The 121,298-nt window shown below is 40.1% G+C and overlaps 1 protein-coding gene across 4 annotated transcripts; it reads right to left on the bottom strand.

The window, feature by feature from the left end:
* Positions 1 to 7,123: 7,123 nt before the first annotated feature.
* Positions 7,124 to 80,218, bottom strand: LOC311588532 (solute carrier organic anion transporter family member 1A5-like). 4 transcript variants are annotated; one of them, XM_084766271.1, is made up of 15 exons: positions 80,200 to 80,218; positions 55,139 to 55,247; positions 53,024 to 53,165; positions 51,367 to 51,499; positions 46,463 to 46,569; positions 34,893 to 35,039; positions 32,085 to 32,183; positions 30,830 to 31,051; positions 28,626 to 28,790; positions 27,256 to 27,451; positions 25,240 to 25,405; positions 23,175 to 23,347; positions 16,074 to 16,138; positions 14,933 to 15,050; positions 7,124 to 8,218 (listed from the first exon to the last, which is right to left on the bottom strand). In XM_084766271.1, the coding sequence occupies exons 2-15, from the start codon at positions 55,196 to 55,198 to the stop codon at positions 7,999 to 8,001; spliced, it is 2,013 nt and encodes a 670-aa protein (XP_084622397.1). In that variant the 5' UTR covers positions 55,199 to 55,247; positions 80,200 to 80,218; the 3' UTR covers positions 7,124 to 7,998. The 4 variants fall into 4 exon arrangements, with proteins under 4 accessions (XP_084622397.1, XP_084622394.1, XP_084622395.1 ...); XM_084766268.1 differs by lacking the exon at positions 80,200 to 80,218 and adding an exon at positions 64,040 to 64,168 and having other exon boundaries at positions 55,139 to 55,251; XM_084766269.1 differs by lacking the exon at positions 80,200 to 80,218 and adding an exon at positions 64,040 to 64,161.
* Between the last annotated feature and the right edge of the window lie 41,080 nt (positions 80,219 to 121,298).

The following is a 121,298-nucleotide window of genomic DNA, read 5'->3' as shown; positions in this document are numbered from 1 at the left end:
GGCCTCATCTGAGATCCCAGAGAAGGTCAGACAATAGTGCTCAGTTGCCAAAGCATGAAATAAATCATGGCTTGAATTGTTTGGATACAGCTGGGCTCCAGTGAAGATCCTTAGTTCTTCTGAGATGGCCTTTGTTTTACAGATTGCAATAAAAATCCTTTTACCTTTCCGTTTGGCAATTATGACCCTGCATTCTCTTTCAGTGGCTCTATACTTCACGGAAGGTGTCCCTCTGAAATAGGACATTCTAGTATGGCATTTGGTGGAGGAAGGAACATGGTAATCAAGTACATCAGCCACACAGGACAGATACATAGGAGATTTCATATACCACTGGGAAGTAACTAATCCTGTTTTCCTGACATATTTCAATAGCTCCTTCTCTGTATTTAGATTCACCGGTAGGGGGTATCAAACATGTTGTGGTTTTTTTGTTTTGTTTGTCTGTTTCTTCAGATGATAACAGAAGCTGGGGACAGAATAGCCAGAACTGGATGTCACAGTGACCACATCGAAACGCTGGATGTGCAGAACACACCCTGAACATTTTTTTTTTCATGGAAAGCAGTTGTATTTAAATTTTTACTTATTATTTTTATTTATGTGCCTCTGTGTGCCCAGAGAGTACAGAAGAGGGTGTTTGATCCCTTGTGTTGGAGACACAAATGGTTGGCACTCACCAACATGGGCATTGGGAACCAAATTTGGGTCCTCTGCTAGAGCACCAAGTGCTATTTGCCACTAGGCCTCACTCACCTCTCATTAGCCCCAGTTAATTTTTTAAGACAGGGATTTTTAAAAATATGCCTGGTTTGAGTTCTAAACATTTTCTTCAGAGTTTCATCCCTGATACCTGTGCACTTCAAGGAGACCTGAAGTTTGTGCAACAGAATTTTTCATACTTTTATGATGATGGATTATTTATTAATGATATCTCTACATATCTGATAAATGGAAAAGAAGGCCAACAAGAGTTAAGGCTGAAGAATAAGTATAGTCACACAAATGTATTCAACTTTTCAAAGTTATTGTGTGCATACAACACTGTGAATGAGTTCTCCTGGGTCTTAAAAACATGGATCACAAAAAGGTGCTTTTCCAGACACTTGCAAGCACTGATACCTTTTCACCCCAAATAACTATTCTCAGAATCAGCATACCATGTCATCACTAAGGGACAGCCCCATCTACCCCACCTTGCAATCATTTAAATTAAAAGAAAAAGAATGATGGACTCAGTTTCTTCCTCTTCTATAAATGGTACTACTTATTATTAGTTTTGCTTTCAGGGGGCTGGGGAAATGGCTTAGCAGTTGAGAGCACTGCTCTTCCAGAGGTCCTGAGTTCAATTTTTGGCACTGACATGGTGGGTCACAACCATCTATAATGGGATCGGATGCCCTCTTCTGCCATGTAGGTGTACATGTATCTAGCAGATAATGCACTCATAGACATTAAACAAATACATCTTTTTTAAAAATCTTGCTTTTAATTATTCATAGTTCTTGGTGAAATATTGCTTTTAATCATGTTTACTTTCACAGAGGAAAAAAAATCAAAGCACATAAAAGAAATTAAATTGAAAGAGCAATGCCTAAGCCTTTATTCTTTCTCCCTAGTCTCACAATGGCTCAGAGATAACGTGCACGTTTCCAAACTTTTTTTTTTTTGGTTCCTTTCAAAGTGAACTCAACAAACCCATAAAATGGAATATTAATTTGTCAAGTCCAGTTTCATGCCACAGAAGAGAAGAAGACACAATCATTGCCTGTTCTACCTTTTCCATTATTTTCCGGTTTCTTCGTGTTTCAGGTTGACGTTTTAACTTCTCACAGTATTTGTTACACTGGGATTACAGCTAATTTAGTGACAAACTACTATGTATTCTGTTAAGTTTATACACATAACAATGCTAGATGGAAAGCTGATTCACCTCCAAGTCTCCCTGCCTCTTCCCTTGATTCTGTCCTTCACATGTGTCTGATGTGCCATGATTACAATGTGATGAGAATACAGCTCAGAATAATAGCCCACCTCCCAAACCTCAAGGACACCATGAGGAAATCCCTAAGCACACCAATGCCTGCTTTCCCCCTCTATGAAGTGTCAAGGAAGGTCCTGTGCTCTTAGAGCGAAGGACTACCTCCTTCATAAGGGGTGAGCCCCAAGTACGACGCATATGCATGTGAGCACAGGTGCCTGGGAGATCAGAGGCATTAGATCATCCAGAACTGGGATCACAGGCGGTTGTGAGACTCTTGTTGGGGTCCAATAATGGGGACCAAACTCAGAGCCTGAGAAAAAGCAGCACATGTTCTTAACACTTAGCCATCTCTCCATCCCTGTGAAGCTTGCCTTCTATGTTACACACTGACTAATTCGGAAAATAGTAACTTGGAAGATAACTGCCGAAAATCCTTTAGTTGGCCCATCCCACAATGGCCCATGTATTAAAATTTTAGTCCTTAGCAAGGTACTATTGAAAAGTGATGTAAGTAATAAAAAGTGGTGCCTAGAGTAAGGAAGTTGAGTCAATGGTCACAGGCCTTTGGAAGAGAAACTAGAGCCCTGGCCCCTTCAACCACTCTCTCCTTGCTACCCAGCCAATGTGACATAGGCAGCTTCCTTTCTATGAGTTTCTTCCTCAATGTCCTGCATAGACACAGGCTCAAGGCAGCAGGGCCAAGGGATCACGACCTGAGACCTCGGGTAGCATGAGCAAAATAAGCCTTTCCTTCTTGGAATCGGGTTGGCTTCAGTTCAAGTAACAAAGCTGCAAATTTAACTTGCTTACAAACAATCTGGCAACCACACAGAACTTATGAGATGATACCTATCTCCCCTCGCTACCTATCCACCTGCACTCTGCTCCAGCAGGCATTCTCACGTTACTATGCATAAATAACCATAGTGTATGGACCCGCACCCCTCACCTTTCCTTCCTTTTCCCTCCTGATCTTTAGGGATTGAGTCCATTTTTATATTACATATGACTTATAGATACGATATGAAATGTACGTGTACTTCATTATGAAGAGAAAATGGTGGTGAACAGAAGGGAATAGTCTGTCCATGCTACCATCGTGAGCCACAGCTCTAAAGCAAAAGAAAGCTCGTTGTTCCTTAAAATATCTTCCTTCTTTATCAGCCACAAAATCAGATAGCTTCTGTACTAGTTTCTCTTAGCTGCTGTTATAAATGACCACAAAGCAACACGTATGAGAAAGAGTTTATTTTGGTTCATGATTCCAGAGGAAGCTGAGATGTCACATCATCATCTAAAGCACAAAGCAAAGAGTGAAATGGAAGTGGGGTGAGGCTTTTACCTCTCAAAGACCAGTCCAGTGATACATCTCTGTACTAAGTATAAACCTTTAACCCTCCCCTAACCAGCCCTCGTCAATGCTATCACCAGAAATCAAACATCTAAATACTTGAGCAGGAGCAACATTTCTCATTCAAACTTCCATAACCTTCTTTTGTTTGTAATGTGTATCTTCAAGTTTGTTAATTACAATTTTGTGGCAAAAGCCATTCTTAAAACTTTTAATTTTTCTCATTTATTCACTTATTTATGGTGAGGCATGTACACAATAATACAGGAGTGGAAGGCATAGGACAACTTGCAAGAGTTGGTTCTCTCCTTCTACCACGTTGACTCCAGGGATCACAACCACTTCCTCAGGCTCTGTGTAAACACTGCTTTGCATTGAGGCATCTAGCTGGCCCCTTATTAAAGGATTTACTCTACGTTGATTTTGAAATTTAATAGCCATGTGCTCAGAGGATACATGAATAAAATGAACACTGGGCCAAAGAGGCCTCCCAAATATGAGGATTAGCCTTTTGAGAATATCTGATGCTATATCCTACTGCTATTAATGTAGAAGTAGGGCCTAATAAATGTTTATTATTAGCCTTATAATTAATTATTATGGTGGTATTTTCTAACCTCCTTGCAATCAATGAAACACGGACATTTGTTATATTTTAGAATAGCCTTGGTTCACTCGGGGCAGGGCAGATATTAACCCCCCAAACTACCTCCCAGATTGGGGCAGGTATCCCATACCCTGCCTCAGTCCCATGCCATCTGCTTCTGATAATTCATAAGGAACCAATTCCCATCCATAATCCCAAATACTTGCTAATGTTCATTATCTAGGCTGAGTCCTCCATCTACACCTGCCATGTGCTTCTCCTCCACCTAACACATAGCTGCCTCCTTCCTTCTTCTCTCTCCCCAAAGGGTGGGAACCCTAGCCATGCCTATTCCATTTGCCCTGCCCAGGTATGTTGTCTTTTTATTTGTCAAACAGGAATATACTCAGGCAAGTTTACAAATATTTTTGGTTATGTGAGTCTGCCCACTTGGGCAATGACCAGACCAACCTCCAATAATTCCCTTTTTGGTCTAAATTAAAAAGGCCTTTTAAAATAATGTACAATAAGAACAATTATGAAAAATTATAAAAAGCAAAAAGTAAGACTTACATTCATAATGTCTAATCAAAAGGTATTTGGCAACCTTGAAGAAAATACTATCTATTCTATTTTAATGAATTTAAAATTCTGAACCTAAATCAATCTCTATTATATATCTATCAACGTCATATATCTATCAACTTAAAAACATCTATCTAGACCTAAAAGCATCTTCTTAACTCCTAAACAACTAGGCTTAATTATAAAACTAAACTATCTGGTCTTCAACTCTATCAGAGACTTGAGAAGGAGCACAGTTAATTATCTGGGTGAACAGGAAGGGCAGGTTAGCAGCTTAAAAAAAAAAAAAAGACAGAGACAGTTTGCTGCCTAAACAGCCACCCAAAACTCTATAATGTTGGAGCATTATCTTCGGCCTTCTGGCTCAGTATATCTAAGAGACATATTTGTGAAGCAGGAACTATTGAGGACTTGCTTATACTGTCTTGGCAGAGTTTGGCCACCAGCTCTGCCTGCATCCAAGCTTGCCCATTTCAGGAAGAATTCTGTTTGTAAGAGAAATGAGGACATTGTTTGCACAGTGGCTTGTTTGCTACATATGACGCCATCTCCAAACGGACGTTCTTTGATGCTCATCATCTTCTTTGAGGTAGTTTGGGAGTGCTTCCAGAAGCTGACATATCTTATTGTCAAAGAATACTTAAAGGGATAAAATGTATTTAAATGTCACTTTTCTGTAGATCTCTGAGGTTTTTGAAGAGCTTATCTAACTATTTTACCTTATATATCTATGAATACCATCTATCTTTTAAACTTAGGATGTGTATTCCTGTGATTAAAAATATACCGATATTGACACACACACACGTTTGTAAAAGGCAACCTTAAATTTTAACTCTATACCAGTATAACAAAATAACCTGATTTATGATTAACAATTAAGGTTTTAAGTTTAGGAGTAGATTCAATACTCTAATTTTTGTCATATCATCTCTCTCTATTTTTTATATTCCCTCTTTCTCTTAAATCCCTTTCTCTATTAGAAAGAAAGATAGATAAAGATAAGGAAAAGAGAAAAATCCCTGAGTCCAACCTCATTTTTCTCGGAATAAAACCATTAATACCTTATAACCAACTGCCAGTGACAGTAAACATCCATAGCCCAGGAAAACAACCAAAAACCTACCAAAACTCCTGAAGGAAAATGAAGCATCATTCTTAAGGCTGATTATCTGCTGATTAGGGGGTGAAGAATGCCTTTATAGATGCACAAATATTGTTAGGAAAAAGGGTTAAATAAGCTAGCAATGACATAGCCTTGTTTGGGACAGTCTGAAATGCTGGACCAATTGAGATCAGCAGCTTTCTTTGAAGCTGTCCTGGGAGCACGTTCCGATAAGGAACAAAAATGGAAGCACTTGGGGCAGGAGCATGCAGGATACTGGAACAAATGTGTCAGTGTCTCAGCATCCTGGAGGATGAATTCTGTCAGGTCTGATCCAGCATCAGCATCAGGTTCTTTTGTTCTGAAAACACATAATTCTCACAAGCATTATATAGCCCTCAAATTATAAATGTATGAGGTGTGCAGGATGCACATATCAATTAGCCTCACATTTCCCTACTTTCTCCTTGAACTTTCTTAGAGAAGGTATGGAAAGTTGTGATCACCAGTAAGCAGACTGCAAACAAGTCCCGTAACTACAGCCAAAACGAAGCCAAAAAATAACTAAGAGCCTTCTGCTGTGGCACCTTGGAGAGGGACCAACGTAGCCCCCCACCATGCCCCATTCTCTCTCTCTCTCTCTCTCTCTCTCTCTCTCTCTCTCTCTCTCTCTCTCTCTCTCTCTCTCCCTCTCTCATCTATACAGTTAATTCCATTGCCCATCTAGGTATAGAAGACTGACATGCTCCTAGTTCCATCTCTTTAACCCACCAGGTAACCAAACTTCAGAAGGTTTGGAGGGAAAAACCAACCATTGCTAAGAAACAGTTCCTCCTTTCTGTCTTTCCAGTAGGTAAAGTTTGGGAAACAGCTAGGGTTATCTCCCTGGGACCTATTCCTCCTGCCAAACTATGATAAAGTATGAATTTTTAAAGGGTATGGATACTTGAATTTAGCTGGCTCCAATATGTTGCTGCTAATTTAGAAGTAGGGCCTAATAAGAGTTTATTATTAGCCCTGTAATTAATTATTATGGCAGCATTTTCTATCTCACTATCAGTCAATGAAACACAGACACCTGCTATATTTTAAGATAGCCTTGGTTCTCCTGGGGCAGGGCAGGTATTAATCCCCTAAACTACCTCCCATACTGGGACTGGTATCCTATACCCTGCTCCAATCCCATACCATCTGCTTCTATAATTTTGACCAAGCTATCTCCTACCCATAATCCCAAATATTTGCTGAAGTTCATTGTCTGGGCCAAATCCTCCATCCGTGCTGGCCATGTGCTTCTCTTCCATCTAACCCATGGCTGTTTCCTTCCTTTTTCTCTTCCTGTCTTTCTACCAAAAGCACAGAAACCTTAGTGACATCTACCCATTTGTCCTGCCTGGGTGTGTTAGCTTTTTATTTGTCAAACAAGAATAAGGTCTTAGGCAAGGTAACAAACATTTTGGGGGATATGAGTCTACTCATACGAGCAGCGAACAGACCAACCTCCAACAACACTCAGTCTTAATTTGTTTTTTATTTCATTTTATTTTATTTCATTCTGTCAGTAGTTAACTCTATCTTGTGGTTGAACCCAGGGCCTGACACATACTAGGCAATAATTGTACCACTGAGATATAACCCCATCTCTACAAAGGACCTTTGAAAGAATGAGTTATTTCAAATACTTGAGTTTTTAAAAAGGCTTTCATGACTAGCTTTGAATTGCTAGAAAAAAGTTTGAACTGTCTTTGCTACATGATTGTTAATAATATCATTATGTCTGTCAGTGTTCTAAACAAAATGATCAGATCTCAGACATGAGCAATGATACAAGGGATTGAAAACAAGAGATGACACACAACTGAGAAGTCTAATATTGAAAACATAATGTCTACAATTAAAAAGAAAACAGAGAGACAAAGTTAGCTCCTGCATAATTAGAGACCCGTGCAGACATCTTGCACATAAAAAGGATAAAGTTAAACAAATTATTTCAATGTGGCACAACCAGATTACATATTTTCAGCACTAAATCCCTCCAGCATCAAAGTGTAAATTCAAAACAAATAGTGCTTTGGAAATAGGAAATGTTTAAAGCCATTTGAAATTATGTGAGAAACACACACTTCCTTCAATTAAGTTAAAAGAAAACTTTGAAAATGAAGGCAGCTTTAAAGTTCAGTGTGGGTGTAGCCATGGAAGTCTTCCCTGAGAAAAATCTTAAGTGATACCCCTAAAGTTCTGAAATTGCTATCAGTAAATATTTTATCATGAGTAAAAGCAAGTTTTGAAGCCCTTAAAAATAAGAGTTCCTACAGTACCTCTCATGCTTTAAAACAAGTGAGATGTACATTCTCTTCATGGGCTTGCACAGGCCAGTAGACAACTCATTACATCTTAGTTTTCAGTTCTCCACCATTCTCAACCTCAGGACTTCTGTGCACATCCAGGCATTTGCTTTTCTCCTCTGTGAGCTTCATCTCTGCAAGTCCAGTTTCTGAAGAGTCAACTTCCCCAGGGAACTGGATCTTCCTCATAAGTATTAGGATGAAGAATGCTGGGAGATAGCTTGATCCTCTTAGTGCTGCAGGCACCCCCAGGTAAATGCGCCTATTGAAAAGAACTAATCTGTATTAAATCTTAACGTCTTTAGTGAGAGCTAATTTTTAAAAATATTCTTACAGATCCTTTTTACTCTTGAAGAAAAGCATCACTGCTCATTTCCCCCATGGACTTAATATAATCTACTTGGCTGAGTTATTAATTCTTTTTGCTAAAGAACATTTTCCATCATAAAAATTTAAATGTATTTTATTTCATTTTGGTGATGGCTAGTTGTTGTTGTTGTTGTTGTTGTTTGTCAACTTGACAGGATTTAAGATCATTATAGAAATAAATCTGTGCATGTGTCTATAAGAATGTTTTTAGAAAGTTTTAGCTGAGAATGAATTTCTACCATGAAAGTGAGCACGGTACTCTGGCCTTCTAGCATTTGGTGCTTCCTGGCAGAGCATGCGGCACCAGCCTTCTTACCCTCCACCATCATGCCTTCTCTGCCATTAAGTCACTTTTGTCTACCATTTCTCTTCTGTCATTGTCACATGTTCTCTCAAATCCTGAGCCAATAAACCATATATCAGGTTAAGGGAACTCTTCTGTTTTACTTAATCAAATTTTGTTTGATTTGGTTAAAACATCATAAAGCCATTTTTTTCAATTATTGTTTTCAACTCAGCATTTGTATGCTGTGTTAAACCAATAGGTTTTGTGATATTGGAAACTTTGTATGTCTAAAATAAGTTCTACTTGTCATTTTATATATTAATTATTTCAATTTAATTTTCATGCAGAATTTTGCATGTATAGTAATAATTTTAAAATTTTTAAATTACTTTTAGCTGTTTCTCTCTCTCTCTCTCTCTCTCTCTCTCTCTCTCTCTCTCTCTCTCTCTCTGTGTGTGTGTGTGTGTGTGTGTGTGTGTGTGTGTGTGTGTGTGTGTGTTCATGAATCCTGGGTATTTGTGAGTTGGATTAACAAGATTTTGTGATCTGCCAAATAGGTTATGGGAATTGAACTCATGTCCTCTGCATGATCAATTTGTGCTCTTAAGCCTTTAAATCATCTCTCTATCCAATAATTCTTTTCTTTGATGAATTTGTCCTGTGTAAGCATGAAGACTAAACAAGCTTCCTGAAATCAATTAGCCAATTTTTCCTTTCATCATTTCACATAATAACTTGAATACTGTTATAGGCATCTCTTCTTTTTACATTTGATAAAATATAACTTAAGGTTTTATTGGATTTCACAAGTTTGGGAAATGCATATTTTGGACATGTGCACATTTCTAAATAACTCTGAAAGTATTTCTTCCTGTTCTCAACATATTCATAGGAAATATTTTGTGATGCATAGTGCTGTCAGCCTGATACAATTTAGAATCTCCTGGGAAGAAAATTTCAGTAATGGCCTGTGTGGATTATGGTAGCCTGTGAACACCACCATGGCCCACTATTTTTACTACATTAATTGAGATGAGAAGACCCAGCTCAGATTTGGTGATGCCATTCTTTATGCAGGAAATCCTGGACTGCCCAAGAATAGAGAGCCAGCAGAGCCAGAAGAGGTAAGCTGATTGTGGGTCCCAACCACCATCATCCTCTACCCGGAAGAGACATGTGTCTGGCTATAGCAACATTCAGCTTAGAGCCTTCTCTGCTGCTAAATCCATCTGCCTTACCCACCTGGGACACTGACAGCAAAGAGTCATCAGAGCCAGCAGAGGTGAGCTGTATGCAGGGCCCAACCCCCATCATCCTCCATCTTGAGGAGGCCTGTGTTGGGCCTGAGCAACATTCAGCTTAGAACTGTCTTGGCTGCTGACTCCTGATCTACTGGACTCACCTGGGACAAAGCCAGCAGAGGAACCACCAGGCCTACCACACCAGAGACAAGCAGATGGCTAGAGGTCAGCATAAGAACAGAAACAACAAAACCCAGGGCAGTATGACACCACCAGAAACCTGATGTCCTACCACAGCAAGACCTGAAGATGCTATCACACCCGAAGCACAAGAAAACACGCATAAATTTGAGGTTATAAAAATGATAGAGCCCTTAAAGAAGGAAAATAAATCCCTTAAAGAAATAGCCGGGCGTGGTGGCGTGGTGGCGCACACCTTTAATCCCAGCAGAGGCAGAGGCAGAGGCAGGCGGATTGCTGTGAGTTCGAGGCCAGCCTGGTCTACAAAGCGAGTCCAGGACAGCCAAGGCTACACAGAGAGACCCTGTCTCGAAAAAAAAAAGAAAAGAAAAGAAAAAGAAAAAAAGAAACACAGGAAAATACAGTTAAACAGGAAAAGGAAATGAATAAAACAGTTCAAGACCTAAAAATTGAAATATAAGTAATAAAGAAAACACAATCTGAGGCAATCCTGCAGAAGGAAAAGCGAGGGAAGAAAGCAGGAACTATAGGCAAAAGCATCTCCAACAGAATACGAGAGATGGAGGAAAGACTCTCAGGTATAGAAGATATTGATATATCAGTTAAAGAAAATGTTACATCTAAAAAGGTCCCGATACAAACATCCAAGAAATCTGGGGCACTATGAAAAGACCAAACCTAAGAATAATAGGAATAGGAGGAGAAAACTCCCAGCTCCAAGGCCAAGAAAATATTTTCAACAAAATCACAGAAGAAAACTTCCCCAACCTAAGGAAAGAGATGCCTATAAATATACAAGAAGCTTCCAGAACACTAAATATATTAGCTCAGAAAAGAAAATCCTCCTAACATATAATAATCAAAACACTAAATGTACAGAACAAAGAAAGAATATTAAAAGCTGTAAAGGAAAAAGACAAAGTCACATATAAAGGAAAACTTATCAGAATTATACCTGAAAACACAACAGAGAATATGAAACCCAGAAGGGCCTGAGTAAAATATATTATGCATACTCTAAGAGACCACAAATGTCAGCCCAGACTACTATGCCCAGCAAAACTTTCAATCACCGTAGATGGAGAAAACAAGATAATCTAAGAAAAGATGCACACACACACACACACACACACACACACACACACACACACACACACTTTACTACCACCAACATCAAAATAACAGGAATTAACATACACTGGCCATTAATATCTCTCAAGATCATTGACTTCAACTCCCCAATAAAAAGACACAGGCTAACAGATCAGATGTTAAAACAAGACCTATCATTCTTCTGGACCCAAGAAACACACCTCAGCAATAAACAGAGACATTACCTCAGAGTAAAGGGCTCGTAAAAGTGTTTCCAAGCAAATGGACCCAAGAAGCAATATGGAGTGCAATTATAGCATATAATAAAATTGGCTTTCAACCAAAAATAACCAAAAGGGAAGGGGAAAGACACTTTATATAAATCAAAGGGAAAATCCACCAAGATGACATCTCAATTCAGAACATCTGTGCCGCAAACACAAAGGCACCTACATTCATAAAAGAATCATTACTAAAATTTAAACCACACATCGAAACACACGCATTATAAGTAGGAGACTTCAATACCCGAGTCTTACTAATGGACAGATCATCTAGACAGAAACTAAATAGAAAAATACAGAAACTAACAGAAGTCATGAACCAAACGGACATAACAGATATCTATAGAATATTTCACTTGAACACAAAAGAGTACACCTTTTTCTCAGCACCTCACAGAACCTTCTCCAGAATTGACCATATACTTGGTCACAAAGCAAGCCTCAACAGATCCAAGAAGATTGAAATAACCCCTTGTATTTTTATCAGACCAGCATGGATTAAATCAGGAACTCAACAACAAAGGGAACAATAGAAAGCCTACAAACTCATGGAAACTGAACAATTTCACATTCAATGACCACTGGGTCAGGGATAAAATAAAGAAAGAAATTAAAGACTTTCTAGAATTCAATGAAAATGAAGGCACAACATACCCAAACCTATGGAAGACAATGAAAGCCAGGCTAAGAAATCGTGAATCGAGGGGAGAGTTGAAAGAGGGAAATTACTCCCAGGTGAACCTTATTCTGCCTTGTTTGTCCTTATTTTCTACCTGTCCTTATCTTCTACCTTTCGCTTTCTACCTTTGGGAGGAGAATCAGCGCTAGAATACATGGAGGCTTCCATTACCCAGGAGCATAGGGTTACTTGGCTCTGCTTACAACTGGACGATGGGAAGGGTGACTGCACACTTTTTACACGTGGTTCCATGCACAAAGTCCTCACCCAGGAGACATTACCTAGGTGTTATTGCAAAAGCAAGTCTCAGTCCAGCCACATCACTTTGGATGACAGCCATTGTTCCAAATTCCACTGTGCAGAGAGTATGGAAATCGTTGGTAGCCCTAAGCCCTTCATCCTCATCTGGGTCAGGGAGGGGCGCAGCTACCCCTGCATCTTTGGCTCTATTCTGATCATAAACGAGAGCCCAGGTACATGCACGGCCTGGGCAGGCTTCATCTCAGGTTCCTCCCTGAATTGATTTTACAACCCCCCAGGCCTTTCACCCCCTTGTGTTGTCTGTTGCTCTGTTTGACAGAAGGTTTTATATTGTATGTACTTTGAAGACTTCACAAAATACCATGGAATATGGGAAGCATTTACAAAACTACCAACAATAAAAGCTGGCATGAGCCTTAAAAAAAAAAAAAAAGAAAAAAGAAAGTCAGGCTAAAAGACCCTGAAAACATCAGTTTAAGAAAGAAAGGGATAATTTGGCTCACAATTCTGGCTTAGAGTCCACCATTCTGCAGATGTCGAGGCATCTGGAACGTTAGCCAGCACAAATACCCTGACAGTGGTTGCATACTTCCACACTGTTATTGTGGGGACACCTGGCCAGAAATGGGATCTCAGCCTCCCCAGCCATACACATTTTGGGCCTGCAAAATGGCCAGCACTTCTCTTTTTTTATTTTATTTTATTATTTTATTTTTTTCAATTCAAAAAAAATTTTTTTACATATACACTTATATACAATAGATTACCTATAGCAAGAAGAACCATGACACAATCAGGAATTACATAAATGTTACATTCTTAGTCTTTTTGCTATTTGTATTTGACAGCCTTGAAGAAGACATGTTTCCTATCTTGGTGCATCTAAATTCCTGATCGTAAATCAGTCTCCATCACATTTTGTCGTTATCAACTTAGAACACCTATCGAGACCTAAAAACATCTTAACCCCTAAACAATTAAGCTTCATTATAAAACTAAGCTACCTGGTCTTCAACTCCCTCAGAGACTTGAGAAGGAGTAAACTTGATTATCTGAGTATGCCTGGCCAGCACTTTTCTATGCTTGGATTTTTCAGTACAATGTCCTGAAACAGAGCAGGTATAATCATACAGAGCTAGGCAAAATCCCTTCTAGATAAAAGGATGTTAGGAGCAAGGAGGAGTACAATACAGTCTGTAGCAAACAAGTTTTCTCGGTAAGCTTCCTTGGGAACTGCTGTCCTAGAGGGAAAGCAAGGTAATAGCCAGAATCCGGTTCAAGATAAGCATGGCATGACTTCTGGGGTGGGGCAGCAGTGAAGCCACAGTTGTTCACTACAGTGTTAGTGACAGGTGCCTGTGTAGAACTGAGAGTGGTGGGAACATTGGAGGTAACTGCCTTTAGACAAAGCACCAGCATGAAACCACACCCAACTAGATGTACCATGATTGCTGAGCTCCTTGGTCTCCTGCTTTTTGAGAGCAATGGTTCCAGCTATTTCTATGTGAGGCAACATCCTCCATCTTTTGACACTTTCTTTTTTTTTATTGAAAAATGAAATCATTCATATTACATCTCATTTGCTATTCCATCCCATGCATCCTCCCATTCTCTCTCCCTCCCGCTTTCACCCCATTCCCCTTCCCTATGACTGTGACTGAGCGGGACCTCCTCCTCCTGAATATGACGCTAGGGTATCAAGTCTTTTCTTGGTCATCTGCTATCATTCTTCCAAGTGCCATCAGGCCTCCCCATCAAGGGGACATGGCCAAATATGGAGCAGCAGAGTTCATGTGAAAGTCAGTCCCCAGTCTCCACTTAACTGTGGAGAATGTCCTGTCCCTTGGCTAGATCTGGGTAGGGGTTTGATGATGACTGCATGTATTGTCTTTGGTTGGTGCCATAAATCGAGCAGAACCCCTGGACCCAGATCTGCCCATCATAGTGTTCTTCTTGTAGGTTTCTAGGACCCTCTGGATCCATCTATTTCCCTATCTCCTATATTTCTCTCACCTAGAGTCCCAATAGGATATCTTCACCTCTATCCCTTTCATCAGGTAGGTATCAAAATCTACTAAGCCAGTACTGTGTTATTGAGTCGACAAACCGCCAAATGTAGTGAGGCATTTATGGGTTCTCTGAGATGAGACTAGTAGTCAAATTTAGATAGCAGGTCCCTTCTCAAGAGAGCTTCTGGCTACAACACTTGGCATGATTTTTTTAAACTGAAAGGTTGCTAAAATATCTGAGGATTCTTATCTATTCAAGCTGCAAGCATGGCATGGGGGCCAGAATCCATGCTGCCATCCTAGGTGTTTGGGACTCTGTCATCCCAAGCTCTTCTTAACACACACACACACACACACACACACACACACACACACACACACACACACACACACACCAAGCACTTTCAAATATTAAAATATATAAATAAGAAAGTTATGCCACCATTTGCATTCTGAAAATGAAACCAAACATAATCTTATAAATGAAGAATCTGAAAGATATGAATGAAGACATTGTATGCACTACAAAAGTAAGTCACGGAAGTTATCTTTACCTGAAGCTATTTATGTCATACATCCTGCATGCCCCTGGCTCACCACACTTCAGAGTTCCCCAATGTAAACAGGTCCTGTCTATCAAAGCACCAAAGTAAATTGGTGCAGGAATGCCAGCTGCAAAGAAGAAAGAATAAAAATCAGCCCATTGACAGGAAGAAAGAAAAGAGAAAGATGTGTTATTTTATTTGAAAGTTCTTCAATTTACATATTAAAAGACAATACAATAAACTATGAATAAAAATTCTGAATTTACTTTTAGGAGTTATAAATTAATATAAAATTTCTAGATCACAACTAATAAGAACTATTTATAAGATATGAATAAATGATTCCTTGAGTTCATAATCATGAACCTCATGTATTTTCTGAAATGTCTTATGATGGTTTTCTATACGTCTAATTAACAAAAACCATTTCGTACTGATTGTACTCTTGAATACACTAAAATATGAGACATGTGATTAAGTTCAGGTAAGTTCTTTAAAGATAAGGGGAAACATTTTTATCTCTATAGTTACTCCATTCTTAGACTAATTACAAGTAGCCGTTTCCAAACACAAAGGCTTGTAACCTGAAGTTCAGGGTAAAGTGGGCAGGTAACACCTATGTTAAAGATGCTACAAGGAAGGTCACTGGAGTTTCCTGGATGTGAACAGTTGGAATATTGCAGATCCAGAGATAAATTATCTTTCCCTCTCTTTTTGATCATTCCTTGCCCCATGCCTGTGTCTGACCACATATCTGTATGGCTGTCACATGAAGTCTGAGGAGGTCACTACACTCCACCCACACAAACATTAAGAATGTCATTATGTGCACTTGAGTCTACAGCAGTGAATTCTCTGCTTTGCTGTAACTGTCCTATCTGACATCCACACGGATCTATTTGAGAAGTGCATTATTAATGCCTTCCTTTGTTCTCTCAATACAAAGATCACCAACTGTCATTGTGTTAGAACCTGAATTTTAGATGAATCTGTGTTCCTATGTCAGAAAAAAAAACCCACCCTTATTCCCTTTGAAGTTAGAACTGTGTTTTGGGTTGACAAAATAGTTGCTATCTTTTTATTCAGGGAAAATCTATTGGTTTATTAAGCACTTAATATTGGTCTAATATATTAGGGAAAATATTCATACCAAATACTCTTATGTAAAATGCATGTAATCCAATGCCAAGTGACTTCTCTTCAGGCTTGATACACCTGAAAATACATGACACATTCATAAGTAAAAGTACATAATGCAAATCCATAGCTGCCCTATCAGCCTCCCAATGACAGCGGTAGCTCGTGCTTCTAACGCCTAAGTTTTTCATCCTGGGCTGAGAATGACATAGCTCTACCTCTGTTACGCCCACACAGAGGAAGGAGAGTAAGGACATCTGAAAGTTGTCCTCTGGCTTCCACCCATCTAAAGCAGTGCTGATCCCATTAACAGTTAGACACTGTCTGCTAACTTAGGTGAATAGCTTCCTGCTTACCATGGTGATCATCATGCCTTACCCATCCTAATGGACATAAACTTCTGAAACCACAACCTAAATCGATCTTTATTCTCTTAAGTACTTTGCAAGGCATTTTGTCATTTTGATATAAAAGGCTAACACATATTATATAAAAATTCAAAATATGGTAAAGATGACATCACTGATAAACAAAGACAGAATCTATCATGTAGGTTATGATATTGATGCTCCAACGTTATAGAGAGGCATTAAACTGTCTCAGTCATTGTTTTCAGTTTAGAAGCTTGTAACCTGCACTCCAGGTTCATTCAGGTATTTAAGTTTTATCCCTTCTCAAGTCTCTGATGGGTTTGAAGACCAGATAGTTTAGTCTTTCAATTAAGCTTAGTAGGTTAGGGGTTAAGATGTTTTTAGATCAAGATACGATAGATATTAATCTCCTTTCAGAAATTTAGACCCAACAAGATAGGAAAGATGTGTACTTTAAGTTTCCCAAATACAAATGGCCAAATCACTATAAATGTAACATTTATATAATTCCTGATTGTCTTGTGGTTCTTCCTGCTGTATGTAGTTTTACTCATGTGCAATAATATAAGTGTGGATGTTAAAAAAGAAACATTAATACAAATATTTTTTAAAAAGAAAACGTCTTTGTTATATGGAGTTAACAACTGTAGACATTTGTCTCTCATGTACCACTTACAAAACTGGACTTGAGATTATTTTGATAATTATGTACAAAGGGTAGGCCTACGAAGCAGTTGGGATAAAGACTGAAAAATATTCTTATACTTTGGGAATATGGAAGCTGTCTTAAAATGTGGTCTTTCTCCATCAAATACACCTTTGTCTAAGAAAAGCATAATACACTCAACTGTTGGGATTTCATTCTGGAAGCAAGTCCATGAAAGAGTTTAAGAAAACAACAGACTAGAAGAGTAATGATAACAGGACAATGGTAGTACTGTATCATCCATCATTTACACTGCAATCATCAAATTCAGCAAGAAAGAGCAAAAAAAAAATCAACTTTAACTTCATTAATCAAGAAATCACACATTAGGGCCTATAAGATGCTTTAGTGAGTAAAGTTGTTTGCCACCAAGCTTGATTTACTGAATTTAATACCTGAAACCCACACGATAGAAAGAGAATCAACTTCTGTTTAATGTCCTTTCATTTCAACATGCATGGCATGGCATGGAGACATACACACACACACACATGCACGCACGGACACACACACACATCTATACACATACATATGCACGTATCTGCTCATGTACACGCATATGCACACACACATGCAAAATGTTTCAAATAATCATACATTAAAATATCAATGAACACTGGGCAAGGTGGCACAAGCCTGTAATCCAAGCACTCAAGAAGGCAGAGGTAGGATCTCTGTGAGTTTGAGGCCAGCGTGGTCTACAAAGTGAGTCCAGGACAGCCAAGGCTACACAGAGAAACCCTGTCTCAAAACACCAAATATGTGTACTGGAAACTTCATAGAGTTAGATAACTGAGAAATGAGTGTGAGATGAAGTGGGAACAGGTATGCAGTAAACATGAGAGCATCTCTCCAGAGTGTTTGGAGGTTCTAACAGGAGAATGCAGCTGCTCATATGACCTTCACTTATGACCATGCTCCTCTATGAGGAAAAGTCATACTTATCAACTAAGACCACATGGTTGGGACTGGAGGGAGAAAGGAGTTAGCCATATCAGCTTAATCTGTCTAGCCCATAAAGGATGACAAATGTAACAGCCAAATGTTCCTAACTTGCAAGAATACGTTTTAAGAACTAGTAATACTTGGTGCCTTTATCTGTCCCTTAACCTATGAAATAAAACAAGGTATATGCCACATCTCCATTTGTGGGAATACAAAAAGAGAACACAATGGAAAATAAATATATAAGGACACAATATCTAGCCTATTCCAGTGAATGAATATGTTGGGTAGAATCAAGGGAATGGAATAAACTTGGGAGGAAGGAAAAGGAGGAAGAAGGTAGTGTAGGAGAGAAGAGGGGAGAGGAAAGAAGAGACAAGCAGAAGAGAGAAGAGAGGAGAAAAGTGAAACGTGTAGGAATAAGGTTATTGTGTAATACAGATGTGATTTCTGTACCATCCCCCATGTCTGGATGCAATCCTTGTTCTGAGAATCCCTTGTCTGAATGTTGTGTAAACACTGTTCCCCACTTGTCCACTGGTATGCCAATAGCGCAGTTTACAGCCAATTGCTGAGCCGGGGAGGGAATAGGGCTGGATTTCCTGAGGCCAGAGAGGAGGAGTTAGAGGAGGAAGTAGGGGATTCAGGCATGGGAGAGGGCCAGAAGACATCAGGGGGGAGAGAGAGAGAGGAAGGGAGGGAGGGAGGGAGGGAGGGAGGGAGGGAGAGGGAGAGAGAGAGAGAGAGAGAGAGAGAGAGAGAGAGAGAGAGAGAGAGAGAGAGAGAGAGAGAGAGAGAGAGCGCTCGAACAGGAAAAGCTACAAAGTGAGGAAGCCAAATGAGATCAGAGGGTAAAGAATAGCGCAATAACTGTTCTGTTCTTCTGCTGCACAGCTTGTTTAAATAATATAATAGATTTTCAATTATTTGTGTGATAGCCAGGCTAACAGAGAAATTGGTAAGCACTGCTTTTTTTGAAATAACATTATTTTGGTACCCAGCACGGAGACCGACTACAGAGCAGTTTCTTAATTCTTCTAATTGAGAGAGCAGCCTGATTAGACTCCCTCACAGAGCAGCAATGCCTACAGCCTGCGGCAGAAACACAAAAACCAATACAAACAAACCCCAGAGAGGGAGTTCTTTTTAAAAGTCCTTGCTCAGGAAAAAAAAAATTGGCTCTTTAAAGCAAGCAAACTTCTCAAAGCCAGACTTTCCTTGCTAAGGGAGGAAGCTACATCCCTGTAAAAAGGGGCTCATGCTGGCTTGTCTCACACAGGCCAGAGAACAAACTCCTGTAGACCCATTAACTCTCCAGAGTGGGGCAGGGGTCAGGTTCTTCTGGAAGCAGAGCCAAAGACAGACTGAGAAGCCTCAAGCACCTGACCGGTAAGGTCTAGAAGCAGAGCTGGGTCTAAGAAAATAAAGTCCTTAAGAGGAGGTTTTGAAATTAACAAAGATTATTTTTTATGTTGAAAATGGAGAAAGACACAGTGCCAGTGTTTCTGGATTCCATTTGAGTTTGTTTCTCTTAGTGTACAAATAAAATTTTTGATGATGATACAGTTTTGTATATTCTATTTGAGAGAGAACAGAATAAGACAGATTTGGAAAAAGAAGAGACTGAGTGATTAGATGCTAAATTAAAGGCCATAGAGTAGAGGTTGGAGGAATCTTTGAGTTAAAATAGGGAATCTTCAGAGGAATGCAATCTGAAACTTAAAATAACACCAAACGTGATAGTTCCAAATGAGAAAAGTCCACAAAGTCTTGAAGAATTTGCAGAATGGCAGCACGTTGCAATACTGGCTAGAAAGGCTCTGGGTATAGGCCAACATTGTCAGACTGGATATTGTGTGTAAACTTTCAAGGTTCAATATTGGAAGATGGTTCTCATGGTAAAGTGGAAGTGCAGATCCTATTTGGTGTTGCCTTGGAGCAAGGTCACACAGTGGCCTCCATTTTGAACAGTTTGGAGAACAGAAACATATACTCCATTCCATAGGTTCATATGCAGAATTCCAATGGGCTTTTGCCCTAAACTCTGGAGAGCATGATTTTAAAGTTACACATTTGTTAGAGATAGTGACTGTCCTGCAGATACCTTTGCAAATTGGGGTGGATGGTGCTTCAGCATGTATATCCATTGGAATACAATAATTTGTTTTACATTATGACTTGAACCTATCATAAATATAATTTAAAATCCTATTGGCCAAAGAATTATGAAAACAACTAACACTATTTTTAAAAGGTGGACATAAAATGGAAGAGGGATATAATATCTCCTCCAAATAGATTAAATAATGGTTTATTGTTTTTAACATTTTTTAAACGAGACAGGTAGCACACATGCTAAGATACACTGAATTTTAGAATTGGCTGCTGAATGAGATCAGCATATAAAGGTCCTAATTCCAGAAATGTGTTGTTTTGGGGAGGAGAGTATGCTCTTGATAGGAAACAAAAGAGAGTGGATGGCTTCTATTATTATTATTGTATGGGTGATAGGTGTTTGTTATTATTTTAAATAATGATAAGTAAACAGTAAGTAAAAGGATAGATTTATTGAATTTATTTTGAGATGAAAGAGCACAAAATTATACCTTGGCATGGATTTTTGTATTATATTTTGTTACAACGTGCAAAAGTATTGTACCTATGTAATTCTTAAGACTGCAATGTTAAGGTCTAGTCCTTTTGAAACTGATATTACTGACTGTTTAGGATACTTAAGAAATATATATTAGCAGTCAGACAATCAAGCTCATGGTGGTGTAGGTGCTACTTTAGGTAATTACAAAAACACATGTTTCCTAGATGGGAAGAAGAGGAAGTAGGGGATTCAGCAATAGGAGAAGGCCGAGAGAGAGAGAGAGAGAGAGAGAGAGAGAGAGAGAGAGAGAGAGAGAGAGAGAGAGAGAGAGAGAGAGAGAGCCAGAACAGGGGCAGCTACGAAGTGCAAGTGTCTCTGGGATATAAGCTGGGAGGAAGCCAGACGTGGGCAAGGGCATGGAAAAGCATGGGAAAAGCAGGGAGAAGTAAGAATGTTGGTTCAGTCTATACGGAGGAAATGCTAAGAATCACACACTTATGGCTAACCAAGACTTGCCTTCTGAATTCCAGTGAGAGAGAAAAGGGGCACCTCACTGTTTCCTATTGTTTGTGTGTATGAAGTTTTCTAGACTGGAGAAAAACGTCTTCTAAAAAAAAACTTTGAAATCACTCTAAAACATTTTCACTTTATGTTAACGTTGAGCATCTATCATTTGTACCCATGTCCCTCATTGTCTGAGAGTATATGCTATTGTATTCTGGAGTTACTTTATGTTAGAAACAGACTGAGCTCTGGGTGCCAAAGGAGCCTGGTCCCTTCTACACTGAGAGTTTCATACTCTGTTAGTCAGTTAGCCAAGCTATAGGAAGTGCTAGGAAACTGCTGTATATCTGCATACATAGACAGCCATTCATTTAGGCTTAATAATGGGAGAAAATAGGACAGGATAGAAAGAAAAATTCCAGGAAACTTTAAATTATTGTTAAATTTAGCAGGTATTAGTGTAAGAGTCTTGATAAAGGTATCTTAGATAACTGAGGTTCTAGGAAAAGCGACTCCAAGGGCTTTTCTTGGGAAAATGAATTTAATAAATGGTCAAAAATATCTAAAGGACATAGATGGAGTGGCTCAATGGGTAAAGGAAAGCTTGATACCCTGAGGTTAATACTCCAAACCCAGGAACATATGTAAAGAAAATAATAATAGTAGTAGTAAGTAAGTAATAATAATAATAATAATAATAATAATAATAATAATAATAATAATAATAAACAACAACAACAACAACAACACAATTCAATGGCATGTATCTGTAACCCCAGCATTACCACAGTGAAATAGGAGGAGGAAACAGAATTGTTGGGACCTTGAGGCTCAGGTAGGCTAGAGTACACAAGCAGCATAGCAGCAGAAATAACAAGAAAGATCCTGCCCCAAAAGAAGTTGAAAGGACTTATAACCAACTCCCATTGAAAATAAACATCTGTCACCCAAGAAAGCAACCAGAAACCTACCCAACCCCCCTTAAGAGAAATGCAGTCATTCTCTTAAGGTTCTTCTGGCTGATTTGGGGTGGATAATATCTTTATATGGGCCCAAATAAAATTGAGGAAAAGGTAAAACAAGCTGGGAATAACACAGGTTAACTTCTGGCAACACCCAGCCTACCTCAAAGAAGATGACAAGCATCAAAGAACCTCCTTAGGGACATGGCTTCGAATGTGGCAAATTAGCCACTGGGAAAAATATCTTCGTTTCTACCACAGACAGAATTCTGCCTAAAAATGGGCAAGCTTGAATGCAGGCAGAATCAAAGGTTAAACTCTGCCAAGATGGGGTAAGCAAGTCCTCAATAGTTCCTGCCTCACAAATATATCTGTCAGATATATTGGGCCAGAAGGCTGAAGATGATGCTCCAATGTTATAGAGAGTTTTATATGACTGTTTAGGCAGCAAACTGTCTCTGTCATCTTCTCATTTGGGGAAGCTGCTAACCTGTACTCCCTGTATACTCAAGTAATTAATTTTATTCCTTCTCAAGTCTCTGAAGACCAGGTAGTTTAGTTTTACAATTAAGCTTAGTTGTTTAGGGGTTAATATTCTTTAGGCCTACATAGATGTTTTAAGTTGATAATGACAAGATATGATAGATTTCAGAATTTTAGATGCACCAAGGTAGGAAAGATGTTTTCTTCAAGGCTGCCAAATACAAATAGCCAAAACACTATGAATGTAACATTTATTAATTCCTGATTGTTTCATAGTTCTTTTTTTATGTAGGTAGTTTATTGTATTTATGTGAAAAACTATAAATGTACATGTAAAAAATAAGAAATACTCAACAAGTAAATAAAAAGGGAGAAAAAGAAGTTGAAAGGAGAGAATTGATTCCACAATATTGTGTTCTGACCTCCCTGTGTTCTTAGTAACACACAGGAGCCCCCCCCCCCACACACACAGATAGACACACACTCACATATGCACACACTATGAAGAAGGAAAGAGAGAAATATAAATGAATGGCTTACTTATTACCTCAGGAGAACCATGTACCCAGGAATGGCTGATAGAGAGTAGATGAAACAGCCAATTACTGTCACGATTAAATAGTACTGCAGCATCTTAGCACAGTCAGGGCCCTTGTTACACAGCCCGAGGACAGCAGATGAGCTTCCTGATGAGCGAATGCAGCTGCAGTTTTGAAACATCTGTCAACAAACAAACAAAACCAGTGTCCTATTGAAGGAAGAAAAATACTGGGCCCAATCCTTCAGTATTTTCTACACAGCTTGTTGGATCAAAATGGAGTGCTGTGGCCAATGGCATAATTCAGAGGAAGAGCACTCACACAGTTTGAATGAGGACCTGAGTTTGAACACAAACAACATTAAATAAAAAACACTTAATAAGTAAAATAGCAGATAATTTTCCCTTTTATACCCACCTCTCTTTTGGTATTTAAGAATTCTATCATAAAATATAGAAGTGAATTATAAAAATTGGTATTTTTCTCAATATACAGAATAACTTTGCAAAACTTCAGTTATTGTGAATGCACACATTATTTTATTTATTTATATTTATTTGCTTGTTTGTTTGGTTTTTCATATATATATATATATATGTATGTATATATGTGTGTGTGTGTGTGTGTGCATGTTTGTATGTGTTCGCCTGTACATACCTGTATCTATGTGTGAACTTGCTTCTGCCATAACATACATGTAGAAATCAGGGAGTATGTTTTGAGAATTATTTCTGTCTTTCTACATGTGGGTCCCAGGAGATAATTTTGGTGGTAAGGCTTGGTGGCAAATACCATTACTCAATGAACCAACCTAGACTGCATGCAATTTTTAAAGAATAAAAATAAAAATCCTTTGCTTTGTATCTTCCTTGTACTAAGTACTAAAACAAAACATATCTCAGAATGTTGATGAAATGATTAGATGCTTACTGATATACAAAGTCATGTCTCCAAGCAAAAAAAGATTATTTAAACAATAACGTCAATACTTTTTAAAACTGTTATTCTGGGTCTGATTAAGAATCAAAATCTATATGTAATTTTGATTATCAACCAATTCTAAGGATTATAAGATGTTTAAGGCAAGAGAAATGGTTGATTCTTTATCTTACCAAACCCTTGTGATGAGGAACGGGGGAAACAATAGTCAGTAAAGTTCTGCACAAGCATGAGGATCCGAGTGCTCATCCCCAGCACATCTGTGAGAAATGCATGCACAGAGGATGTGCTTGCAACACTGGTGCTCTGAAGGTGGAAATGAGTAACTACCTTGGGTAGCAAATTCCAGGCCACTGAGATCCTATCTCAAAAGCACCAAATACATGGGACCTAAAAGTAAACAGCTGAGGTTGCTGTTTGGCCTCCATATGTGTATACGCCTGGATACCGCACATATACACCCACAATAAGTAAGTAAGTAATTAAGTACAGACAGGAAGAAAGGAAGGAAGGAAGGAAGGAAGGAAGAAAAAAGAAAGAAAGAAAGAAATCTTGCAATATGACAAGATAAGTCCTCTGTCCACTTCAACTACACAGCAAGCTTGAGGCCAGCCTGGGCTTCATAAGTTCCTACCACAAGAAAGGTCAAGTTCTGTCCAGAGTAATTTACAGTTTCAACTTTAATGTGTATGCTTCTGTATCTGTGTGTACACAAACAAGGGCATGTGGGTGCCTGAGGAAGGCAGAGGAGGGTGTCAGATGGTCTGGATCTGGGGTTGTGAGAAGTCCCATGTGTGTGCTGGGAACCAAACACGTCCTCTGAAAGAACAGCAAGTGTTCTTTATGGTGAGCTATCTCTCCATCCTGTCCAGATATTTTAACTCAGATCACTTGAGTAATTTTCTTAACTGCTTTGAAATTACAAAATAATGCTCAGACTCTGTCAAGGCTTTACATACTCTCTAGGAATTGTAGCACCAAGTATGAATACTCAGATTAAACTGAGTTATTGGCAAGAAATATTAAACTATTTTAACCATGACTATCTTTGCTTCTTAGCAAATGTAGGCTTAGGTCACAGCACATGTTAATGCAGTACACAAACATCAGCCCCAACACTGAAAGGGTGTTTACCATGTTGATTCCTGTTCCGACAGACTTCTCACAGCCCGCAAGGCAGGCTGACATGTATGCTATGCCATTGTCACCACACACTGGATCCCACGTTTTCGTTAAGCAGCTACACCCGGTGTTGCAGTCAGCAAGGACTTTATTCTCCACATGTAAAGACTTCTGATTTCTGAAATGATTTAAAACAATGTTAGAGATTCTGGAAATGTACCCAAACATTTTACTTTCTTCTCTTTGTCTCAGCATGCATGAGCATAGACATGGTGGAGAGGGGAGACAGATAGAAAGGAATGTTTTTTCTTCTCGAGAGCAGAAACAGAAGTCATCTAAACATCCGCATGTGGTCTCTGTCCTGCTTTCGGCACACTATTTATCTACTTCATTGGTTGCATGACTGTTTCTTTGAATTACTTCAAAAACATTAAGTCCCTACCCTATAGGAAAATACTCTGAATTGAAGATGGCTAAACTGTCATCTATCTGCATGATGGAAAATAATGAAAGAAGATTGGCTTGAACAAAATCTGCAATACACTCAGAAGGTAAAGATACTTTAAGATCTGGGGTTCTGAACTCAGAATTTTTGGCCTACTCAAGCAAGTATTTTATCATGTAAAGATGCTCCATTTAGCTTGCAAAACAAACTGATTTTAGTAATAAAAAAAGCTCTTCTGAGATAGAGGAAGAGCTCAGCCCTTCCAGTGGGATTGAAAGAGGAAAATGTTGGAGTCTAGAGGCTGAGTTCAAATCCTGTCACTCAAACAAGTGCGGAGTCAACATGACTGGAGATGGAGTCAGTGTGTACAATTCTACTTTGGTGTTGTGGAAACCATCATCTTTAAACTCTCTAATCCCCCTTGAGTTTCAATTTCTCCATCTAAAAAGAAATGGAAAACTACTCATCTTAAAGAGATTCTAATCAGATGATATATACATAATTACCTATTATTTTATATTTTAAATTATTCAAATCTTACAATTTTTAAAGAAATTTGAAAGGAATTTACTTTTAATCTCTCTCTCTCTCTCTCTCTCTCTCTCTCTCTCTGTTTCTTTCTCTCTCATGTGTGCATGTGTGCATGTGGGATGTGTGTGTGTGTGTGTGTGTGTGTGTGTGTGTAGGCACATGTGTACAACAGCACACACGTGGAAGTCAGAAGCTAAGTTTCCACCTTGTTGGAGACAGAGTCCCCTGTTTGCTCCTGCAAATGCCAGATTAGCAGACTAGCAGGCCCATGAACTGTCAGAATTTCCTCCCTGTGCAGCTCAGCTCACAGTAGGAGCACTGGGATTGCAGCTACCCTACCATGCCAAGCTTTACACAGGATCTGTGCACCCGATCTCAGGAGCTCCAGCCTGCGCAGCAAGCACTTTACCACTGAGTCCTCACCACAGCCCTTCGAAAGGAACCTTCAGTGTATGCTTTATTTTATGTTAACTGATGGATTGATAATACAACTGTACCCCAAGATAAGTTCTAACTTTCCCATGTTAATGCAGACTATGACCAGACAACACTTAAAATAAAAAAATCTAAGACCGCAGAGAACAGGAGATATAAATAAGTACACCAGTGACATATATAAATATATACATAAGTTGACTTACAACCTATTAGATTCAATTATGCTAAATTTGAGCTCATTGTAGAAACCCATGAAGACTTAATTGCCTGTGTAGTCAACTTTCAAAGCTATCTATTTATGGGAGTATTGAATATATGGATAATTTAGGCTACACATTTCTGTATTATTTTCCTTTATTATACGTTAAGGCAGACTATGATATCACTATGGCAACCACACATATACATGTGGAACATACACTTCCTTCCTGGAAGTCTGCTAATCCTACAACTTCTGTTGGCTGGTATAGAACTGATGAGTGGAAGAAAATACAGGGTGACCTTGGATCACTATATAATCAAGTCATAATAAAACGATCTGGCTGTATTCAGTCCTTGAAGATAATGACTAACAATGGTGAAAGTATTTTGATCTTCGTTAGGAAACAACATACCCATCGTAAGAGGTAGTTAAGCCGGCGACTGGGAAGTTATCACAGGTTATGAGAAAGCCGCAGAAAGATAGAAGGTACTCAGCCAGGCACAGGCAGAACCCCATGTACGCTGCTTTCTTGACAGTGATCTTGAACTTCTTCATAATCAAGCCACCAAGTAAATATCCGAGGCATAGTGGAGGGAGGCTATAAACACCTATAAATGCAAGTAATAGTAATAGTAATATTTATAAAAGACAGCAAAACATGCTATCAATTTATCTAATACATTTTACCTAAGAAACTATTTAGTTCTAATATACAGTGATGATATTAACTCCTGCCCACTCACATGTTACATACATACAAGGAGGTTTCCAAATGTTCCCATAAGGTCAGTTAAAAAAAAAAGACAGTTTGCATTTATTTAATCATTTGCAGCAGGCCATAAAGACTTTACAAGCATCACACACATATAATATGTGTATATATTAGGTATTTCAATACATTTCTTCCTGCTTTGTTTACTGGGAATTTGGCTCAGCTTCAGCTGATATCAAAGGCCCTTGCTGAATCCCTGCTTATAAGTGTAAAACATTTTATCCATTGTTAACCTTGTACAGCACTCTTCCTCCCTGGTGTTTTTTCCCCCCAGGCAAAAATCAAAGGAAAAAAAGAAAAGGAAGAGAAAATCCTGTCTAGGATGTATTCACACAATGCAAGAACCAGGCTTAGAAGTTTCCACCATCATTTGCCGTTCCATACCTTGTCATTTAATATTACACATCTGAGGGTGAGGATTGGGATTTGGATTTTCTGAGCACTCTATGTAATGTGGATGCTGGCAGGCCATGATCTTCAGTTTTCAAGAGTAAAATGAACCCAGGGAAATTCCAAAGTTGCTTACAATCCCTGAGGTTAGTGCGCTAACAAGAAGGGCAGACTGTGGGCTGCGCAGACTCCGCAGACCACCAGGGACCGAGCATCTGACTGAGGAGGAATGAGGAGAGCAAGAACGGAAGCCCAGAGGTAAAATCTGGGAGTGAGACACAGAGTCCCAGGGAGCTGACTCTGCATCCCTCTTTGAAGTGACACATTGGTGTGAAAACTGACTGGTGTGAGCTTCCCCCAAGCCTGCCATAGGTGTGATGGTTTCCATTCTGACTGGAGGGAGAACCAGAGCACATTTCTAGTCTACTCCATTCTGTCTCCTTCCTTGATTTTCCTGGACACTAAAAAGAAGCAATTTACAAGAATATCCTAATAGATTTCAATTTCATTTGAACTCCTAGTCATAGTAGCTCACTCTTTGTCATGCTCTTTGGAATATTCTTTTCCATGGCCTTCTTGGTGGAGGGAAGTGCTGCTAAAGAAATAATGGAAGTGCATACCTATGAGGAAGACCACCTCTGCAGTTGACTTTCCATACTGCTGCTCCAGGTATTTAGGCATGAAGGTAAATAAGTTAATAAACGCATTGACCTGGAGCACACTTACAAGACTGAAAAGCATGTAAATCGCATTGCAGGACAGGCTCTTCATGAACAGCACGAAATCTGAAACAAGAGAGTATAGAGACCACCAAGCTAACTTGGCCTCACATTTTTTTTTTTTGGTCCAGTGTTCTCATAATATCTTCTCACAAAATTTATGCTGTGGCACAAAGGCACTTGATAAATCTTTATCCATTAGCAGCTAAAGTTCTGTATCATTGTGTAAGTCACTTCTGAGAGTTAGTGCCACAACCCTAACCCTATTCTTCCAACAAGCACAACTATAAGGAGATGAGATTGTGTCTGTGGCCACACCCTTTCATGTGCTTTCTCTTCTTTCCTTCTATTAGTCTCCTGCCTTCATTAGACAGTGACAGATTTGTTTTCTGGAATCTGAAAGGGACATGCTATGGTGAAGTCTGAGGTGAGACTCTGATGCTATCACTCCTTTGTGCAAGAATGGATAAGCTAAAAGCTTGTGAAGGCTCCAGGAATCATGCTGCAGCCCAGACAAGCCCAACACCTCACCAGCACCTCACAGCAGGACGTGCATTAGAAGCACCTAGTGTTGTTTTTAATCATCTCAACATGAAGGAATGCTGACTCAGTTGGTGTGCACTAAGCACCTTCCAAGTGACATAACAAAATTTTCCCTATTTAAGAAGCTTAGAGTCAAGTTTGTAGCCTGTCTACAGTGAATGGATTGGGTGTCACTCAAGATAATTTGGCTGAAATTCACACTTAATACTCTCTTTCCTTTTCATGTCTTCACGTCTTCTGTCTCGATTTTCTGATTTTATATGATCCTTAATAAATTGTCTAAAATTTTATTGAGAGAAAAGTATCAAGAAATAACCACTTAAAAGTAAAGGCAGGAGAGTTTAATTAAAAATAGGGACTCTAGTGGTAAAGTCCATCTTTATGAGTGAGATGCTGGCAGTCAGATCTCCCGGGCACTTCTGAACTCATCCATGTTTGTTGATATCCTTCTCCTCCTAAATGACTCTCCATCTCCCTCCGTTACCTTCACTATGTCTTATTCTCTGTTCATCTCTTTCCTAGCTTTGAAATTAGATTGATCTCGCGGACCACAAGGTCACACAGAGCAGGCAGTATAGGCCCTTTAAGGAGACCACCAGAATAACCATGATTCTAAAAAACGTTCAAGCCCCTGAACTGCCTCCCAGTGTGACTGGCTCCTCAGCCATGATCTGTAGTGTTCAAGGCAGATGTGTGACTGTTCAGTGTTTGTATGTAGGGCCTACAAGTGGTAGAACAAATAGCAGTGTCGTCAATAGAGTTCTCACTACAGTAGTCTGTGCCAGGACATCACAGGAACACAAGAATATAACATAATATTACCCTCTTTTGACAGATAGAGCAATGGTCCCTTTCCATTTTCCAACTATACACTTTAAGAATTCCAGAGCCCTGGCCACATTTCTTATGCACTAACTCTACTCTCTTGAGAACAGTACACAGGTCTCAACATGCACAAGCATGTAACTAGTATTAAGTGTTACGAATGTACACTTCTGAACATCCCACTGTCCCACCTTCGCTTCTCACAGAACCATTACTACTCTGTATCATAGTTTAATTACATTCTTGCTTATTTAAAAAAAAGTCTGTTCTCAGGGAAAAATTCTTCTGTAAGCTATCACATACCTTCAAATGTAGAGAATTATGTCACATATCATGATTTCTCTTTCAGCCTTGACTTCAAGAATGCTCATTGCTAAACTAACATTTTTCTTATCAAACAGGCATTTTCTTTACCTTTATGTTTAGCTTGAATCTCTGATTATTTAATGTTTTTAATTTGAACTAATAGTTCATGTAAAATATGCTTTTCCAATAGATGGATAAATATAGTTGCTTAATGAGTATTCAGATCAATTTGAAATTTCCATAAAGTCTAATGTAAGGTAAGTCAGATTCCCTACCATATCAATTGTTCCCAAGTGGTAACTGTGGAAGAAGTTCATCACAGCTGATTAGGGACGATTAGTGACAAGCTACCTTAACTCAGCACAGTGTGACAAGTGCCCACTAACTACAGACCATCTAACCCAAATAGAGCTTAAAGTTTTCCTGTTTGCCTTTAGTGATTCCGTGTTTTTTCTCCTTGGCTCTTTCTCTGTGCTCCTCTTCTCTGCCATTTTTAGTCTCATCCACATTATCCTCTAGTCCTTCCTTGGGGAGAGTTTTGGGAAAAAAGAAGAAGGGGACGCTGGTGAGGAAATTCACTCCTGCACAGATCAGAAAGCCGATCCACCAGGCACCGACCCAGCGTGTGTCAGCGGGAGTTATGGTCAGGTCGTCTGTAAAGAAATAGAGATACTGTATGAGCTTGCACCATTCTTTTCTCTATTAACTGTAGAAATTTATTAAGATTCACATATTCACCTAAACATAAATTTTGCATATCATTTGTTAACTACTAAACTATTTGTTCTTGTTCTTGTTTGGGTCTTGAAATTGTCGTTATTTGCCTCTGCCTCTTAGGTCCTGGGGTTACAGGCATCTACCATCCCACTGAACTAATTCAGCATTGGAAAAAATGAGTTGATAAATCGAAAGAAGTTAAAATTAAATAAGAAAGTTCTGGAGTGCTACATGGCATAATAGATAAAACTAGATTTTAAAAGACAGATACAAGATTTGAGACATATTTAAGGAATTAGCTTTAACCCGATATATTCCTGTGTCAAAACATCACAGTGGGTAAAGAAGAGGCCCGGAGAGACAGTTCCGTGGCCAAGGGTCATTGTTGCTCTAGCAGCGCATCTGAGTTCTATTCCCAGCACCCACATGGAAACTAACACCTTCCTGAAACTCTCATTTCTGGAGATGTGACGTCCTCTTTTGACATCAGTTGGTGCCCACAAACACACTGAACCCCTCACAAAGACAATAAAATAAAATATGTGTTATCTAATTATTTTTATGTTTTGTGTATTTATTAAGAAAATTAATTAATTTTGTTGGGCAGTGTTTGGTGATACATTTTCCAGCAGTAAATAAGTATTTCTATCTGTCCTGTGAAACTTTTGTAAATTTGTACTTACCAAATAACAGAAATATCTGTTTCATAATACACTGTGACTCCCTCATTTAGAAAAACCTGTGTGAGTAATTCTTTGAAACCAAATGTGAAGCTGGAAAGTGGTTGGAGAATTGTGGAGTTTGAATATTTAGGTGACATTTTATCCTTATCTCTATTCCCCTAAGGTCTACTGTCTCCAATGTAATAGAGTGCCTAACTTAGGATCAAAAGAGCCAATAGTACAGCATTTCTGAGCATTCTCACACACTCTAGGGCCTGAACTATATAAATAAAATGTGTTTGGTTACCTGTACTCACAGAACCAATGTCTACATAAATGCTTGCACAGAAGGATCCCAACAAAAGTCCAACTAAAGGGCCAATGACTTTTCCAGCTTCTAAAATTCCTGGAAGTAAACAAACACAAAAAGTTACATAAACACACAAAGAATTTGTTTGAAAAGAGAAAAAGCCTTAAGAGTGAATTATTTTTAGTCTTAGAGTTTTGTTCCTTCCTTTGTAGAGCTGGGCATCGAATCCAATAGTCTAGGCAAGATCTCTAACATTGAGCTACACATTTCACTACCACATATGGTTTTATATATTCAACATATAAAAATTAAGTTTGGTATCTGTTACATGTACATATATGTTACATGTACATATATATGTTATATGTGTTGATTTCTATAAATACTGGAAAACTCCCATTTTTTAAAATATTGAATTTCCCCCAGAAGATCATGTGTTATGGGCTTGTTTCCCAAGGGGACACCACTGGAGTTTGATAGAATCCTAAAGCAGGGCATGGTGTTGGTCTTCCGCTCAACTGGGGTAGAACTCATTCCTCATTCTCTTTTGCTTCCCAGTCACAAGATGAATAGTTTTACTTCATTCATCCTTCCACCATAGTGAGGTACCTCATGGCAGGCCTCCAAACTACACAGTCCATCAACATAAACCCAGACCTCCAAAACTGTAAGCTAAACGAATCCTTTCTATTTATAAACCACTATCTCTGGTATTTATTAAAGTGAAAGAAAGTTGACTGACACAGAAGTCTCATTACTTAAAACAACTTTTCAACTTCTCTTTTATGCTGAGATAAAGGTCAGACTGTATTATCATGGGCTGTCCCATCAAAGCTGTGATCTTTTGATGCTTCCATGGTCATCTTTTCAAAGTGTTTCTGTGGTGGCTAGCTTTCATTGTCAATTTGCACAGCACAGAATTAACTTGGAACAGAGTCTTAATGAAGTGTGGTTTACATTGGGTTTAACCGTGGACATGTCAGTAGGAGCTTATCTTAGTAAGTTACTTGATATGAGAAGACCCAGAACATTGTGGGCAGCACCATGCCTAGTCAGGGAATCCTGAACAGTGTAAGAGTGGGAGAAACAACCATGAAAGCAAAGACGTAGCATGCATACATTTATTTTCTCTGCTCTTGTAGGACCAGCTATTTCAAGCTCTTGCCTCTGTCACTTCTTTGTCGTAATGGAATTGTAAGACAAATAACCCCTTTCTCACCAAAGTTGCATTTTCTCAGAAACAGAAATGAAGCTAGCAGAGTTTCTAAATCAGTGTGTGTTAAAATGAATGTCTTGTAGTACACCTTCATCAAAACCCCACTCTTGAAACTTCCTTCCACAGGAAAAAAAATTGTATCCTCGTAGCAGCACTTTCTTTGATAATATCCTGGTCTTCTTTCTCATTTTAATGTTTTCCTTTTCTTGGTCTCTTTTAACTACACCTGGCTTCGTTGAAACCACCTCCAGCATCTGTCAACTTATCTGCAATTCAGAATCTCTCCTGAGCCATCTTTACCTACAGAAAACCGAGACATGAACAACTTCAACTTCCTTCCTTTTTGCCACTTAGATTTTTGTCTTTTCCTCTTTCTCTGTGGTTCTATGGGTTAGTCTTCCTCTGTGTGCCTGACTTCTCTATACTAAACTCTTCTATTTTCCTTGTTCTCTCAAAATTCCTTGTTGTTTGATACCCTACGCAACAGTTCTTGTCACCTCTTACCCACTTTTTAAAAGTTATGTGTCTACATTAATTAACAATCTTATATACAAAATTATGGGATTATAATCAACTAAAGATGGATTTATTCAAGATTATAAACAAATTAATCATGATAAACTAGAAAAATTTAGGAGACAATATAAAACGCAAACACTAAATTGGTCTGGCCTTGGAGATACATAGATTTTTAAAAAGATAATTTCAACAACCAAAAAAAAAACCCACCCAAATATAAATATTTGCTAAAACAATGAGAAAACACGTGTAGGCTGAGGGGCTCCAGAGAAGGAACTTGTACTATTACCTTCACAGAGAAGCAGAGTGCAGAGCTCTGAGTAGTAAAATAGAGCAGGTGATAATAAGAAACCTGGGGTTATGGTGAACATGATAGAGAAGATGTTACTAAAACAGTGTATGATAAGGCTTACACTTCAAGAATGTTTATGAGAATGTGACAAGAGACAACAGTATAGGGCCATCCAGATGTTTCAGGAAGTAACACTGGGATGCTGGTGTGCGCACACACACACACACACACACACACACACACACACACACACAGAGAGAGAGAGAGAGAGAGAGAGAGAGAGAGAGAGAGAGAGAGAGAGAGAGAAAGAGAGAGAGAGAGAGAGGGAGGGAGGGAGGGAAAGAGGGAGGGAGGGAGTAAAATTAGATTTGAAAACACTACAGACACAAAGTGGCCAATAATGAGCACTTTGCAATAATTTTTAGGTGGAAGAATGAGAACCAAAAAGCAGCAAAAAATAGGAAAAAAACAATTGAATCTACAGGATATTTTCTAGGAAATATTGAGGAATGTTTTAATAACGTTGAGCTAGTGTGGTGGCATCAGAGGACTGTAGGGTGAGCAGATCAGAGGGCTTTCCAGCAGTGAGGAGCAGCTTGATGAAGGGGCTTCTCTGGAGCTACTATTATATTCCCCATTGAACAACCTAATGATCTGCAGTGCTGTAGAACTCTGATCATGTTCTGGAAACTATATAGTATCCAAATCAATAATTGATTTCTACCCTCCCAGAACTTACTATCTTAAAAATGATCCCACGACTAACTTTGAAACTTACCAATGTATAGAGGGGAGTTTTCAGATTTGGCAAAATCTTCTATGTAGGAAATACCCAAGGGCATGATGGGAGTTTCACCCATTCCACGAATCACGTTTCCTACCACTACATAGATCCACATTAATGATTTAATTTCCTTGACACAGTCTGCATTAAAACAAGAGAAAAAAACCTCATGAGTATTTGACAGTCAAGTGTTACTGACAGTTAATTCAAAATTTTCTGTAAGCCTTTCTCACTCAGGTCACACCCCCATGAAGAACATTTGGTGCCTTACATTACCATGCTGGCTGTGAAGCAGTGAGCCACCCTACTGTGTATTTTGAAAGAATACTTAGCAATGGAGTATAAGTGCTATGCTGGAGCCAATTTCCACTTGGGTAGGAGACATGACTCTGCAGAGAGAATGCTCTTTCAAATTCAGTGTTTAGTGACAATACATTGGTCATGAGAATTTACACCATAGAAATAGGCAAACGATATATACTAAGACTTTCCCTCACTCCCAGGAATGCCTCATTCCTTGACAACTTTGAGGAAGGAAAAACAAGGACACATGTACACGTGTCTCTGACAATTCATGCTGTCCTTACACAACACAGACAGAAGATTGATGGCTGTTTGAATACTCTATACTTTATAGAGGTATACTTCTATACTTTATAGAAACTAATGATTGTAATTGGATAGCAAACATTTTTTTTCTGTAAATTTCATCATTTACTATCAACCAAATATTCCCACAGGTGGAGTAGCAGGTGATCAGTGAACAAAAACTAGGCCAAAGGGAATTGAAAGGCTAAAGGAGAAATCTTTGAAGGTTTGCCTGTACCTCCTAAGCTAAATGAACTGCCACTCCCTAGGAAAGCTGTGAATCCTGTTTTCCAGGAAGTGAAGGACAATGTATCCTCTCCTATGGGCTGGTCAGGAGCTGACCATACATGCCTTAAGCACAACTGGGCTCTAAAATCTAATTCTTATTCATTACTAGTTCAAGAAAATCAGTTTCTATCTCTAAGTATTTAGATTCAAATCTTTAATTAACACGATAATTTCTGTCTAGAGATCACAGGTAGACTCTCAACTTTCTCATGAAAAACTGGAAGGATCAGACATCGAATCATGTCTTTTCTGAGACTCTGCATGTGGGGAGATCTTAATTTATGTGCTGCAATGCAAGGAGCACAAGGAGGCCTTTTCAAAAGTCAATTAAGGAGGTGAGAATGCTAGCCTGGAGATCACTGTCTAATCAGGAGGTGAGAATGCTAGTGTGGAAGTCACTGTCTCACATTGCTGTTCTTATGAGGTTTCTGTGGCTCAGAGCTTCAGACATGGCTAGTATTTGACTCTCACATTATTTTTATCACCACTGATTCCTTGAGAGCAGTGACTCCCCAACCCTTAAAGACTAGTGTAATGTCTGTGTCATGAATCCAGCATAAAATGGAGATACTCTAGGCTGAGGTGATTGATTCTCCTGAGACAGCTCTGGACTGTGTTTAGGAAATGTATTTGGTCACTTAGCATACCTGACATTAAAAATACTTATTTAAATGTATATGTAAATGTGTGTACCTTCGTTAGTATATGTGTACCACATGTGTGCAGGTGCTCAAGATATTTAATAAGATGCAGTATTAATGGAAAGACATGTAAACCATTGTGTTGTAAATCCTTAAACGATGCTAACCATAGACCTTGTTAAACCCTGACATGAATTACTATTGCTTAGAGATTACAATGAACTTATGGGATGAAGTGATAGATAAGAAATGTTGGAGATCAAAGATGGCGGTGGCTAACACACACCTCGTTTGAGCAGCAGGTCAGCAGTGAATATTCAGCAACCCAAGGACTGATCTGAAACTCATACAACAACAGAACCAGTAACCCACAAGTGAGAAGGCTCCAAATCGTGGGGAACATGGTAAAGACCTGGCTCCTGACCAGTCTGAAGGCTAGAGCCACCTATCTAGCAGGCAAGCAGCCACCAAGATCCTGGGTGCATGGGGTCAGGAGGCAAGCAGCATCTGATATCCCAGGGTGCAAAAACAGCCTTTGTTACCCAAAACTCCAGGGTCTGTGGGTCCTAGTCCTGAGCAGATTCCACAGACTAGAACACAAGTGGATCTGACCACAGACCACCCAGAAAACTCCAGGTGCCCAAGCATCCAACAACCATGGGCTCCACCTAGAGACATCACAATGGGATGAGGTCAGCAAAAGAACACATTGGATACAGCCAGAAATCAGCAATCCCACCACCATAACAAGCCCTAAAGATACTATCACAGCTGAGCACAAGAGAATAATTTTAAATCTGAGGTTATGAAAATGATAGAGGCCTTAAAGGAGGAAAATAATTTCCTCTAACTAGAACAGGAATATGCAAAGAAAGAGAGGGAGGAATTGAACAAATCACTTAAAAATAGTGAGAGACAGGAAATTACAATCAAACAGGGGAAGGAAATAAATAAAAGGTTTCAAGACCTAAAAAAGGAGATAGAAGTCATACAGAGAACACAATCTGATATAATCCAGAAAATGGAAACCTGAGAGAAGAAGACAGGATCTACAGATACAAGCATAACCAACATAATTCAAGAGATGGATCAAAGAATATTAGAGATAGAAGATATGACTGAAGAAATGGATACAACAGTTAAAGAGAATGCTAAATCTAAAAAGCTCCTGACACAGAATATCCAAGAATCTGGAACACTATGAAAAGACCAAACCAAAGAATCATAGGGATAGAAGAAAAAGAAGACTCCCAATTGAAAGGCCCAGAAAATATCTTCAACAAAATCATGAAAGAAAATTTCCCCAACCTAAAGAAAGAAATGTCCATGAATATACAAGAGGCCTATAGAACTCCAAATAGACTAGACCAGAAAAGAAAATCCTCCTGACAAATAATAAACAAAACATTAAACATACAGAACAAAGAATATTAAAAGCAGCAAGAGAATTAATTTGTCTCATTGTCAATGAATCTTTAAAGTAATAAAAACATTTTAATGCCATATTCTGCATGTCTCTTGTGTTTTTGAAGACCTTATCTTTCTAAAGAGTCATATCTATCTGCTGTACCTAAGATGTATATTCTTCTGATAAAAGTAGACTAGCAATTGACATGACCATGACTTAATCTACTAATATTTAACTTGTATAACTTATTTCTCCTAAACTGTTTGCTATAGCACTTTCAAAACATTGGAAGTAAACCTTGTATTATGTGGGTAAAATAACTTATATTAGAGTACATATAATGTGTATGAAGAATAATCTTACATTTTAATTCTATACCACTGTATCTAGAATTAAACTTAATCCTGGCAATACCCAGCCTACATCAAAGAAGATGATAACATCAAAGAGGATGATGAGCATCAAAGAATCTCCTTATGGAGACGGCTTCAAATGTGGCTAACTAGCCACTGGTCAAAAGGTTCTCAATTCTATCACAGACAAAATTCTGCCTGAAAAAAAGGGCAAGTTTTAATGCAGGCAGAGTCAAAGGTCAAACTCTGTCCAGACAGGGTAAGCAAATCCTCAATAGTCCCTGCCTCATAAATATGTCTGTCAGATACATTGCGACAGAAGGCTGAAGAAGATGCTACAACATTATAGAGAGTCTTTGGAGACTATTCAGGTAGAAAACTGTCTCTGTCATCTTTTTATTTAGAAAGATACTGACCTGCACTCCTAGCATACTCAGGTAATCAGGTTTATTGAGGAGTTGATGACCAGGTAGCTTAGTTTTACAGTACAGCTTAATTGTTTAGGGGTTAAGATGTTTTTAGGGCTAGATAGGTGTTCTAAGTTGATAATTACAATATGTGATGGAGATTGATTTACATTCAGAAATTTAGATGCACCAAGATAGGAAACATGTCTTCTTCAATGCTGTCAAATACAAATAGCTGAAAGACTAAGAATGTAACATTTATGTAATTCTTGGTTGTGTCATGGTACTTCTTGCTATTGTATACATGTGTAAAAACATAAATGTATATGTAAAAAGGTCCAAGTCACATATAAAGGCAAACTTATCAGAATTACATCTGACTTCTCAACAGAGACTATGACAGCCAGAAGGGCCTGTACAGATATCATGTAGACTCAAAGAAAACACAGATGCCAACCCAGACTACTATACCCAGCAAAGCTTTCAATCACCATAGGTGGAGAAAACAAGATATTCCATGACAAATCTAAGGTCAAACAGTACCTAACCACAAATCCAGCTTACAGAGCATACTAGAAGAAAACCTTCAACCCAAGGAGAGTAACTTTATACAGGATAACAAAGGAAATAAATAACCCACATGCACAAAAAACAAAAGAAACAAAGCTCTCATACACTCTACTTCATCAAAATAATGGAAACCAGCAACCACTGGTCATTAACATCTCTGACCATCAATGGGCTCAACCTCCCAATAAAACTGGATAGATCCCATACTAACAACTTAACAGCACACCTAAAAGCCCCAGAACAAAAGGAAGCAGACTTATCAAAGAGGGGTAGATGGCTGGAAATCATCAAACTCAGGGCTGAAATCAATATATTAGGAACAAAGAGAACAATTAAAAAGATCAACCAAACCAAGAACTGTTTCTTTGAGAAAATCAACAAGAAAGATAAACCCTTAGCAAAACTAACTGAAAGGCAGAGGGAAAGTATTCAAATCAACAAAATCAGAAATGAAAAGGGAAGCATAACAGACAATGAGAAAAAAAATCATTAGGTTGTACTTCAAATGCCTATATGCCACAAAATTTGAAAATCTAAATGAAACGGACAATTTTCTTGATAAATACCAACTACCAAAATTGAATCAAAATCAGGAAAACAAATTAAATAGCTCTATAACTCCTAAGGAGATTGAAGAAGTCATCAAAAGTCTCCCAAGCAAAGAAAGCCCAGGGCCTGATGGGTTCAGAGCAGAATTCTACCAAACCTTAAAAGAAGAACTAATACCAATTCTCTTTAAATTATTCCACAAATTAGAAACAGAAGGAACATTTATCAAACTCATTCTATGAGGCCACAGTCACTTTGATATCTAAACCACAGAAAAACTCAACAAAGAACGAGAATTTCAGACCAATTTCTCTTATAAACATTGATGCAAAAATGCTCAATAAAATAGTCTCAAACTGAATCAAAGAACACATAAAAAATGTCGTACAGCATGACCAAGTAGGCTTCATTCCAGGCATGCAGGAGTGGTTCAATATACAGAAATCTATCAATGTAATCCATCATATAAACAAACTGAAAGAAAAAAAAACACTTGATCATCTCCTTAGATGCCAAAAAAGCATTTGACAAAAGGCAACACCCATTCATGTTTAAAGTCTTGTAGAGATCAGGGATACAAGGCACAAACCGCAGCATAATAAAGACTATATATAACAAGCTTATAGCCAATATCAAACTAATTGGAGAGAAACTTAAATCAATTCCACTGAAAGAGATAAGACAAGATTGTCCTTGTAGGTTTCCAGGACCCTGTGGGTCCTACTATTTCCCCCATTCTTCCATGCTACTCTCGCCTAAAGTCTCAATAGGATGTCCTCTCCTCTGACCCACTTTCTTGGTAAGTAAAGTTTTTCATGGTACGTATCCCTTGGACTAGTGTTTTGATATAAGTGAGTATATACCGTTTGTCTGTTTTTGCTTCTGGGTGAACTCACTCATTATGATAATTTCTAGATCAATCCATTTATCCACAAATTTAGGGAATTCCTTGTTTTTAACAGCCGAGGAGTATTCCATAGTGTAAATGTACCACAGTTTCTTAGTCCATTCTTCTACTGAGGGACACTTAGGCTGTTTCCATGTTCTGGCTATTATGTATAAAGCAGCTATGAACATGGTTGAGCATATGTCCCTGTTGTGTGGTAGGGCATTTTCCAGATCTGGGTCCTGGGGTCCTCCTCAAACTAAGGCACCAGCCAAGGAGAATATAGGCAGTAAACTTCGAACCCCTACCAAGACCTAGCCGACGAACATGATATTCTCCACCGTTGAGTGGAGAGTGAGATCTGACTCTCACACGAACTCTGGTGCCCCTTTTCTGAGCACGTCCCCTGGATGGGGAGGCCTGGCGGCACTCAGAGGAAATATAGCAAGTTACCAGGAAGAGACTCAATATTCTAAGAGCATATATAGGGGGAGAAGGTCTCCCTCAATCCCAGACATAGGGGAGGGGAGAAGGGGGGGGAGTGGGAGGGAGGGAATAATGGGAGGAAACAGGGGAAGGTCTAACAATTGAGATGTAATATGAATAAATTAATTTAAAAAACAAACAACAAACAAAGACAAGATTGTCCACTCTTTCCATATCTCTTCAATATAGTACTTGAATTTCTACCTAGAGCAATAAGACAAACAAAGGAGATCAAGGGGATACAAATAGGAAAGGAAGAAGTCAAACTGTCACTATTTGCAGATGACATGATAGTATACATAAATGACCCTAAAAATTCTACTAAGGAACTCTTGCAGCTGATAAACACCTTTAGCAAAGTGGCTGGATAAAAAATGAACTAAAAAAAAATCAGTAGCCCTGATTTACACAAAAAACAAATCGGCTAATAAAGAACTTAGGGAAACTACAGCCTTCACAATAGCAATAAATAATATAAAGTATCTTGGCATAACTTTAACCAAGCAAGTGAAAGACTTATATGAAAAAAAAACTTCAAGTCTCTAAAGAAAGAACTTGAAGAAGATATCAAAATATGGAAATATCTTCCTTATTCATAGATTAGGAGAATCAACATAGTAAAAATGGCCATCTTATCAAAAGCATTTACAGATTCAATGCAATTCCCATCAAAATCCTAACACAGTTCTTTCCAGACCTTGAAAGATCAATTCTCAACTTCATATAGAGAAACAAAAAACCCAGAATAGCTAAAACAATACTGTACAATAAAAGATCTTCTGGAGGAATCCCCATCCCAGATCTCAAGCTATATTATAGAGCAAGAATACTAAAAACAGAGTTGTACTGGCATAGAAATAGCCTGCTTGATCAATGGAATTGAATAGAAGACTCAGAAATAAAACTACATACCTATGAGAACTTGATTTTTGACAAAGAAGCCAAATTTATACAATGGAAAAAAGATAGCATCTTCAATAAATGGTGCTAGTCTAACTGGATGGCCAAATGTTGAAAAATGCAAATAGACCCATATTTATTACCATGTATAAAACTAAAGTCCAAGTGAATTAAAGACCTCAACTTAAAACCAGAAACTCTAACTCTGTTAGAAGAAAAAGTGGGGAAGAGCCTTGAACTCGTTGGCACAGGAGACAACTTCCTGAACAGAACACCAACAGCTCAGGCTCTAAGATCCCATTAATAAATGGGACCTCATGAAACTGAAAAGCTTCTGTAAGGCAAAGGAAACAGTCAACAGAACAAAATGACAGCTTAAAGACTGGGAGAATATCTTCATCAACCTTCCATCTGACAGAGCGCTAACATCCAAAATATATAAATAGTTCAAGAAACTAGACACCAATAAATCAAATAATCCAATTTAAAACTGGGGTACAGAGCTAAACAGAATTCTCAACAGAGGAATATCGAATGGCTGAGAAACACTTAAAGAAATGCTCAATATCCCTAGTCATCAGGGAAATCAAAATCAAAATGACTCTGAGATTCCATCTTACACTTATCAGAATGGCTAAGATAAAAAATTCAAATGACATCTCATGCTGGGAAGGGTGTAGAGAAAGGGGGAACACTCTTACACTGCTGATGGGTGTGCAAATATGTACAACCACTTTGGAAATCAATCTGGCATTATCTCAGGGAATTGAGAAATGTGCTACCTAAAGACCACTCCTGGGAATATACCCTAAAGATACTCCACCATAATACAAGGACATCTGCTCAACTATGTTTATAGCAGCCTTATTCATAATAGCCAGAATCTGGAAACAACCTAGATGTCCCTCAACTGAAGAATGGATAAAGGAACTCCAGTACATTTATACAAGGAAATACTATTCAGCTATCAAAAACAAGAAAATCTTGAAATTTACAGGTAAATAGATAGAATTAGAAACAATCATCCTGAGTGAGGCAACTGACACACAGAAAGACATACATGGTATATACCCACTCATTATTGGATATTAGTCACTTAATACAGGATAAACATATAACAATTCAGAGATGGATACACCAACCAAAGACCATGTATGATGTGGATCGAGACCCCTTTCTCAGATGTAGTAGATAGGCATCATAGTCTCCTTGTGGGTCCCACAATAAGGAGAGTAGGGACTACTTCTTGTATAGACTTTGACATTCTAGCTTTAGTCACTTCTCCTCTGTCAGGGTGGCCCTGCCAGGCCGTAGAGGAGGAAGACACAGGTATTACAAATGAGACCTTATAGACAGAGATAAGAGGTTATGGGAGGAGGGCTCCCTTATTGGAGGACTAGGGGAGGGAGGGAGAAGGGATGAGGGGGGAGGGTGGGAAAGGGAGGTCATGAGGGAGGGAACTAGAGTCTGGATGAAAAGAACTCAAACTGCAAAACAAGCAGATAACTTGTAGTGCTAAACCCGCTGCATGGGAATGGCTCTGAGACTGGCTGAGACATGAATGCACATGCATAGACAAGGCTTCTTACTGGTGACAGAATCCTTGTGACATTATTAGATGCCATTCTTCATATGGCATCAGTGAAGATTGGCAGATGTCTTTCTTCTGCTCATACTAAGAGCAGAGAACAAGCCTTAATTGTCCTGTGCATCATGTACAATTCATATATTTATAATTTTAGGATTGTATAATGCTTGTGAGAATTTATATGTTTTTCAGAACAAAAGACCTGGACACTGAAGCTGGATCAGACCTGACAGGATTCACTCCTCTCAGCATGCAGCACTTGGACATCCTGCACCCTTCAGGTTCCAGTCCCAAGTGTTTTAGAAGCTGTTATTTATCAGAACAGGACTGCTCCCAAGGCAGCTTCAAGGAAAGTTTCTATACAAACTGGTCCAGTATTTTAAACTGTACCTTACAAGACTTCTATTAAGCCTGGACTTTCTCAACATTTGGAAACTGGACCACAAATGCAATTACTGGCTTGATTAACCATGGTCCCCAATTTTATTTGGGCCCTCCAAAGGTACTATTCTCCCCAAATCAGCTGGAAGAAACCCTAAGAGAATGATGTACCATTTCCCCTAAGGCAGAGTGGTGGGTAGGTTTATGTTTTCTCTCTTGTACTACAGATGCTTGTTTTCATTGGGAGTTGCTTATAAGTGATATTTGATCTTATTCAGAGAGAAAATGAGGTTGGACTCAGATGTCTCTCTTCTTCCATCTGTCTTTAATAGATATAGCGATAGGAGTTGAAAAGAAAAGGGAAGGCTTATAGAAATATATAGGGATGATGGGATTAAAAAGTAGATTAACCTACTCCTCAACCTAAGGCCTTACTTGTTACCAACAAAAAAGGTTATCTTTAATTCATCGGTATAGAACTTTGTATGTTGATACAAAATAAGGTTAACTTTGATACATTGTTATAGAATTCAAATTTAAGACCATTTTCTACACACATTATATATATATTTCTATTCTAATATGAGGTACTGAACCCATACAACTCAAGTATAATATAAAGCTTACTTCCAAAACCTGGAAAGTGCTATTGATGGCTGATTAGGTTAATTGAGTATAAGCCACTTGTTAGTTGATCAAATTATGGTTATGTCAACAACCAGCCTATTTTTAATCACAAGGATATACATCCTAGGTTTAACAGATAGATATGATCCTATAGATAGATGAGGTAAAATAGTTAGATAAAGCCTTCAAAGCCTCAGAGACCTACAGAATATGGCATTTAAGAAGCTTTTAATATCTTAAAGATTCTTTGACAACAGGACAGGCTAATTCCTGGCAACACCCAGCCTACCTCAAGAAGATTATGAGCACCAAAGAACCTCCTTATGGAAATGGCTTCAAATGTGTCAAACAAGCCCCTGGGCAAAACGTCCTCATTTCTGCCACAGACAGAATTCTCCCTAAAAATGGGCAAGCTTGGATGCAGGCAGAGTCAATGTCCAAACTCTGCTGAGACAGGGTAAGCAAGTCCTCAATAGTGCCTGTCTCACAAATATGCCTGTCAGATATATTGGGCTAGAACGCTGAAGATGATGCTCCAATGTTATAGAGAGTTTTAGGTGACTGTTCAGGCAGTAAACTGTCTCAGTCACTTTTCTTTCTTTCTTTCTTTCTTTCTTTCTTTCTTTCTTTCTTTCTTTCTTTCTTTCTTTTCCTTCTCATTCTGAAAGCTGCTAACCTGCACTTCTGGTTCATTCAAGTAATTAATTTTCATTCCTTCTCAAGTCTCTGATAGGGTTGAAGTCCTGATAGTTTAGTCTTACAATTAACCTAAGCTGTTTAGGGGTTAAGATGTTTTTAGGTCTAGATAGAGGTTTTGAGATGGCAGAGAAGAGAGAGGATAGATATTGATTCTCATTCAGAATTTTAGACTCACCAAGATAGGAAAGATGTTTTCTACATGGATGCCAAATATAATTAGCCAAAACACCATAAGTGTAACATTCATATGATCCCTGGTTGTTTTGTGGTTCTCCTTGATGTATGTAATTTTTCTACTTACTTGTAATAATATAAATGTATATGTCAAAAATAAATAAATAAAATAAAATAAAATGTTTAGTTAGGCACTTAATCCTGCCTGTAATGACTTTTTCTATTTCCATGATAACTGCTTTTGTGGCTGTGAGGTAATTTTTCATCTTACATAGAGAACTTTGTCTGAGAAAATATATCAGCCAAGGATAAACATAAAAAGGATTGGAGCTTGCTTTGCTTCATCTACTAAATGTGTGTGTGTGTGTGTGTGTGTGTGTGTGTGTGTGTGTGTGTGTGTGTGTGTTTCCCATTTTTTTTATTTTTCTATTGGCAGTCTATGCCAGAAACCATCAATTTCTGGCTCCCTGCTCTTTCTTCTCCCTTTGAGTGTCTCACTGCAATAAGAGGAAACAGCCTCTAGAGCCATCAGCTCCAGCTGTTAAAGAGTTTTGGTGTCCCTCTCTAAGGCCAAATATGACCAAAGAAGAGAACAATCAGGACCTACCAGCTCTGGCTATTAGAGAGAAAAAAAGTTTAGAGCTTTTCACCAACCACACGCAATAATGGCCCCATGAAGCCAGCAGCTACCAGCTTTTTTGCTTCTTTTTGGCAGATGCTATATCCTACCTCAGTCTTAACCCTGTGTGTCAAAGCCAACCTTTGACATTGGGGTGGATATCTTTGGCTTACATTTTAAAATACCCACTTTAAAATACAAAGGCATCATAATAAGTATATTCAAACTCAGGAGGGATAGTATGCTAGGTTACTAGATAACTCACTTCCCTGAAAAGGGAATTAAATTTTTTCACTTGTCTCACATGTCTACTAAACCCAGTATCATACTGAAAGTCCTTCATAAATCCTATTCCATGGCTGAATCTCTGAGTGGAAAGCAGTAAGAAGCTCTAGTCAACCTGCTGGATCCTGCGTTGGCTTCAGGGTCTGGGTTCTGTTTTCCATACACAAGAAGCTGTCTGAGGACAAGTTGCTTGCAGGTGAGATCGTTGTTTCATATTCATATCTGTGTGGACACAGGAAACATTCACTGTGAGGAGCTAAGTGCAATGAGAGCACCTGCAGAGTACTGAATCCTGCTTCCCTGAAAACATGGCATCCAGAGCCTGAAGTACCATTTCCTCAGCTGCCATTCTGAGTCAGGAATCATAAATCCTATGGCAGGGCCAGCAAGAGGATGCAGCATGTAAAGCACTTGCTGCACAAGCTTCATAATGTGAGTTTAATCCCTGGAACCCACATGAAAGTGGAAAGAGAGGAAAGATTCTATAAAATAGTATAATCTGTTCTCTGTGTGTACACACATATGCACACAAATACACACACACACACATTGGCACACACTCACAAATAAACAAGCAAGAAAGCAAGCAAATAAATAAGTAGAAACAAAATCTGTATCATTACTCTCAACATGTAGCTGCATGTTCAAACCCCAGTGTATAGAATTAGTGTGGTTGCCCGTGACTGTCTCCAAAGCACCTGAGAGATAAACATCTCAGAATCAGAAGGCCACCCTCATCTATGCAGCAAGTTTGAAGGCAGCCTGAGTTTCACAGGAGCCTGTCTAAAAAAAAAAAAACCACAAAAACAAAACAAAACAAAACAAAACAACATCATCAACAACAAAAAACCAAACCCACAAAAGCCAAAATCCGAAAACAATTGAATAATCAGTATTCAATATCATGAAAAGAATTTGATAATCAACAAAAAATGTGCCCCTTTTTCCCCCCAGCTATCTCAAGTCTCTACGCGTAGGTGAAATAGCTTCAAGGTTCTGTAATGTCAACTCTTTGTGATTTCAACATGGCTATTTTCTAGAAATAATTGGTGTGAGGTAAAGAACAAAAGCAAAGCAAAAAAGAGACTCAATGAAGTAGAATGAAGAAGATAGAAGCTTTAGGAAGACACAAATGACCCAAAACAAGATATCTACTTTGGACTCTCTGAGCTGTGACCCTTGACCCTGTCCATCCTTTCTAAGATTCAGACAACTATATTTCCATGTGCTCCCTAGCCCCAGCAGAAGAGAAATCCACACATCATAATGAAATTAGCAGAATCTATCAACTGACAACACAGCGTCATGGGACCAAAAGTGCTAATAAACTGTCACCATTTTACTTGAGGAAATCACCAAGGATCAGCTTGCCCTAGAAATAAAATGACAGAATGCCACCATGGAGGAAAATATGTCCTTCTACGTCTCTCTCCATTGAAAAGTATTGTGGATTGATATCACAGAAGTCAGAATACCTTTTGCTTAGAACATCTGCCTGCACGTCCCCCACAGAGCTTGCCAGTGAAGTGTTGATTACAGCCCATGTCTCTCTAATAATATCCCATGAAGATAGGTTAACTTCAAAGAATTATCACCTTTGGCAGAATGTGGAAAAGCACAATAATTGCCAAATATTTCTTGACATTGGTTTGAATATAATAGAAAGTATAAAATAATTGTTAAATTCCATCTGCAAACTGTCAGTTCCATTCAAAAATACTTGAGAATATAAAAATAACCTTAATTTGGTTCATTATCCACTTAAAATTCAGTTGTTCACTCAAGGTCCATTTATTCCCCAAAATGACAATAAATAGCAGTAGAAATGTTTCAAAATGAAAAATTGCAAAGCTCATTTCCTCAAAGATAAATATATCTTGATATGAACATGTGGCTCAATTGGTCATTGGTTCCTGGCAAGCACCAATGCTACTCAATTAAACCAGACATGCTGGGAAATGCCTGTAATCCTGTCACTCAGGAGATGTAGGTAAGAGGATCAAAAATTTATGATTATCCTTAACGACAAAGTGAGTCTGTGGCCATCCTGAGCCACATGATACTGTGTTTAAAAAAAGAAGAAAAAAAGCTTGTGATATATTATAGATGTCTCTATGTATGAAAGCCTGAGAACACAGATTCCACTGCAGGTCTCACAGGGTAGGCAGAGAGAGTAGAAATAGACTCTTCAAAATTGTTGCATGACCTCACACCAAAGTGTGCACACACTACCACCATGATCATAACATATAGCTAAACAAAGTAGTGAAAAAAAATTTTAAACCTTGTAAATTAGAGACTGAAAGTGCAGTAAAGTTCAACACAACTTTGATATTGGGATATGAATATGCAAATGGCCACTTAAACAGGTAAGGGAAACATAACTATCATGCAGTGGGAGCAGCATGATATGTTCCAGGCTTCCCTTGAAAGCTGGAAGAAGAGACTCCCAATGCAGGACCAAGCTGGGCAGCAAAGCAAAGCTGAAAATGTACACAGGGAATACCTAGTTTCTCAGACTCATCCTCCATCTCTCCAAGTGGAAATACTCACAGGCACAAGAGGATCCAAGCAGGTACAACTGAGGACAAAGAGGCCAAAAAGGAGGGTCACTGCACTTTTTAAAACTGTGCAAAAGGTGATACTCTCATGCCTTTCTGGCTTGTATCCAAGTTTCTTTCCCTATAGCAAGAACAGGGAATCTTGTCCTAAGATTGCAAGTTACACACATTTCAGAGTCGATCAACATCATCTAGTTCCTGCTCAATCACCTATTGACTCATCCTACTGAAAAAGACAAAAGTCTTCCATTAACCAAGTCTAGACCTCTATACAGTATTTCCAGTTAGTTCTGTTGTTATTCCTCTTAGATATGAACAGATATCCAAGGCCATCAAGGGCATACTCTTCTTCAAGTACAGCTTTTGTTTGTCTTTAACTTCTATAAAGAAGTCAGAGACAGTGGATACAGATGGACAGTTACACAGGAAATGCACCAAATTCTTGAGAAAACTCCCAAGATATTCCCTCAGAAGAGACATTTTAAGCTCAGCGCAGTGGTTCACACCAGTAACCCTAGCACTCGAAGAGGCAGAGGCAGGAGGATATCTGGGAGTTCAAAGACAGCCTGGTCTACAAAGTGAGTCCAGGACAGCCAAGGCTTCACAGAGCAACCCTGTCTTGAAAAGGAGGAGGAGGAGGAGAAGGAGGAGGAGATGGAGACATTTTAGGTAGAGAGGTGCCCTTGACATTAAACATTTTTAAATATGATAATATACAGCACAATCTCATTCAAATACTGGAAGACAAAGTTAAATCTCCTTGGAAGTAACAAAATGATGAAAAGACATGAAGTTAAAAATATGAATAAAATCTAGGAAGCCAGTGCTCAAGAAGCAGCTGCAGAAAGATGAGGGGAGGGAAGAACATATTATCAAAGAGAAATGAGGACAAGAAACTTTACAAACTGTCTTGACCAAAGATGCTTGATTGAGGTGGCAAAGGTCATATACCAATAGTCACCAGTTTCAGACTGTGGAGCCAAAAGCTTAAACAGAAAACAACCACAAGAGTTAGAATACTAATTCTGATTCCAAAGTCCACAAACTTTGAGGTAATATCTTTAATGTTTGTAAGGAACTGTTTTTCCTCTACAGAAGGAAGTGTGGAAGAGTAAACAGGGAACCAGACGGTAGGATGCCTCTCCAGGGCATAATTAACAAGAATAAAGAGGGAAAACAAAGTAGTTGTGGCTTGTAGCCTATCCTTGGAAAACTGAAGCAAGGGGACCATCAAAAGTTTGAGGCAAGCCTGAGTTATATAGTAAATGTCAGGCAACAACACTGGGCTATATAGCAAGACCCTGTTTCAAAAAAGAAAATCAACATGGGACTGGAGAGATGGCTCAGTGGTTAAGAGCACTTGTTGCTTTTAAAGAGGACCTGGGTTCATTTGCTAGCAGCCCATGGTAGCTGAGAACCATCTGTAACTCTGTTCCAGGGGACCCAACACTCTCTTGGGATCTCTATGTGCACCAGACAAACACACGATACACATAAATACATGAGGTAAAACACTCATACATGTATAATAGATAAAAGGTCTGAAAAGGAAAGAAGAAAGAAAGAATGAATGAAAGAAAATAAGGAGAAGGGAGTCAGGAGGAAGAGGAAGATGAGGGAAGAAGGAAGTAAAATAAATTCATAACGTAAATAATAGTGGAGAATTCCAAGGGAAAGGCACTGAGGTGGCCTAGAGGTTTACAGTTCAAAGGCAGGGGGAACACAGGAGACAACAGCAAGAGGCATCACCAGGACAACAGTGAAGCTGCCGACCTGTGTCAAGAGATATTCTCTCTTTCACCAGTGAGAGACTTTTGAAATAGTGAGGGACAGAAAGAATGTCAAATAGAAAAGGCAATGAGCTTAATATTAAATTTATGGAAAAACTGAGTTCTATAATAAAGAGTGACATAATAATTCTACTGTAGAAAATATGTTTATAGTCATGCTAATGGAATTAGTAAATTTTTATATCATTTAACACTAATGTATTAAAAGCTAACAAGACATGCAGGCAAAAAAAAACCCCTGAAAACTGTCCCCAGAAAACAGGGAAGGGAGTAAGCTACTTTGGTAAACATGAAAATAAAATTGGCCTTGACATTGTTCTATGTCTTGATAACTCATGATTATGTCAAAGTGTAGAACCCTGGCAACCAAAGTATCAAAATAGTCCTGAGGAAGGACCCAGCACAAGGGTTGGTAGATTCAGAGAATCCCTTCATGTGTCTCAATTTCATGAAAGAGGTGTCCCAAGTCTCCACTTGGGACCTTAAATGGACTTGAGGCCACAGGATTCAGAAATCATATTGGCAGACCAGACACCACATCTTCTAATTTTCATGTTAGCCTTCTGTACTTTGGGAGAGTACTTTGCTTCTCCCAGAAAGGAATTCTGAAATAATTTCCTGTAGGTGAAAGTTGAACCTAAAATATCATCAAAGACTGGAATACTCACCGGCCCATGAGGAAATGAGGTAGAGACATTAGGAAACACCCGAGGCCCATAAGTGCACATCCAATACCAATCATGATGGGTCTGTGCAGCTTTGTTCCAAAATAACTCACAAATATAATCAACAGAAGGTTTCCTGGGAGAAGGAATGGGAATGCTTGTGTCAGTAAAGTATTAGCAGCTCTTAGTCAACAGCCTCTCCAGCATTTGGACTTTAGGGTCCATTGTTTAACAACCATGTCAATACAGAGATGGGAGCTTAGGATGTTTTGTGTTATTGTTTTAATAGGTAAAGTGATTATGACATTGAAGGAAGAGTATCCTTTACTTTGGAGAATGATAAAGCTCTATTCAGGATTATCCTGCCCTTGGCATCGGATGCAAAAGCAAGTGTCAGCCTGCCTGTCACCTCTGACCTCCCCTCTTGGGATTTCTCAATTAGATTAAAATGGATTCATGTTTTTCAAACTTACTATTTAAAAACACCTTTATTGCTCAACATGGCCAAGACATATGCCTGCTTCTAATGTCGTTTCTTCCCTTAAGCCAGGTAATACTGTTAAGCAGAGAGATGGTAAGGAACCTAACTTTCCAGCTGAATGTTAGGTCTACATTGCAGGAGTCACAAAGTCAAGCCCAAAATTTATTTTTGTGGTTTATGAAAAAAATATTCATTTAAGAAACTCACTGGGAAGCCCTATTCTGACAAAGGGCCAGTGGGAGCTGGTGGCATAGACTTGACATCTGCAGCTACTGGAAGATAAGAGATGAAGATTGCATGGTCGTAGTTGGCCTGGCCTCAGAGTGAAGTAAAGACCAGCCCAGGCAACTCAGTGAGAACTTTCTTTGTTGTTTTGACTTAAATACATTAAAGCAATTTTACTTTTAAGAGAGTGATATATACATATATATATATATATGATTTATTTATTTTTATTTTATGTGCATTGTATGTCTGTGGGTGTCAGATTTTGGAGTTAAAACAGTTGTGAGGTGCCATGTGGGTGCTGGGAATTGAACCCGGGTCCTCCAGAAGAACAGTCAGTGCTCCCAACCACTGTTATGGATTTTACAGAGTAAAATCTATAATTAAACTAGGGAAGAGAGACACAAAGGGCTCCAGGTCACTTTGTTAATAGAGAGAACCTTTCCATCCTTCATCCTTTGTACTCCCATAACCCAGTTCATAATTCAAAAGCAGGAATTAAATTTCACTCATTCTTCTTTTGAACTGAGTCTGATACAACTCAAACACAAAAAGTCATCTTTATTTTCCACAGTGACTAGGTGGATAGCTATCGATCTCAGAGAGACAGAAGGAAAAGAGAAACACTTGTTTACTCCTGTAGAACGCAAGTTCCTCCAGACTCCCACAGCAAGCTTCTAAAATGCCAAAGAAAAACCCTTAGCTTTTATTTGCATTATCAAATGATAGAATTATATATGAATGCTCCCAATATTCTGCTGCTTGTCAGAAAGAAGAGGCTCTGTGGGACTATGTGGCAATAATTACCTGCCACCATGATGATTTCTTCACACTAAACCAGGCTATTCAGTCAATACAAGGAAACATGTAACTCAGTCATAGTAAATAGTCTAATTCAAGAAACAAGGAGTAAATGTCAATTTGTAAATATTAGCAAATGTAAAAATAACTCACCAATCTCAAAGCTCCCAGTGATTAATCCAACTATTGATGTGGGGATGTTGAATTGTCTCTCTAGCTGTGTGAGCATGGAATTCGTGTAAACTCCAGAGAGTGATTTGGAAAAATATGCACATGTTATTGCCAACAGAAACATCTAGAAGAAAATATTTAATAAGCAATGAGAACTCTGTTTTCTGATTATATATCTCCCATCTACTGGCAAAACATATTAGACTATGAGGTAGGGGATTGTATCCAACTTAAATAGCCATTGACCATGCAAGAAACTTTAAAGTGTAACCTTTCCTCTGTCTTTCACAGTGTCCTCACTCTGAAAAATCAGAGTTAGAATATTGGGTTAGTCATGGTGAATTTTGCAGATAGTTATGGCCTTGCTCTTTTATGCGTGTATCTTATTCATACAGGAGACATGGAATTGTGGCATATAGTTTTCTATGTAAGACACGGCTTTTGATGAGTCTTCAGCAATCTACGGTTCTCTACAGGACAAGTGTTGTCCCCTTTAAGGAAGGGAAGGAAGAGAACATCGAATGACAACAAGGCATACTTTCTATAGCAAGCCTGCTATGTTCCCTCTGCAGAAATGGCAGGTCGCTGGAAATGCTAGGTCAGTGCAATGCTTTGTCCTTTTTTTCTGCATTCTCCTCTATCAGGGACAGAGGAGTTTCCTGGTGTCTGTGAACACCTGTGTCTAATCCTTCATACCAGTAGTAGAGGATATACCGAAGGATGAGCAAACACACAGATGCAGCAACAGTGACTGACACAGAGTGATGGGGGGAGGGGGAGAGACACAGACAAACTGATACAGATATAGAGACAGAGACAGACAGGGACAGGAGAGAGAGAGAGAGAGAGAGAGAGAGAGAGAGAGAGAGAGAGAGAGAGAGAGAGAGAGAGAGAGAGAGAGAGAGAGAACTACAGGACAGAGAAAGAGAGAGTTAGAGGGGTCTCAGAATGAATTTTTTTAATCTTAAAAAAGTAGAACTACCACTACCCTTTTCAGATGAAAAACACTGAAGTATAAACAGGTTGTGTAAATTGTACAAAATGGTACATATAATAAACATCTAGAGAAGGTTAGGAGCCTGGGGACCTGGGTTCCTCAGAAGCATGTAAGAATTGCAGGTAAAAGCACTTTCCAGGGCCTGAGTCTGAGCCTCTCTTTTATTTTAATAACGTTCCACTATATGTGAATAAAGGGAGAAGGACCATATAATAGGATGAGTTAGGAAGCAGCATCTCACAAAGGAATGTTTGAAGGACTCTACAAAAACCAGACCAGATCTCAAGTTTTTTTGGGTTAATGTAAGTTTACAGTTTGTGATATAAAGATTCCTTTGGAGCTATGAGAACAATAGTTGTGTCTAAAATACTGAAAACCAATAAAACAGCTAACAGAATGGACCGTTTTCTTACAAACAATGATTGTTGTATTGTCAAAGCTTGAAGAAAATATTTGTCTGGCTGGGTCATGAAGTCATCTTCACATATTAATCAAGAGAGTGTTCCTGTAGAGAGATGTGTTCCCTAGCTGTGAGCTTCACCCAGGAATCCCTGAGGGCTAAGCACTGGCTTGACCTCTGACCTCTGACTAAACTCCACCACAATATAATACATATCTGAAACTTTTAAAATTCTATCCTCCTTTAAGACCTTCTAAATCAGTTGTTCTTGGCCATCCTAATGGTTGTGACCCTTTAATACAGTCCCTCACGTTGTGTTGACTTAAGCCATGAAATTATTTTTGTTGATACTCGTAACTGTGGTTTTGCTACTGTTATGAATCATAATGTAAATATCTGTGTTTTCTGATGACCTTAGGTGACCCCTGTGAGGGAGCATTTGATACCTCACAAAGGGTCACGACCCAGAGGTTGAGAACTTCTGCTCTAAATGATTTTGATAAATGTTCTTGGATAAATAATCAAGGTTAGGCATCTGTAATTATAAAACCAACCTACTTCTTTAAGGTAAGAAATTAAGAACATATTAAGGAAAACATTATGTGTTGGAAAACTTCATGTAAGCTGAGCAATATCACAAGCAGTTTTGGTGCTTGTTTTAAAAGACTCTCGTACATGCATACATAGGAACAGTCCATACCTTGATCTTGGAAAAACATCTGACCCCATGGGGTGCACCCCTTTGCTCAGGTTCTCCCATGCCGTTCTTCTGATTGTTTCCAAATGTTTACGCTTTAACTGTCCTACTGCTGTCTTTTCAGGAAAAAAAAGACAAGTATTAACTAAATTATTTTCCGAATTGTAAGAAGTCATTCTTAAAAATAACAAAAGAAAAACAGACAACAACAAACAACAAAACTCTCTTAGGGATAGGGTGTCTTATTCAGAATCTCCATTGCCATGATAAAACACCAGTACCAAAATCAAATTAAAGGGGAAAGCTTTTTGCTTGCTTGATTATTTTAGATCACAGTTCTATATCTCTGTCTGTATATCTATATACAGTTCATCACTGAGAGAAGTCAGGACAGGAACTCAAGGCAGGAACCTGGATGCAGGGGCCAGTGCAGAAGCCATGGAGGAACACTACTTCCTGCTTTGCTCTTCATGGCTTGCTCAGCCTGCTTTCTTATATAACTCAAAACTGCCTTCCAAGGCATAGCCCCACCTATAGTGAGCCAAGCCCTCCCACATGCATCATCAATCAAGAAAATGCTCCAACAGGGTAGACCAGAGTCAGTCTCCTTGGAATATTTTCTCAGCTGATGTTCCCTTCTTCCAAATGACTTTAGCCAGTGTAAAGTTGGAATAAAACTGTTCAGCACTCCATTGTGTAATTGTACCACAGTTTCTTTATCAATGGAACTAGAAAAGATCATCCTGAGTGAGGTAACTCGGACCCAGAAAGCCATACATGGTATGTACTCACTTATAAGTGGATTTGAGCCATAGAGTACAGGATAAGCATACTACAATTCACAGACCCAAAGAAGATAAGTAACACTGAGGACCCAAGAGAGAATGCTTAAATCTCACTTAGATGGAGAAATAGAATAGCCAGAGGAAGCAGTTGAAGAGAGGGAACCAGGTTGGAGAAGGAGTTTGTAGAGAAATGAGGGTGGAGATCAGACCTAGGGATGGTGGGGGTTGGGGTGGGAGGGCAGAGAGAACAGAAGCCCTGGGAAGGCACATCTCTGTGACAAGGTAGAGCCCTATGACAGGGTGGGCTTCTGGGAGGATGTGAGTGTGACTCTAGCTAAGACTCCTAATGACAGGCGTCATGGAGACTGAAGAGGGCACCGTCTAATCAGACAGGACTCCTAGTGGAGGGAGGAGAACACCTACCCACCCACAAATATTTTGACCCGAAATGTAACCCATGTACAAGACGTGCAGGGATGAAAATAGAGCATAGATTGAGGGAAATGTCCAACCAATGCCTGGCCCAAACAGGGGCCCACTCCATGGGAGAGAAACAACCCCTGACACTACAAGGAATACTCTGCTACAGCTGTCGTTGGAGAGCCTCCACCCAGCAACAGATCAAAACAGATGCTGAGACTCACAGCTAAACACTGGGTAGAGCAAAGGGAGTATTGTGAAAGAGTAGGGGGAAGGATAGAGAAGTCAGGAACTCCACAAGACCAGCAAAGCCAACTAACCAGGGTGCAGAGGGCCTGTCAAGACTGAAGCACCAACCAAGGACCATGCATGGACTGGACCTAGGCTCTCTACACAGATGTTGCAGATGGGTAGCTATGGCTTCATGTGGGTCCCCTAAGTGTGGGGGATGGGCTGTCTCTGACATAGACTCTGTTGCCTGCTTTTTGATCACTTCCCCTTGGTGGGTCTGGTTAGCAGGCTACAGGGAAAGAGGATGCACTCAGTTCTGAGGCCACTTGAGGTGCTTGGAGGGGTTTGAAGGTGGGCTCCCTTTTCTGAGGAGAAGAGGAGGGGGGACAGGGAGAAGAGGGAGGGAGAGTGAAACCAGGAGAAGAAGAGAAAGGAGAGTGTTAGGTCTCTACCCATTGCAGGGCATTGGCAGGCATACCCTGCCCTCCTCCTAGGGGTGAGGCTTCCCCCCTCCCAGAGACCCTTCATTAAATAATCTAGACATGTTGCTTCCTCCCCACCATCCTTTCCCCTACTTCTTTCCCCTTCCTCTCCCTCTCCTTTGTTCTCAGATTTGCTGGGCCATGATGCTGTCTTAGGACCTCTGCTGACAAAAAAAAATAATACCACAGGAGCCTAGTGGGAAGGATGTCTGGATAATGAGTAAGTCCTCTGTCACATTAATCAATACATAGGCTGCTTGGATTATGCTTCCTGTGGTAATGTATCTTTATCCGGTCTCTGATGGGTTTGAAGATCAACAAAAACCAAGGCTTCAGCTGCCTTCTCAGAAAAGTGTAAAGTTTATGTAAGGTCTGAAGATCTAAGAAAGTGTTTGAGGGTCTGAGAAAGGTGTTTTAGTGTTGGTAACAAGAAAGTGATTTAAGGTATATAAAAACTCTTTCCCCAGACCATTTAGAGCTTTAATATTAATCAGATTTTTAATTATGTCCCAAGCCAATTTGTCTCTTTTTGTAAACTTAAAAAGATTCTTGTAAGCTTTCAGGAGATCCAATTGAGTCCAGAGGTCACACTCCAGATAAGTACCACTGTCAATCAATAGCCTTAATTTCCTTCCTATTTAAATTTCCTTCCCCATTCTCTGGTTTTGGGACTCCCATGACCCAACTACCAAAGCCATGGGCCTAATAGTTTGAAATGTACACCTAAGTGTTGTGGAAGTTTTGGTTTATATATAAACATGTTTTCACTTTAATCCCAGGTGTGGGATCTGGCGGCTGCTCCAGTTTGTCCACAGCTGATAACTGCCTCCTGAGAGGCCATGTGATATTTTGTCAGCTGTAAACTACCTCATGTGGGCCTGCTGTCTTGATTGCACAGTGATAAGTGGGGATAAAAGCCAGACCTAAAGGGACACTAAGGGTTTCAAGAAAGAAGGTTGCTGGTGTATCCCCTGCTGCTTCTGCAGTGTGATGAAAAGTCAGTCAGAGCTATCCTGAAATAAAGATTGGACTTGTCCCAAGGAACCTGCCAACCCTAAGCAGCAGGAAGCAGCTAAGGAAAACTATGCTCCCTCTTCCTCCTAATCTTCTTTCTTCCCTAACCTGGTGTTGGGGTGTTAGAAGGAACTGGGGTAGAGAAGGGAGAAAGAGAATTAAGGAACACAAAATAAAAAATAGTTGCTTAAAAGTACGCCAACACCTAAGGAAAAAAAAAACTCTGTGTTTAACCTCTTTACTTTATTTTCTGCCCCTAACATATACATGTTACCAGCATCCTGCCAAGTGCTACATCCAGAACTCAGGTGCTCAGGCCTAAACCTCACAGAGTGCATCAGCTGGGCCTGCAGTCTCCTAGTCACAAATCGTCTCACAGATCCTGGACAGAAAATACAACAGCCTGCTCTTCCTAGCCTTGGCCAACATTTCAACTTTTTTGCACAAATCAATAGCCCAATGTCAGCCAAAAGTAGCTAAAGATGATTTCTTCACCCACTATCCATTTATTGTCAACAACATGCTGGGGTGTTAGCTGGCTGTTGCAGGACACTGTGGGTGTACTTTGGCCTCTGCCTAGGGCTGGGCCTTCCCCTCTCTCAGAAGCCTTTCCCTATATAATCTAGACATTTTGGTTCCTCTCAACCTTTTCCCCTCCCACTCTCTATCCTTCCTTTCTCTCTCTGTTCCTTCTCCTCTCTCTCTTTCTGTATCTCTCCTTCTCTGTCTGTCTCTCTGTCTCTCTCTCTCCCTCTACCTTTCCTTCCTCCTCCTCTACTACTTCCAATAAACCCTCATTTATAGAATATAGCTTCATCTCACCATTAGCTTATTCCATTTTAATCAATCAGGGACTATGATCGGGATGTAAAGCGAATAAATAAATAAATAAATAAATAAATAAATAAATTTTAATAAAAAAGGAGAAAAATACTGCCCAGCACTGCTGGGAAGCTGGCTGAGTGGGTAAAGCATTTGGGAAAAAGTCAGGCTTCTCTGCACCTGCCTATAAGCTCAACTCTGGGAGAACCCACAGAGCAGGATCACTGCAGTGTGTCAACCTAGCACTCTAACCAAATCATTCTAGAGGAAGAACTGTAGCATTACTGCTTGTCCTCCATAGTACACATATGTGTACATGTGCACCTCCATAGTACACATATGTGTACATGTGCACCTGCATACATACTTATGTATACACATAAACCTGTAAATACATTTGCACTACACACACACACACACACACACACACACACACACACACACACACACACCCAAAAGGAACAATTTAACCAGTACCTAAAATGTTATAAAAATACCCAGGAGAGATTTTGTTTGGTTGGTTTGTTTTTGTTTTTGTTTTTTCTTTTTTGTAGTTGTTGTTGTTGCTGCAGTTTTGTGTTTTTCTTATTCTGACTGTACTTGTACTGTATAGCAGAAGATTGGTTTCATGTGATTTCTATTGAAATGCAAATAATTACATTTATTCTTTGGTGATTTTAAAGATAGCCTCTGTGCTTGTTAGTTTCTGACCTTAAGCTAATGACTATGTGGTTAAAATAAAAACTTTCAACTCTTTAGCCAAAGCAAACGAGACCCAAGTAATGCCCTCTGAACTCACTTGAAGACTGCTGCCTTTAAGAATACAAAGACCTTGATATTTCTTTACAGTTGAAGTACTCAAACTGTGGGTTTCATAGTGACCGTCATTTACTCTCAGCTCTTACAGTACCTCCGACCTGGCCAGGTGACCCTCTCACAATTCTTCCCTAGAGTTAAGACAGTGTATTAAGTCCAGTCACATGGAAAAGCTCCTGTCAAAGACTAAGCATGGTGAGAATGCCTATGCCATCACCTGTGCAGTAATGCAGCCTAATCCACAGGTTGCCTGCCAGTCACATTTCCTATACTGCCCCTACAAAAGTCACCAAAGGACGCAGTCCTCTTAAGACAGCAGGGGTCTGTGGCATCATGAGTAGAAGTCCCAAGTAAATATGTTCAACTTCCAATCCATGGAAACGTCAAGACAAGTGAATGTTGTATTGAGCCATTAATGTGATTAAATTTGATACAAAAGTAATGAAAAAGAATGCAAAGACAGTCATTGTGTTTGTGCTAATTCGCTGCCTCACTGAGCCAACAAAGTCTGTTTGACCAGGCTCCTTTCCTGAGTTCTTTGCATTCCAAGACTCCCATGGAGATCAAGAAGAGAAACACTTTCTGGCCCACTGTTGATTCTCAGAAACCTGGGGAGACACAGGATTTTAATCATGAAAACAACTTAAATAAAAACAGTAAATAAGTATAACATCTGAAGACTAATCCAACAATTCCAGGTTTAAAAACATAGAGATTACAGATACCTAAACAGAGATCTAGATGTGACTATTTTTGACCTAGATGTGATTTATTTATTATCACGTGTTGGTGACCATGTCCGTCTCTGGATAGGCATTGTGGTTGCAAGTATTCATGTGCAGTGCACAAAGGTGACTTGAGCTCCATTCAACTGTACCACCAGCCTCATCTAACTTTATATGTTTCATGTCTTGAAAGTTGGGTATTTTCATCACCACCAAAGTAGTTTAGTTTTATATTTATTCTACAAAATTTATTTTAACATACTCATGTGATTTCTCAGCAGTTTCCATAGTCCTAATGTATAAAAATGCCCTGAACCACATATTTGAAAATTAATACACAATACCCTGAGTTTATAAAACATTTAAAATGTTTACCAGAGTTCCCAATCCCAGCTGCCACTTAAGTGAGTACTCGAATCCTATGACCCAAATTCTCTTTACTCCCTTACAGTTACAACAAATACTTACTGAACACCTAATGTGTGCCAGTCACTACATGAAGCTCAAGACTCAACAAAGAAGACAAGCATACTGTTCTATAGAAAAATAAAGTTGCGCCGGGAATGCTGGCTCACGCCTTTAATCCCAGCACATGGGAGGCAGAGCCAGTCAGACCTCTGTTTGTTCAAGGACAGCCTAGTCAACAAAGTGAGTCCAGGACAGCCAAGACTACAAGAGAAATCCTGTCTCAAAAACAAAACAAAACAAAACCAAAATGAACCAACCAAACAAAATGCAAAAACAAACACCAGAAAAAACAAAACAGAAGACTAAAGTTGCTTAAGACACCTTGGTTAGCCTATAGACTGGGAAAAGATCTTCACCAATCCTACATCCGACAAAGGTCTAATATCCAAAATATATAAAGAGCTCAAGAAATTAAACACTACCAAACCAAATAACCCAATCAAGAAATGGGGCTCAGAACTAAACAGAGATTCTCAACAGAGGAATATCGAATGGCTGAGAAACACTTAAAGAAATGCTCAACATCCTTAGTCTTCAGAGAAATGCAAATCAAAATGACCCTGAGATTTCATTTTATACCCATTGGAATGGCCAAGATAAAAAACTCAAGTGACAGCACATGCTGGCAAGGATGTGGAGAAAAGGGAACACTCCTTCATTGTTGGTGGGAGTGCAAACTTGTATAACTACTTTGGAAATTAATCTGGCACTTTCTCAGAATACTGGGAATAGGGCTACCTCAAGACCCAGCTATACCACTCCTTGGAATATACTCAGAAAGTGCTCTACCACACAACATGGACATATCAACCATGTTCATAGCAGTCTTATTCATAATAGCCAGAATCTGGAAACAACCTAAATGTCCCTCAGTTGAAGAATGGATAAAGAAACTGTGGTACGTTTGCACTATGAACACTACTCAGCTATCCTGAAATTTATGGGCAAATGAATGGAACTAGGAATGATCATATTGAGTGGGTTAACCCAGACTCAGAAAGATTCACATGGTATATACTCACTTATAATTGGACACTAGCCCAACAGAGATGTCCCCTGAAAGTCTTCACTTACCAGGAGATAGATGCGGGGACCTTATATTGGGATTCTAGGTGATAGAAGTACAGGAGAATAGGGAAATAGAAGGATCCAGAGGGACCTAGAAACCTATAAGAAGAACATCATGATGGTTGGATCTGGACCCAGGGGTTTCTGCTTAAGCTAGTGCACCAACCAAAGATAATACATGCAGTAAATATTGAACCCCTGCTCAGATCTAGCCAAGGGACAGAGCATTATCCACAGTCATGTGGAGAGTGAGGACTGACTCTGACATGAACTCTGGTGCCCCATATTTGACCCCTTCCCCTTGGTAGGGAGGCCTGGTAGCACTCAGAGAAAGAATAGGAAGGTTGACAAGATGAGACTTGGTAGGCTGTGATCATATGGTGGGGGAGGGGGTCCCCTTCAGTCACAGACCTAGGGGAAGGGAATAGGATGAAAGAGGTATGGAGAGAGGAGCAGGAGGAGACAAGCAAGGGGATAAAAATTTAGATGTAATCTGAATAAATTAATAAAAAAAGATACCTCGGTCACTAGAGAAAGTTGCTTGGACCCAGATACTTAGGAACCTATGCCTCTCCTGGGAAAAAATAAAATTTCTTAAAAATACATAAATAAATGTACACTGGGATATAATAAGGCCATGTAGGCTGAGATACAACTTAGTTATTATGAAAATAGGGAATAAAACTCATAGGACATGAAGAAAATTATAGGAATTCTCTTGGGATTTCTGAATAGACATACGAATGAAACCCTCAGACTCAAGGCTCCCACATAGACCTTCAAGTCTACTTAACTTCCTGAGAGGACCTGCTACTGATTTTGGAAAGAATGGTAGAAGTGGTTGGTTTCCAGTAGAGAGGAAACTTAGATTTAAATTTACACTAACATCAAAGTCTCAACTCTCCACACCTGCCGCTCTTCTCATCCATAGTGCAGTCTCTCATCAGCCTTTCTCTCTTCTGTTCCTCCTTGCCCATGCCCTACCCATCAGTAAGAAAGAACTTAGTTCTCTCTCATGTCAAAGCTGTCTTTGTTTTTTATAGAGGCTTAGAATAGTTATATTCTAAATATCTATTTTTCATTTCTCAGTCAAGAGTAACCCAGAAGATCACTGGGTATTTATCCCATGAGCACTGAGTAATCATCTGGGTAGGTTTTAATCAGCATCTTGAAGATTCCTTTCAAAATGATTTTGTTGTGTCAGAGAAGTTTTACAAACAAGAGTCTGGATTGTAAATAAAGCATACAAAGCCCCACACTTGAACACAGATTGAATGTTAATAAGTTAACCTTGACCTTTCTCTAATGTGCCAACTTTTTCTGTAAAACATATTATATCTTTTCAGATGCATTTTAAACATGTCCATAGAGGAAACATCTGTTTCCTTGACCCAACAAATCCTCTGTAACTCAATACTGAACCATTTCACATTCTCCTGTGGAACACTTTGAACCTAAATGAGAAATGGACAAAGAGTAAGTCACAGTCATGTAAACAGTGCCTCTTTGTTAGCACAGGATTGTTTAAACAATGACTTCTGCTCCCAGGATCACAGAGTATCCGGACAAGTCCATATCAATCAGCAATGCTCATAAAAACATCACATGGCACTTTTATTAAGCAGACAGCAATGCAATGTCTCTCTTTCTATAGCATCCACCAAAAGAGTAAGTAGGACTTTACCACACCCATTCTCAGGAAAAACTTGCCACAACTGTGAACCATTTTGCACTGTGGATGATGGAACATCTGCTCTCTCAAACTTTTTTAGGAATACAGTGCATAACTGCTCAGTCGGTGTGTGAGCACACTACAAAGCAGATCTCTAGAACAACAGCTACCTCGCAGAACTGACACTCTGTACACACTGAGCATAAACCCTCACGGGGAAAACCCCTTTGGTTGGTGGTCCTTAGTGACATCTCCGTCACAGGACAATGCAGCTCTGCACACAGGGAACACAAACACTCACTCACACTCTGTATCCACAGCTTGTGACTGTCAGAAAACGCATGCTGCTCATTCCACCTACTCTGTACGACTGAGTTAAGGAAACATAGGCTTTGCTTTACCTTGGCCAGGCAAGAAGAACATACATGAAGAAGCCTGAGGAGAAGGTCCTCTCCCTGGTGACGGAAAAAGAAAGTCACAGCAGCAAAGGTCTTACGAAAAGCACCTATTTCCAGAATCCCCAAATTGCCTCTAACTGTGAGAGACAGCCTATTGGGTGGCTTCCAGATGAAATCCTTTCAACCAATACCAGGCCAAGGAAGAGTGTGCCAAGAAAGGACTTGGAAAATCAACAATGACTTATTTGAGTCCTAGAAAATTATTTTATTTTGGTCAGCTCCTTCGTATGAGAAATCAAAGGAGAACACACTTAATTCCATCTGTAAACCTGATTATATGTGTGTATGTGTGTGTATGTGTGTGTATGTGCGTGTGTGTGTAAACTTTTATTTTCTACATTCAAGGTATGTGGATTGTGCCCTCTGGAAGAGTTAACCAGATATTAACAACATTACCCATCCGTGTGCTTTTAGCATGCAAAACAAGAGTGGAACACTGACAAACCGTTCACCGGCAATCTAGCCAGTTCATGGCTTTGGATGTGTTCTAAGTCTAGACTAAGAAGCAGAACAGGAAGTTCAAAACAAGAGCTCTGCCACTAACAGAACCAGCTGTGAGTTGCATTAATGTTACTTCCTGTACTGATCTCATCTAGGCAATGAGGAGATGATTTGAGGAGAAGCAGTTTTCCACACTTGAGACACTTGGCCTTGACCTAAGTCTTACCAGGCAGTTTTAAGCTCGCTAATGCACAGTCCTGTTGAAACCCTGATCTTTCTGGTTAAAGCAAGTTTGGAGAGTTTTCGACACCCTGTTTAGTTCCTTTCTGCATGTCCTCATAACCAGGTGGTATCTACCCTGGCTTCCCTGTTGGGGGTTGGTCTGGTGCTATGCAAATTACGGCCCCCAAGATCTGGTTCCTGCTCAGAGGAGCATGTTGTCATGCGTACCTACCTGCCCTTGTGTAAACCTTGCTTCATCTAATTTAAAGCTGATTGGTTAATAAAAAGTGCTGAAGCTTGGGATTTACAGAAGAGAAGGGGGTGTGGTCTTGAGGTGTGAGGCCTGAGGTTGTGGGACAAGAGGAGAAGGTGCAGGAGAGGAGGAGGATGGAGGGAGGCAGAGAAGATATTAACTCCAGTACCTGGGACCCGGGATGGAGGAAGGTAAAGTGATAGTGGGACAACAGATTAGTTATTATGGTCACACCTGCTTAATTTTGAGTGAATCACTGTCACAATGTGTGGTTATTTGGGGAAATTACTGATTGATGAATAATATGGTTTTACTACATATATGACTGAATATTAATTATTAATATTCTTTAACACTTTTCCCAGCAAGATTTGTCAGGCTGGCTTAGCTAGCACTTCAGCAGCTGGAATGCTGTCTTCTCTGGTTGACATCTCCCCTCCTTCCTGGGCTGTAAAGTCCCTACTGATTTCCACTGCATCCTGAACACGGAAGGTTCTAGACTGAAGTAGTCTCTGCAGCAGCTGAAGTTGTGGGAAAAAAATCTTGCCTTACTCCACTTCTTTCCAGTACTGGTTTTGCTATGAGAGAAATACCATGGCGATTATAATTTTGTCAGATTGTCTCAATTATTTTCTTCCTTTTATCTGAAAAAAAAAATGCAGTTTGAGGAACAGAAATTGGTATCTCTATTTAATCTCATAGAGGGAAATATTTGAACTTCTTTTCCCATAGAAGAAAGAAATAATATCTTTTCAATGTTCCCCACATATCTGGTTGTTAGGATATGAATTGGGAAGCTGTATTAGAGAATACAGAGAGACAGTCTCTGTAGACACATGGAGAGAGAGAGAGAGAGAGAGAGAGAGAGAGAGAGAGAGAGAGAGAGAGAGAGAGAGAGAGAGAGAGAGAGAGAGAGAGAGAGAACAGAGAGAGAGAGAGAGAGAGAGAGAGAGAGAGAGAGAGAGAGAGAGAGAGAGAGAGAGAGAGAGAGAGACAAACAGAGAGAGAGAGAGAGGCAGAAATGGGAGGAGTTAACTTTATAAACTACCTAGGGACATGCGCAGGAAGTACACACGCATGCCCAGAGGGTGCACAAATGACTTAGGGGGCCTGAGTCCTGCCAGGCGGGTGGTAACTTGTTTCTGCCGGCGTGCTTCTGGAGTGGCTTTGGTGTTGCCTGTTTTCCCTCTGTCGTCAGGGCCTTTAGGGGTGACTACATCGCTGCCTGATTACTAACACTGGCAATGCAACAAAATCCCAGGATCTTCCTCGAATCCATTCACAGGTGCATTTTCTCGTTCACATAGTAAAAGGGAGGAGACAGCTAGGGGAGTGTCAGGTGTGAGGCATTATTCTGACTTTCTTCTCAGATGAGCTGACTTGCTTATGTGGGCTTTGAGCCTGTTTGTATTTGAAATACGAGAATCTTTATGTCTATCTTGCAAGACTGTTATGAAGACAGAGCTACCAAACTCCCATCCGCACCCTCATGCAGAGTGGATGAAAGAGCCACTCTGCCAGTGGCAGCGGTTATTATTCATTCATTCCACAAATATTTGTTAAGGCTTTACTAAATTCCCTGCACAATAGCAGGTGTTAGGGATCAGAAGATGAATAGCTTGTTCTTGCTTTCACGAGGTCTCAGAAGCTGTTGGGAGAGGCAGATCATTAAGTGGTCATTGGAAGCTATTGCCATTATAGTCAATTTCAGGGGGTCCGGGAAGAATTAATGAAAACCATTCTCATGCCTGTAATAACCAGTGCCTTCTGGATGCCGTTATAATAGTTTAACAACCTGTACTTTAAATAAGCACAAGTCTGAAGATCTGATTGCAGGCTGTCTGCGTGCTTAGAGACGTACATAAACGAACAGCGTCTGTCTCAAAGCACAGAGAAGAAAACTAGAGCTCAGAACAGACAGCAGAAGACTTTAACGTGGAAAACAGTCACGAAGGCAAAAGAAGAGTTAGAAAGCCAAACTGGGAAGCAGGTTAACAGTTGTATTAGGAAGGGAAAGGGCTGAGATGCACAGGCTGCAGTCTTCAAGGACATAAAGCCTCCATTGGAAGCTAGAATGGCCCTGGTATTCCCCCTCCCCTTCCATCTCCACCATCCTAAGGTCACACAAACCTTTCCCAGTAACACAACCTAACAGGGTCTGGTGAACAGGGAACCTGGGCACTTTAGTCTGCAGATGCCAGCCTATGAAACACCAGCTTATTTCCAGCTCAAAATGGTATTTTGGACTCCATGTGTGACATGTGCTTTTCAGTTGAGTGACTAACACATAAGAAATGTGTAAAAGAGTCTTTGGTCCTGAGGAACTGCTGCAACATTGGAAAGACGCAGCTCTGATATCATTTGGTTACATGTTATTTTGATAAAACTGGACACCATAGGAAATTACAGATAATACACAATAAACATATGCTTCACATATTTTAAACATTATTCTGGGGACTTTAGGTCACACCAGGGCTTTCAATTCTCCTAAAGCTCTACGGCATACGTTCTGTCACCCAACTTTAAAGATACAGGACTTAAAGCATAGAGGGTGTGGGCCACTGTCTAGTGTCACATAGGTCACAAGTGGCAAAGCCTGTATTTGACCCTAGAGATTCAACTGCGGAAGTCAGGTCTTTCTGGGTGCATGTGTCTAAGTGGTAAGATGGTTTCTTTTGAATGGCTTTACAAACTAATATGTTTTACTTCTCCTTTGTTTATTCCTAAGCCATTTTCTATAAGTGTCATTGTAAATTATATTTCAGTTAAATATGTTTTGAAACCGGCAGAGTGGGAATCCTCCCTCCCTGCCGTGGGCCTTACAACGCCCACCTCTGTCACCTTTGAGGTGGTCATGGAGCATGGCAGTCAGGTGACAGGTTAGCCTTTCTTCTTATAAGGTCATGTCCAGCAAGAACCTGAAATTCCTCTTCATGAATATAAGGCATTCCTAGAACCTTGGCCCTGTGCAGTGATGAGCACTTATCATGAAAGCCTCTCCAAAGGTGTAAACAGCCTTTGTCCTTTCTCCTTAATTAAATGAGCTGCCTCATTAAGCCTATCTCCTGAGGTGTCTGTTTCTTGTGCACTCACTACCACCTGAGGTCTCCATCCCCTGGATCTTCCTGCCTTGCTCCCTCTCCCAGGGTGCACTGGTTGTGGGATGTTATCAAAGTTATGGGTGGCAAAGCAGGGCTAGGAATGACACATGTTCCTGGAATTAACTCTTTAATATTAAGAGGAATATCATCCATTTCTGAGCCAGACTAATGGCAAATCTTAATACTTTTTCATTGTTATCTAAGTATCCTTTTTTTACTCAGGGCGTCTCTCTCTCTCTCTCTCTCTCTCTCTCTCTCTCTCTCTCTCTCTCTCTCTGTCTCTCTCTCTCTGTCTCTGTCTCTCTGTCTCTGTCTCTGTCTCTCTCTCTCTGTCTCTCTCTCTCTCTTTCCTCTCTCTCTCTCTCTCTCTCTCTCTCTCTCTCATGTGCATATGTGTGTTTGTTTGCACATAGACATGCACACATACAAATGCACACACGTACTCATTTACACAGGTGCACATGTAGAGGTCAGTGGAGAACCTCAGGTATTGGCCCTCACCTTTCACTTGATGGATACAGGGTCTCTTTGTTGCTCTATATCCAGGATAGCTGCCTGAGAAACTCTCAGGATTCTCCTGTCTCTGCCTCCCACCTCTCAGTGGGAGTACTAAGATTACAGACACAGTCAGCTCTACTTGGTTTATGGGGATTTGAACTTAGATCTGGATTCTTTCATAGTAAGTGTTCTACCCACTAAGCAAGAGTACGCATCCTCCCTCCTTGCCCTGCCACAGTTTCCTATCTCAGAGCTTCCTGCATCATAGGTTCATGTGCGGTAATGAAAAGCACTTCATCAGAGCTGCCTTTCCTCTGGAAAATGGTGTTTCTTTTGCTAGAACACCATTACCAAAGGGTAGCCAGCCTCCAGAGTTCCACTGTGGGGGTCAGATGTGTTGACTCTCCTCCACTTTTTAACTACCATAGTTTTGAGATTCCTTAATGTATTCCCACCTTTGGGGTATTTCTACTCAGATGCCCCTGGTGATCATTTTCTCTGCTGTTAACATAAGAAATAGGTGTTTGGTAGAATCCAGTCCATCTGTTTCCATGTGATATGTGCATTTCATATCATGAAAGCATAACATGATTGTGCATACTGTTGACTATTTCTGTGATTTTTGGAGTCTTTCCTCATGTTTGATTACAAGACATTCAATCAGCTGCTGCAACCTTCTCATTTCAATGCATAATTGCCACATGTTTGAAGTCTAGAATCTGAATTCGTTGTTCCTTTTGAAGCCACCCCAAAACCAGAACACACATTGCCCTGCCTTACATGACCTCAGAGGCACAAAGTTTAAATAAAAATTTAACCAGTGACCTCAGTGCACCCAACTCTTTCGGAATCTTAAACTTTACAAAAGGGATTGACCCTAATGATTTAATCACTCTCTCTTTTCACTACAGTAGTCCATGCACACAGAGGCCTGCTATAGCACCCCACCACACACATTAAAAACTAAAATTCCTTCCAGGCATGGTGGCACATGCATTTAATCCCAGACCTCTGGAGGCAGAGGCAAGTACATCTCTGTGAGTTCAAGGCCAGCCGGGTCTACGCAGTGAGTCCAGGACAGCCAAGACTACACAAAGAAACCCTGTCTGAAAAAAAAAAAACCAACCAATGAACCCAAGAGCCAACCAACTAACCAACCAAACATACAAACTAAAATTCCCATTGCTTCCGGCTGGTACATATTTTCACTCTCTAGCTGCTGTCTGCCCTCTCTACCTATCCACTACACCACTCTGCCACAGACGGCTTTTTTTTCAACACAGAATTTTTATAAAGAGCTCTATCATAGGGCTATTTTAGACACCAGTGTTATCCTGTATTCTTTTAATTTTGATATATCAAAACACTGATGACTAAAATCTGAGATTTAACATTCATTCAGCACCAAATACATTCTCTCCTATTTATATTAAAATTATGTTCATTATTCTATTAATCTCTCTTATAGGTGTTTGGATGAAGAATTTATTACGATTTATTTGTAGTGTGCACATACATGTATGTGTATGCTGCATATATGTTATGGCATGCATGTGTAAGTCTGAGGACAAGTTGCAGGAATCATGTTTCTCCTTCCATCATGAAGATTCTGGGCATATGATTCAGGTCCTCACACTTGTCAGCAAGTGACTTTTACCCACTGAGCTGCCTCACAGGTCCCTTAAAGGGTTTGTAATGTTGTCAAGACCCAGTCCACTCTCAGCATTGTATTTAGGTGATTATCCATAGTCTCTGAATAAGAAGCAATGTCTCAGCCTTGTCTTGGGAAGAGGAAGATCATTGAAAGAGAACGTCATGGATTGGAGGGATGACTCATTGGCTAAGAGCATTTGCTGCTTTTCTAAGAGCACACATCGGGACCACCTCTGACTCCAGCTTCAGGGAAACCAGCACCCTTTTCTAGCTTTCTTTGGCATCAACACACATGTGACAGACACTTGCATACAGATGTAAATTTTAATTAAAATTTTCTATGAATGTGAGCTTCTCAAAATACCTGTTAATTCAAATCTGCCTAAAATCCTTTTGAGAAAAGGTTCTAATCGCATAGCTTGTATGTAAATACTCCTGGAATGATATGGTGCCTCCTGAAAATGCTAAGACTCCTGATGTCCATTTGTCCCAGTAGTGGTAAGGTGAACTTTGGCGCGTATGTATCTTCTAATTCTCTTAGTTTGCCCATTTGTTTCATGGATGGTTGTGTGGCGTTAAATAGATCACACAGTCTCTTTAATATTATTATCTCACTAGTTTTTTCATCTGCTGCCACATCAAAATTCAATTATTTGTGCTAGGATAAGGCTCTCCTTATGTTCCAATATTGATTAATTTAAGTCAGTGTGAACCTCCAGATTTTTAATCACAGTCGTTTACAATCTACTCCCTTGATTATTGCATTGGTTACTTATTCCACTTCTGAAATAAAATATCTGACAGAAGCAATATGAGGAAGAAATTATTTGACTCACACCTTGAGGGTGTAGTCCATCCATCATGGCAATGGTGGGGGCAATTAGAGGACTGACAGGTGGCTGGTGGCATGGCATCCACTGTGAGGAAGCAGAAGGAGATGAATGCTGTTGCTCAGCTCACTTTCTCCTCTTTACTTAGCCTGGGGATCTATAGCCCAAAGGATGGAGCCACCCATATCCTCCCTACCTTAGTCAAACTTTCAGGATATGCCCCATAAAAACATGTGTATATGGTGAGTGTAAATACAGTCAAGTTGGTAATGATATGTGCATTTCATATCATGAAAGCATAACATGATTGTGCATACTGTTGACTATTCTTATGATTTTTGGCGTCTTTCCTCGTGTTTGAGTATAAGACATTCAATAAGCTGATGAAACAGTCTCATTTCAATGCATAATTTCCACATGTTTGAAGTCTAGAATCTGAATTCATTGTTCCTTCAGAAGCCACCCCAAAACCAGAACCCACATTGCCCTGCCTTACGTGACCTCAGAGGCACAAAGTTTAAAGTAAAAATTTAACCAGTGACCTCAGTGCACCAACTCTTTTGGAACATTAAACTTTACAAAGGCCTGATAGGTCAAAAGGGATTGACCCTAATGGTTTAATCACTTTCTCTGTCCCAATCACCACTGTTGGACTCTCCCCCATGTCCATGAAGCCAAATACCCCAGCTTTATCTAGGATTGTCCATCCCTAGTCCTAGCTCCCTCTTATACCAGTAGTCCAGGGACACATTCAGTTTCCTTGATCTGAGATTTATCCCCAACCTCTATTGGTTGAGCATGTGTTCACTAAGCTGGACACTCCAGCTTCACTCAAGAGCTCCACCAGAAGTCACCAAGCCACCAGACCCTCCAGCATTGAATAGGAACATCTGGGGACAACAAGATGGCCAGCAGACAGCATAAGAACACAGACAAGAGCCAAGACCAGCAGAAGACAAGGATCCTACCACAGCAATCCCTTGGTATCGTAACATAAATGAAGTACAAGAGAGTGACCTCACATCCAATCTTAGAGACCTTTAAAGAGGACATTAATAAATCTCTTAAAGAAATACAGGAAAATACAATCAAATAGGTAGAGGCCTTTACAGAAGAAATGGATAAATCTCTTAAGGAAATATGGGAAAATAAACTAAATAGGTGAAGGAAATGAGTAAAACTGTTCAAGATTTGAAAATTAAAGTAGAAGAAATAATGAAAACACAAACTAAGGGAATCAGAGAAATGAAAAACCTAGGGAAAATAAAACAGGAACAACCAATGTAAGTTCACCAACAGATTGAAAGAGATGGAAGAAAGAATCTCAAGCATAGAAGACACAATAGAATAAATTGATTCATCAGTCAAAGAAAATATTAATTCTATAAAATTCTTGACATAAAACATCAAGGATATCTGAAATATCATGAAAAGACTTGAGTTAAGAATAATAGGAATTGAAGGTAAAGAGTCCTAGCTCCAAGGACCAGAAAACACTTTCAACAAAATAATATAAGAAAATTTCCCTAACCTGAGGAAAGAAATGCCATTTGATATACAAGAAGCTTGGAGAATACAAATTAGATTGGCCAGAAAAGAAAATCTTCCCATCACATGGTAATCAAAACACTAAATCTATAGAGCAAAGAAAGAATGTTAAAAGCTGGAGGGAAAAATACTGAGTGACATACAAAGGCAGACCTATCAAAATTACACCTACATATTAAGAAAAAATATTTACCAAGCCCACCTCTGACAGATGGATAATATCCAAAATATACAAAGAATGCAGGAAATTAAACACAAATAAACAAAATAACCCAATTAAAAATGAGTTACACAACTAAACAGAAAATTCTCAGCAAAGGAAGCTCACGTGGCCAAGAAACACATAAAGAAATGTTCAATGTCTTTGATCATCAGGGAAATGCAAATGTAAATGACTCTGAGATTCCATCTTACACCTTTTCAGAAAATTGGAAATAGATCTACCCAGCTATACCACTCCTGGGTGTATACCCAGAAATGTTCCACCTTATCACAAGGACATTTGGCCAACTATGTTCATTGCAGCCTTATTTGTAATAGCCAGAAACTGGAAACAACCTATATGTTCCTCTACCAAAGAATGGATAAAGAAAATGTGGTACATTTACACTATAGAATACTACTCAGCTATTAAAAACAAGGAAATCATGAAATGTGAAGGCAAACATATGAAACTACAAAAGATCATCCTGAGTGAGGTAACCTAGACCCAGAAAGACACACATGGTATGTACTCACTTATAAGCAGATATTAGCCACAAAGTACAGGATAATCATACTACAATCCATAGACCCAAAGAGGCCAAGGAGAGACTAATAGAAGATGCTTGAATCTCACTCAGAACAGGAAATACAATAGACATCTATAGATAGAGAGAACTAGGCAGGAGATGGGCTGGAGAGAATAACAGGAGTAGGGATCAGGTGGGAAGAGAAAGGAGGAGAGCACATGAGAACTGGGAGAGAGAACAGAAATCTTTGAGGGGGATCTCTGGGAGAAGGGGTCTCTTGGGAGTCTATGATGGTGACCCTAGCTGAGACTCCAAGCAGTGGGTGTTAAGTAGCATAAAGTTAGCACCTCCTGTAATCAGGTGGGACTCTCAGCAGAAGGAGGGGGACACCAACCCACACATAAAACCTTTGGCCCAAAATATGTCTTGTCTTCAAGAAGTGTAGGGGTAAATGGGTAAATATGGAACAGAAATTAAGAGAATTTCAAACCAGTGACTGGCCCATCTTGAAATCCACCCACGGGAGAGAGCAGATCGCTGTCACTACTAATGATATTCTGCTATGCTAGCAGACAGACACGAGCCTAGCATAACTGTCTTCTGAGAGGCTCCATCTGACAGATGATGGAGACAAATGCAGAGACCCAAGGCCAAGGAATGTGCTGAGATCAGGGTGTGTTGTAGAAGAGTAGGCAAAGGATAGAGGGAGTTGGAGAGGTCAAGGGCACCATAAGAAGACTTACAGAATATCTAACCTAAGGCAACAGGTGCTCACAGAAACTGAACCACTAACAAAAGAACTTGCATGGACCGAACCTAGACCCTCTATACATATGGAGCAAATGTTCAGCTTGGGCATCATGTGGGTCCCCTAATGATAGGCATAGGAGCTGTCTCTGAATCTGCTGCCTACCACTGGGTCAGTTTCCCCTAGTTGGGCTGCCTTGTCACTTCCCAGTTGGAGAGTGTGTTTTGTCCTGCAGTGACTTGAGGTACCCGGGTGGATTGGTACCAACTGGGGGCCTCTCCTTCTATGAGAGGAAGAAGAGGGGGAAAATGAAAGGAGGGGTATGTGGGCAGGACTGGGAGGAGGGGAGGGAGTGGTCTGGGAACAGGATGAAAAGTGATTAAATAAATAAATAAATGGAGGGGGAGGCAAAACCAAAACAAACAAACAAACAAACAAACAAACAAAAATCCCATGGCACTGTCCTTCCATTTAGTAGAAACAAAGACTCTTACATCCTCCTTTATCTCTTAAACACCCATTATCTGGAGTACCACAGCTGGCTAGAGGCCAGGTCAGCTCTCCAGTTCTCCTGCCTTCAGGGAATGATCTCCCAAGATGCCCAGGTGAGGGGTATACAGCTTTCAGATATCAACATTTGGCATCCAAGGCCAGGGATGTCTGCCCCGGCCTGAGGGGTCTTCAAATGGAACCTGGGAAGGGGATGCAGGACTGGAAAAGAGACAGGACAGGGAGCCACGAAGAAATAAATGAGGGCAAGTCTGGATTCTGATCAAACTCCCTTTATTGAAAAATTTCACAGGGGCTTTATAGGGTCTCAGAGAGGCAAGGGCAGGGTTGCTATGGAAACTCAATGGCAGCTATTCTGCTCTCTAGCCTGGTAGTAAAAACTTCGATAAGGGAGTAAACTTTGAGAGAATGGAGCTGTAGAGATGACAAGCAAGTGGATTCCTAGGAGCTAATGGAGATGTTCTGCTGTATATCTCAGTAGTAAAAACTTCAAGGATAGGGAGATAGGTTCTGAGGAATGCAGCTGCAGAGATAAGGTAAACAAGTGGCTTCCCTCGACCTGGACTGGGTGGTGTGGCCTCGGGCTGACCCTTAGCTTGCTACGGGCCAAACAGGTATAGAAAATGGAGCCAACAGGCAAGGTGGAGTTGCCTATGTTTTAGGCCAAGAACCACTAAGGGTGGCCCCTTGCAGATATCCATCTGGTCTTTGGTGGTGACAGACCTCTGCTGCTGCAGGGCCATGGATCCAGACATGGCCCCTGGTGATAGCACAGGCCAGGGCGCTACCATGGTCCCAGGTGGCATCACCAGCCACTCACATCAGGTTGTTCCTCACTCCCCTAGTGTCTCCAGTTCTGCCTCTCTTACCTGTGCACTCATTCTGTTTCTGTTTATCTTCCATTTCTCTACCACTTGCTTGCTCCTTTTAGTTGGGGTACAGAGCGTCTGGGCTTATCTCAGGAGTAGTCTTATGAGTGAGGCTATAAGCTCGCTCCCACTCATGCATTATGCTGCCTGGCAGGGGTCATCTCAGACATGGCCTGCCCAGCCAGGCCTGTGCAGTGCTGTACTGGTGGTCATCTCAGCCTAGATCACTATCCAGACCCAACAGCACTAGTCTGGTGGCCATCCTGCATTCCCTCCAGGCCAGCTCGAGTGGCCCCTTACAATGCTCCTCTGGCTCAGGCTCCCTCCCTCCCAAGGCCCTGAGTCCCAGATGGTGGTCTTTTAGTCTCCACCTTCACACCTATTCTGGGAGCCCATCCAGGACTGCCTGGCTTCAGACTGGTGGTCATCTCATGCTAGCACCCTGTCCAGGACCCCTGCCACTGGACTGGAGGACATCCCAGGCTCGCTGTTTTAAGGGAATGTTAGGCTACTAATCAATCAGAGGTTCATAGGTCAGAACACTGAGCTTAGACATAACTTCTTTCCTTTCCACCACCAACCGACACACATGGGACACAGCAGCCATGCTTGAAATGCCTCTAGGACAGGTAGTGTTCCTTTATGAAAATCTATAATGAAACAGAACAAGCTGAGCAAGGGAAAATACAAAATGTACAATTTGAGGAGAAAAGGGGCACCAGGCAGTGGTTTGAGGTTAACTCCTGTGTTCAAGAAGAAAAACAGAGTAAAGAAAAGCCTGACATTAAGTTGAATAAAGGGAGTTGTTACTTCAGGGCAAGACCCTGCTCAACTAATCTTCCAACTTATGAAATTAATGAGCAGCGTAGGTCCAGGCACAGTGGTACATGCCTTCAATCTCAGCACTCTGGAGGCTATGTCTGCAGGATCTTTATGAATTCCAGGCCAATCTGGCCTACAAAATGAATTCAAGGACAGCCAGGGATACACAGAGAAACTCTGTCTGAAAAACAAAGCCAAACAAAACAAGAAGAACTGATTTTTAATTTTTCATTATGTGTATATGTGCGTATCTGAATGAGGGGTGTGAGCTCACAGAGCCCAAAGGTGTCAAATCTGCTGGATCTGGGGTTACAAGTAGTTGTGAACTTCCCAACATAGGGTTGGAAGCTGATCTGGGATCCTCTGGGAGAACAGTAAGTGCTCTTAATCACCGAAGTCATCTCTCTAGCCACCCTGCAAGCTGTATCATATAAGGAAATAGACACAAGTTAAAATATAAACTGCAACCTTTCTGAGTGCATCTAATCTTTGAGTTCTCAACACATTAGCTGTATCACCGGAAGTGTTTTGAGTCCTACAACCAAAGAAAGAATGATGGTGCTAACTGGCTATGGCCAAAGGCTTCGTTTCTCCAAGTTTTTGCAAAAGTCCCTTAATTATGACTCATTACTACTGGTTACAATAATCAGGTGATGTGTTACATTTATAACCAAGCAGGCCATAATCATAAATTTGTGGATGCACATATGTTTTTGCTTTTATCTCCAAAACGACTAAAAGGGTTTTGATTAGACAACATAACAAGTAGATGAAATTTATTAAAATTTCTTTTATTTGAAATCCTGTTGGACCCAGCAGGATGCAGTTACTGTTTTCCTTTCCTCTGGATGACAGTGTTTGTCTACGTGGCACAATTTTAAGTAAACCAACTCCAAAACACCAATTGTGGGTGGCTCAAATTTCTCATGCTTCTCTGTAAGGGAGCATTACACTGAGGACTTTTTTTTTTTTTTAATTTAAAATGTACTTTAGGATATGAGGGTGACCTGGCTGTGAAATCTGTCATACCATTTATCACCAGGGTTAATCTAGCTGATCTGGCTGGCTATGCAGGTATCTTTTTCACTAATTCAGTTCAGAAATCCCTGCCTAGGAATGGTCATACCCACAGTGAACTGGGTTTCCAACATTGACAAGCCTGAAATAATATCCCAAAGACATGTCCACAGTCCAACCCAATGTAAACAATTTCTCATTAACACTTGCTTTCCAGCTGTATGGATGTGTTGCAGGATATTTGATCCCATTGTGATCCATGAGATTGTGAAACGTAAAAACCTGTCTTTTGTTTGGTGTGATTGAGCCCTAACACACACACATTTAATCCACGAGCTTTTGGTACACAGGATTTAATAAAGTTAACCCTAGGTCAAGAGGTGGAGCAAAAATCAGCTGACAGGGGTTAAAGAATAGGAGAGACTATGAGTTACAGAGTATTTAAGAAATAGAAGGAGATTTTAACTCTTGAGTTTTTCAACTCCTTGGCCTTTGGCTTTTGGGGCTTTCTGAGTTTTGAGCTAGCAAGACTTTGGCCCTGGGTTTTTGGCCTTTTTCTCCTGGCCTGTCATCTGAGCTAGTGAGCCTTTCAGGCCTTTTCCATCGGGACATGAGCTGAGTAGGAAGGTCAGCTGGGTTCTTTCTCTCCCTTTCTGAGCTAGCAGGTTTTCACCCAGCATTTGGCTCCTGAATTTTTATTTGTAAAATAGAATGATTGAGATTTTCTTTTAAAACAACATAGGTAAGTTACAGACCATCCCAACTACATAGTAAGACTGTCAAAAAGCAACCCAGAGGGGTGTGTGTGTGGAGGAACAAAGGAGGAAAACAACAACAACAACAACAGAAGTGAGATGGATCAAACTTATTCTTTGCCCAAGTAGTAACACCCTTTGACTCTGATAAAATTACTTCTGAACACTGAGAATTGGTTTTTCTATAACTAAATTCATGTATTTTCAAGGTTTAGATAAATATCACTCAGTGAATGACTAATGGAATAAAATATTATGTTCACTGCCTTTGAGAAACTTCCATACATCAATACGACTGAAAGAAGCATAGTTGCACAGCTTTCCCTACCACCCTGTAGATCTCCAGCAGATCTGAGCATCGCAGGGGCCTGAGACACAGTGACACTCCACCTGACCCACAGTCCTTCTGTTTGCAAGGTGAGCACATTGCCAGCTGAGCTTCCTCCCCAGATGCGGAGAGGTCAGAATGAATGCAGTGAACACTCACTGTCCTTATTAGAAAATGGAAAATAGTCTAACAACGTCTTATTCTTTCTTTACCTGTATTTATATTACTTTCTTATGGAAATGTAGAAATAAGTCATTATAACAGAGTCAAAGCCATATTCATGAAAGTCAATACTTCTGAAACTATTGTGGGTGTTGAATTCAAATACTAAGTGAGCATACGAAGTAACTTCATTTAGCACCAAGATTTACAGACTATAGACCAAGAGCACACAGAGGTGAGATATTTTTAGGGCATTTTAAAAGTACACCCACACAGAGATGGAAAATTTCCTCTGAGTATTCCATAGAATTATGTCAAATACTGTTTAAGAGTTTTATATAACTATTTAATCACATAAAGAAACCTTCTTTGAGGGCTGGAGAGATGTCTCAGAGGTTAAGACCACTGACTGCTCTTCCAAAGGTCATGAGTTCAATTCCGAGCAACCACATGTTGGCTCACAACCATCTATAACGAGATTTGTATACATAATAAATAAATCTTTTTTAAAAAAAAGAAACCTTCTTTGTCAAGGAGTATACAACCTACACATACATGTATATATATGCACACATATATATACACATACATATACCTATGTATACATATACATATGTACACACATATATGTATGTATATGTGAGTTTTTCCAGCATATATATGTGCTGTGTGCATGTAATGTCCATAGTGGCCAGAAGAGAGCACTGATTCCCCTGGAACTGGAGTTATAGATCATTGTAAGCTACCATGTAGTGCTGGGACCCAAACCTTGATCCTCTGGAAAAGTGCCTTTAGAAAAGCCAGTGCTCCTTGGATGGAGATGCCTGGTGGCACTCAGAGGAAGGATAATAGGTCACCAAGGAGAGACTAGATACCCTATGAGCATATACAGGGGGAGGAAGTCCCCCTCAGACACAGACATAGGGGAGGGGAGTAGGGGGGAAGTGGGAGGAAGGGAGGAATGGGAGGATACAAGGGATGGGCTAACAACTGAGATGTAATATGAATAAATTAATTTTTAAAAAAGTGTGCACCACCAAAAAAAAAAAAAAAAAAAAAAAGAAAGAAAAGAAAAAAGAAAAAAAAGAAAAAAGAAAAAAGAAAAGCCAGTGCTCTTAAGTGCTGATCCATCTATTTAGCCTTGGCCTTGACCTTATGACCATCCTGCCTCCTCCTATTGAGTGTTTAAATGGCAGGTGTACACCCCTACACCTAATTTTATATTTTGTTAGAGCAAATCCAGGACTTCCTTCATGCTAGTCAAACACTCTACCAACTAGTCCCCAGCCCCAAGCTTTTGTCTGGATTCCTTAAGCACAAGTCTGACACCTGTTACCAGTGTCTTTCAAACTGCAGGAGACACATAAGCACTTAGAGTAAACTTCTCAAAGTCATGCTTACTGGGCTTGAATTCAGGAGAATGAATGCTGCCACTGCCTCATGGAAAGGGGAGCAGGACACACAGCCCAACTATCACTAAACATTCCCATCTCTTTAAAGACAAGGATCTTCATTCATTCATTCATTCATTCATTCATTCATTCATTCATTCATTCATAATGTTTCTATGCAAAGTCCAAAGACAATTTGTAGGAATCAGTTCTTTTCTTACACAATGTGGGTCCCAGGGATTGAAGTCAGATCCTCAAGCTCATCAGCAAAATGGCTTTTCCAGTTGTCATTTAAACAGCCCCAGAAAACCGATTCTTTTCCACTTGCTTTGTAAGTCCACTTACAGAACCTTACAGTCTAACTAAGATATGTAACTATTTAGGACTCACGATGTTTCTGACAGAGGTATTAGTAAGTAATCTTAAATTGCCCACATTTTAGACATCATGTTTGTCTGTCTTGCCAGTCTCCTCTTGCATAATTTCTTCTCCCACGTTTCAGATGAAAGGCTTACTTACCTGTCACCTCCCCTGAATGTTTATTCATTCCTTCCCCTTCATCAAAGCATTAACTCGGCTTCTTCCCTAGGGAGCAGCCCATGAGCCAGGCTTCCTGTTAGTGTTCTATGTAGTAGGGGCCAAATATTTTGGCTTTGTAGATAATGTTCCTACAGGGGATTCCATTGCATTCTTAAAAGCAAACTATCTATGGTTATAAAAGAAAAGCAAATGTTCTCAAAAAGCCATTGAAGTGGCAACACCCTAAGCCTTAGGAAAGCTGTTTCCTTTGTTTAAGATTGGTAACTATTGCTCAAAGAATAATAAGCTCTCTAATTTTATTAAGTACTCTTGAATGAAAGAAATTTCTAATCAATCTAGATAGAAAATTCTCTTAAAGACGTTTTTCAATCTGTCTTGAATCTGTGATGAAGCATCTCAGAGACTTCCAAAGTAAAAAAAAAACAAAACAAACAAAAACACAGTTGTCAGAGGTGAGTATACCTTCTTGACTTATGAGGGAACGTGGACGTCCCCCATTAGACTACACTGTACTAATTATTTGGTTGGAGTTGATATGATCTAAGTGGGAGAAATGTAATCAATAATCCTTTCATAAGTATAGATAATATATTTTAAAATATGTATGAGAAATCATCAAAAAGAGTTATTCTTGTAACCAAATAACAAACTTCTTGGAAGGGAAGTAGGCTCCCCTGGAACAGTATTGGAAATGCCCAATAGTAGCCCAAAGTAGATTTATTACACAAGAGGGGTAAGTAAGAGTGGGGAGCAGTGTCTGCAAAGGCAGCAGCAAGCAAGAAGAGCAAGAGAGGAAAAGAGTGTGTTCCTGCAGGACTGATTTTTAGGGAGAAAAGGGGGGAGTCTGTCACCATTGAAGAGTATAAAGGTGGCCTCTGTGGTGTTGAGTAAGGGAGACATGTGTAATGGCAAGAGGTGAAGGATCTTGAAAGGAGGAGGTTTAGTCTGCGGAGGCAGCAGAGAGACAGCCAGCCTCGGACCTGGGCCTTGAGGAGTTGTGGAGCTCATCTTTTCTTGTGGGGATGGAGTTTTGGCAACTGTGCCAGACGTCCCACTGGGCATAAAATCTCAGGTTTTCCAGTCCAGCCACTGTATTGTAAAGGATATCCGAGGGTCCAGTCCTGCCACATAGGCTCTGAGCCCTCAGGTTTGTCCTGCCTTCTAGTCAACACAGAGAGGGAAAGGATCCCAAGATTTGAGGGTAAAAACCTGGGGATTACACGTTTTAGGGACCTCACAATCTAAATTACCAGTGAGTTCTCTCTTGATATAAAGGTCATGGTCTATTTTCCATCCTGGTGCTCCGATTTCACATCCCCAGTAGTGACACTTATAATCTTTTGGGGACTGGGTGCAAGTGGACCAAGCTGCAGCTGTGCAAGCACAGTATTTATTGCTCCCTGAGAGTTTTTCTTCATCTACATTATTAACTTGACAACCAGTACCCACTTCTGGAACTTGATAGTAAATATTGCCAAGCTGTTATGCCCTGGGAGTTAAGGAGCACAGCGGGGAGTTTCCAGGTCTGGCTTTAACTTACATACATCTGTTATTATTTCTGGAGGCTGAGAACAGTCATCGTAAGAAAGATCTGTTATGATTTTTACCTTCCCTCGTGTCTGACAATCTTCATAGCCAGGTTTTCAGTCTGGAGGCCTCAGGACTATGTATAACTGTACTTTCAAGAAGTGTCAAAAGGAAAATAAAGTAAAACAAGGCAAGTTTTCAGCCACAAGTCTTAGCTTTAATGCATCCCATGGATGTAGCCAGACTGTCCATTGCCAATCTGGGTCCTGGTACTTCTTGGGAGTGAATTTTAGGTGGGAATGGTGAATCCAAGCTCAGAGCCTGTTGACCTTTACAACTGTGGGTGTGGTCAGGATTGTGATGTAAGGTCCTTTCCAGTGGGGAATTAAGCAGGGCCTCTGGTGTCTTTTGACCAGGACTAGGTCACTAAGTTGGAACTAATGGGGGTTGAACAGAGGAAGCTCATATAGGTGTTATCCATACTGGTGGAGACTGGTTTGGACCTTTGAGATGCCTGGATTGACTTTAGAACAGCACGGTTAGAAATCTGAGAGACCTTATCACTGTTGGAGTCCTGAACTGAGGAATTTCTATGAATCTTTTTACTACTGATTTTACTTCTTCACTAGACATGTTTCAGTCTATCCAGAGAATGTATCTGTAAACACTAGGAGATATTTATAACCAAATTTTTCTGGCTTTACCTCTGTAAGGTCTGTTTTCCAGTAGACCCACAGAGAAACTCTCATTGCCTGGGAGACTGGGCTTGTCATTTGACAAGGGTGACATCTGGTGATGATGTCCTGTAGTTTTTTGGTCAGGTCGGCAATATGAAAGTTGCAGGCTATTAGCTCTTTCATGCTTATTGTCTGAAATGAGTGCTTTTTAAAAATTCAGATATTTTATTCTGTTTAAAATTAAACATTTATTGTTTGGAGGAAATATTAATGCTACCAGAAACCTTCTGGCAGATTTTTTTAAATTTTTTTTATTAATTCATTCTTGTTACATCTCAATGGTTATCCCATCCCTTGTATCCTCCCATTCTTCCCTCCCTCCCATTTTCTAACTTCTTTTTATTTTTATTTTTAGGTTTTAGTACTTTTACTTTTTTATTAATTAAACATTTTTTTACTTTTACATATACATTTATATTATTACACATATATACAGTAAACTACCTAAAGCAAGAAGAACCATGACACAATTAAGAATTATATAAATATTGCGTTCTTAGTGTTTTGGCTACTTGTATTTGACAGCCCTGAAGAAAACAAACCACTGGGCCAAAATGTCCTCATTTCTACCACAGACAGAATTCTGCCTAAAAAAGGGTGAGCTTGGATGCAGGCAGAGTCAATGGCCAAACTCTGCCAAAACAGGGTAAGAAAATCCTCTAGTTCCTGCCTCACAAATATGTCTGTCAGATATATTAGGCCAGAAGGCCAAAGAAGATGCTCCAACATAATAAAGATTTTTGGGTGACTGTTTAGGTAGGAAACTGACTCTGTCATATTCGCATTTGGGAAACTACTAACCTGCACTCCCAGCATACTCAAGTTTATTCCTTCTCACGTCTCTGGTGGAGCTGAAGACCAGGTAGCTTAGTTTTACAATGAAGCTGTTTAGGGGTTAAGATGTTTTTAGGTCTCAATAGATGTTTTAAGTTGATAATGACAAGATGTGATGGAGACTGATTTATGTTCAGAAATTTAAATGCACCAAGATATGAAATGAGTGCTTTTATGAAGTTGCTTTGCCCTGGTCCTGCCTAAAGTCTTTGCCAGGATCTTGTTCCAATCCATTGTATGTCTCAATCCATCTTTGATGTAGGTGTCAGGTGACTGTTGATAATCCAGGTGATCTTTAAAATAAACTTGGAAAGACTGGATCCTGGCGGGACACCAGCAGATGGGGGAGTGATTGTTTGGCTGTTTCCTAAGCCATCAAATCTGCTTTGTAGTTGTTCATAACTTTGGGTGTTTGTCCCCTTTGATGTCCTGGGCAATGTATAGTGGCTAACCTTTTGGGAACCCATAAGGCTTCCAGGGGGCCTAGCCATTCTTGTTTATTTTTTTAATAGTATTTCCCTCTGCGGTTAACAGTCCCCTTTCATGATATGTAGTTCTATGGATGTGGGCAGTGGCAAATGCATACTGGCTGTCAGTGTAGATATTGACTACTCTGTCTTTTCCCAGTGCCTTGGTGACAGCAATTAGTTCTGATTTTTGAGCCAATATCTCAGTCAGGAAAAGAGAGGCCAACAATATGTGATCCATGTCCACCACTGCTGCCTGTGGTTCCGTCATCCAGAAACTGCTTCCATCTCTCTCTCTCTCTCTCTCTCTCTCTCTCTCTCTCTCTCTCTCTCTCTCTCTCTCTATCCCACTTCTTTGGGGCTTTTGAGCTGTGACTAGGATCTTTGCCAGTTTCTTACCCTGTCTTCTTGACTTTTTTGTTAAAAGGCTTTTGGGAAATCTCCATTCCTTCAGACAAATTCTGAAGTGATAAATCTCCTGGATCTTCTTTCAAATGTCAGGAGACTATTGATCCCCGAAGGCCATATTGATGGCTTCTAGGTTCTTTGGTGCTTTGGGGTCAATTGGAGTGTAGGTCCAGTAGGCATCCAGGAACCTCTCCAAGAAGGCAACCGGAGACTCCATGGGTCCCTAAACTACCTGATTCACCTTTAACAAATTTGTAGGACTCGTGGCAGCCACCCAGAGACCCCTGTAAGAATATGGTGATGACTCGAGTTCCTTCCTCCGTTCAGCTGTGTTATGATCCCAATTCATGCTGGTCCCAGGGAAAGTGGCACTGATAGTCTCAGGATTCTCAGAGTATCTGCCATTGCTCCCAGGAACAAGGTTGTGGCCTCCCACCTAGTGCAGCCCTGCTCCTCTATAGTAAAGAAAGTCTGAAGAAGTTGTTAGATATCCTCCCAAGTGGGCGGGTGGGTGAGAAAAAAAAGGTTTCTAAGAGGGAAATGAGGGCTTAAGGTTTCTCATAAAATGGGGGATTCTGGGCTTTCCAATTACAGATGTCACTAGAGGAAAAAGGTTGATACACCATGAAAGGTCTCCCCCCTTCTTCCTGGGACGAGGGGGTGAGAACACACAAGGGGAAAATTCTGGCCCCATACCCAAAGGGAGTGTCCACCTGCGTGGGCAGGGGGCTAGAAAGATCAGAAAGGAGAGCTGAGTCCTGGAGCGACCTCAGGCACAGCTGGGGACTCGAGTATTGAGGCTGCTCATAGCACCTGGCAAGGGGGCAACAAGTCATCCTCAAGGTGTGAAATAGGACCCACCAGAGCTGTTTGTCAGGAAGGACCTGGGGGGGAAATGGAGAACACTGACCACTCAGACTCCAGCCTCAGGTAAGATAAAAGTTTATTGAATGCTTAATACCAAAGCTCATCATCAGGCTGCTGTATGGATGCCGGAGCCAACTGTGATGTTGGTCATTTTCAGAGTTGGCTTTTTATAGGAAAAAGCTACAACCAGATGTAGGAAGCAAGGGGAGGGTAGGATTATATAATTTTGGCTAGCCATTCCTAACTGACATTTAAGTTCATTGGCTAGGAGTACTGGGGACTTACCAGTCTCCTGGAGAAATTTATTTTGAAAAATGTATTCACTTTACATCCTAATTGTAGGCTCCCTCCCTCTTTTCATCCCAGTCCCACCCTCCCTTTCTCCTCCCCCCAATTCCCCTCCCCTAGTCCTCAGAGATGGGGAGCTCTTCTCCCTGACCAACTGACCCTAGCCTATCAAGTTTCATCAGGAATGCCTGCATCCTCCTTCTCTGTGGCACGGTAAGGGGCCCCACCATGGGGAGGTGATCCAAATGCAGGCAATGCTATGCCCACCGAAACCCACCAGGAGTCTGAAGTCGTACATAAAAGCAAAGCATCTTTATTTCAGCATGCTGAGGTTGACCTCTCAAACAAAATGGTGATGCCTCCAAGGGGACCATGCAGACCTCTTTTAAAGGCTGGAAAGGGGGGGGGTGTTACAAGGTGGATTAGGTAATCTTTACTTCTATTGGCACAGATCAGGGGCAAGAGTATGATTACATCTGGGATTGGTTAGGGCTCTGGCCCAGGCCTAGGAGTTCTCTGAACTGGTTCAAACTGGCCCAAGCTGGTAGGTACTCTTCAGGCTATGTGACTCTGGTCAGAGGTTAGGGGTCTTCAAACTGGTAGCTAAGCAGCCCTATATTTTTGAAGCCAGGCATCCTGGCTGCCCCCAATTGGCTTCCTGTGGCTAGAGGTGATGGTCAGGCATTATCAGAGGTGAGCTGATCAAAGCACATTCTTGTGGGTTTTCTGAAAATGGAGTTCATGCCCAAGCCACTTTCCATTAAAAAATGGAGTTTCCTTTTCAGAAATGGGGTTACACAGGCTTCTCTCATAGGAACAGAGTCTATGGCAGGGACAGCCCCTGATCCATTAATAGGGGACTCATATGGAAATTGATGATCATTTCTAGTTCCATCCTATTGCCTGCAAATTTCAATATTTCCTTCTTTTTATTAGCTGAGTAGTATTCCATTGTGTAAATGTACCAGTTTCTTTATCCATTCTTTGGTTGAGAGACATCTGGGCTATTTACAGTTTCTGGATGTTATGAATAACACTACTATGAACATAGCTGAGCAAATGTCCTTGTTGTATGGTGGAGCATCTTTTGGGTATATGCCCAGGAGTGGTATAGCTGAGTCTTGAGGGAGAGATGTTCCCAATTTTCTGAGAAAGTACCAGATTAATTTCCAAAGTAGGTGTACAAGTTTACATTCCCATCAGCATTGGAAGAGTGCTCCCCTTTCTCCACATCCTCTCCCTCAAGTGCTATCACATGAATTTTTTTTATCTTAGCCATTCTAATAGGTGCAAGATGGAACCTCAGAGTTGTTTTGATTTGCATTTCCCTGATGGGTAAGTATGTTTAGCATTTCTTTAAGTGCTTCCCAGCCATTTGATATTCTTACACTGAAAATTCTCTATTTAGCTCTATACCCCATTTTTAAATTGGTGTTCTGATAAGATACAAGGGATAATTTTAATCTTCTTGTATCTGTTGAGGCTTGCTTTGTGACTGATTGTATGATCAATTTCGGAGAAGGTTCCTGAGGTGCTGAGAAGAAAGTACATTCTTTTATATTTGGGTGAAAGGTTCTGTAGATGGCTATTAGGTCCATTTGATTCTTGACATCTGCTAGTGCCATTATTTCTCTGTTTAGTTTTTGTTTTGTTGACTTGTCCTTTGGTGAAAGTGGGGTGTTTACATCTCTCACCGTTAGTGTGTGGGGGCTGATGTGTGGTCTATACTTCATGAATGTTCGTTTCAAAACTGTGGATGACCTTGCATTTGGGGCATAAATGTTCAGAATTGACAGGTCATCTTGGTAAATTTTTTTCCTTTGATGAGTAAAAAGTGTCCCTGTCCCTGTTTCCTGCCTATCATAACCCAAATCAGCCAATTGTAGGACCCCTTAGACTTCTGTGTCTCCTTAGTTAGGTGAATCTGAAGATAAGGGCCCTAATGACCACCTATTCCAGACCCTATAGGCCATAAACAAGAACTCAATACTATATAACCACCCCTAGCCCCTTACTACCCCTTGGAGGGAGGGAGTGCTACACAAGCCCTCAGCCCCACCCAGCCCCCTTCCCTTCACCTCAGCCCCACCCAGCCCTCCTTCACCTCACCCACCTAGCCTATGTCAAGCAGGACTCCCTTATGGAAGGTAGGCCAACCATTATGGAAGTTGTCACATCCACAGCCCCTTTCTCCCATGATCATCAGAGCCGCACTTTCAAAGACCTCTCTAAAAAAATGAGGAAAATGCCATGTAACCCCTTGGTTTCCTACCCCCTGCACGCTACCATGTAATGGCTTTGCAATGTATGTGATTCTGTTACAAAAGTAGAGAGAATGCCAATTAATCCCTAGGCTAATTCCACCTCCTCCTCTACTTATAACTCTGCCAAGAGTTCGGAATGCCAGGCATTTCAAATTAATATCTACCCCATGGGGCTGGATCCCTCAGAGTCAAGTTGCTGTTTTAAACAAACAGGTTTTTCCATGGGAGTTCAACAAACAGCTGCACCAGCAAGGAATTACAACCAGGTGTACTTCAGCAAGCATCAAGCTTAAGACAAAGTCCCTCCTCCATCTGGCTTGCAAGACCCCACCCGTGCCACTCGGTGCGCTGCTTGTCTCCTTTTTCCAGTCTACTTTCCTGGGGTTAAACAGAGAGAGAGAGGTACACTCTCCCACAGAAGCAGCTGCCACCTGCCAGGCTTCGTGGGCACAAAGCCTGCCAGTGAAGAGGAGGAGAGGCCTGCCAAACAGGCACCCACTCCGAGGCCTCTTCATGTTGAGCTGCAATAGTGGGGACGCCATAACAAGCAAAATCAAGAGAGGGAACACCCAGAAGGACTGATGACAATAGTGTGAGTTGTTTTCCAGGCAAGGTGTGAGTGGCAGCAGAGCATAAAGGATGAGCCAGGTCCTCGAGCACAGCCTAATGCTCACCACCAAGTTAAATTTCCTGGGCAACCTGCATGTGTTTGCTACCTATGAGCCTTTCAAATGAAGGTCAATTAACACAAAGGTCAGAAACCTGACTCCCAAGAATCATGGGCAGAGATTTGCTGCTACTATGTAGCTGGACCCACTTAGAATTTTCCTGTTTCTTTGTTTCAATTTTGCTAAAACATTTTTTTTTCCTCTAATAGCAAAAATATCTACTCAAAAGCTAAGTGATTTATTTCAAACCTTACAAGGCGATATAAAATAAACCAACTAGCTCATACATTTGCCCATTTTCAAATACAAATAAAAACATAAAATTATGTTTGGTAAAGGCTGCCAAAATTCTAATCTACTTTATATTGCTCTTGAGAAATTTCCTGTAAGCATGCTGTCATTAATAAGTTTGCTTCTGTTATCAAGCAACCTAATTAAAAGTTTGTGTTCTTAAACAATGTCATTTACTAGAAATAAAATGTAACCTATGTATAATATTATATTTTCTAGTAATTGCATTAAAAGCTAACAAGAAATAGGTGAAAGTCATTTTAGTACATTTCCTTTTTATTTACCAATATATCTAATGTGTTATTTCAATATAAAATTTGTACAAAAATTGAGAGATGTTTCCCCTCTTTTATTTTGTGCTTTGAGCCAGTTTAAATTACCTAAGTCATATAGTTTGTCATGACATTTCCTTTCTCAGCTATTCTCAGCAGGTGGGTAAATGATACATTATTGATATTAAAATTTAAATGCCAAAGAATTAGGTAATACAGTTGCTAAACAACACTGGGTTCTAGAAAGTACTGCTGAATTAAATCAGCTTAAATACCCTAAGGCAATGTCAACCTCAAAATAAAAGTAAAGTAAATGTTATGGTGGGGAAGAGGGAGTTTTTAATTTTATTTATTTATTTTTATTACAATTCTTTTTTTAAACATATACTGGGGATAAAATTTTTCTCTTGTTTCAACAGGAAGCAAAACACTGTGGATTATTTCAAAATTAATAAAAATTAGAGTTGACCAGGAACGACTTCCTGAAAAATTTTGGCTACAGACATGAAGAAAGAAGCCCAGAAAAACAAACAGGTGATGTGAATGCTGATCATTCTACATGGGGACAGCTCAAAAGACCAACTGAGACAGGAATGTCCCTGCATAGCCAACAAAGCTCTTTGGCTATCTGGTCCTCATGACTTGTTACATGTCATCCTTTCAATGGCACGAATGGAAATTTATATTAAAATCTTGTTATTCAATCCAAAGGGACATAAAGTTTGATTACTTTCACTTGCTCAGACGTAGAGCAGAGAATCATCATGAGCTGATTTGTACAGACCACATATTCCATATACATACAGACACACACACACACACACACACACACACACACACACACACGCAGCAATGTGACTACAATGTTACCCTTAAGATATTGTGTGTCTTCAGAGCAGAAGGTCTGAGGATGTAGAGGATGTACCACAGGTCATTCATGACACGGTGGCCACTGCCCAGGCCATGTGCCACCTGCAGGCTTCCTTTCCCACTGTTCTTATGGATATTTTTGTATTCCTCCATTCTAACCCTGCTACTGCCAAGCCTATTCCTAACCCTCTTAATACCCGCCACTGGAGTTTCTTTGCTAGGGAGACTTACAATGGACATAACAAAATCATAGGAACCCAGGGATGCCCACTTGAAGGCTGCCAGACCAGGACCGAGATTCCTCTGCACCCCAGTTCCGTCTTCACTGTCTCCAGCCCTTCCCTCTGCTTTCCTTACCACAACACAGGTGACTACCTCCCAGAAGCTTCCATATATGGAGGTTGCAGACATTGAGGATGCAGTATTGAGTCCACCAGTCAAGGTGGTGCCATGCTTGCCAACCTTAAAACTCATTTTCAGCTTTCCACCAGCGATCCCTGGGATGGTCAATGGTGAATGAGAGCCTGGGTAAGCTCTACCCTAATGGCTGTGCTAAAGACCCCATAGCTGACCTACAGGTCCCTTGCCAGTTTGTCCCTGCCTCCAAATCAATTTTTACCCAGACTAACATTCAACAGGAAAACCAAACTCAGAAAGAGGTCCGAGCCACCTTTTCCTGGCTCCAATACATCCAATATGCAGCCAATTTCCTTCCACTAGCCACCCACCCCAACTCCCCTCAATGCTTCCTCTGAGCTTCCTTCTCCCAGATCTTATGGTAGCTGTTCCCACTGACACCTCACTTCAGGACCCCCACGGACCCTTGCCACAAAACGTCACAGTCACCAAGCCGATATGTGCTAGCCGCCTGCCCCGTATCCTTCTCTGGTGCAATAGCACTACCAGTTCCTACATCAAACCCCCTTTTCAAGGTTTCTGCACCCCTTTAATGATTGGTCTCCAAGTTTATCTCTATGAGCCTGAAGAACTTGATTTACAGTGGGGGACGGGGGGCGGGACGGGAGATTGAAAGAAAAGAGAGATCTTCAACCCTCTGCTTATGGGACTGGGTCTCACCATCACATTGGGTGCTACAGAGCCTCTGCAACGGCCTTTGTCCAAACATACCATCTGGCTAGTGACTTCCAGGACAAGCTTGACCGGGCAATGGCTTCCACTACTGACGGTCTTGAGCCCCTTCAAGGAAAGATCACCTCCCTAGTGGGACTTGTTCTCTAAAACTGGGGAGCCCTGGATTTACTGACTCCTGAACAGTAAAGGAGTTGCATTGTGTTAGGGAGAGGAATGTTACTTGTCTGGGCTGGAGGGACAAAACATACAAATGCTCACAGAACCCCAGTGAGATTTCCAGGCATGCTATGCGCCCCACACCCCTATCCCATGGAACTCAAATCCTCTGGTAGTTTGGCTTCTTATCTTCATTGGCTCCATACGGGCCACTGGAGCCCGACTTCTCCTGACAGCCTGTCTCATCCAGTTTCCCAAAGTGCAGATAAGAATCATTGAAAAAAAAAAAAAAACACTGCAAGTCAGGTTCTGGTTTAATACCAAACCATTGCTAATATAGAGGCTGATGACTTTGAGGATACCTCCTCATTATAAAACAAAATAAGAGGTGAATTGGGGCAAGTGAGAAGTGGGACCAGAGATCCAGCCTGGAGCAAAAATGAGGCCGAGACATCTCCAATCTCATTTTGAGACCAGTAGGAGTAAGGATCGCTCCCTTCCTATTCTGCGCCTGCGTGTCCTGCTGCCTGTAGTCTTGTGACCACCCCCCCCCCCACCTCTGCTACCCTTGAAGCATTCAAGTGGCCAGGTTTCAGGTTAAAACCTCCTATTTCCTTATGAAGACCTGCCCAGCTGGCACCTGGAATTCCTCTTTACGCAAATGAAGCATCCCCAGCATTTCAGGGCCAGCTAATGATGTACACTCACCCACAAACCCCTACCCACTTCCCAAGGTTTACGTAGCTCTCATTCCCCAGAGTAAAGAAAAGCTGGTTCACTGAAAACCGTCTCTGAGAAGCATTCCTCTCCCCACTCGACACATATACTCTGGCATTCACCACCAGACCAGGAACCTGCTAACATGCAACTGCCCTGTTAGGCTTCATTTTTTTCCAGCACTGGTGATCAATGCTGTCTGGATGCTCTGAAGCCAGAGGCAAACCTAGAGGGCAGCTTTGCTTATCCTGTGCTAGGGATGGAAGAAGATAAAACAACATAGCAGAAACCTCCAGCTCCCCGCCCCCATCAATTATGTCTTTTAAATGACCAATATATAGGAATTTTGAAAGTAATTTTTGGAATATCTGGAGACAAATGGAAGCAAAAACATTCATTTTGAGTATTAAATAAGTGCGATAGAAACAACACACGAAAGCAAAGCTGGCTGTGCTGACATGTTTTCAGTGTTTGAAAACGGTTGTTTAATTCACCTCTTTTTGCTAGAATTCTCAAGTGAAGCCATCTGTTTCTGGCTTTTCCTGGTAGGTATCTTATTACTGCCCCAATCTTTTTACTAGTTATGTGTGTGCTCAAACTTGCTACTGACTCTTGAGTCAGTTTTGTAGATTATATGCCTCTAAGAATTTATCCCAGTTTGGTAGCATATAACCTTTAATGGTACCATTTACAATTCAGTTTTAATGTCTGAGGCACATTATATATTTCTTCCTTCCTTTCTAATTTTAGATAGTTAAATAGTCATTTTATTATTTCATTCTTCTTATAATTTAGGTTTGGTTTATTATTTTATTCCTAGTCTTTTCACGGAACAAATTAAGTTTGCTATTTTTCTTCTTTTTAGTAATGATACCCAAACACAGTCTAATTTTTTATTGTGTTCATCACATCCCATTAATTCTGAAATATTGGGTCTTTACTTCCATTTATTTCCAAGTATTTTCTAAAATACTTTGAAATTTCTTCATAACTCATTGATTGTTTAAGAATGTGTGCTTTAGGCCATACATATGTGGATATTTTTTCTTTATTCTGCTATTGTCTTCTCATTCCTTCCCATCATGGTAGGGAAAATATTTCATATTTCATGTGTAGTATTTTAATAAATGCTTCTAGCTAGGATGGTAAATTAGTCAGTAAAGAAGCATTTTTCTTATGAGAATAGGACCTAAGTTTGACCTCCAGGACCCAGGTAAAAAGGGGGTAAAAAAGATGTGGGTGTGTGCACTCCTAATTTCAGAGCTGGCATGTTCGGACAGAGTTCCTTAGTGCTTTCTTGCTAGCCTTCCTCGAATGCATGGTGAACTCAAGGTCCTTGTCAAAGCATGTTTCTCTCTCTCTCACACACACACAAAGTTAGGCAGTACCTCAGGAATGAAATTCAAAGTGTGTGTGTGTGTGTGTGTGTGTGTGTGTGTGTGTGTGTGTGTGTGTAGCGGCATGAAAAACCGTGTTATGTGCCGTGCTATGGTTTACTTTGGCTGCCACTCCTGGACCACTCTCTAGTTCTCAGTTTGCTCTTATTGGTCTCTGTAGTTCATTCATTTTCTCTTTGATCCATCGATGGCAGGAAGTGAAGCAGGCATGTTCACTGATGCTACCGCAGTGCGATTTCCCTCTCCACTCTAACACCCTCCGCTTTTTGTGCTTAGGAGTTTTAATGGCAAGTGTGTACGTCTTATAATTATTTTACCTCCATAGTTTATTGGTCTTTTTGTTTTTACATTATGCCTGTTGATATAAATTTTGTTGGATATATGGCTGCCTCTTCATTCTTTGGGTTTTTATTTGACTAGAGCACTTTCCTCTAAATTGTTTTTCCTCTCTGATGTCTGTCTGTCTGTCAAGTTTCTGTCTATCTATCTGTCTGTCTAATTTTTATTTCTATGTATCTTGAGCACAAAGTTTAAGGGGAAGTTTGAAGTGATTCAAGCAGGCCTTAGAAACCGTTGCAGCCTTCCTGGTGATTATTATCAGGTGTACATGGAAATAATTCTATATTAACACTAAGAAGAGGCTACTACATCATCACTTCCTAGAACATAGTCATACAGTGAGAGTCTAAGCTGCATTTTATTTTTTATTTTTTTAATTATCATTGCATCACGTTACGTGTACAAGTCTTGCCCCTTAATGCATGTTTGTACACCATATGTATGTCTGATATCTTTGGAGTCCAGAGGAGAGCATCAGATCATCTGGAACTAGAGTTACAGACAATTGTGAGGACCATTGGCACTGCCATATCTACTGGAAATATCAAAAGTCATGAAGCCAGCACAGCTGTTTGGCACAGATACAGCACAGCTGAGTTGAATGCTGAGAATGCTGTCATTCTGTCTCCCACTTTGAGGTTTTAGTCTAACCCATAGTTGCATCTTGGGAACTTTCTGCACTATAATTAATTTTATGTATTTTCTGGTGAAAATAATGTCTAAATTTACTATCCCTTCTGCTTTTAGGGTAATAGCTTTATATGTCTCTATTGGAGGTCTTCTTTATGCCTTGGGGCTTGTGATATCTACATATAAGCACTAGCTTAGGAATTCCTGAATGAGGCCACGATTCCAGCAATGTCCTTGGGGCATCCACTCCTCAAGAAACTCAAAAAGTATACAGCATAAACAAGGATAACTGACAAACTTTGACTGTCCAGGAGAATTTGTAACAGACTCAAGGCCTCTTAAAAAAAAACCAATATTCTCAGAGCACTCTGAAAATATATGTTATAGATGGGGAATCATGCAAGATACATCTTTGGAGGAATATAACTCAGTAAATAAGATAGACTGACTAAAATAACCTTTCCTACTTTATACCCCAGATGGTGAAATGATACAGTAAAAGGAGTTAGGTATTAGTATTTGATATTCATAAAAAGACCAGTTAAGATATATTTTCTGCTTCTCTGGAATGCTTTAAAGATGCAAATATTGCCAACCTAAAAGCAGGCTGTCATGTAATATATGTGTTTACTCTGGCAGAGACATTCTTTAGATTCTTTGAGTTGGAGTTATAGGGCTAGGAATAAAAATAAAATCTGTTTTATTTCTGCTGTTGCATTTATACAGTGTGACTGAATTTGTAACTTGTAACCCCTGACTTGTAATTAAGAAAACCAAACACATGTTCAAAGACAAAATAACAAAGTCTGTACTTCTAATCATTAGACTGTCTCTGTTTTGTGATACCTATATAAATAAAGAAGTGACCTGATTGCTAGTGAGTCAGAGCTTCAGGATTCCCCTGACCAGTGTGCCTAACTCATGTCTCCCTTGCCAACTGCCAACTCTATATCTCTTCTCTAGTCCCCCTGACAATGGCTGGGGTATCCTCCAGCCCCTTCCCGCCCCCTCCCCCCAGCTCACCATGTGTACACTGAGAACAGAAACTCAGACCTCTGAAAGAGCAGTCAGTGCTTTTAACCTCTGAGCTATCTCCCCAGCCCCAGTTTCATTTGAATTTTGTCTTTTAAATTAACTAACATGCTTTCTTGGCATGCTGAATTTCTTCACATTAAGGCAACTACTGGCAAGAAACTCTTCCTGTTGCAAAGTTGCCAGTTATTGTTCCGTGTTGTGGTTTTTCTTCACTTTCCCTCTTTTGCTGTGTTTCTCCGGGTCTAACGCTTTTTAATAGCGGCATGGTTTTTATTTCTTTCTTGTTCCCTTGTGTATATTACATACGGTGTTAGTGGTTATCAATAAAACTGGATTTAAGATATAGTTTTATGTAATAATCAGCTCAGCTGTGTGTAAAATCTGTTATTATTGATACAAACTATCCATTTTGCAAGGAGACATTTATACTTTACAATTAAAGAATTAAAGATAAAACTCTATGCTAGATTGATAGGTGATGCAGCTATCTTGTATTTAATAATATAAGGTTCTGCGTGGCTTTATTTTTCTTCACCATGGGTTCGTGCATCCCCATGTAGTTTCATATATCTGTCTGTCATCTTTTTGTTTCCATTCATCCTCTCTCACTGTGCAAGTTTTGTAACAAGCTCCCACACGGTTTACTCATGCATGGAAAATACTGGTTTCCCCTTGGCTTCTGGAGGACAGTTTTGTGAGCACAGCTTTTAGTTGACAGGTTTTATTACTATTTCTCTCAACACTTTGAATGAATCAAAAACCTCTTTTTAACTTGCATGTGCACATAGGGCAACTTAAAGAACAGCACTTCATTCTGCCCATCACTGCGGGCTGAGGCTGAAATCAGTATCTCATCACAGCCAGGTTCAGGTGATGGCTGTCATTTTGGATGTTCAGGTGAATTTCCTCTGACAGCATCCTCGCATGACAGAGCAAGAGGAGCAAGCACTCTGTTTTCTCTTGTCATAAGGTCACTCACCACAGTGTGAAGGTTGAACTCTCAAGAACCAACAACCTCCCAGTAGTCATCTACCTGTGGCTAAGGTTTCAACTTACAGTTTTGGGAAAACACAAAAGCACATTCCATAATGTGGTCACATTTTAATTTTAGAACAAATGTAATTGCTTATGAAGTATATGTGAGATCAAAAAGAAAATATGAATCAAAGAAAAAAGAAAAGAAAAGATTAATCTGCAGGTTTCATTAGAATGAAAGCCGTGGAGGAGGCCTGTGGAGGCCCCAGGGGCATTTAGCGTAAAGCCTTCCACAACAATTCCATGTTTGCTTGATCCACCTGGGGCACAGGCAGCAGAGGTGAGCTTCAGCTGTCCCTGACTCCCATTGATGCCTTCCTGAGAAGGTCTGTGAAGGGCCCCAGGGACATCCAGTTTAGACCCCTCCTTGCCAATTTCTCTGCCTGCTTGGACCACACGGGGCACAGCCAGTAGGGGTGAGCTATGCTTTATCCCCTGAGCTCTGTTATCAGGACCACTGCTCTCCCTCCCTTCGTGGGGAGGCTTACAGGACCCCGTGAACATTCAGGTCCATCTGAGGCACAGCTATCAGAAAGGTGAGCAGTGAGCTGTTCCCTGAGCTCCATTGTCAGGCCTAAGGTTTTGCCTGCCTCTGTAATGAGTCCTGCATTGGGAACATCCAGCCAATACCAGGGACAGTCAGATGGCTAAAGGCCAGTGTAATAACGCAAGCACAAAAGCCAGGGCAATGTTATGCCACCAGAGCCCTGATATCCTACTACAAGAAGCCCTGAATATCCTAACACAACTGAAGCACAAGAAGATGACCTTAAATCTAACCTTATAAAGATGATAGAGGCATTTAAGGGGAAAACTATTACATTCCTTAGGGAAAAAAAACAGGAAAACTCAATTAAACAGGTGAAAGAAATGAATAAGACTGTTCAAGAGTTAATAAATTGGAGATGCTGAGTCAAATGAAAGGCTCCATGGGCTTATTAATTATGAGGAGGGAGAATTGGGTACAGAAGATTTTTAAGACACCACAGACAAGATGCTTAAGCCCCATGAAGTTTTGGCAAGAGAGTGAGTATTGAGCATGGGTTGTTTCATCAGCAGAGCTCTGGAGTTGAGTGATGAGAAGGAGATGACGCTTGGCTATGGAGGGGTGTTGAGTATCCCATTCTTGGGGATTCAGCTGGGAAGCCAGTAAGGGAAAAGATGTGTAAGACTGTGTGGTTTGGAGGAGAACAAGGAGGGATCAAGTGGAAGGGGGAACAAAAGAAATAGGAGTTTCTACTTTACTTAGGAGGCCCCTTCCCAGAAAGGGGACAGGTTGGTACCACTAGGGAGGAGTGGGTAAAGGGAATACCCCGAAAATACAACTAAGTGGTGGGGTTCAGTGAAGCTACCAAGGTTGTCCCCCTATTATGATAATAGAGGAATGAGAAAGAGAGGTGGACCCTGATATTCTGTCAGGACTGAAAAAGTGGTCCAAGTTTTTTGAAAGAAAAGATATTTTTCTCCATATTGCAATGACTACATAATGTTCCTATTAAGCCAAAGGGACCCAGGGTCATCAGGGTCAGACCTAGAAGACTGGCTGGAGGGTAATCTGGGCTACATGTCCTCAAGCCACGAAGGACATGGGGACTGTCAGTGGACAACGGCCCTCTTGATGCCACTGTAGGCATTGGTGGAATGACTTGCGAGGGATTGGACAGACCCCGGCTCGATGACCTTGTTGACTGCCTCTAAGACGGGGACCAGCCAGTTCCCAGGCTTTGGGAGTTTGGGAGGCTGCTATGGATGATAGTTTTGTTTTCAAGCTTTTTCATGTCTCCCACGGCTTAAGGAGTCAGCGGTTCTTTCTCTAGATACTTACGTTTGTCCCTAATATCAGGAGAACTATGGCAAAATAAGTAGGTCATAAGGAGTTGCTTTCCATCTGTGGACTCTGGGTCCAGACTGGTACATTGTAAGAGGGCCTTTGTAAGATGGTCTAGGAATTGAAATAGATGTTTGTGTTTGGATGACCTCTTGGACTTTTTTTTTTCATAATTTGCCTCTTTAAGGGTGGTCTTGTGGCTATAAACTGGTTTCTAGCTAAAATATCCTCCAGCATGTTTCAGTTTCATTCAAGATTTGGTTAAGGGAATACCTTAGTTCTGACAGGATGGATGACATTAGTTTGGTTGATTTTGTCTGCCTGTGCCATAGCCTGGTCCCAGACTCACTTGTACTCCTTGGGGAGAAGACTGTTGGAGACAATCATATAAACATCAAGGGAGGTCTGATGGTAAGACTGGGAACTGTGCCGTGACTCTCTTATGAAGGTGGATCAATTAGCACTGTAGGACCCCAATCCTTCTTATTCGAGAGAGTTCACTTACTAAGGAGGGGAATGTATCCTAGCCAAGCCCTCTACCTTGGCCACCTCCTACAAATGAGAAATTGTTGCTGGCTTAGGTCAGGTAGGGGAAGGTAAAAGGCATTCGATGGTGGGGCAGGAACAAAGAGCAGAAGGGCTGTCTGTGGGCTGAAAGTGGTTACCTGAAAAGGCTGCTTTGGATGGCCTATTACTGAGGAGAGAAAGGAAGACTGTAGAGGCTGGAGAGGGAAAGAAAGGACTAAGGGTTGGGGCCAATAAGGGGAATTGTGGTTAATTCATTATTAGCATGATTGAAAATAACAGAGAAATCTGCTTTGGGCTTCATAGGTAGGAGGAAGGTTTTTCCCCCCTTTGTTGGCTTATGCTATGTGGTCGCTTTTAATCAAGATGAGAGTGTAGTCATATGTCAAAATCCACCCTTTCCAACCATAGGAAAGATGGAAGTCAGCAACGTGATACCTTAATCCTGGTGGGTAAATAGTGGCTAAGATGGCAGCAAGCCACGTATTTCCTTTAGTTGTGTATAGATTTTTAAACTATCAACACTGGTGCTATAAGTTTTATGTTAAACATTTTATTACAATCTTTAGTCATATCCAGTATGCTTATTTTGTTTTAATTAAAAATCTCTGATCATATTATTTCACTAATAAAGATCCAGGAGCCAGATGCTGTGGTTAAAAAAAACAAAAACAAAAACAAAAACAAACAAACAAACAAAAAACTGCTAGCTTGAAGTGGCAGAGAAAGAACTCAGCAGAATTTACTACTTGACTCATGCCCTGATGGAAGAGGCCCCAAAGGCTCACTAGATCAGCTGACTGCCCATACGGAAAAGAAAACAACAACAACAACAACAACAACAAAAACCAAAAACAAAACAACAACAACAACAACAAAAAGGCCAAAGCCTTGCTTGCTCAAAGCCCACAAAGCCAGAGGCCAAGGTGCTAAGGAGCTCAAGACCTACAGAGCTAAGAGCCAAGCTAAAACCCTAAGCTGAAGAAGCGCCAAAGGCCCCTTTTACTTCTACACACTGTCTTAAATACCCCTCAACTCAAAGTCTCTCCTACTCTTTACTCTCTGTCAGCTGGTTTCTTGCTCCTCCTCTTGACCCGGGGTTAACTTTATTAAATCCTGTGTACAGAAAGCTCTTGAATTAAAGGTATTTCACACCTTAACCACCTGTTTACAATAAACAAAACTCCTGGGTTAAAGGTGTGTTAAGGAACAACTACAAGAAACAGGGATTTACAGCTCAATCTCAGGGATCACAACGGGGATCAAATATCCTGTAGCGTGCTTATAAATCTTGAGGTAAGATATTAGAAAAGTTTTACAGAGTTCAACCAAAACAAAGAGAGCATGAGATGAGTAGCAGTAACCCCACAGGGACAGTCTCTTCTCTTATTTTGCCTTGCTCTCCCTTCTCTGTCACGTAATCAGGAGGCTCGCCCCATAGAACATAGATTTTTTTTTAAAGGAAATCTTTAAATAAGCATAGATAGGAATAGTGGGGGTGGAGTATACCCCAGTTCCTGAGCCAGCATGTAGTTGAAGTGGGCCAGCACAAACCAGCAGTCTAACAACACTCCCACCTAAAAGGCATCTAAAGAACTCCTGAGTTCCTGCAAAACTGAATCTAGTAAGCTGAAAACAAAGAGGGTCTAGAGAAAGGGAATTTTTGAGCCCTGGTTATAGAAAGAGGACCCTGGAAAAGGCAGCAGAGAGACTCACCAGGGAGCGAAGAGTTTGTGCAGGCATGTGCACGCTGCAGTTGGTCTACTCTTTTGCTTTCTCACCTCATGCTAGGTCCAGCTTCCCCCTCCGACTTTGACACGTTCTCTTTTCTGGTGATTTTCTTCATCTTCCTTACAGAATAAACAAAGCACAATTAAAAAAAAAACAAAAACCAAAAACCCATCCTCAAATTAAATGTAGTTATGGCTTCTAGCCCCTTGGGGGCAGCATGTGCTTTGCTGAACTAACGCTGGCTTTAACCAAGCACTCTGCATTTGCTTGCTCTCCTAATATATAAGTATGATGTTTTAAATTTTTATTATTCTGTGTTTAATTTTTTCCTGTTTGTATAAGCCCTCTTGAAGACTTTATTTATTTATTTATTTATTTATTAAATTTATATTTATTTACTCATTCATTCATTTATTCATTTATTGTTGAGACAGAGTTTCACTATGTTATCCAGTCTGATTAGGGAGCATACTGCTCAAGTAATCTTCCTGTCATAGTGTCCATAATCCTTGGAGTTGAGAAAGAGCAATTAGCATTTTGGAATATGATTTAAAAACCTTAGTAAGTATCGTATCTTTCCTGCAAGGATTAAGGACCACTCACACATCAAGAAAGTTGATGCTTGAAGTGTAATACACACTGGATCCTCACAACACATGGGGAATTCTTTATTTTATGTGTATTTGAGTGCAGGTTCCTGAGGAAGCCAGAAGAGGGTGCTGTGTCCCCCAGATTTAAAGTTACAAACGGTTGTGGGCTGCCAGTGTAGGTGCTGGGAACAGAAAGCTGGCCCTCCACAGGAGCAGCAAGGACTGTAAACGCCTTGCTACTTCTCCAGCCCTGAATGAGGGTGTTACTTAGCATGGTGATAACATGGTCTCTACCTTTAACGTAACATCTGCATACATGAGAGTCCAGAATACATAACTTTCTTGACTCTCCTGGTTATGATACGCAGCTTTGTGGACCACATCAGTAGATTTCTTTGTTAACAACAATCATAGTTGCAAAGAAGCAGGGTGTGTTCTGTGACTTACACTTAGATGCAAGCATCTGGTCTTTTCCCAGGGCCCTGGCTGAATGGGCTACAGGAAATCAATGTTTTTATAAATCTGAATACAGATATTCTCACAGCATTTTTTACAGAATAAAACATAAAAATGTAGCCAGACTTGGAAGTTCACATCTGTGAGCTCAGAACTTTAGAAAGCTGAGGCAGGAGTGTTGCTGAGATTTCTAGGCCAGCATTAGCTACATTTTTTAAAATTAAGTGCAAATATTTGTTAGGCTCTCTTGAAGTCATAGCATGGCAAATCCTTATTACTTAGATGTTGGCCTCTCATGGAGATCTGAATAATAATTTTTATAACACAAAGGCCATTCCCTTGAGAGTTTTCATCCAACCAGAAAGAAAGATAAATTGAGTTCTAAGAGATCAATGCCCTCTTATGTCCTCTGTCACACTGCACTCAGAAGCACGCACAAATATACACATAAAAATTAGTTAAAAATCAAATAAATATATGAAAAGAAAACAAGTTTTTTAAAAAATGAAATCAGTAAAATTGAGATGTATAAATTGCTTTCTTCATGAAATTTGTGATGTGTTCATCAAAATAGAAGAAAAATAACCAAATAGCACCCGAATGTCCATCTCAACATGTCCATCCAATCCGGGGCCAGTTTAAGAATGGAGCCAATCTAAGAGTCAGTCAAAACACCAGTGAGAAATGGCTACCTCTCTACACTACACAAGAGCTTTTGAGAAACCTTGTACTGCACTTTTGCACACTTTAACAAAACCACATTAGGCCAACTACTGAAGCCATGAAATCAGAAGACACAAAGCAAAAATTTACCAGCAAGGGCCCTGAACTGAACTGCTCAGGACACTTCAAATGATATTTAAACAAGTTGGAAGAAAATGTTGGACACGGAAGTCAAATGACACCAAAAAAGGGAGCTGGTCCGCACCTAGCAGCCAACATCCCATGGCAGAGATGAGTGGTACATCAGGCTGGGCCTCCACTTCCGTGGGAAGAGAGTTTTGGTGTAAGCAGCTATGAACATGGTAGTCCAAGGTGTACGTCCCCATGAAAAACTGTACCTACCAGGATAGTGGGTAAGAGGGGAGGACATCCTATTGAGACTTTAGGTGTGAGAAGCCTGGGAGAAAGAGGAAATAGAAGGATCCAGCAGGTCCTGGAAAACTACAGGCGAGTCTGGGCTCTGGAGTCCTCCACAAACTATGGCAACAGCCAAGGAAAAAATAGGCAGTAAACCTCGAACCCCTACCCAGACTAGCTGATGGACAGGACATTCTCCACTGTTGAGTGGAGAAGGAGATATAACTTTTACACAAACTCTGGTGCCCCATATTTGAACATGTCCCTTGGATGGAGATGCCTGGTGGCACTCAGAGGAAAGATAATAGGTCACCAAGGAGAGACTTGATACCCTATGAGCATATACAGGGGGAGCAGGTCCCCCTCAGACACAGACATAGGGGAGGGGAGGGGAGTAGGGGGGAAGTGGGAGGAAGGGAGGAATGGGAGGATACATGTGATGGGCTAACAACTGAGATGTAATATGAATAAATTAATTTTAAAAAAAAAGAAAAAAGATTTCTGGTTTTAGTTTTCTTTTTTTTCACCTTCAAACATGCTTATTTTATTTGTTGATTTATTTAATTAATTAATTTTATTTATGTATATGTGTGTGCATGCTTTTTTTTATATGTACACCACCTGCTTATAGTACTCACGAAGTCTAGAATAGGAAATTGGAAGCCCTGGAACTGGGCTTATTGGAAGTATAGGCAGTGGACTCTCTGAAGTAGATGCTGGGAACTAAACCCTGTTGCTTTCAAGAGTAGCAAACACTCTAAACCATTGACTCATCTCTTTAGCCCTGTTTTTAGTTTTCTTTCTGAGTTTGAGGTGAGCATGGTCTACAGAGTGAGTTCCAGGACAGCCAAGGGCACACAGATAAACCCTGTCTAAAAAAAAAGCAAACAAAAACAAAACAAAACAAAAAAAGAGTTGAATAAACTCCTGGTGCCCTTGTATCATTGTGATAAGTACTCTTTTCACTAGTCATGAAGTTAGAATTCTACTCCAGCTATTCCAGAAATATCTGAAGAAGAAAAAAAATGACATATGACCATGTTTTACTAACAACACTCTCCGTTTCGCTAACTATGCTTTAGACAATTTGAATATTAATTATGGAGCATGCAGGCATGTAGATCGTCTTCATCACCTGTGGTGGAATGATATTGATATGCCAAAGCTTGTTTATGATATTACTCTATGGTATGATGTTTGGATAAATTTATTGATATTAACTCTTGCATATATCCAAGCAGAAACAATAGAAGAAAGTTTTCAACTTTTACTTTCTAAAAATGTATCAATGTGATATACCATCTAGGCACATTTGAAATATTTATCTTGGGTTGATAGCTTTTCCTCTCCTGTTGTATGAGGAATTCTAGCTCAATTTTATTATGGAGCATTGATTGACAAAACATGCATGAAGTGGTCTTTCACCATCTGTGGAGAATGTGGGGCTTGTAGGGTATATAACTCCAGACTATTCAGGTGAGTTGTCATAAATATACTTTATTAATTGATTTCTCCTTGACTATGCTAATTGGTAAATGGCATCATGTTCTTTTTAAAGTGTGTATGAGTGTGTTTACTTATATGTATATGTGTACACCACATGGGCATAGTACCAGCAAAGATCACATGGAATTTTATTCTCTTGAACTAGAATTACACATTTTTGTAAGCCAGCATGTGAATATGGGGACAGAATTCAGGTTCGCTTCAGGGCTAGTTAGTGCTCTTGGCCTCTGAGCAATCTGATTAGTCCCATGTAGTAGTATTTTTAATACAACTAATGCAATACAATAAATGAATAACTAATGTTGTCATTAATGAACGCTTACTTTATATTTAGTATTATTTCAAGCAATCTTGTTTAAGTACCAGTAGAAACAATATTACGTTTATGTTCATTTTTTACATTAAATACAAAGACATGGAGGCAGAAGGATAAATAACTTTTCCAAAGCCATGCAGGTAAGAGTAAAAGAGATAGACTTTTTGCTCAATTATTTTTTTTCCTTGAAAAACTCTGCTCATACCTAAACATCATTGTCTCTGCCTTTGGAAGCAGCATATGGTCACCAACTAAGGGTCTGATTATAAAGTGGGAAAAGGAGATAGTTCATATTCTGTTTGTGGGCAGAGAAGACAACTGAATATTATTTTGGGAGAACAAGTGTAAATGATATTTCCTAATTAATTGTAAATTTAAATATTTATTAATTATAAAGCATATATTATTCACATGCACATATATACTTGGGAAGCACAAGTATGCTTGCATCATGACCCAAACCCTCTAACATATTTTTAAAACTTTATTAACAAAAATTTTAAACAATACCCAGAAGACAAAATACAAACTGGGAGAAGAAACTGGACATAGTTACAAGGATGTTTTATAGATCTATTGAGCTCCCTGCCACAACCCCTCCAGTGGAGTCTGTGTCACAAAGGACACTGTACAACCCGAGGTGACAAACCCTACCCAAGGGGGAGCCTCCTGGAATTGGTCTGATGTTCCTACCAGGAGCTGATTGCAGCCGCCCTTTCTTTTTAATCATTTGTTTTGCAACAATCTGTCTGTTTTCTCTGTCTCTGACCTACTTTCTTATCAGAACTTTTCAAATGTAACTGTGTTGCTAGTAGATGCCCTTGAGACTGCAGCCAAGGGCCATCCAGGTTCTGCTCCACTGTGAAAACAAACATGGCTTAAGAATTAATCATCAGTTAATAGTTTATATTATGACTTACAAATTAAGTGTTTAGGAAAGCTCCAGATAGTGATGAAAAGAGCTAAGAAAAAACTTGTCTTGACTCGTAGATGGTTGACATAATGAGAGAACATTGACCTTTGATAAAGAGGGCACATGTGTACTGATACCAAGCTAATGACTTAAGAATGATGATTCAAGATTGATGACGACATTATTACTCTGTATCCTGTATTTTGAGTTGTACAAAAAAATGTAAGCACAAAAACATCCCCCATTTAAAAAAAATGTGTATTAAAAACCTAGCTTGCTTGCCTGCAAAATAGACTCAGTTTCAAACACTACCTCTGGGTTTGTCAGTTTGTCACTTCACCTATCTTTGTCCACCGACGCTTCGAGAACTCCTGTTTCTAAGGACCAAGGACCTATACCCGACTGAGATGCTCCATGGCAGCTCCCTAAAAGAGTGAAATACGAGTGAACACTGCCAGGTGGCAGAGCCACAGAGTCTGCTTTCCATTGCTGATGGATACAAAATGGTGTGTGTGGAGGACAGACCTCCTCCTCTTATTCTAGGTTGTTTGACACTGTCAGGCTGTTTTCCAAACCATCTAGTCGCCAAGAACAGATAAGAGTTTTGTTGTTGCAAAATTTTGCCAATAATATTAGTGTTAAAGTGGTGTTAGTAGCATTGTGGAGTTGGTGTCATAGAGGATGGTGGTGTGTTGTTAATGCCATGACCCATTTTGACAATCTCAATACCTTGACACAGCTATGATGGTTTTTGAAGACTGTCCATTCTCTTCAAACGTGGTTATTGTTTCCTTCTCTTTTTGTTTTTTGTTTATTTTCATTACAGTCAGACATAAAAATATTATGACAAAAGGGTTACTTGTAAGTAATCCTTTAGGATTTTAATATAAGGCAGAGATGGGAGGGTGGCTCTCTAAAGTCCTATGCTTAAGTCTCAGTCTCAGGGGACCTGCATATCTAGTCTGAGAACTAATATTTCAGAACTATTAATTTAAACTTGTGTTTAACAGTCCTTGAATCTTAGTGCATGCTGTCATAATACTGAGGGAAAATCAGAGACGTAAAAGCATGAGCTATTATTGTCAGAAAACTTAACCATATAATTCATTTTTAACAGCTGTGGAAATAGATTGAAAACACCCACATCAACCGATGAAAGCAAAGATCGTTTAATGAATGAGCCTTTACTCCACATGTTAGCCCTCAGAGACAAGTGTATTACAGACAAAGTGTATTAGATTACATTAGCAATCACCATTTACCAGTCTCTTGTTTGGTTTTTGTTTTGGATGTGATATGGATAATAAATACATAATCAAATTTCTTAAGTCAAGATAAGAAGTAGAAGAAAGGAGACAAAACCTTTGGGTGTTGTGTTTCCATTGAGATTGGATAGACCAAAGGATGGCAGAGTTTGCACATTACTGTCATAGGCTAAAACGTTTTGTTCCCATGGAAATAGCCTATTACATCAGTTACTTTTCCGTTGCTGTGATAAAATATTCTGACAAATAAGAAACTCAGTGTGCAGAATGGCTTAGTTTTGGCTTTCAGTCTAGATGTACAAGGAAGGAAAGACACAGCAACAAGCAGAAAAATGTAGTGGCAGGAGCCGGAAAATGGCTGATCACATTTCATCCACATACAGGAGGTAGAAGCAGAGTAAAGAAGAATTGTTGCCAGACTATAAATATCAAAGCTTTCATGAAGGGTTATACTTCTTTCCATAAGTATGCACCTCATAAAAGTTCCATAAAATTACAGCACAATGCCCATAGCTGGAGACTAAGTGTCGAAATACACAAGGTAAGAGGAAGAATTTTTATTCATTCTCTGTGGAAGCACCTTCCAATGGTATCTCTGACTTTGGACCACTGTTGTTCAGAGTAGGTACTGAGAAAGCAAACCTTTTCCTATATTGCCCATGCAAGAGTATTATGGAGGAAAAAAAACTCTTTTAAGTTAACTACTATTATAGGCCATGCCATAGATAACAAAGATGACAAAGGAATTCCAGGCTATAAAGGACCCATTGGTTGAATTATTCTATGCGCTGGTCTTAAAACCTCCACTTTCCTGATTTCGTTCTTTACAGCAAACACAGGAGAATTCCTCCTCTACATGTTGAGCCTCCAGCTGCCCTTGTACCAGTTGTTCAAGGGCCTGCAGTTTTCCTTTTGCTATGGGCCACTGCTCTTGCCACACATGTCTGTTTGATAACCTATTTAGGGGCAAGGTTGTTGATATGTCAGCAGTGGCCCCCTTTTATTAGTTTGGAAATTTACAAATACCTGTGAAATTCTGTGTTTGGGCAACGGGCACAGCTTGTGGTTGTTCTTCATTACACATGTCAATACTTTCCCGGGAAGCATTGACCACTTTACCCCTAATTTCAATGTTGTCTGTTTCTGTGATTGCAGGAATATTAATTTGAGTACCCCATTGTTATAAAAGATCCCTTCTCCATAAATGTATGGATATGTCAGCCACATAGGTTCTCAACTTCCCTGTTTTCCCTTCTGGTCCCACACATTTAATCTATTGTACACTTTGCCTTGTTTGAAATAATTTACCAATTCCTATAAAATGTCTATAAACCTTCTGAAGTGGCCAATCTGGATTCCAATACTTTTGCAAAAGGATCGTGACATCTGCTTCTGTGTCCACCAGACCTTCTATTTCAACACCATTCATTTGTACAATTAATTTGGGTCTCTGATTGTTAACCATTGTTTGCCAGACACATGTCTTCCAGTACTCCCAAATGCACCTGTTCTTTCTACTGGAGTGGCTTTGCCCTTGATGTAAGGAAACAGTAACAGCTGGGCAATTCTATCCCCTGCATCAATTTGCATCTCTCTTTTTACATATGCCATGATTTTACTTTCTTCCTTACAATCCCCACCTATAACACATTGATGCATAATAATGCCTTGAGAAGTTAACCCACTTCTTCCCAACATTACTCCTACTGTCCCTGAAGGTAAAGGACCATAAACACCACTGGTAATTTTGTAACATTCAACCTGTTATCTCACAAGTCTGTTTCCCATCCCACACTTGGGATGAAAATAAAAACATGTTTATGTCCACTACAACTCACCTCTCATGAGGCTACTTATCAGCTATGGGCAAACTAAAGGCCATTTTGCCTCCCACACTTGGGATAAAAACAAGGAGGAGGGATATAGAATTATAGGACAAAAGGTAAGAGTATTGAATCGACTATCCTCAAATATTTTACATTGGTATTGTATATTGACTGAAATTTAAGACAATTTTGTTCAACTTTTGCTTAATGTAATATACATATGCAATGCACTTAAAAATGCTATGTAAAGTTCTAGTATTATGAAAACTAACTATTATAAACTATTCAGAATGGTTGGAAATGAAAGTTAGTAGTTAGTCACCTATATTCTTACTTGTAGTCTTGTTAGATAACAGTTTAGATAGATACAGAATAAGCTTATTTAGTCTATTGTATATGTTTTCAGGGTTAAGCAGATAGAACATAGCTGGAAACAAGCAGCATCTATCTATCTAGTTATATAGGTGGGTTGGAAGAGAGGTATAAGCATTAAAGAAACCCAAATGAAGTAGGTTTTAAAAAATTCAAAGCCTACTGGTGGCACACAACATGGGTCTATTTATCAGTGGTGGGCAGACTAACATCTGTGGCTAGGAGGAGCAATGCAGGTCCAGCTAACACTATCTGTGAGATTGGACTGGAGCAGTTGTGGGTAGCTGCTTTGGTGATATCCTGGATGTAGGAAGTCTGGCAGGATACTGGAACATATATGTGGGCAGAGGACGCTTGTAGGTTAGAGAGAAAATTTCCTTTAGGTGTGCATTTGAAACTCATAAGAGAGAAAAGAGAAAAGGCTTGAATTTAAGGAAAGAGACAATGTTGACAATGCTTGAAAATTTTCAGAGAGCAAAGAAAAATGTTTGGATATGGAGAACTTCTTCCATTTTACACAGTTTCTGGCAATAATTAATATGGTTTGGTTTTGGATCTGTCCAAGTTTAGTTACAGAGTTGTGCAAGCTTAGCAGCCCTTAATGTGGATGTAGGGATTTGAAATTCTCAGAAGCCATCCCACAAGAGCCTGGAGACATGGTGGATGGACTGTTTTCCATGAGGAGGTGAAGCCAGCAGTCTCTTAGGGCATCCTCCCCCAAAAAAGGATCTTGACTCAATGAAAAAAGAAGTACAGACTATTCAGCAGCTCGTCAGCACCGACCAGTGACCAAAAGAGTGCAGCTCGATGGGCGAGGTGGCCTAGGGATGCAGCTACACAGTGAATTGAGGTTTTGGTGGCAGCAGTGGAGACAGTGGCTATGTCAGAAAGCTCACCCAACAGGAATGGTCCTAGTTATAGGTGAGCAAAGAGGGCCAGCCATAGTCATGCAGACCAGGGTTGGGTACCTCCACTCCCAGAAAACCAGAGATCTGTCAACAGCCTCTCAGACAAATGGAAGAGTTTCTAAAACTAGGAAGGGAGAATTCAGCTGGTGTTGGATGCAAGGAGGTGGTAATCAGGTAGTGTCAAAACCAACAAAAAGGAGAAGGAATCCCATGCTTTAAGACAGGCAATATGTAAGAAACTTAGGCTGTGGGTTGGTAGTTCTTATCTGGATTCCATTTGACCTGAGAGATGGATTTCCTGTAGCATACAAGAATCCTTTTAAGTTCCTAAAGGGAGATAAATTTAGCATCATCACTGTTTGAAATCTGCTGTGAAATACACATTGTTAGACATGAACACATTGTAGGAAAAGGCAGTAGACATACAGCACAGTAAAGGCTTGGGAAAAGAACTTCGTGTTAAAGCACAAATACTCTGAGGTGAGCTTAGGAAAGGCAGAAGCCTATTGGCCTCTGTGGAACAGTAACATGGGGAGGGCAGAAATCTCCTGTAAAGCAAGATGGCGAAGGCTTTCTTCAGCACTAGAACGCACCATGAAAGAGGGGCTTCTCCCCTCTGTCCAGAAGGCTGGATGTATATAACTTTAGTACAATGAGAAATATTTTAAGAAAAAGACAAACAGAAGAACATTTAAAATCTTGGAGATATGATAGAAATAGTTGGAATAATAAACTAGAGCTCCATTGATCAGTGTCAACACTCTGAACAGTTAATACAACAATAACATAGCAACAGGATGAATAAAACGTCTTTCAGACATTTAACCTTCTTAACTTGCATTCACCAACTTACAACGTGTTCTTAGACCTTCTAACATTCTTAAAACACCTTCTTAGGCTTTCTAACATTCATAACTAGCATGTATCAACTTTGAAACACATTCTAACGTTCATAAAACATCTTCCTGGCATCTTTAAGTCATAGGTGAAATTTCTGTAAGCAGGTACCATCCTCCACTAAAAGAATGATAACAAAGTAGACTGTATCTAGACATGACAATTAAAAGTTTGGTCTCCTGCATACGAAGAGGGCTGGGAAGGTATCTGCCTCCCATGATAGAATTTGGCCATGTGACTGTGTAGCCTGAGTATAAGGTTAAAAAAGACATATAGCATCACCTTGGGTTTGGCAAGGTTGCGGAATCTAAGAGCTATCTGTACTCTACAAGGTCAAGGAATTTGATTGATGGAAGTGTCTACAGATCTTGTGCTGGTTGAACCTCCAGTGACCAGGCACAGAGGACAGGCATGTGAGCATGTTGACATTCATAGGCCAAGAAGCAAGGTTGTGGGACTGGTGTCCCATTCTGGCTGCAACAGCTGTGAGATGAGTGTCTCCTTTTTGGCTGCATCTGAAACAGGTTCCTCTTGGACCTGGTTCAGGCTGGAACCCAGTGGGAGGGAGTATTACAAACCTCTATTTTCTTCCCTCAGAGGTAGTGGCTAAGGCCAGGAATATAGTTTTTTCTGTAACCGAGTCTGTAGTGAAGGCTCTTCTTGGATTTTAAAAATTTTTTACCAGTTCCTATATGGGGATTCAGGAAACATTTTCAGCCTTTTAGTTAAGACTACAGCGAGACCACAGACTATCTTAAGAATATTTAGAAGGACAATTTTGTTTATAGTATATCTTACTACTTGAGACTAACACTTTAGGCTTTATCCCTGTTAACTTGAAGTTGAAAACATAAACACAGTCCAAAAAGAGCAGAACAATATTTCTTTTGTATGATCAATAATGTCAGATTTAGAATTTTAGGCTAAAAATGTTTTAAGGCGGTGATTTAAAATTTAACATTGTAAACAAATGAATGTTAATACAGCAGAACATTATAAAAGATCAGTTGACCAGGACTTCTGCAGGAGCCCCATGGGAGAAACAGCATTTATCGTGTTAATTTGAATAGTGTCGCACACATGAGGATAAGTCATAGAGGTTTTGCTTGACAAAGTTCCAGAGACCTCCGACTGTCCATCTCTTTTGCCTCCAGTTAATTAAAATTTAAAAAATTTTCACTTAACATCTCAATCCCACCCTCCCTCCCTCATACCCTCTCCCTCCCTCCCCTATTCCTCAGAAAGAAAAGCCCTCCTCCTCTATCATCTGACCTCAGCATATCAAGTCTCATTTGGACTGTCTGTATCCTCTTCCTCTGTAGCCTAGCAAGGCTACCCCGCCAGGGGAAAGTGATCGATGTTTGGTAGCCAGAGTCCATGTCAGAAGTAGTCTCTACTCCCTATATTATGGGACCCACAAGGACAGTGTGCTATCTATCTACTACATTTGAGCAGAGGGTATAGTTACACACCGTGCATTGTCCTTGGTTTGTGCGTCAGACTCTCCAGCTGGGTCTGTTGGTTCCATGGGTCTCTTTGTGGAGCTCCTGGCCCCTCTAGGTCCCTCAATTCCCCAGCTCTTTCATAAAACTCCCTGTGCTCTACCTCAGAGCTTGGCTTTGTGTCAGAATCTGCTTAGATCTCCTGCTGAGTAGAGTCTTTCAGAGGACCTTTATGGTAGGTTCCCTTCCTCTTCCTTCTCTTCAACTGCTTCTGGTGGCTATTCTATTTGTCCATCTGAATGAGAATTAAGTATTCTCCCTGGGGTCCTAATTGTTATTTAGTGTCTTTAGGTCTGTGTATTGTAGGGTGGTTATCCTGTACTATTTGTCTGATATCTGCTTCCAAGTGAGTATATGCGTGTCTTTCTGAATCTGGACTACCTCACTCAGGATGATCGTTTCTAGTTTCATCCATTTACCAGCAAATTTCAATGTTTCTTTGTGTTTAATAGCTGTGTAGTATTCCACTGTGTAAATGTGCCACAGTTTCTTTACCTGTTCTTTGGTTGAGGGACATCTAAGGTTGTATCCAGATTCTGGCTATTATAAATAAGGCTGCTATGAACATAGTTGAGCAAATGTCCTTGTTGTGTGGTGGAGCATCTTTTGGGTATATGCCCAGGGGTGGAATAGCAGAGTCTTTAGATAACACATTTCTCAAATTTCTGAGAAAGTGCCAGATTGGTTTGAAAGTGTTTGTACAAGTTTGCACTCCCACCAGCAATGGAGGAGTGTTCCCCTTTCTCCACATCCTCACCAGCATGTGCTGTCACTTGAGCTTTTGATCTTAGCCATTCTGACAGTTGTAAGATGAAATCTCAGAGTAATTTTGATTTGCATTTCCCTGATGACTAGGGATGCTGAGCATTTTAAAAGCCTTTCTCTGCCATTTGATATCCTCTGTTGAAAATTCTCTGTATAGCTCTGAACCTGACTTCTTAATTGGTTTATTGATTTGGTGGTATTTAATTTCTTGAGTTTTTTAAAATATATTTTGGACATTAGCTCTTTTTTATGTAGGGTTAATGATGATCATTTTGTTCTATTGACACTGTCCTTTGCCTTACAGAAGCTTTTCAGTTTCATGAGGTCCCGTTAATTTTTGATCTTAGAGCCTGAGCTACTGGCATTCTGTTCAGGAAGTTCTTTACTGTGCCAATGAGCTCAAGGTACCTCCTCACTTTTTCTTCTCACAGATTTAGTGTGTCAGGGTTTATGTTGAGATCTTTAATCCACTTGGACTTCAGTTTCAGGGTGATAAATAAGGGCTATTTGCATTTTCTACAAGTAAATATACAGTTAGACCAGCACCATTTGTTGAAGATGCTATCTTTTTTCCACTGTATGCTTTTGGATTCTTTTTCAAAAATCAAGTGTCCATAGGTTTGTGGAATTATTTCTGTGCCTTTCATTAAATTCCACTGAACCATCTGTCTGTTTTTATGCCAATAACATGCCATTTTTATTACTGTTGCTCTATAGCACAGCTTGAGATCCGGTATGGAGATACCACCAGAAGATTTTTATTGTATAGGATTGTCTTAGCTATTTGGGGCTTTTTGCTTTTCCAAATGAAGTTGAGAATTGTTCTTTCAAGGTCTTTTAAGAATTGTGTTGGCATTTTGATGGGAATTGCATTGAATCTGTAGATTGCTTTCAGTAAGATGGACACATTTTTACCATGTTAATCTTACAGGTCTATTTACACGGGGGATCATTCCATCTTCTGATATCTTCAATTTCTTTCTTCAGAGACTTGAAAATTTTTTCATACAGGTCTTTCACTTGCTTCATTAGAATTCCACCAAGATACTTTATCATTTCTGTGGCTATTGTGAAGGGTGTCATTTCCCTAATTTCTTTCACAGCCTGTTTGTCTTCCGTATAAAGGAGAGCTACTGATTTTTTTGAATTGATTTTTCACCCAGCCACATTGCTGAAGGTGTTTCTCAACTGTAGGAGTTCCTTGATAGAATCCTTGGGATGATTTATGTATACTATTTTATAATCTGCAAATAACAATACTTTGATTGTTTCCTTCCCAAATTTGTATCCCTTTGATCTCATTTAGTTGTCTTATTGCTCTAGCTAGGACATAAGTACTAAACTGAAGAGCTGTGGAGAGTGGCCAGCTTTGCCATGTCCTTGATTTCAGTGAAATTGACCTAATTTTCCCTCCATTTAGTTTGACTTTGTCTACAAACTTGCCTTTACTATGTTTAGGTATGTGCCTTGTATCCCCGATCTCTCCAATACTTTTAACATGTATTGTTTTGGGATTTTGTCAAATGCTTTTTCAGCATCTAAGGAGATGATCATGTGGTATTTTTCTTTCAGTTTATTTATATGATTGATTATATTGGTGCATTTCCACATATTGAACCACCCCTGGATGCTTGGTATGAAGCCTACTTGCTCCTGGTGAATAATATTTTTGATGTGTTCTTGGATTAGGTTTGCAAGTATTTTATTGTGTATTTTTGCATTCTTGTTCATAAGGAAAATAGGTGTGAAATTCTCTGTTGGGTCTGTGTGATTTAGATATCAAGGTAACTGTAGCCTCATAGAATGAGTTTGGTAATGTTCCTTCTGTTTCTATTTTGTGGAATAATTTGAAGAGAATTGGTATTTCTCTTCTTCTTTGAAGGTCTAGTAGAATTTTGGGCTGAATTCATCTGGCCCTGGGCTTTTTTTTTTAAGTTGGAAGACTTTTGATGACTGCTTTTATTTCTTTAGGAGATATAGGAATATTTAATTTGCTTACCTGATCTTGGTGCAATTTTAGTAATTTGTAGCTATCAAGGAAATTGGCTATTTCATTTAGATTTTCAAATTTTGTGGCAATAGGCTTTTGAAGTAAGACTGAATGTTTCTTTGTATTTCCTCAGTGTCTGTAGTTTTGTCTCCCTTTTCATTTCTGATTTTGTCAACTTGAGTATTCTCCCTCTGACTTTTAGTCAGTTTTGCTAAGGGTTTAACTATCTTCTGATTTTTTTTTTCAAAGAACCAGCTCTTGGTTTCATTGGTTCTTTGAATTGATTTCTTTGCTTCTAATTTATTGATTTCAGCCCCAAGTTTGATAATTTCCAGTTGTCTACTCCTCTTGGGTGTGTTTGCTTCTTTTTGTTCTAGAGATTTTAGGTGTGCTGTTACTTTGCTAGTATGGAATCTCTCAAGTTTCTTTATGAAGGCACTTAGTAGCACAAACTTTCCTCTTAGCTTTCATTGTGTTCCATAAGTTTGGGTAAATTGTGCTTTATTTTCATTGAATTCTATGAAGTCTTTAATGTCTTTTTCTTATATTGTCTTGACCCAAAGGCCACTGAGTAAGGAGTTGTTCAGTTTCCCTGAGTTTGTATGCTTTCCATTGTTTCTCTTGTTGAGTTCCAATTTTAATCTATGGTGCTCTGTTAATACGTTAGGGGCTATTTTGATCTTCTTGTATCTGTTGACGTTTGTTTTGTTACCTTGTATATGGTCAACTTTTGAGAAGGTTACTTGAGGTGCTGAGAAGAAGAAATAGTCTTTTGAGTTTGGGTGAAATGTTTTTCAGACATCGGTTAGGTCCATTTGATTCAAGATGTCTATTAATTTTGTTGTCTCTCCATTTAATTTCTGTCTCAGTAATCTATCTATTGGTGAGAGTTGGGTGCTGAAGTCTCTCCACTATTAATGTGTGTGGTTCGATGTGTGTTTCAAGCTTTAGTGATTTTTTTTTTATGAATGTAGGTACTCCTGCATTTTAGACATAGATGTTCAGAATTAAGATGTTCTCTTGTTATTTTTTCCTTTTATGAGTGTGAAGTGGGCTTCACCATCTCTTTTGATTAATTTTGGTTGAAAGTCTCTTTTGTTAGATACTAGAATGGCTCCTCTAGCTTGATTCTTGGGTTCATTTACTTGAAATACCCTTTTCTAGCCCTGTACTCTAAGGTAGTATCTATTTTCATTGCTGAGGTGTGTTTTTTGTATCCAGCAGAATTATGGGTCCTGTTTTTGCATCCATTCTGTTAGCCTACGGCTTTTTATTAGAGAGTTGAGGCCATTGATATTGAGTGACATTAATAACCAGTAGTTGTTAGTTCCTATGGTTTCTTTTTCTTTTTTCTTTTTCTGTTGGTGGTAGTGGGATGTGTGTGTGTGTGTCTGTGTGTCTGTGTGTCTGTGTCTGTGTGTCTATGTGTGTGTGCATGTGTTTCCTTTTTTTGTAATATGGAGTTATTTATTTCCTGCATTTTCCTGGGTGTCATTAGCCTCCTTGGGTTGGAGTTTACTTTCTAGTATCTTCTGTAGGGCTGGATTTGTGACTAGGTAGTGAAAAAAATTGGCTTTGTTGTGTAATAGCTTGATTTCTCTGTCTATGGTGATTGAAAGTTTTGCTGGTTATGGTATTCTGGTTTGGTATCTGTGGTATCTTAGTGTCTGCATTACATCTGTTCAAGCCTTTGTGGCTTTTATAGTCTCTGTTGAGACATCAGGTGTAATTCTGGTAGGTTTTCCTTTATACATGACTTGGCTTTTTTCTCTTGCAGCTTTTAATATTCTTTCTTTGCTCTGTACATTTAATGTTTTCATTATTAAGTGGCCAGAGGATTTTACTTTCCGGTCCAATCTATTTAGAGTTCTGTAGGCTTCTTGTATGTTTATCAGCATTTCTTTCTTTAGATTGGGGAAGTTTTCTTCTATAATTTTATTGAAAATGTTTTCAGGGCTATGAAGCTTTGAGTCTTCTTCTATTCCTATTATTATTTGGTTTGGATTTTTATAGTGCCCCAGATTTCTTAAATGTTTTGTGTCAGGAACATTTTAGTTTTAACATTTTCTTTGATAGATGTATCAATAACTTCAACCATATCTTCTACACTTGAGATTCTTCCATCTCTTGTATTCTATTGGTGTCAGAAGTTCCTGTTCCCTTCTCTAGGTTTTCCAACTCCAAGATTACCTCAGATTATGTGTGTTTGTTGTTGTTGTTGCTTCTAATTCCCTTTTTAGGTCTTGAATAGTTTTATTCATGTTTTTCATTTCTTTCTCCCATTCGATTGAATTTTTCTGTAATTCTTTATAAGATTTATTCAATTCCTTTATCTGTTTGAATGTATTTTTCTGCTTTTCTTTGAGATATTTATTTTCCTACTTCAAGACTTCTATCATTTTCATTACCCCAGATTTAAAATCTTCTTCTTGTGCTTAGTGGGGGTTCATATCTACAGGGATTTCTGTGATAGGATACTTGGTTTCCCGTGGTGTCATATGGCTCTGCATGTTTGTCTCCTTGCTCTGGCCTTTAGCCACCTAGTTGTCTCCAGCATTAGCAGACTTGGAGGTTCCTACAATGGGGTCACTGTCTGTGTGTGTTTCTCATGGGCCAGGAAGGCCAGGAGACAGCAGAGAAAGCTCTAAATTGAAGGCTGTTTGCTACAGCTCCCAAGATGCCTTCTCAGGATGATGGACAATGGGTGTTTTATCCTTCACCCAGCTCAGCTCTATTGGCTTCCCAATCTGTGCCCCAGTTGGGTGAGGCAAGAGAGGAGCAAGCTTAGAGAGCTTCAAGCTGAAAGCTGCTTGGGTGATTCTTAGGCCTCCTTGGTATGATGGATAATGTGTTTCATGGCTGGGGCCTGACTCACCTCTGCTGGTTCACGTTCTGTGATGCAGATACTCCATTCCAGTAAGGAGGGGGCAGAGAGATATCCAAACCCAAAGCTGCTCAAGTATCCTATGAGCCTTCTCTGGATGGCAGATAATGTGGGTTGTGGCCCATGCCAGACTCAGCTCTGCCTGTTACTCTCTGTGTCCTAGTTGGGACAGGCTGGTAAGCAGCAGGGATGTGGAGAGAAATCCAAGGCCAAACTTCTCAGGTGTCCCACAGGTCTCTTCAGGATATTATTTCCTCCCATTAATTTTTAAAAACTTTTTTTCCAGTTACATTTTAAAGAAAGAGATTTTTAGATTATTTTTGGTTTAAACTCTAGCCTGCTTGCTCATCCCTGAATCCTGGGAACACAAGGACTTGATGTTTGTATAACAACATTTCTCATCCTTTTAATATGGATTATTCGTTAATGAGGTCTCTCTACATATCTGGTAATGGAAAATAAGGCCAACAAGAGTGAAGACTCAAGAATGTGTTATCGTGCAAATTCATCTGTTGCTTTCCGTAGCTGCTGTAGTATGTGCTGTGTGTCAAACTTGTCAAAACTATTGTATATGTACAACATTTGAAATGCTTTCTCCTATGTCTTAAAAAAAAAGACATTATGAGACCCAAGCACCAGACACTAGTGACACTGACATCTGATACCTTTCCACTCAAATTGACCATTCTAGGAATCAGCACACTAGACGCTTACTATTGGAGAAGATTCTTTACTTCTTCCTCCTTTTGGTAATCATTTAGATATCCAGAAAAACAAAAAACAAAATAAAAAATAAATGGAGGGGTCACTTTTTCTTCTTCTATAAAGAGCACTACTATTAATCTTGCTTCAACTTATACATAATTTGTTATGAAAACTTGTTTTTAAATCATGTTTTATTTGAACTGAGGAAAAAATCAATGCATAAAAAAATAAATTAAATTGGAAGATCAATGCCTAGGCTTTTGTTCTTCCTGCTAGCTCTCACAGTGGTCCAGCAAAAATAAGTTGCTAGCTTGCAAGCATCTCCTTGGTTCCTATGGTAATGAACTCAACTGTGCTAACAAACTCATATCAGAATGCTCAGTTTCATGCATGGCATGCAAGACACAATTATTGCCTCTCTCGTGCCTTTTCTTTTTTTTTCAGCTTCTGTGTTTTTTGAATTTCACTTTCTAAGTTCTTATAAATTTGGTTACACTGGCTAAACTACTATGTATTCTGTTAAGTTCAGACACATAGCAATGGTAAATGGAAAACTGAATCACCTTCAGGTCTCTCTGCATTTTTCCTCCATCTCTCCTCTACATCTGTCTTCTGTGCCATGATCACACACTGAGGAGAATCAAGATCAGAATAATAACCCGCCATCCCAGATCTCATGGACACCACGAGAAAATCCCCAAGTACTCCAGTGCCTGTGGTTTTGAACTACTTTCCCCACTATGATGTGTCAAGGAAGAACCTGTGTTCTTAGACTGAAAGACTGCCTCCTTCATAACGGGTGAACCCCAGGTGCTAGGCATATGCATAGGAGCACAGACGCCTGCAAGGTCAGATGCATCAGATTGCTCAGAGCTGGGATCACAGGTGGCTGTGAAACTCTTGATGTGGGTGACAGGAACAAAACTTGGATCTTGAGCCAGAACGGCACATGCTCTTAATGCTGAACCATCTCCTCATCCCCCTGAAACATTCCTTTTTATAATGCACACTCACTAATTCAGGAAATCATAACAACCTGGAAGATAACTGCAGAAATCCCTTCAGTTAGGTTGTCTGATTTCTCTTTGGTGTTGTTTTGGTTCGAACCTTGGCCCAATGGGCCATGTTTTAAAATATTAGTCATTAGCACGGAGCTGTTGAAATGTGGTGGGAGGTTTAAGAGGCGGGGCTTACAGTGTGAATTTAGATCCCCAATGGTTAGCCCTTGAAAGAGATACTAGCTCCCTGGCCACTTCCATTCTTTCTGCTTTTCAACCAACATGTCATTGGCAGCTTCCTTCCTAGGAGTGTCCTCCCCAATGTGCTGCAAAAACACAGGCCCAGAGCAGCAGGATGGAGAGATAATGTCCCGAGCAAAATACACCTCTCCCTCTTGGAAGTGGGTTGGCTTCAGTTCAAGGAACAAAGCTGTGAATCCTCCCACAAATGGTCTGGCTGCCACAGAGCTGCAAGAATGTACCTGCCTTGCTTCTGCTCTGGGATGTAGGAACTCTCACTTTACTGTGCATATGTTACCTTAGTAAATTGACCTCCACCTGTCACCCTTCCTTCCTCGGTCCTCTCCATCTTAATGGGTTTATACCATTGTTATTGTTGGGATTCTGCTTCAGGCAGCCTACCTGCCATGGGAGCATGGAACTGCCCAGGCCTATATAAAAGGGCAGACCCGCTGCTGGCTCTTGCTCTACCTTCCCACTTTTACTCTTACTCTTCCCGTCTTTTCTTCTGTCTCTGTCTGTCTCAATGGGGTACCACTCTCCCCTTTCCTTCTCTCTCCATGCTCATTTAATAAACTCCTCATCTAATATCATATCTGCTGCTTGGTACCTTATTGTTTTATTGCCTTCTATCGTATTTATAACAATAAAATTGGTGGCCCTGTATAAAAAAGGCCTGTCCATAGTTATCTTAAGTCTGGAATCCTTTCTACTGAACTAGTCCTAACACACTCATTCTGTCTCCATTCATCCCCCGCTGAACCCATCACTGCCCTCCCTTCAAACTACAATTCTAAGATGGGATACATTTCTGTCGCTTAGCCGGGCATGGTGGCGCACGCCTTTAATCCCAGCACTCGGGAGGCAGAGGCAGGCGGATCACTGTGAGTTCGAGGCCAGCCTGGTCTACAAAGTGAGATCAGGATGGCCAAGGCTACACAGAGAAACCCTGTCTCGAAAAACCAAAAAAAAAAAAAAAACCAAAAAAAAAAAAAAAAACATTTCTGTCGCTTTGCTCACTCCTAGGACCCAGCCCAGAACACAGGTGATTCACTCTGCCACATGGCTACACCCGGCCCCCCAACAGTGCTGTTCATGACAGGGTTTCTCCTATTGATAAGCAAATACCTACCGCAGAGCGTGGCCAATTTTGTGTCCCTCTGATTAGAGTGACTTTGAGCTGGCTGCATTCTGTCAGCCAGCATGAGGGTACCTTCTCCATTGCTATGCCTAAGACACTCACCCACACCCACCCCAGCCCTGAGGTGCGTCTCGTGTAATCCTCAGGGTTTGGGTTATTCCTGCCCCACTGCAGGGCATTGCGCTTAGCTACCTCAAGTCACTGCAGCCTGATAACATTTTCAAATCTGCCTGCCACTGGTTCCTCACACCACGTGGCAGTCATCTTGTTGGTCCTGGGTGGAGGAGGTGGAGCCTTTACCCTCTGCGCCGTATTTGTTAAGGGTGGCCATGTGACTAGCCACCATCTTTGTAAGGGACAACCATATGGCAAGCAGCCATCTTTAAGAACAACCACATGACTGCCCCCTGCTTCCCACCACTGCCCTGGCCCCTCCCCTTTCATCTGC

This window comes from Acomys minous (genome assembly GCF_964271855.1).
Source record: "Acomys minous genome assembly, chromosome: 17".
NCBI classification, from domain to species: Eukaryota; Metazoa; Chordata; class Mammalia; order Rodentia; family Muridae; genus Acomys; species Acomys minous.
The sequence above is the reverse complement of the archived record's forward strand: the minus strand, read 5'-3'. Positions and strand labels throughout refer to the sequence as shown.

What these genes read in the sequence shown, in the direction of transcription:
- LOC311588532 (XM_084766271.1), bottom strand. Translation starts at nt 55,198, where the DNA reads ATGGGAGAACCTGAGCAAAGGGGTGCACCCCATGGGGTCAGATGTTTT. An exon ending in CCTCATTTCCTCATGGGCCG is followed by an intron (nt 46,570 to 51,366) that starts GTGAGTATTCCA and finishes GTGTCCACACAG; the next exon opens with ATATGAATATGAAACAACGA. An exon ending in GGGTACATGGTTCTCCTGAG is followed by an intron (nt 16,139 to 23,174) that starts GTAATAAGTAAG and finishes ATGTATTTTCAG; the next exon opens with GTGTATCAAGCCTGAAGAGA.